At 43.8% G+C, this 144,179-nt stretch overlaps 2 protein-coding genes across 4 annotated transcripts in view; one reads left to right on the forward strand and one right to left on the reverse strand.

The window, feature by feature from the left end:
• Window positions 1–15,379: 15,379 nt before the first annotated feature.
• Window positions 15,380–83,120, forward strand: HCFC1 (host cell factor C1). 3 transcript variants are annotated; one of them, XM_073600250.1, is made up of 26 exons: window positions 15,380–16,389; window positions 41,254–41,402; window positions 41,481–41,641; window positions 41,893–42,101; window positions 44,970–45,054; window positions 45,224–45,330; window positions 46,556–46,735; window positions 48,749–49,096; window positions 49,205–49,365; window positions 49,500–49,697; window positions 49,883–50,104; window positions 50,190–50,294; window positions 51,536–51,755; window positions 52,834–52,976; window positions 53,186–53,324; window positions 60,353–60,570; window positions 62,115–63,720; window positions 64,532–64,749; window positions 65,494–65,938; window positions 71,473–71,844; window positions 71,932–72,041; window positions 72,642–72,776; window positions 74,235–74,420; window positions 77,663–77,960; window positions 79,687–79,750; window positions 80,211–83,120. In XM_073600250.1, the coding sequence occupies exons 1-26, from the start codon at window positions 16,200–16,202 to the stop codon at window positions 80,248–80,250; spliced, it is 6,309 nt and encodes a 2,102-aa protein (XP_073456351.1). In that variant the 5' UTR covers window positions 15,380–16,199; the 3' UTR covers window positions 80,251–83,120. The 3 variants fall into 3 exon arrangements, with proteins under 3 accessions (XP_073456351.1, XP_073456353.1, XP_073456352.1); XM_073600252.1 differs by having other exon boundaries at window positions 71,473–71,772; XM_073600251.1 differs by having other exon boundaries at window positions 71,476–71,844.
• Window positions 83,121–102,726: 19,606 nt separating this feature from the next.
• LOC141108549 (ras-related protein Rab-7a-like) overlaps window positions 102,727–144,179 on the reverse strand; it is a 45,158-nt gene continuing 3,705 nt past the window's right edge. The window contains exons 2-6 of the mRNA XM_073600253.1: window positions 131,307–131,403; window positions 123,831–123,957; window positions 113,517–113,735; window positions 106,602–106,727; window positions 102,727–103,235 (exon numbers count right to left, since the gene is read on the reverse strand). Of these exons, the coding sequence (XP_073456354.1) occupies window positions 103,146–103,235; window positions 106,602–106,727; window positions 113,517–113,735; window positions 123,831–123,957; window positions 131,307–131,353 (609 nt within the window). The 5' untranslated portion in view covers window positions 131,354–131,403 and the 3' untranslated portion in view covers window positions 102,727–103,145. The remainder of the gene's footprint in view (window positions 103,236–106,601; window positions 106,728–113,516; window positions 113,736–123,830; window positions 123,958–131,306; window positions 131,404–144,179) is intronic.

Here is a 144,179-nt window from a genome sequence, read left to right on the forward strand (position 1 = left end):
TGAGTTTGACACCCCTGCACTAGCTGCTTTACTGTTCTCCTGGCTGGAGAGTAAGCTGTACCGAAGGATCAGCAGTGCAAAGATCTCCTTGCTAATTTTGTGGATCCTCTACCACGATTGCCTCTAGCCAAATGCACAGGGTGGAACAAATGTGGAAAAGTTGCAGGGAGACCACAGGCAAGACTAGGAACTAGTCCTTTGTCACCCGCTTGCCTTTTCTGAGCACAGATTTTTTGATGATGATATCTTGAGGCACATGTGTTCCTGTTATGATTTGATTTCTTTTCTACCTTATTGCCTTCATTTTCCCTCCTCATTCCTTTGTTACTTGACTCTCCTTCTCCCTTTCGAAGTCGTCACTAGGAAGCTACACATCTGTTTTTCATTTTTGTCCCGTTTCACGTTCAGCCATACGAATAGGAAAACCCCATCACCATTTTATTTACTGAGGGATGTCCTCTAGGGACCCCTAATTGATTCAGACTCAGGACTTTGAGGTCACTCGTCACATGTTAACTTCTTGCGGCTCAGCAGAAAGCCAACGTACATAACCTGCCATAAAAGTGCTTTCTGATGCAAAGACTATGCAGTATATGGTTATACAGGGTCCACCATCTATTACCCAGGTACAGAATAAGGGACCTTTCACACTGCTCTGTAGCAAAATTGTGGTAAAAAGGCATCTTTTTTTTACAGCGATTTTGCTGTGTTGCAGATGCGTTCCCTGTGCATTTCTGGTGCGTTTTTGGGTTGCCTGCACCCGTGAAAAATGGACTTGTGACTCAAATACGCACCAAAAACACAAATTGCGGTATGTTTTTACTGCGATTTCTAATCATTTCAATGGGAAGCTGCGTTTTTGGTTTGGTTTTTGAAACCGCACCAAAAGTGCACCATGCAGGACTTTTCAAAGCACACCAACTGTAAGGCGGGGATGAAAAGAGTCCCATAGGATTTAAAGGGAAACATTTTTCAACATAAACATAGTGTGAAAAGGCCCTTAGGATACTTTCACACTGATCCACTGCAAAAACGCACAGGACATGTGACTCAACCGCACCAAAAACGCACTGCGGGTGCGTTTTTACTGCGATTTCCATTGCTTTCAATGGGAAGGTGCGGTTTTGGTGCGGTTTTCTAACTCCCCAAACATGCTCCAAAAATGCTGCAAGCAGGAGCTTTCTTTTGGTGGTATTTGATCACCTCTGCGGTTTTTATTTTTTGCGCTATAAACAAAAAAAGAGCGACTATTTTGAAAAAAAAAAAAAAAAAAACAATATTTTTTGCTATAATAAAATATCCAAAAAAAAAAAATGTAAAAAAACAAATTTCTTCATCAGTTTAGGCCAATATGTATTCTGCATATTTTAATTTTTTTTAAAAAATCGCAATAAGCATATATTGATTGGTTATAGTGTCTATAAAATAGATTTATGGCATTTTTATTATTATTTTTTTTTTTTTACTAGTAATGGTGGCGATCTGCGATTTTTAGCGGGACTGCGATATTGCGGCAGACACATCGGACACTTTTGGGTCCACTGACATTTATACAGCGTTCAGGGCTATAAAAATGCGCTGATTACTGTGTAAATGTTACTGGCAAGGAAGTAGTTAACACTAGGGGGCGATCAAGGGGTTAAATGTGTTCCCTGGGAGGTGTTTCCAACTGTGGTGGGGAGGGGCCTGACTGGAGGAGAGAGATCATTGTTCCTGATCACAGGGAACAGCAGATCTCTCTCTCCTCCCCTGTCAGAAGGGGGATCTGCCTGTTTACATTGACAGATCCCCGTTCTGGCTCTCTTTCCCGTGATTGCGGGTGGTTGGCGGACATTGCAGCCACCGGCCACGTGCATCAGGTCACCTTTAAGAGCTATGGCTCTTAAAGGAGCCGACGTACAGCTACAGCGATTCGCGGGAAAGGGCCAACCTGCCGCAGTATAATGATGGTGGCTGGTCGGCAAGTGGTTAAAGCAGATCTAAACTTTTAGCAGCCTTTGTCAACCAGGGTGCCTTCTGGGTTAATCAGGGGTGCCTTGGCAAAATGCCTAAAAATTGCCCAAAATTGTCCCCAAATTGCATACAAGCCAGCAGGTGAATCAAGCCTGCATTTTTGTTACAGAAAGCCACTGGGCATGGTGTGCGCCAGCCACCTTGCAACCTCTCTGTCAAGACTGGGGTCACATTAGCTGAGTAAGGGAGAGAAACTGGGGGAAAAGAGAAACATTGGTGTACTAGTCAGTACCGGTGCGCAAAGGTGTATTTGCTTTGTAAGAATAAATCACCTCTAATGTTGAATGTCCTATGTGTGTGAATGTTGCTGAGATATGTAAAGCTATGCCTTTAGTTTTTTTTGTTTTTACATTAGGTTACCTTGGGATTGTGCAGAATTTTAAAGGGTGTCTCGACTAATAAAAAGTTGAGAAGAATTGCTCTGGAGCAGCTTCTTGAAGGTGAAAAAGGTGGATGGTGCCTGGGCAATATGTCAGCATGGCAGCTGGTAATCTCCACTATGGGCACATGTGACAAAGCAGGAGCTATAGCAGCTGGCAGTAATCGCATGTAGAAAAATCGAACAGGCTGTTCAATCGACCAACTGACTTTTGTACAATCAGCCTGCTCATGTATTGAAATCCAGCCTGGCCCCTGCTAAATTGGTTGAATTTCGACCCATGTACAGCAGGCTTATAGGGCTACGTGCCTACTTTTGGTACTTATTATGCAACCTCCAGGTCACAGCAGCCAGAAGTCCTTACTTTCCCTGCCTAGAGGATTACTCAAACCTGATAAGCAAGTGACCTGGAACAGTATGAGGAGATGTTTTCCTGCAGTGACGCCTCCTCTCACTCTGTGTCCAGCCCCGTACAAGTGAGGAGGTCACTCTCAGTAACATCCCACTTAGACTATGAAAAATGCCACTTAGGGCTTGTTTACACCAAATGCGGTTCAATGAATTTTTAAAACGCAGTACGATATATGCAAGAAAAATTAATGCATTTCAAGGACCCCAGCTTATATCATTGTTTTTTTTTTTTTTTTAAAGTACAGCATGCCGCATTTCTTTACACCAGAACACGACACAAAAGCATGTACAGTAAACACAACTCATAAAAAAAAAAAAAAAAGAAGACAAAGAACGAACTGCCAATGTGCCACAAATCCATGTAAACATGCATTCAGAACCGCACGTTGAACGCGGAGATTTCAGTGTACATAGGCCTTTAGTACTATGATGCACACCCTGCAATGACTACTGCACTACACCATGGTACCTGCACTGCCAGAACTCCGGTGAATGAAAAATATTTCAGACTAACCAGGACAATCTAAAACTAGAAAGGGTACACACTCCTTGTCCAATACATCAGAGAAAATTAAAGTGCAATTCCAGCTTACACCTAACTAGTCTTAAAACGTCCCCACCCCCTTCCAACATCTATGCTGACTAACCTTTGCAAAAAAAAAAAAAAACAATGTATATACTTAACAGTTTTCAACCCACTCTGGTCTGGTTATGTGATCCGGCTCCACTGTGTCAGCTAGCAGCAGCTGCAGGGGAGAGGAGGCAGCGCTGGCAATGGATGCACATAGGAACCCATGGGTGACGTCACCACTCCAGGCTTTGCCAGCCATTGTCGAACGTTCTCTCTTCTCCCCTGGAGCAGCCGCTAACTGACATGGGGGAATCGCGTGCCCAGACCAGAATGGGTTGAAAATAGGTAAGTATATACACCTTTTTTTTTTTTTTTTTTTTTTTAATACAGGTTAGTCAGCATAGGTGTTAGGAGGGGGAGGGGACAGTTGTAAGGCTAGTTAAGTGGTTTGCACTGCACACCGCATGTGATCTGCACAGGGATCGCACAGCATTCCTGTGCAAATCACATGCGATTCTGTGTGGTGCGATTTGAACCCATTCATTTTGGATGGCTCAAATTGCACTGCATCTGCATGAAGGCAGCTTTTTGTTGTTTGCACTGGAACCGGATTCGGCAAACTTGCAGCATTTTAGCGACCTGCTTTTGGGGTGTTGTTAACTTTTTATTGACCCCTGCAGCAGATTGCATGAACGCAGTGCGATTGCTTTGCGGTTTGGTAAATGCACAGGAATCGCTGCATTTCGCATCGGTGTGAACCAGGTTCTGTGTTACAACTGGCAGCTGTGAGGTGAGGTCTTCTTAACCGCTTCCCGACCGACCTCTTGCAGAAATATTGCGGCAGAAGAGCACAGACAGGCAGATTAATGTACCTGTACGTGGCCCTTTAAGAGGCGGCTTGTGGGCGCGCGCTAGGGTGACCACATTTCCAAACTGCCATTCAGGGACACCCCCCCCACCGCACCCACGCCCCCCAAAAAAATCAACAGGGCAGCGCTGCTATACCGCCGGCAAAATGAACCTGCGGCGGCATTTTGCAGGCGGATTTAGCCACTTTTCGGCCGCTGGTGGGGGGTAAAAAATAGCTGCACTTTACCGCTGACGCCCGGGGCGGCACAGTGTGAAAGGGGTCTAATACCAAGGTGGTCACCCTATTTGGAATAAGATAGCCAGACTTTCCGCCACACAGAAATACATATGTGAAAAACAAAAAAAAGAAAAACAAAAAAGGAAATTTTATTGTTACGAACATACAGTATCAGATTCTAGAAGGAACATTGTTAAAAGCAACATATGATTCATTGCAAGCATGCATGTTCTCATAGAATAGTATTAGTGAGTGAGTAGTGTACAAACCTGGAAGTTTGGCTGGCGGCTTGGGTCGCAGCCCTCGTGGGCGGGAGGAGGCTCAGGAGGAGAGAAGTTGGGATGCTGGCCTGGCAATGAGCTGCAGGCAGCGGGAGTAGTCGGCCCCTGGACTGCCACTGGGCACAGGCTGCCGTGGTGGATTCTGGCTTACCAGCAGTGCCAATGGGATGGACAGGGGGACCATGGGAGGTACAGGGGAACCGTAGGAGGGACAAGGGGACCGTGGGAGGGACAGGGAGACCGTGGGATGGACAGGGGGACCGTGGGATGGACAGGGGGACCGTGGGAGGGACAGTGGGATGGACAGGGGGACAGGCGGACAGTGGGATGGACAGGCGGACAGTGGGATGGACAGGGGGTCAGTGGGATGGACAGAGGGACAGAGGGATGGACAGGGGGACAGTGGGATGGACAGTGGGATGGACAGGGGGACAGTAGGATGGACTGTACATACCTCTCTCCTGCTGTCCCGTTCTGTAAGCTGTGGGTTGCACTTGCTCCCTGTACACTGGCTGCTCCTTCTGCTGGGCTCCTGCAAGAGCGCTGCATTGACAGGGGCGAGGGGGTCAGGGCGGCCGCTGCATTGCTCTGCATGCAGAGAGAGGGACTGAGGGAGCCAGAATTAGGGGGCGGAGCTGAGGTGGACCGAGGAGCGTGGTGGACACGGAGGCGCGCTGCTCAGCGCAGGGCAGCACTGGGTAAGCCTCGCTCAGCCAACGTCACTGGTTGCTAGACGCGATGCGGGGCGGCCCTAGCAACCAGTTCGTTCGGCTGAGCGATGCAATGTTTATCAGGGTGGCGGACTGGCGGTATGTTTTTTTTTTTCATTCCGGGACACTGTATTGTCCCGAAATGAAGGTACCCGGGACACAAATATGCATTAAGGGACAATCCCGGGCAATCCGGGACAGGTGGGCACCCTAGCGCGCGCTGGGAGCTCTGTGACCGTGGGTCCCGCGGATTCGATGTCCGCGGGGATACCAGCGATCATCACGCGGTGAGGAAGAGCAGGCAGATGCTAATGTAAACAAGCATCTCCCTGTTCTGCCTAGTGACAGGACACTGATCACCGCTCCCTGTAATCAGGAGCGGTGATCAGTGTCATGTCACACATAGCCACACCCCCCCCCCCCAGTTAGAATCACTCCCTAGAGCACACTTAACCCCTACAGAGCCACGTAGTGGTTAACCCTTTCACTGCCAGTCACATTTACACAGTAATCAATGCATTTTTAATGATCGCTGTATAAATGTGAATGATCCCAAAAATCGCGTCAAAAGTGTCTGCTCTGTCCACCATAATGTCGCAGTCACGATAAAAATCGCAGATTACTTTACTAGTTAAAAAAATATCAATAAAAATGCCATAAAACTATCCCCTATTTTGTAGACACTATAACTTTTGCGCAATCCAATCTATAAACACTTATTGCGATTTTTTTTTTTTACCAAAAATATGTAGAAGAATACGTATCGGCCTAAACTGAGGAAAATAAAATGTTTGTTTTATATATTTTTGGGGGATATTTATTATAGCAAAAAGTAAAAAATAATGTGATTTTTTTTTTTTTTCAAAATTGTCGCTTTTTTTTGTTTATAGCGCAAAAAATAAAAACCGCAGGGGTGATCAAATACCACCAAAAGAAAGCTCTATTTGGGGGAAAAAAAGGACGTCTATTTTGTCTGGGAGCCACGACGCACGACTGCGCAATTGTCAGTTAAAGCGACGCAGTGCCGAATCGCAACAAGTGCTCTGGCCTTCGGCCAGCCAAATGGTCCGGGGCTTAAGTGGTTAAGCTGGCCATACATTATACAATTTTCTTGTTCAATTTGCTTAAGCTATACCTTTTTTTTGTACCAAAAATATGCAGCAGAATACATATTGACCTAAATAGATGAAGAAATTAGTTTTTTGTTTTTTTTTCATTTTTTTTTTTTATTGGATATGTTTTATAGCAGAAAGTAAATTGTTTTGTTTTGTTTTTTTTTCAAAATTGATGGTCTTTTTTTTGTTTAGAGCACAAAAAAAAACAGCTGATCAAATACCACCAAGAGAAAGCTTTACCTCTGGGGAAAAACATGACAATTTTATTTAGGTACAGTGTCACATGACCGCACACTTGTCAGTTAAATTAATTGCAGCACAAAAAATGGCCTGGTCATTGAGGGGGGTAAACCTTCCGGAGGTGAAAGTGGTTAAAAAACACATTGTACAGAAGTGCGATTCGGTTTGCAATGCGATCTGGTGCAATCAAGCGTAGTTTGCTACCTGTGTTTGGCGTGTCATTAGTATTGCATTGACACCTGCTGCAGATTGCAATATATATATATATATATATATATATATATATATATATATATATATATATATATATATATATATATATATATATATATTATATATAGAATAATAATATTCTTGAATCTTGAGGTCTCCACCTATGACACAAGTGGACACTAATGAGATGTACTTAATGAGGGAGTAGGGTGCTCCTATCCCAAGAGGATTTGGTCAGAACTTTTGGGATAGGAGCACCCTACTCCCTATCATTAGTGTCCACTTGTGTCATAGGTGGAGACCTCAAGATTCTCCCATATAGAAGAGTGTATTGCTCTCGTGGTTCAGAGAAGCAGGATCTCACAAATCTATGGATAATGTAGGACCCACTAATCATGGGGTACTTTGTCGCAGTAAGTGGGCTTAGCACCATATAGCAATGTGGTGTGACCAAATCCCCATATTTTTGAGAATGTTTAGGTGTTTTTAAACTAGCCTTGCTGGAGGTGAATGTTTTTTTTTTTGCATGTGTGACGCTGTAATATTTTTCTTCTATTGTATGGTCTTATGGCTTCACCAGCTTTAATGAGAAGGTGTGCCCCCCAAATATCTTGTTTGTGCATGCAGAAGCGAACGCATATGTAGGTCGCATCAGCATATGTAAACGATGTTCAAACTACACATGTTGGTGCTATATAAATCCTGTATAATAACGTGAGGTATTGTTTCGAACATTAGAACAAGAGCAATAATTATAGCGTTAGGCCCCTTTCACACTGGGGCGGTTTGCAGGTGCTATTGCGCTAATAATAGCGCCTGCAAATCGACCCGAAACAGCCCTGAGGTCTTTCACACTGGAGCGATGCACTAGCAGGACCGGAAAAAAAAGTCCTGCTAGCAGCATCTTCAGAACGGTGAAATCAATGGGACAGCGCGGCTATACCGCCGGCAAAGCGCCTCTGCAGAGGCGCTTTGCGGTGGTTTTTAACCCTTTCTCGGCCGCTAGCGGAGGGTAAACCCGCCCCGCTAGCGGCCGAATACCGATGGTAAAGCGCCGCTGACAATAGCGGCGCTTTACTGCCGACGCCGCTCCCGCCCCAGTGTGGAAGGGGCCTTAGACCTCCTGTTTAAGCCCTCATTCCCACGAGGCGGATCTGCCGCCACGGAGTCCCCCGGGTCAGCAGGAGATCTCTCCGTTGATCTCAGCTGAGCTGGTGGATGACAGGTCCCTCTCTGCTCACTGAGCGGGGAGGGGCTTGTCGAGTGCCGCTGGTCGCCATTGAGAGATCTGGCGAAAACGGACAGAATGTCCGTTTCTGTCAGATCTCACCCGATCCGATGTGAACGTAGGGCCATCCGTCTGATTTTGGCGGATCGGACCGGGTCCGATGTCAGTGGACATGTCACCGCTGACATCCGTTGCTCCATAGCCTTACATGGAGCGCCCGTTCAGGTCCACCGATAAAACTGACAGGTGGATCTTAACGCTCCGTTCGTGTGAAAGGGGCCTAACTCTAAACTGGTAACCTGTAAAACATTTTAAAGTGTCACCTATGGAGATTTTAGGTACCAAAATTTGGCGCAATTTTAAAATTGTGACATGTTAGGTATTTATTTACTCGATGTAACATCATCTATCACATTCTTCAAAAAAAAATAAAAAATTGGGCTGTTTTGTTCTTAACTGCTTGCTGACCGCCGGCTGTCAATTGATGGCCAGGCGGCGCAGCTCTCCTTGCGGGCGGGCGTCATATGACAGCCTCGCTTTCCCGGCCCACCAGGGGGCGCGCGCACCCGCTGTGTCTCTGGGCACCCGGTGCGCGTGCCCGGCGGCCGCGATGTCCCCCGCGATTGCCGGCAACACAGCCAGACCATGGATCTGTGTGTGTAAACACACAGATCCACGGTCCTGTCAGAGGAGAGGAGACCGATGGTATGTTCCCAGTACAGAGGAACACCGATCGGTCTCCTCCCCAGTGAGTCCCCTCCCCCTACAGTTAAAAACACTCCGTAGCAAACACAGTTAACCCCTCGATCACCACCTAGTGTTAACCCCTTCCCTGCCAGTCACATTTATACAGTAATCAGTGCATTTTTATAGCACGGATCGCTGTATAAATGTGAATGGTCCCAAAAATGTGTCAAAAGTGTCCGACATGTCCGCTGCAATATCGCAATCCCCGATAAAAATCACAGATCGCCGCCATTACTAGTAAAAAAAAAAATAATAATAATAAAAATGTTATAAATCTATCTCCTATTTTGTAGACGCTATAACTTTTGTGCAAACCAATCAATATACGCTTATTGCGATTTTTTTTTTTACCAAAAATATGTAGAAGAATACATATCGGCCTAAACTGAGGAAAAAATTTGTTTGAAAGAAAAAAGAATTGGATATTTATTATCGCAAAAAGTAAAAAATATTGTGTTTTTCTTTTCAAACTGGTCACTCTTCTTTTGTTTATAGCGCAAAAAATAAAAACCACAGAGGTGATCAAATACCACCAAAAGAAAGCTTTATTTGGGGGGGGGGGGGGAATGATAACAATTTCATCTGGGTACAGTGTTGCATGACCGCGCAATAGTCATTCAAAGTGCGACAGCCCTGAAAGCTGAAAAATTGCTTGGGCAGGAAGGGGGGTGAAAATGCTCTGTATTGAAGTGGTTAATCAGGAAAATCGTCCCCCCCCCCCAAAAAAAAAACCTGAGTTTGAAAAATTGCTGCGCAAATACCTTATAACATAAAAAGGTGCAATGAGCGCCATTTTATTTCTTAGGGTCTCTGCTAAAAAATATATATATATATTGTTTGGGGGTTCTTAAGTCATCTTCTAGCAAAAAAAATGTTTTTTACGTGCAGGAGAGAAGTGCTGGAATTTGCGTGGTAATAGAAGTGGTTAAACATGGTGCAGGAAACGCACATGGAACGCAGGTTTCCGTTCCCGCACCTTGTTTTGATGTGAATTGGCCTGGGAATCCCGATTATTACCTCAGGTATCAGTGAGTATAGATGAATTGTGACCTAATATTACCTCAGGTATCAGTGAGTATAGGTGAATTGTGACCTAATATTACCTCAGGTATCAGTGAATATAGGTGGTCACCTAATATTACCTCAGGTATCAGTGAGTATAGGTGAATGGTCACCTAATATTACCTCAGGTATCAGTGAGTATAGGTGAATGGTCACCTAATATTACCTCAGGTATCAGTGAATATAGGTGAATGGTCACCTAATATTACCTCAGGTATCAGTGAGTATAGGTGAATGGTCACCTAATATTACCTCAGGTATCAGTGAGTATAGGTGAATGGTCACCTAATATTACCTCAGGTATCAGTGAGTATAGATGAATGGTCACCTAATATTACCTCAGGTATCAGTAATTCCGGTCAGGATAGGACTGAGAAGCAGGGACATGTTTTATTATCAACCAGCAATGTATGGAACATTCTAACATAAAAGTTTCCTCCTCGCATTTAATCAACTTGTGTTTCTAGAAGCCTCGATTTCCATCTCTCCTCTTCTGACGTATTTATGTAAATGAGGCCGCCATGTTTCCCGCCTCTCGCAAAACAAACGTGTGGGGAGGAGTAGACACACCAAAATGGCGACATCCTTTACCTCGTGCCAGCAGCCTTAGCAACAGTTGCTGGGAACGGAATTGTAAGATGGCGGCCGCTCCTGCCGAGAAGGCGCCATGACAGTTACTGGGAGAAAGGTGGCGCGGTGGCAAAATAAAGCCGAACCTTCTGCGTCATGGCCGTGCGGGGCTGAGAAATGCCATGAGAGTGTGAGCTGGCGGGTTTTTACAGCCCAAATATCAAAAATCTGACTAGGCTTTGGTCGCGCCGAGCGCCTCTCCCTTTGTAGTCCAATCAACATCCGGGCACGCAGGAAGAAGCGGCCGCCATTACTGTGTCTTCCTCCTGCGAGGGGGAGGAGTGGTCGACAAGATGGCGGCTGGCGCCCGTTAACATGATATGGTGGCCTGTTATAAACAATAAAATAACAGAGCACTGTATTGATGGCACTGTAAACTGGAGGCCAAGGTGCGCCGCACAACTGACATAGCCGTATGAGCCGCCTGCACCGGTGACTGGCCATGTTATTGGTTTCTAAGTGACTATGGAGCCGTCTTCCTCCTACTTCTTGTGTTTGTGTTCCAGACGTGGAGGGTGCGGCTACGTTCCAACATGGCGGCTCCCACACACGCAGGAAAGCTTCTTCGGCGTCTCCCTGCCAACGTCCCGTCATGAAACAGCCAATGAGAGAACGCAAATAGCGGCTCAGTGCTGAGACCACTGAGCGTGTGCAGACTGAGGTGGGGGAGTACAATGCTCCATACACCACAAGGGTACAAATCACCTCATAGTACAATATTATAGACTGAGGTGGAGAAATACAATCCTCTATACACCACACAGTGCACAAATCACCTCACAATTCTATATTAGCAGAGGTGGAGGAGTACAATGATTCATATACACCAAAGTATCCAAATCACCCCAAAATACCACATTATGGCAGACTGAGGTGGAGGAGTACAATGTTCCATACACCACACCGTGTACAATTCCCCGCAGTATTCTATACTATCACAGACTGAGATGGAGGAGTACAATGCTCCATACACCACAACGTGTACAATTCGCCACACACTTCTATACTATCACAGACTGAGGTGGAGGAGTACAATGCTCCATACACCACGCCGTGTACAATTCTACGCAGTATTCTATACTATCACAGACTGAGGTGGAGGAGTACAATGCTCCATACACCACGCCGTGTACAATTCTACGCAGTATTCTATACTATCACAGACTGAGGTGGAGGAGTACAATGCTCCATACACCACGCCGTGTACAATTCTACGCAGTATTCTATACTATCACAGACTGAGGTGGAGGAGTACAATGCTCCATACACCACGCCGTGTACAATTCTCAGCAGTATTCTATACTATCACATACTGAGGTGGAGGAGTACAATGCTCCATACACCACGCCGTGTACAATTCTACGCAGTATTCTATACTATCACAGACTGAGGTGGAGGAGTACAATGCTCCATACACCACGCCGTGTACAATTCTCAGCAGTATTCTATACTATCACAGACTGAGGTGGACGAGTGCAATGCTCCATACACCACGCCGTGTACAATTCTCAGCAGTATTCTATACTATCACAGACTGAGGTGGAGGAGTACAATGCTCCATACACCACACCGTGTACAATTCCCTGCAGTATTCTATACTATCACAGTCTGAGGTGGAGGCGTACAATGCTCCATACACCACACCGTGTACAATTCCCTGCAGTATTCTATACTATCACAGACTGAGGTGGAGGAGTACAATGCTCCATACACCACACCGTGTACAATTCCCAGCAGTATTCTATACTATCACAGTCTGAGGTGGAGGCGTACAATGCTCCATACACCACACCGTGTACAATTCCCCGCAGTATTCTATACTATCACAGACTGAGGTGGAGGAGTACAATGCTCCATACACCACACCGTGTACAATTCCCCGCAGTATTCTATACTATCACAGACTGAGGTGGAGGAGTACAATGCTCCATACACCACACCGTGTACAATTCCCAGCAGTATTCTATACTATCACAGTCTGAGGTGGAGGCGTACAATGCTCCATACACCACACCGTGTACAATTCCCCGCAGTATTCTATACTATCACAGACTGAGGTGGAGGAGTACAATGCTCCATACACCACACCGTGTACAATTCCCCGCAGTATTCTATACTATCACAGACTGAGGTGGAGGAGTACAATGCTCCATATACCACACCGTGTACAATTCTCTGCAGTATTCTATACTATCACAGACTGAGGTGGAGGAGTACAATGCTCCATACACCACACCGTGTACAATTCCCCGCAGTATGCTATACAATCACAGACTGAGGTGGAGGAGTACAATGCTCCATACACCACACCGTGTACAATTCCCCGCAGTATTCTATACTATCACAGACTGAGGTGGAGGAGTACAATGCTCCATACACCACACCGTGTACAATTCCCTGCAGTATTCTATACTATCACAGTCTAAACCGCTGGCAACAAAAGTGAGTACATCCCTAAGTGAAAATGTCCAAATTGGGCCCAAAGTGTCAATATTTTGTGTTGCCATCATTATTTTCCAGCACCGCCTTAACCCTCTTGGGCATGGAGTTCACCAGAGCGGGCATGGAGTTCACCAGAGCTTTACAGGTTGCCACTGGAGTCCTCTTCCACTCCTCCATGATGACATCACAGAGCTGGGGGGGTTAGAGACCTTGCGCTCCTCCATCTTCCATTTGAGGATGCCCCACAGATGCTCAATAGGGTTTAGGTCTGGAGACATGCTTGCCCAGTCCATCACCTTAACCCTCAGCTTCTTTAGCAAGGCAGTGGTGGTCTTGGAGGTGTGTTTAGGGTCGTTATCATATTTGAATAGTGCCCTGAGGCCCAGTCTCTGAAGGGAGGGGGTCATGCTCTGCTTCAGTATGTCACAGTACATGTTGGAATTGAGTGCCGGTTCACACAGGGGCAGCACGACTTGCAGGTCGCCTCACCGAGGCGACCTGCACACGACTTCAGCGGCGACTTGCAAAACGACTTCTGTATAGAAGTCAATGCAAGTCGCCCCAAAAATACTACAGGAACCATTTTCTAAGTCGGAGCAACTTGCGTCGCTCCTATTAGAACGGTTCCGTAGTACAGAACGGGATGCGACTTGTCAGGCGACTGACAAGTCGCCCCTGTGTGAACCGGCACTCATGGTTCCCTCAATGAACTGTAGCTCCCCAATGCCTACAGCACTTATGCAGCCCCAGACCATGACACTCCCACCACTATGCTTGACTGTAGACAAGACACACTTGTCTTTGTACTCCTCACCTGGTTGTTGCCACACACGCTTGACCCCATCTGAACCAAGTAAGTTTATCTTGGTCTCATCAGACCACAGGACATGGTTCCAGTAATTCAGGTCCTTAGTCTGCTTGTCTTCAAACTGCGGGCTTTCTTGTGCATCATCTTTAGAAAAGGCTTCCTTCTGGCATGACAGCTATGCAGATCAATTTGATGCAGTGTGCGGCGTATGGTCTGAGCACTGACAGGTTGACCCCCCAACCCTTCAACCTCTGCAGCAATGCTGGCAGCACTCATACGTCTATTTCCCAAAGACAACCTCTGGATATGACGCTGAGCATGTGACCTCAACTTCTTTGGTGGACCATGGCAAGGCCTGTTCTGAGTGGAACCTGTCCTGTTAAACCGCTTTATGGTCTTGGCCACCGTGCTGCAGCTCGGTTTCAGAGTCATGGCAATCTTCTTATAGCCTAGGCCATCTTCATGTAGAGCAACAATTCTTTTTTTCAGATCCTCAGAGCGTTCTTTGCCATGAGGTGCCATGTTGAACGCCCAGTGACCGGTATGAGAGAGTGAGAGCGATAACATCAAATTTAACACACCTTCTCCCCATTCACACCTGAGACCTTGTAACACTATTGGGTCACATGACACCGGGGAGGGAAAATGGCTAATTGGGCCCAATTTGGACATTTTCACTTAGGATTGTATTCGCTTTTGTTGCCAGCGGTTTAGACATTAATGGCTGTGTGTTGAGTTATTTTGAGGGGACAGCAAATTGACACTGTTATACAAGCTGTACACTCACTACTTTACATTGTAGCAAAGTGTCATTTCTTCAAGTGTTGTCACATGAAAAGATAGAATAGAACATTTACAGAAATGTGAGGGGTGTACTCACTTTTGTGAGACATTGTATATATATTATATAAATAATTAACATTATGTTTGATATTTTATTCCTTTATTGGGTAATTTTTGTCACAATTTCGTTTTTTTTTTGGGGGGGTTCCTCTCTTAGCAATTCTATCATAGGTAAACTTGCTTACGTATAGTTAGTGTGTGTGTGTGTGTGTGTGTGTGTGTGTGTATATACACACATATGTGTATATAACATTTTATTTTTTTACCAGTGGTAAAAAAAACAAAAACTTTTTTTTAATTATTTAGTATTTTATTCTATTAATGGAACAATGTCTTTTTCTTGGAGGAATATTCCTCTCAGAGTTCTATCAAAGTCGATTTTGCACAGGCTTACATATGACTGTATATCAAAATCTATATTTTATTTTCTCTTTTTATTATATTTAGTCATGTAACAGTTTATTGGGAGATTTTCTGTCAGCTCCGTTGTATAGAAGGTGATTTTTGCACACAGGCCGCAGTCCGTCCTTTTCGCCCCGCCCCCCTCTCTCTCCCCTCAGCACACCGCGCGGCGCAGTCCCCGCCTCCATCTTATTGTCTCCGGAGGAGGAGGAATACGGGAGGCGGTCGCTGACAAGATGGCGGCTCCCAGGGAGGCGTGAAAAGAGGCTCCGGTGCCCTATCCCGTGTTCGCTCACCGATTTCCCCCGGCGGCTCAGTGTTTTTGAATCGCCCTCACCCGGGTGCTCCTCGGCTTCGGGTCGTTTGGCCGGTTTTCCCCTCAGATCCGCCCGATTCAGGGAGATAAGCGGTGGCGGCGGGGGTGGAGCCTTCACTTTCCTCCTCCATCACCGGCGGGCCAGCCGCTTCCTCGGTTCCGGCGCTCCCCGTCACGTAACTACTTCCACCCCCTCCTCCTCCCGGTTTTTTGGCCCGTGTCCCCTCCCCCATCCCGGCGGGTTGGTGTCGGTGTGTTGTCGCCCCGCTCGCCGCCATCTTTGATTCTCCCTTTATTGGTTTGTTTGGACGGCACAAGATGGCGGCTCCCATGGACTCCCTCAGCTCCGCGGCTCCCGGGCGGCTTTGAGAGAAAAGAGCGGAGCGGAGAGGACGGAGAAGGAGGCGGACCGGCTGAGAGGAGCGGAGGGCTGTCGGGGCTCCACAAGCCGGAGTGAGGGGCGGGAAGGACTCCACAGGCGGATTGTTTTCTCTCTCCGGCCGCCGTCATAAAATGGCGGCTCCCATGGAGGGATCAGCGCCTCAGTGAGAGCCGGCTAGGCCGCAGCCCGCCTTTCTCCTTTTATCACCCCCACAGCTTTTATTTTATACCCGGCCCGGAGGCCTCTCACCCCCCCCCCCCCCCACCTCCTCCCACTACACGTTATCCACCCAGAAGACTCAACCCCACACCCCGCCAGCATGGCTTCCACCCCGGCCGTCACTCCCGCCTCGGCCGCCCTGCAGCCCCGCTGGAAGCGAGTGGTGGGCTGGTCGGGCCCGGTCCCTAGGCCCCGGCATGGACACCGGGCTGTCGCCATTAAGGAGCTGATCGTGGTGTTCGGTGGAGGCAACGAAGGCATCGTGGACGAGCTCCATGTCTACAACACCGGTGAGTGTGCGGGAGGGAGGGGAACTACAGGTCCCGGCAGGCTTTGCGGCCTACACACTGCTTTACGGCAGATAGACCTTTATTATACAGATCAGGGGACTACAGGTCTCAGCATACCCTGCTTTGCCTAATAGAGCTTGGAACCAGCATGGGCTGTGCTGGTGAACTACAGATCCCAGCATGCATTGAGAGCCTGGAACCGGCGGCCCTGACAGCTGGGGGGGGTGATCATTGGGTAGTTGGCGGGAACTACAAGTCCCAGCATGCCTTGCTAGTCTAATAGTGAGCTGATTGAGTTGATTGGTGAACTACAGATCCCAGCATGCATTGTTAGCCTGGCACTGAGTTAAAGCCTGGAACCGGCGGCCCTGACAGTTGGGTAGGAGGAGGGAACTACAAGTCCCAGCATGCTTTGCTAGTCTAATAGCTGAGTTGGTTGTTTAAATACAAGTCCCAGCATGTGTTAGCCTGGCATTGTGCTGGTGAACTACAGATCCCAGCCTGTATTGTTAGCCTGGCACAGAGCCTGGAACCGGCGGCCCTGACAGCTGGGCGGTGATCATTTGGTAGGAGGCGGGAACTACAAGTCCCAGCATGCCTTGCTAGTCTAATAGTGAGCCGATCGGGTTGGTGAACTACAAGTCCCAGCATGCCTTGCTAGTTTAGTTTAATAGTGAGCCGATCGGGTTGGTGAACTACAAGTCCCAGCATGTGTTAGCCTGGCATTGAGCTTATGGTGCTGGTGAACTACAGATCCCAGCATGCATTGTTAGCTTGGCACTGAGAGCCTGGAACCGGCGGCCCTGACAGCTTGGGGGGGTGATCATTGGGGAGAAGGCGGGAACTACAAGTCCCAGCAGCATGCCCTGGTAGTCTAACGTGAGCTGGTTGGTGAACTACAAGTCCCAGCATGCATTGCTGGGTTTTCACTGAGCTGGTCATGTGGCCTGTTAGGTGAACATGCATTGCTAGCCTAGTACGTGATTTGATAGCTGGTAAGGTGGGTGTGGTGATTGGAAAGAGGCCGGTGGTGAACCATAAGTTCCAGCATGGTTTCCTAGTATAGAACACTGAGCTGATTGGGTGGGTTGATTGACGAACTGCAGGTCCCAGCATGCATTGTTGGCCAGCTGGAAAGAAGGCATTTTCTGGTGAACTACAAGTCCCAGCGGTGCCTTGCCAGCTGGCAGAGTTTCCAGTTTAACTCCCAGCATGCACTGCTTGGCCGGTTTCTGAGATAACGGAGCCTGGAAGCAGTGGTCCGGACACTTGGCCTTTGCACTGTAGGTCCCGGCTTGCATTGTTGGGTAAGAATCGGACATTTCCGGTGAACTACAAGTCCCAGCAAGTCATGGTTGGCCTAGAACTGAGCTGATTTGACAGCCGAGAAGGCAGAGCCGGTCAAAGGAGTGTTCCATCATGCATTGCCATCCAGCAAACAAGCAGTGGTGAACTACAAGTCCCAGAGCATGCACTGCCAGGCTTAACGCTAAGCGGACTGGCCAGGTTGCAGCCTAAGTCCCAGCATGCATTGCTGGGGATGCGAGCCTATGTGAACCACAAGTCCCAGCATGCATTGCAGGGGATACGAGCCTATGTGAACCACAAGTCCCAGCATGCACCGGTAGTCTACAACTGAGCTGATTGGGCAGGTCTCAGCCTTGGTGAACTACAAGTCTCAGCCTGATTGGGAAGAAGGCAGCAAGCTACAAGTCCCAACATGCACTGCTGGCCCGGCTCTTAGCCGATTTGACAGCTGGACAGATTAGGAATATCTGGACTAGAAGTCCCAGCATGCATTGATAGTTTAAGACAGATGATTGGTGGACTACAAGTCCCAGCAGCGGGTGCCGTGCACCCCAGGGGATGTTTATTTGTGAATGTTGGGTGTGGAGGGAAGAGCTGTGTACGGGTGATTGGCGGGGATGTATTGTAGGGACATTGGCAGGGAAGATGTAGCCGCCGCCCCCTCACCGCCAGCCAGCGATGCACTTCGGCGCTTTTTAAAATCCACAAAGAAAAATGGCGGGTTTACCCAGCAGGAGGATCAGAGAGACAGACAGGAGGGGGCGGGGCGCCGAGACATAGGGGGCGTGAGCGGCGCTCGGATGGGAGGACGTAAACGTTGATCGGACAGGCGAGGAGGGGGGCGGGGTCGGGGCTGTGGGAGCTCATGCTCTCCCCCTAGTGGTGGCATACGCTGCATGTCTCATCGACTGCACACAGCCAGGGCTTGAACTTCTCTGCAACTGTGGTGTTTCAGGCAGACTATCTGTGCACAAATCACGTGTGTTTTTTTTTTTTTTTCCTCTGTATTTTTACAGAATGCTATGAGAGGCGTACTTGTTGAGCTTGGAAGTATAGTCAAAATGATGGACGATGGGGGTTATTCACGTAAAGGCAAATCCACTTTGTACTTGAAAGTGCACTTGGAAGTAAAGTCGCTGTAGATCCGAGGGGGGCATGCAAGGAAAAGAAAAAAACAGCGTTTTAGCTTGCACATGATTGGATGATAAAATCAGCAGAGCTTCCACTCACTTCAGATCTACCCCTCAGATTTACAGCGACTGCACTTATAGTGCAAAGTGGATTTGCCTTTCGTAAATAACTCCCAATGTCTGCTAATCCGAAAGGAAGGAAGTCAAAAAGTATTAGTGAATACTTAGAACAGACAGAGAGCAAATCAACAGGGTGTGAATATAAACACTTTTACAGTAAACCTGCATCTATCCACTAATAAAAGAAATAGACACACATTGAGCACTCTGTCCTTTTCTGCTGTCATATTTCTATGTTTGTGTTTTAATAAGTACAATCTAATCATGTCCAGAGCTTGGCACCCCTTTCTATTCTCTGATATAGGTTAGGATCCATTGTAGGGGAAAGTTCATGTCTAGGGAGGCTGTGCAATTTCCATCCTCTGTCTGATCTTCTTCCCTCCTTCCTTTTTTTTTTTTTTTTTTATTCCCAGCATCTGATTCCTCAGCTTATATGATTTGATCACTAAATTCTCATATAGTCTTCACGTTTTGGTGTCAGTTTTACGAAGCAGTGAAATTTTTTTTCACTGCTCCATTCTCCGGCATTCTTAAAGGAGATTGTTCGTTCTCCTCTGGATGCCAGTTTATGAAGCTTTGTAGATCGCTTCTCTTTTTGAAGGAGTGAAGCGATCTACAAACGCTTCCAATGGTGGAGACCGACCCCTGATCCTGGAATCTTGTGATACAGAACAAGATTACAGTACCAGAAATTGAAATTGATGGAGATATCTAGGTGATGATGATGGAGATATCTAGGTGATGATGATGGAGATATCTAGGTGATGATGATGGAGATATCTAGGTGATGATGATGGAGATATCTAGGTGATGATGATGGAGATATCTAGGTGATGATGATGGAGATATCTAGGTCAGGGCTCGACAAACCCCGGGCGCCAGGTCGCATTTGCGACTAGAATTAGCGACCTGGCGCCTGGGGCGGCACAGCTTTGGTATCCTGTGTCCGTTCGCCTCCCCCCCCCTCCCGCCGCGATCGCGCTGGGCCGCGCCGGTAATTGAGGCCCCGGCTTTGCGGCCTACTGCAGTCCTATGGTTCCTGGTTCCTTCTGCAATCGGGCGCCCTCTGGTGGTGGCCGTTGGTATGACAAGACATCCACCAATGCTAATGGAGCAGCTTTCCCTACCTGTTTTCACTGCCTGCTCATCTCCTTCCCTTTACTTAGAACCCCCAAACATTATATATATTTTTTATTCTAACACCCTAGAGAATAAAATGGCGGTCATTGCAATACTTTCTGTCACACCGTATTTGCGCAGCGGACTTACAAGCGCACTTTTTTGGGAAAAAATACTTTTTTTAATTAAATAAGAAAACAGTAAAGTTAGCCCAATTTTTTTTTATATTTTGAAAGATGATGTTACGCCGAGTAAATTGATTCCCAACATGTCACGCTTCAAAATTTCATCCGCTCGTGGAATGGCGACAAACTTTTACCCTTTAAAATCTCCATAGGTGTCGTTTAAAAAATTCTACATGTTGCATGTTTTGAGTTACAGAGGAGGTCTAGGACTAGAATTATTGCTCTCACTCTAACGATCGTGGCGATACCTCACGTGTGGTTTGAACACCGCTTTCATATGCGGGTGCTACTCACATATGCGTTTGCTTCTGCAAGCGAGCTCGGCGGGACGGGGCGCATTTAAAAAAATTATTATTTTTTCTTATATATTTTATTTTTTATTTTTACACTGTTTTTAAAAAAAATAAAAATTGTGTCACTTTTATTTCTATTACAAGGGATGGGGCACATTTAAATTTTTTTTTTTTCTTATTTATTTTAACTTTTATTTTTTCACTGTTCTTTTAAAAAAAAAAAAAAAAAGTCACTTTTATTCCTATTAGAAGGAATGTAAAAATCCCTTGTAATAGAAAAAAAGCATGACAGGTCCTCTTAAATATGACATCTGGGGTCAAAAAGACCTCAGATCTCATATTTACACTAAAATGCATTAAAAAAAAAATTGTCATTTGAAAAAAAAAAAAAAAATGTCCCTTCAAGAGCTATGGGTGGAAGTGACGATTTGACGTCGCTTTCGCCCTGCAATGACTTGGAGATGGGCGGGGGGCCATCTTCCTCTCACTCGTCTCCATGTCAGGCCAGGGACAGATCCGGATCGCCTCCGCCGTTACCGACGGCCACGATAAGCGGTGAAGGGCACCGGAGAGCGGCGGTAGGGGGGGCCCTCTCCTGCCGCCGATAAAAGTGATCTCGCTGCTAATCTGCTGCAGAGACCACTTTTATCTGAAAGAGAACCGCCGGCTCTTGAAGAAGATACCGGGGTTATGGTAGCTAGCTGCTACCATAACAACGGTATTTCTCTTCAAAGACAGGACGTATATAGTCGTCCTGCGGGAAGGAAGTGGTTAATTAAAATGAATTTATTATTTGTCATCTCCCTGCTTGGCCCCTTTCACAGGGGCTGTCTGATCAGGTTCGCATGTCAGTTTTTCAGGCGGACCTGATTGGATCCTTAGCGAGAATATGGTGGTCTTGTGTACCTGCATGGCAGGAAATAAAAGCAGTCACATTAGTTCTAGTCGTCTCTGTGTAAATTTAAGATTGGTTAATTTTTATATTGAAAATAAAGCTTTGTCGGTCGTTTTAAAAAAAAAAAAAAAAAAACCTGGCTCCTAACTTTTTTAGCTGGCTCCTAGATTCCAAGCAAATTTGTCAAGCCCTGATCTAGGTGATGATGATGATGGAGATATCTAGGTGATGATGATGATGGAGATATCTAGGTGATGATGATGATGGAGATATCTAGGTGATGATGATGATGGAGATATCTAGGTGATGATGATGATGGAGATATCTAGGTGATGATGATGATGGAGATATCTAGGTGATGATGATGATGGAGATATCTAGGTGATGATGATGATGGAGATATCTAGGTGATGATGATGATGATGGAGATATCTAGGAGATGATGATGATGATGATGGAGATATCTAGGAGATGATGATGATGATGATGGAGATATCTAGGAGATGATGATGATGATGATGATGGAGATATCTAGGAGATGATGATGATGATGATGATGATGGAGATATCTAGGAGATGATGGAGATATCTAGGAGATGATGGAGATATCTAGGAGATGATGGAGATATCTAGGAGATGATGGAGATATCTAGGAGATGATGGAGATATCTAGGAGATGATGGAGATATCTAGGAGATGGCTTGGTGGGAGTTCTGAAGGTGGACGTCAAAAAATCTTCCTCCTTCCCCCAGGATTCTCTCTTCACTCTCAAATTCTCCACCCCTGAGCTGGAGAATCCTGGAGTGATTTCTGAGATCACAGCTTCATAAACTGGTTGTTTCTTTGTTAATCAATGACAGCTTCTCTGTGTGCGGAGAACATGTTCTCTCCCGATCTTCCTCTGTTTAACCGTTTATGGACTGTGATCAGCGGCGATCTTTGGGATCACTGCTGTTCGGTTTCATAAATGGGCACCCTTATTTTTCTGTCATTTTACAATTGCTGTATGGAGTCTAGATGTTTGATTTAGTATTTTGTTTTCCTATATTTTTTTTTTAGTTTGTAATCAAAGCGTCTTAAATAGGCAATGAAAGCTTGTCTCTAATATTCATCCAAGTTAGTGGATGTGTATTTTGAAAAGTCACACTTTGAACATGATACAATATCATTAGTGCAGACAGTGTTGCTAAGCAGACATTAGTTGCCTCCTTTTGTTACATTTGTGTTTAATGTTTGTCTTGCTCTGTATTGTTATTACTGTATCAAAATGAGGACTCTACAATTTTTAGTGTTGTGTTTTTGTTTTTTTTGTTTTGTTTTTTTTTCCTGAAGTTTTCCTATCATGGTGCTGATAATCAGCATTGGTCTTGTCATGGATGATTGCTTGTTTACATGGATATATTTGTCTAGATAAAACAGTTTGTGAACAGTCTGTCTTCAGATTTGCTTCTGCTGCATAGGTGAGCTGTCAAAACGTCTTTCTGGAATTTGTATACATTCTCCACCCCCTCCCCGATTGTATATAGCTTAGGCACTGGCTAATGAGTTCTCATGTGACCAATCGGCTTGAAGCTGCTGATGTCGTCGCTCTAGCTAGCTGAGGATCCAGGCGCCAATTTTAACTTTGAAAAAAGGTGCATCCGTGGTTTGTTCTGTGTTCCCTCTCTAACAGAAATCTGCTTTCTTGATGCCGCTTTTATGTGGCCTCTCTGCATTTTCATTACTGCAGTTGCAGAGTATCTGTATTGGTTTAGTATTGCCTAACAATTGAGAGACATTGCTCTATGCATTTACAGATTGGTCACATCGAGGCTCTTTTTATTAGAGCACATTGTAGGGAATGAAATATTTATGCACAGAAAGTAATGCACCAAGTTTTGCATGCAGACTGATGTGTATCACTTTTATTAATTTAGTGCAAAACGCTACAGAACACTTTATTACTGTGTTTGGGGGGTAAATAATTTTGGTGCACTGAAGAAAATCTGCCAAATTCTATAGGCATGCATTAAAAAAAGTATATACTTTTTTGTTTATTGTCTCCCTTTCTAATAATAATAATTATTTATTATTATTATTATTAGAAAGTAGTTAGAATACTGGAGGTAACTATAGGGCCCTGCTAGTTAGCGCGTACAATCCATAATTACCAATGTTATGCGTTTTTGTGGTGTTGCACCAACAGCGTCAAATCACAATTGCTATACGGTTTCTATAAATGCGATTTTTCGTTTGCCAGAACAATTAAGCACTTGCATCAATATTCTCATTAACAAACGACCAAACGCCTTTACTAGAGTGGTGTAGGAATGTAGTGAGGAGCACCAGACAACGACGATCCCTGTGGTAAGGAGATGTATGTCAGGGTTGTGAGGAGCAGGAATGAGGAGAACATTTTAGGATGGTCCCAGGGGAAGTATAACGAAGATTTCCGCCCAAATTGGCGCATGCTGGAATCTGGTATGCCACTATGTTGAGGCAAATTCACTGTAGTATGTCAGTTTTCATTTGTTGGAAGTACTAATTAAGCACGCATATAGCAATTGGCACACTTTTCATCATGCGTGTGTGCTGCTGATTGGCAAAGAGGCCTTTGGTAAACCACAAGTCCCAGCATGCTTTCCTAATAGAACACTAAGCTGAGTCGGTGGGTTGATTGGTGAACCACAGATCCCAGTATGCGTTGTTAGCCAGCTGGGAATTGGACATTTCTGGTGAACTAGAAGTCCCAGCATGTATTGCTAGCCTAGCGCTTAACTGGTTTGATAGGGGGAGGAGGTGTGGTGATTGGAAAGAAGGTGGGTTTTGGTCTGAGAAGTGCCTTGCTAGCCAGCTGGTAACTAGTTTCCGGTGAACTACAAGTCCCAGCATGCATTGTTTAGCCAGATACTGAGTTAATAGAACCTGTGGCCCGAACAGCTGGGGTGAGGGGGGTTGGTCTTTGAACTGTAGGTCCCATCATGCATTGTTGGGTAAAAAAAGCAGACATTTCTGGTAAACTACAAGTCCCAGCATGCCATGTTTGGCCTAGAACTGAGCTGATTTGACAGCCGAGGAGAAGGCAGAGCTGGTCAACTACAGTTAGCACACTTTTCGGTGTGTGTGTGTGTGTGTGTGGTTTTGTATTTGTTTTTTTTGTGTTTTTGTTTTTTTTTAATGTATTAATCTTATAAACAAAGATTTAACATTGGTGACTGGAGGGAAACACTGTTCTAGATTAGTAAAAGTGGCTCACAACATTGATTAATGGGGGTGGGGAACAAGCGGGCCACGGAAATAAAATGTACCCAATTTGTGTAAGCGGGTTTATTTTGCGGTTTATGAGGGAAATCATTATTTAAATTGTTGCATGGTGGTGATTTCCATACACAGTCGTCTCTCTATCTTGCAATGCTCGCTCTCCCTTACTATAGTAATGGTGTACATTTTAAAACCATAACATTGGCCTAAGTTATTGTTTGTTTTGGTGACGGCTGTGATTAGAAAGTGTCACATGGCACTATAAAAGTGATTTAGTGCGGCTCGCACAACAATAAAACTTGTTTAAGGACTTGGTGCACACGAAAATGAGCCAATATTTACAATAAAAATGTATTTCTCTCTAACCCCATCACTAGGGTGTGTTATATATTAGTATAAGATACTAAATAATAAAGCTCATGATTCTCTCATGGCGTAACATCTTTCATATTATACAAACTTTACTGTTTAGTGTTTTTATTTATTAAAGTGTATTTTTTCCTACAAAATTACGTTTGAAAGACTGCTGCGCAAATACAGTGTGATGTAAAATATTGTAACAATCGCCATTTTATTCTCTAGGGTCTCTGCTAAAAAAAAAGTGATATTTTTTTTTTTTTTTTTTTTTTTTGGGCAGAGACCCTAGAGGAGTGATGGCGAACCTTGGCACCCCAGATGTTTTGGAACTACATTTCCCATGATGCTCATGCACTCTGCAGTGTAGTTGAGCATCATGGGAAATGTAGTTACAAAACATCTGGGGTGCCAAGGTTCGCCATCACTGCCCTAGAGAATAAAATGCCGATTGTTACAAAATGTAGGAATCAAATCTTCCAAATAATTATAGGAAAATACAAATAGTACAGTTTTAAGGGCTGGTGCACACACGATGACCTAGGTTAATCTGCTTTGAATCAATCCAGGCACATAGAAAACAATTGTTTACATCACAGCAAAGCAGCCATGTGGCCTGTGGGGGGGGAGGGGGGAATTTCCTTTGGTGTAAATGTCGCATTGAGGTGGTGGGGGGTAAACAGTGAGCAGCTCTAAAACGGCACTTTTGGTTCTTGAGTTCCCGGCATGATCTCATTTAGCTGCACGATTCTGGCTAAAATGAGAATCACGATTTTTATGCTTACAAGATGGATCACGATTCTCGCGGCGTAACATCACGTTTCGCATTAAAACAAACAAACAAAAAAATTGGGCTAACTACGGTTTCTTTTTTTTTTTTTAATGCATTGAAATTTATTTTTTCCCAAAAAATTTGTGTTTGAAAGACCGCTGGACAAATAGTGTGACATAAAATATTGCAGCAATTGACATTTTATTCCCTAGGGTCTCTGCTAAAATATATATAATGTTTGGGGGTTCCAAGTAATTTTTTAGCAAACATTGATTTTAACTTAAACAAGTGTCAGAAAAAGATTTAGACTTTAAGGGGTTAAACTTCCTGCATTTACAGGATGTTAAAAACTTGGCAGACTGCCTGGATTTTTTTCTTTACAGACAGAAGTTTATCCCTTTGATCTAAGAAGGAAGAGTTGGTTACAATGTTTCATGTTAAAAAACTTGGTAGACTGCCTGGATGTTTTCTTTTGACAGCTGAGTGAGCAGATAAGTCTCTCCACTTGTTATATGAAAGAATCGGTAAACGGGGAAGTTGAATTGAGATCACAATTTTTTTAACGATTAATTGTGCTGCTCTAAACTGAGGTGACAGGTCCTGATATAACCAGGACCTGGCAGTCCTTATTTTTTGGCAGCTATGGGCCTTACAGACATAGCCAAAAGATTTAAAACTGAAATTTGTTCCCATAACAGCAAGATCTCCCCAGAGGACCCTCGGGACCTATAACTTACAATGCAGTGGAAGTTTTCCATAAGGTGTAAAATACTGATGGGAAATATAACAGACTCCTGCATCACCAATCTATTCTGAGGAGTTTGTACCCTTCATTTTGGGTGGGATTCTAATAACCTGTTTGGTTGTAATAAACATTGGTGCTTGAAGACTCATTTAAATTAATGGAACAAAGGTAATAGAAGAGATCCATGTACTTGGAAGCACCTGTGGACATCATTTTAGGTTTTAATAATGCATGTAAATTGCCTGTGCTGACGTGAGCCCTAAAGGGCCAATAAATCTAAAGCAATGCTGGCTTTTATGTAGCTTAATAAATCGTGTTAAATCAGTGTGTTAATGGTTCAGAATTAACTTAATTAGGCCCTGACATACAGGTGAGCTTGTAGCAGCCATTAAATCATGCTACAAATCATCATGAATGCAGGTGATTAAACACAAATTGCACCTAGTGATAATTGCTACAGTCTCTTGTAATTTTTTTTTTTAATCTATTTTTCCCTTTCAACAGGTGTACAGTAGTTGTCTCTTGCACCTAAAGTGAAGTTCCAGCTGTTTTTGTGTTCTATTAAAAGTCAGCAGTTACAAAAATTGTAGCTGCTGACTTTAATTAAACATTCGCCTGTCCCACGATCCAGTGATGTGGCTGCCCGAACCCTCGGTTCTCTCCCTGGCCTATTCTTGGCACCGGTATTGGCACAAGCGTGGGCACCCGGCTGTGACAGCTTGCAGCTCCACAGCCGGGTGCACATACGCAAGTTGCACTGCCTCAATGGTCGGGCAATTTTCTGGGACCTGTGACGTGTTCCAGAGGATTGCAGGGAGGGAGGGGGAGTTGAGAACTTCTGCTTGAATCGCCTAGGCGGCCCGAGTGATGGTAGGAGCGGGTCCTGGCCAAAACTAGGAGGATGTGGGCTTAAAGCGGATCTTCCCCTTTTGGGTGGAGCTCTGCTTTAAGTATAACTAAAACCTAAATGTGTGTTTTTTTTTTTTTTTTTTTTTTTTTTTTATATTTTCTGGCCAGTGGAGATGGATTAGAACACCTGCCAGATTTTATTGCTGTCTGTGCCCATGTTGGATTTACCATTATCATTTAAAGTAAAAGAAAAACCAAAGTTGTGGGTTGTTCGCAGAACAAGAATAGAAATCTTCTAATTGGGACACTAGTTCTGATAACCAGGGATTTCCTCACTTGAGTGATTTTTGTCTCGCTTCCTGTTTTGGCTATGGGGCAGGAAGTGAAGGAAAATCTCCACAGTGGGACACAGATGGCAATAATAAATCTTATAGGGGTTTATAACCTATACCCTATCCATTCACTTCTACTTTTTTAAAGTAATGTTCAACCTAACTTTTAACAATCTCCAAGCCGAATTGTTGCCCCCTTCTTCAACACGTTTATGACTGCCCAACACATGGGCAGTGGAAAAAGAGTGGGTGTAATACCCATACGGGGCATGTATGTGTCACTGGTTGGCCATCATTTTTTTGGGGCTAAGCGCTCTCCAAGCACAGATCATGTGACATTCAATCAATGGTCACATGAGCAGCCAATCTTTACTGCCCCCTGGTGTTCAGAACTTTTTAAAGGGGGGGGGGGGGTGGGTGGTGGTGGTAGGAAAATCGGGTTCTAAATGTCTATTATAATGTTTCCTTACTATCTTGTTCCCCCATTTCATCTTTCTGGCCTAGGTGAGAATTGACATTGCATGCACTGCCCTGAGTCTGGGATATCTGAATGCACAGCTCAGGATGCTCCGGTGCAGCATAGGGGGAGGGGGGGGGCACAGTTCCAGAAAGAGGGAGATTGAGCATACCTTGCCCTTACTGTAAGGCTTGCCATAGATTATGCAATTTTCTTTGGTTGAGGGAAAGCAAGTCACTTGACGGGGGGAATTCCTCCAGCAGAGCTCTTGTGTTCTCCCAGCGATGCATGGGGAGTCATCCCTGCTGGGAGAACACAGTAATAATTGCTAGCGACTAGAACTGCTGAGAATCCAACATGCTGGTTGTACCCAAATCAATTGATGGATCAACTTGAGTACAGCCAGCCTGCCCATACATGGATTGAATCTTGGTTGGTCCCTGCTGAACCGGCTGAGATTCAAACCATTTATGCCCCCCACACTGTGTTTGCCTTGGCCCGAAGCAGTGGGTTTGGTGCGTCCCCATTCACCGATCCAAATTGTTGGCTGAATTAGGACCTAAAATGGAGCCAAAGACGCACAGAACTCTTCTGCAGTTCGCTCCGCGGCCATCCCAGAGCTGTGTAAATCGGCTCCATTGAGAGTCGGTCACAGTCTCCTGTCATGTGAATTGGATGCAGAGAATCCTACATCTGATTTTAAGAAGTGTGAACCCAGCCTAAGGGAGAGATACTTCACATACTCGGCTTTGACAAGTAATCCTATTTAATGTTCCTACTTATGTCTTTTGCCAAGTTGATAATATAAATGGCCAATACTCAGCTGAACATACAACCGCTGGTGTGAAATATCTCCTTTGCCACGGCATGGAAAGCTCTGTGTTAGCGATATTCTACAAGCAGAGTTAGCCGAATGACTTGAATTCACGGATGTCCTAGTGGTTATCAGATGGTTGTGGTGTGTGTTACCAGTAGTTTGCATTCGATAAGAGCTAAATGGCACAAAAAACCCCCACATTATGCAGTGAGGTTTATGAAGGCTGTTGTATAAGACATCTTGGAGAAAAACTACTGGTCTGACAGCTAGTTTTTAAGTGCTTAAAATCATGTTAATCATCCCCTTTCACAGCCAAGTCGCATGGCAAGTCGTACCCCATGATTTCCAATGAGTACCATTCATATCTGTACAACTTCAAAGCAGTCCCTGCACTACTTTGGTTCGACTTTGATGGGATTTGAGATCCATAGACCTCGATGACAGGCATTGCTTCAAGTCGCATCAAAGGTGCGTGACTTTCGGGTCGTAAAAGTGTGAAAAGGGGCCTCTGGTGAGTTTTTTTTTTTTCTTTTTCTTAAAGAACTCCATCCTTCCACACACTTTACATAGTTTGTTTGGGCTAAGCTGGCCCAAAAGAACTATGTCCCCTCACTAACCTGTGAGGCTGCTAAATGTGCGACTGTAGGCGCAGATATTTCCTGTCTCATACCCAGAACACAGACGTCTACTACAGCGGCGCTTGGAGCAAGAAATGTAATCCAATGAATACAAAGCGTCCTCTGGTTGTCAGAGGTTGTGACCTCATCAGCCCGCCTCTTTGACTCGGCTATTCAGAGGAAGCTTTGTCTTCATTGCTAGAATACATCACTTGTTCTGAGCGCCGCTGCGGTAGACTCTTCTGTGTTGCGGGTATGAGACTTAAAGTCTCGGCTTGCACCCCGGGACACAGCCCCAGCTACATACAGATTATACCACATATCTAGCGGCCTCACATGCTAGTGAGGGACATGGTTAACTTGCAACAAATGGTATAAAGTGTGTGGAAAGATGGAATTAAACCATAAAACGTTCCCCAGTAAATGTTTGTTCTTAACCCAGTACTTGCTCTGTGCAGCTTCCCTGAACTTTCAGTCTTGAAGTTGTAAAGACTACCGTATTTATCGGCGTATAACACGCACCCCAATTTAGGAGGGAATTTTAAGGGAAAAAAAACTTTTAGGAGGGAAGTTGAAGGGAAAAAAACTTACATTTAAATGCCCATCATTGCAGCCTTCCCCCAGTGTAGCCTTCCAATTCGCCGACCGCGATTTGAAAATGGCGCCGAAATACACAGAGGCGGTTCTCGGCGGCTCTCGTTCACTTTCGGCTCCACTCTTAGTCCCGCCCGGGGTGGGCGTGACTGTGAGCGGAGCTATCCGACCCTAGCCGAGTACACTCGGCTAGGTTCGGGCGGCTCTCGAGTGAAGCCGAAAGTGGCCGAGAAGAGCCGAGGACCGGCTCTGTGTATTTTGGCGCTGGCGGCGCCATTTTCAAATCGCGGTCGGCGATTTTGAACATCTGGCAGCTCCGGATCGCAGGGGATCGGTGTGTAACACGCACCCGCAGTTTTCCCCTGATTTTAATGGGGAAAAAGTGCGTGTTATACGCCGATAAATACGGTATTTGTTTGTTTATTTTAATCCTAATGCATTCTTTGCATTAAGATAAAAAGCCTTCTGCGTACAGCAAAGACTTAACTCTTTCCTTTTAAAAGAAATTGTAAACAGTGGACAGTGTAGTCTTCAGCCAGTCTGTTGGCTTGAAAGAGGGAGGAGCAGAAGAGTGCCTTGCCATCCAAGTCTATGGGGCTGTGTGTTTCTATTGATGCATGCACTGCAGGGAGAGAACTCTGTAGCTTATTTTGGTCTTCATGTTATATAGGTTAAGTTTTTTTTTAGGTATACCACATAGATTTCCCATGTTTTGTAATATTAGGGGATGATATTGTTTAGTATGGCATGGGGCGATTGTTGTTTTAAGATTAGGGTCTAGTTTAGACAGGTGCTGTCACCCATACTGTATGCAGGCTATCTTTTTTTGTTATGGCATCTGTATCTGCCCTGAGCTGTCTGCAGGTAGCCTATGGAGGTGGATGCAGCGGCTGCATGTTAAAATTTGACATCCATACAGGGAGCGGCTACACTGCCCTGAACACACATTCTACGTTTGGGCTACTGCAGCTGTTCCTGCACATGCAGATATGCCCGTGCAGCCGCTGTGTCTCTTGCATACCCCTTCAGCAGCCAACTTTTACTCCAGAAACTTGTCCACAGATATACAGTCAGCATGCCTTTTGAAGATCTGTGGGCCTGAGAAGGGGGTGGAACAGAAGGCACAGTAGGGGCGTTGCTACTAATGGAATCCTGTACTGTGAATTGTACTTAATGGGCTGGAGCACACAGACGTGGGTACTGGAGTGTAATGCCGCGCGCATACGATCAGACTTTCCGCCAACAAAACCGTGGATTTATGTTCGAAGGATGTTGGCTCAAACTTGTCTTGCATACACACGGTCACACAAATGTTGGCCAACAATTACAAACGTGGGAACGCGGTGACGTACGACGAGCCGAGAAAAAGGAAGTTCAATAGCCAGTGCGGCTCCTTCTGCTTGATTCTGAGCTTGCGTGAACTTTTGTGCGATGGACTTGTGTACACGCGATCGGACTTTTCGACAAAAAAATTTTTGTTGGCAGAAAATTTGAGAACCTGCTCTCAAACATTTGTTGGCGGAAAGTCTGACAGCAGATGTTCGATGGAACATACACACAGTCGGACTTTCCGACCGCAAGCTCACAGCCAACATTTCCCATCGGAAAATCCGGCTGTGTACGCGCGCGGCATAACAGTATTTCTGAGCCCAGTAACCTCTTCAGTATATGTGTGCTGTGCTTTTACATACACTTTTTTTTTTTTTCACCCCTTCACCTCACAATCCAGTGCTGTTGGTTGCTAGAATGCAGATGGTTGATCCATACAGCATTGTAGGACTCCACAGCTGCAAGCACCACAACAACCAATGATGCCGTGCAGCCTGACTGTCTGTGTTTCAGCAACCAGTGACGCTAGGTGGCGCCATTCCTGAAAATGTCTTCTGTATCTCTAAATGTCCTGGCACATTCTCCAATATTGGGAACCATTGCTCTAAAGCTCACAAGAAGTGCAAGCTAGCTAGGTGTCATTAACTGTAAATGATTACAGTGAGCTCTTTTGGCTTAAAGTGTGATTTAATGTTCTTTTTATAATGTATTTCATGAGCACTAGTTATCTTAATATCATCAAAGGCAGATTCCCGTGCTTTAGCACTTTCTAAAGTGTTGCGTTGATGGCTCAGTTTGATAGGTTACACAAGGTTGTGTAATTGACCCTCTAGACAGACGCTTGTGGTCATGTGTCATCCATTGGCTCACATGACCTATAACTAGTCATATTTGACAAGTTTACGTGCAAACACACATATTTTCAATAAATTCTATACACAGAGAAATGTCATTGGTTGACCACTCTCTGACAAATGCTGGTTTGCTGGCTGCGGTTTTGACCTGGAATAAGAACACAGCTCAAGGAAGTCTGAGAGAAGTGAGGAGTCCTAGAGCGTATTTTTGTGTGGTGGAAGTCTGCTTAGGAGTAAGGCTCGGTCCGGTGTGTGATGGTTCCCTGTTACAGGTCTGATTTCAGCCCGAGTTTTGGGCTGAATTTGCACCTGAAAGGGACCAAAAGATGCACAGCGTTTTTTTGTTTTTTTTGCAAAACGCAGCGGGCCCACTGCAGAGATATGTAAAGCAGCTCCATGGAGAGCCAGTCAAAATCTCCTGCTATTGCGAATTGGATGTGGAGATCCTGCATCCAATTCGCAGTGGTGTTGACCCAGCCTAAGGCTGCGATTTACAGTGCAGGTGGGACAGAATGTGCGCTGTTCCTGCACTTCCCCTTGTAAGGCAACCCATTCGTTTCATTGTGCTGTCCTACGCATGGAAAATGCGGAAAAGAAAGTCCCTGACCCTTTTGCAAAAAATTCTATTCTAGTATTAACTTCAAAAATACCTTCTGCTGCTCTCTGCCGCCTCCAAATTGGAGGGCGACTCTGTTGCTTTACCATTTTCCCACAATCTGTATGCAGGAAAGTAGCCACCCTTGCTTACTCGCCTCAGAGCTTAAGTGCCGGTTCACATAGGGGCGACTTGTCAGGCGACCTAGTCGCCTGACAAGTCGCCTCCCGTTCTGTGCTACGGAACCGTTCTAATAGGAGCGACGCAAGTCGCTCCGACTTAGAAAAAGGTTCCTGTACTACTTTGGGGGCGACTTGCATAGACTTCTATACAGAAGTCGTTTTGCAAGTCGCCTCGGAAGTCGTTTGCAGGTCGCCTCGCTGAGGCGACCTGCAAGTCGTGCCGCCCCTGTGTGAACCGGCACTTACTATGAGCTATGGGATTTGTTTAAAAAACTTTTTATTTGGTATAAAATGGTGGTACAAATAAATATTGAACATTAAGAAAAATGCATTGTAGATGGGAGAGGAAGATACAAAATTTGAACAAAGGAAATGTTGAGCTGGGTAGTACAAATCAATCATAATATAAGTGTAATGGTGAGAAATAATTACCATATACATGCTGGTATTAAATGAACATCAGAATGGATATAACTAGTTGTCTATAAACTCAAAATAGTATCTTGGAATGATTGAACCAGGGATCCCCTCTCCCCCCTCCCCCCATGAGATTTATAATATTTAAGGTACGTCCCTTTAAATTTGCCACCTATTTGGTGCGTCCGCTGCGGGAGTGTGCCCGCGAGTCCCGGGAACTCTATGTTCGCCGGCGGCCTGCGATTGCGGTATGGAGAGGTAGAACTGGAAGATGCCTATGTAAACTAGGCATTTCCCTGTTCTGCCTAGTGACATGAGAGATCACTGCTCCCTGTGATCGGGAGCAGTGATCGCTGTCATGTCAGTGGTAGCCCATCGACCACCCCTAAGTGTTTAACCCCTTCCCTGCCAGTGTCATTTATACAGTAATCAGTGCATTTTTATAGCACTGATCGCTGTATAAATGACAATGGTCCCAAAATAGTGTCCGATGTGTCCGCCTTAATGTCGCAGTTGCCATAAAAATCACAGATCGCTGCCATTATTTTATATATAGATATATTCTCTCTCTCATTAAACTATCCCCTGTTTTGTAGACGCTATAACTTTTGCACAAACTAATCAGTATGCGCTTATTGCGATATTTAAAAAAAAAATGTAGAAGAATACATATCGGCCTAACCTGAGGAGAAAAATTTGTTTTTTATATATATTTTTGGGGGATATTTATTATAGCAAAAGGTAAAAACCACAGAGGTGATCAAAAAAATCAAAAGAAAGCTCTATTTGTGGGGGGAAAAAAAGACGTCAATTTTGTTTGGTTACAACATCGCACGACTGCGCAATTGTCAGCTAAAGCGACGCATTGCCAAATTGCAAAAAAATGCTCTTGTCAGGAAGGGGGTAAATTTCTGGTGCTTTAATCACGTTTTCAATTGGGTGGTTGGAACTGAAGGGGATTTCCAATGGAAGGCGATAAGCCAGTGTATGGCCACAGTAAGTCATGTGAGGGATAGAAACCCCCTGAGATAGGTGTGAATAATAGGTAATTAAAAAGGGTTAGGTGTATGTTACCCCAGATGGTAGAAGCAAAATTTTCCTATTGCCTTCATATTTGAATGTGGTTTTTTTTTTTTTTTTTTTTTTTTTTTTTTTTTTTTTTTGCATTCCACAAGATGTAAGAAAGAAAACGAGAGCGCAGCGCCCCCTGAGTGCAGCAATAGTAGTACATTATTCCAAATATAAATAAAACTCACAAGTTAAAGAGGGAGTCCCGCGAAAACAATTTTTTTTTAAGTCAGCAGCTACAAATACTATAGCTGCTGACTTTAAAAAAAAAGGACACTCACCTGTCACAGGGTCCAGTGATGTCAGCACCCGAGACCGAATCGTCCCACGGTCCTCGGGTGCTGCCACCGCCATTCTCTGTAAGGGAATCAGGAAGTGAAGCGCTGCGGCTTCACTTCCCGGTTCCCTACTGCGCATGCACGAGTCACGCTGTGCTTCCTAACTGGTCCCCGCTGTCTCTGGGACCCGTGTGTGTCCCAGCAGACAGCGCGGTGGGGACGGGAAGAGGCATAGACTCCCGTGGGAGTCTTTGCCGGAAGTGGGTGCAAATACCTGTCTTAGACAGGTATCTGCACCCCCCCTCTCCCCTGAAAGGTGCCAAATGTGACACCGGAGGGGGGGGGAGGGTTCTGAAAAGCGGAGGTTCAATTTTTGTGTGAACCTCCGCTTTAACAAAGATGTTGGTGCATGTAATTTATATTGTTGGATTCATTGGCTGAGAGCGCTGATCGTTAGCCAGTCAGCTGCTGGTCTTCCAGCATGCTCATCCATCAGAAGCCGATTGTTTGCTTGGCCTGCTTCTGATGGACCAGCTACCAGCCACATGGGCTGAATGTTGGCAGGTTTTTATTGAACTGGCTGATGTCACCCGGCTTTTGGCCCGTATGTACTAGGCTTGAAGTCCATTGCATGCACCCTCTGAATCGCAGGAATGAGCATTCTCCCTCTTTGAAACAAATGCACAGGTGCAGTGTGCACTCCCTCCCCGTTTTTAAAGCGTTTGTCACCATGAGAAGGAGAAGTGGACTGTTTGTGTGAAAGAGGAAAAGGCTTGTTCCGGTGATGCTGTCGGGCATGCTCAGTGGACCTCACTTCCTGGCTTCTATGCAGGACTGGGTGAATGACTCCGCCCCCTGACATCACTGTGATGAGGGAGGGAAGAGCACATTGTGCTTACAGTTGTGTGAAAAAGGGAAAGCGCTGTGTGATGCTGGTAGGCTGCTTCAGTCCCCACATTCCAACCTCCGTGCAGGATGGGGCAAATGTCTGAATAGGAGTTATGATGAGGCTTCTCTGGTCTACAGGTATATCCCTCTAAATAAAGCTTGCACGTTTGTTCACACCAGGTGTAGGAACGCATGCTTTTTCCCACACTGCGCAAAACCCTCTGCCTCTGTGCAAGGCCTGAGCTGTACAATGGTTTTCCAGCTACTGGGGCCCCTTGACTCCACTGTAAACTTATTAGAAAGGTGAACTTGGCCTTTTAATCAATAGCAGAAGTATACATTCCATGATCTACTCATAGGATATGTGCCTGCAGAATAACGCTGGTTTTATGTGTTGGAAATCTATTTAAAGATAAAGTGATTCATTTGCCTACTGTGTCAGATGATTGCAAAGTAATTGCTTGGAGGGAAAATTATTTCCTTCAGTGTAACTTTCAGACATCTGTCACATTTTTAGTCTGATGTCATATACAGTAGTGAATGGTGGGAGGAGCCAGCACTCATATAGATAGGGATATGTATAGGGGAATTACCATCGGGAACTGCCCCGTAGGGGATATTTAGAGAATCTCTGCCTGTGCTATCTATTTCTTGTGGTTTTTCATTGTTTTTATTTTCAAACCTGGACTAGAGAAACAACAGTTGGAAGCAGAGTGGTTGCTATAGGCAACAAGAAATATTAGGGTCTACAAATATTGAATTCTTATACAGGCCCATGTACTATATAGTTGCAGCTATTCTCTTCACAGCCAGCAATTTATTTGCAATGATCACTGCAAGTAATCACTGGCTGTGCAGAGAGCCAAGAATGGCCAAGGCCGCCGGCGATCTGTCATTATAGTGACCGGGGCCGGCGGCTGCACCCTAGTTTGACTGTCTTCTATAGAGCGGCGCATGTCATCAGACATGTCCATTGACACCCGCAGACATCCGATCCTGTCCGCTAAAAAAAGATGGAAAGGGGGATTTTTTTTCCCCATCTGTCTGGCGGATGAGATGGTGGTCAGTTTCCTTCCTACAACCCATAGAAGAAAGCAGGCTGTGTCTGCTCAGTATAAGTGGAGCAGACATGGAATGGTCATCTGCAGTATCAGAAGACAGATTTTTCTGCTGAGCAGGCAGATCCACTGCCTGAGTCTTCCCATCTGAAAGAGCCCTAAGGCAGGCCATACACGGTGTGAATTTCTTTCCTGCAACCATGGGCTGTCCCTGCCCGGAGTAGACAGTCATAATCACAAGAGAATCTGGCAGGCTGGTTGTACCCAAGTTGATCGATCAACTTGGTACATTCAGCCTGCTCATTAATGGTTTGAATCTCGAACAGTGTATGGCTGGCCTTAAAGGAGTTGTAAAGGCAAAAGGTTTTTTTTTTTTTTTTTTTTTTATCTTAATGCATTAAGATAATAAAAATTAAAAAAAACCCTGTGTAGGAGCCCCCCAATACCCTCCAACACATACCCTGAGCCTCTTCTCTATCCAGCGATGTCCAGGACTCTGACGGGCACAGCCACGGCGCCATTGGCTCCTGCGGCAGTCAATTAGGCAAATAGGAGAGGGGGCGGGGCCAAACTGCAGCTGCGTGTCTGAATGGACACACGGATCTGCAGCTCGGTACCCCCATAGCAAGCTGCTGGTCAATGGGGGCACTCATCAGGGAGGAGCCAGGAGCTCCTCCCACCTATTTTTTTTTATTACGAGACTTTACAATCACTTTTAACAAAGGATTTCTGTTGCTACAATTACACCAGCCCTAATTATCGATATGAAGGTAGCTTTATCGAACAGATATAGCAAAATGCTTACAGTTGGATATTTTAACAGACCAAAAGGTGCTTTTATAAATCGTGTATAATAATTGTTGAGGTTTACATATATTTTAGTTTCGGTAGTACAGTTGGCACTTGAAACCGATCTTGAGATAGTGATATACAGCTGGTATACCAACTGGTCCAAAGCACAGGCAATTGTAGCCTGAAATATTACCTGGAATATTTCAATGAATTATTTTATTATTATACACTATTTATATAGCGCCAACTGTTTACGCAGCGCTTTACAATGTAGAGGGGGGGGGGGGTACAGAACAATTACAATACAGTTCAATACAGAAGGGACGGGGTGCTCTGCTCGTAGAGCTTACATTCTAAAGGGAGGGGGTCGTGGTACAAAAGGTAATAGGTGCGGGGAATGATTTGATTAGGGTTGGCTCTGGGACAGTTGTTAGGTGTCCATTGTTGTTCCCTGAATAATTGAGTTTTCAGGGATCTCCTAAAGGTGGACAGGTTAGGGGCTGATTGGACGTACTGGGACAGGGAGTTCCAGAGGATGGGAGAGGCTCTGGAGAAGTCCTGAAGGCGAGCATGGGAGGAGGTAACAAGGGAGCTAGAGAGCAGGAAGTTTTGGGAGGAGCGGAGGGGATGATTTTGGCGATATCTGCAGATGAGGTTGGTGATGTAGATGGGGGCGATGTTGTGGATGGCCTTGTATGTTGTGGTTAGCATTTTGAATTTTAGACGGTGGGGTAGGGGAAGCCAGTGAAGGGATTGGCAGAGAGGGGCTTGGTTAGTGAGGTGTATTAGTCTAGCAGCATTCATAATAGACTGAAGAGGGGATAGTCTGCGGAAGGGTAGGCCATTAAGGAGAGAGTTGAAGTAGTCGAGGCGGGAAATAATCAAGGAGTGAATAAGTTGCTTTGTGGTGTCATTAGTCAGGAAGGGGTGAATTCTGGAAACGTTTAGGCGGCAGGATTTAGCCAATGATTGGATATGGGGGCTGAATGAGAGGTCAGAGTCAAGGATTACACCCAGCACCCTGGCATGTGTGGAGGGACCAATGGTTGTGCTGTTGATCTTAATGGTAAAGTCATGGGGGGGGGGGAGGAATATAACAAGCCATAAACAATGTCATTCAGTAAGTTTGAGATCTGTGAGGAGATCGAAGGGGTGAGTTGAGGAGTGGGAGTGTCATCGGTGTAGAGGTGGTATTGGAAGCCATGGGGAGGTTATCAACTGGCCCAGGGAAGAGGTATAGAGCAAGAATGTGGTACCCCAAGGCTCCGTCCTTGGGCCCCTCCTAACAGAGAGGAAGAATTATGAGCATGATCGATGTTGACTACTGAAGACATTGAGTGATCTTATCAGTGTATATCACAAATTAGGTAGGAGTACTTTCTAATCACTATTACATGTAGAGGTGCACTGAATGGAAATTTTCGTGCTGAGCCCAAAGATGCAGGAAGCATTTGGCCGAAAATGAGTTTTTAAAAATTTTTTATATATAATTCTATTTGTAGTCGACTTTTTAATATCAATTTAAATGCATATGAACTTATCTTCGGCCATTATTGGCACCTTTAGCTCAAGACAAATGTATCCCGTTTTTTATTTTATGTATGTCTTCACACTGGTCTGTTGGGCTTCCATTGTGGTGTTAAATATTTTGCTGCATTTTTGGTCACTTAAAAAAAATAAAAATAAAAATGCACCTCTCAGTTGAAATGCAGCAATAATGCATCATTAATGTACCTGTGTTACATTATTTTTGTTGCAGTTTTTGAGTTCATGACCTATGAAAAACACAACATAAGCACAGTAAAATCAGTGAATTTGCTGCAAAATCGCGTGTTTTCACTGCCATTATCTGCACCTTTTTTCCTCTTATCAGTTGAATGGCGATTACACTATTTTTAAGCCAAAATTTTAGTGCATCTCTAATTACATGTTCATGGTGCCCATACTCCTTGCTTTCTAGAGCAAGGTGTATGGGAGTATGCTTTCTAGATTTTGGTCCATTTAGTTAAATCTCTTAAAAACTTATCCTCAGTATAGTAAAAGGGTGTTTTTTTTTTGTTTTTTTTTTTGTTTTGTTTTTTTTCAAGCTGACTGCAATCCATTCTCTTAGCTAGATGCGGTCTGAATTTGATGCGGATTCGGCATCACATCTACATTGCAACCTGTCCATGAGAACTGATTGCGGAGTGTATGTTAACGACACCCCCCCAATCAGTTTCCAAAACACAGCGCTATTTGCAGAATCGGATCGCTTGGGTGTGTGAACACCCATGCAATCCAATTCTGGTGCAGACATAAAAAAGGTCCAGCACCAGTTTAGTGCGAATGCAGTGCAATTTAAGCCATACAAATCCATGGCTCATATCTCACCCCAGAGACTTTGCATGTAATCCGCACAGGCATGTGCTCCGATTCCAGTGCGAATTCTACAAAGAAAAATTGAATCCGGATGGCTGCACTCCAACGATAATATCTTTTATTTTTATTGCGAATTACATGCAGTGTGAATTTTAAACGCACCCCATCCTGCCGAGCTCGCGGGCAGAAGCTAACTCATACATGAGCAGCGCCCGCATATGAAAACTATGTTCAAACCGCACATGTCAGGTATCGCCGCGATCGGTAGAGCAAGAGCAATAATTCTAGGCCTAGACCTCTTCTGTAACTCAAAACGTGTAACCTGTAGATTTTTGTTTTTTTTTTTTTTTTTTTTTTTTTACGTTTTTTGTGTTTTTTATATGTCGCCTATGGGGATTTTTAAGGGTAAAAGTTTGTTGCCATTCCACAACCAGGTGCAACTTTGAAGCGTGACATGTTGGGTATCAATTTACTCGGCGTAACATTTCACAATTTAAAAAAAAAATGGGCTAACTTTACTGTTGTCTCACTTTTTGAATTAAAAAAAAAAAAAAAAAATTTTTTCGAAAAAAGTGCGCAAATAAAGTGTGACAAAAAGTATTGCAACAACCACCATTTTATTCTCTGGGGCCGTGATGGCAAATCTTGGCACCCCAGATGTTTTGGAACTACATTTCCCATGATGCTCATACACTCTGCAGTGTAGTTTGAGCATCATGGGAAATGTAGTTCCAAAACGTCTGGGGTGCCAAGGTTTTCCATCACTGCTCTAGGGTGTTAGAACAAAAATATATAATGTTTGGGGGTTTGAAGTAATTTTCTAGCAAAAAAACTGTTTTTAACTTGTGGACACCAAATCTCAGAAAGAGGCTCGGTCCTTAAGTGGCTAACCTGTACTTGTTATGGTGATGACTGTAAAATTGGATTTTTCCATCCGTCTGTTTTAGTGACAGTGGCCACCAGGATAAGTTGAGAGGGTGCAATAAAAACTGATCCTGCTTCCTTCTTGCCATCTCTTCTGCTCCTTGCCAAATTTTTAAACAAAAGTTAAAGCTGTAGGCTCTCTTAAAAGAGGAGGTTGTAACTGGATGCTGAAATGTGCATTCCAATTGCACTGAATGCCAACTGCTACAAGAATTGATCCTGAATGTATTAAGATTTTAAAACTACAATAAAGTTTAACTGTGTATAATGGAATGTTTTTCTATCTGCTTCCAGCTACAAACCAGTGGTTCATTCCAGCTGTCAGAGGGGACATTCCTCCAGGTTGTGCCGCTTATGGATTTGTCTGTGATGGGACTCGGCTGCTTGTCTTTGGAGGAATGGTGGAATATGGCAAATACAGCAATGATCTATATGAGCTACAGGTGTGTAAAGCTATAGGTTTTTTTTGTTTTTTTGTTGATTAAAGTTGCAACATTTAAACCACAAATGAATGTCTCCAGGCTAGCAGATGGGAATGGAAGAGGTTGAAAGCCAAAGCACCAAAAAATGGTCCACCTCCATGTCCACGACTAGGACATAGCTTTTCATTGGTTGGAAACAAATGCTACCTGTTTGGCGGATTGGCTAATGACAGTGAGGACCCAAAGAACAATATTCCCAGGTAAACTGTTGCATTTCTTCTGTACTAGTTCAAGAGCCTATGATCTGTGTTTGATGTGCAGAAATATATTGAGAGGAATTTACTAAGTCTGGAAAAGCTGCTCTTGGCAACCAATCTGCTTCTAGTTTTCATTTTCAAAGCTTAACTGAATCAGCTGAAGCTAGAAGCTGATTGGTTACGGTGCACAGCTGCTCCAAATTGTGTCTGCTCCAGTTTTAGTAATTTTGTTCCCCAATATTCTTTCTTTTAAGGTACCTTAATGATCTCTACATCTTGGAGCTGCGTCCTGGTTCTGGGGTTGTAGCTTGGGACATACCCATAACTTATGGTATATTGCCCCCTCCTCGGGAGTCCCACACTGCCGTGGTATACACAGAAAAAGAATCCAAGAAGTCTCGATTGGTGATCTATGGCGGTATGAGTGGATGCCGACTTGGGGATCTCTGGATTTTAGATATAGGTAAGCTGCTTTAACTTTGTTTTAATTAAAGTGCACCTTCACCCAGAATTAGACTTTCTACTGCTGTATTGTACCCCCCCCCCCCCCCCCCCCCTAATCTTAAAATATATATATATATATATATATATATATATATATATATATATATATATATATATATATATATATATATATATATTTATTCCCTTCAATTTAAAAAGGACTTAACTTTTCCCTACTCTCAAGTTACTCTTCTGCAGTCTGTGTTGTGCTTGGGAGATTTCCCTTTACTTCCTGTCCAAGAGACCCAACAGGAACTAAAAGGAATTCTCTTCAAAGTGAGAATTTTCCATTTTAGAAAGTTTCAAAGGAACAGGTAAATTCCCCTCTCCATTTTTGTCTGGGTGGCAAAGGTCATCAGGACAAGTAGAGGGATGAATATTCCCCGTGGGAAGACTGACAGCAATAAGAACTTGGCAAATGGTCTAGAACACTTCCACCCTAGCCAAAAAATGCTTTTTACATGCACTTTAACCGCTTGACATCCGGAGGACGTCATATGACGTCCTCGACTTTTGGGGCTTATATCTGAATGATGTCTGAGGCTACAGACATCATTCAGATACCGGCATTTTCAGCCGGCGATTCCGTACACCATAAGAACGATCATATCGGCTGTTCCGCCGCTTGATCGTTCTTACGGGCGGCGGGAGGGGACGTTCCCGTCCCGTTCCCCCCCCCCCCCCCCGCCGCCCTCCGGTGCTACTACCGACTCACCTCAGCGATCGGTGAGTCGGATAGCGGATCCGCCAGCGCCGGATGTTCACCATAGAGATTTCCGGCGGACCAGATGGTCGCCGGAGTCTCTATGATCGTTCGGAGGCCGGGCGCGATGTTATGACGTCACGCCTGGCCTCTGCATTCAAAAAAACGGCGCCGCTTCGGCTGTGAAGCGGCGATCGTTTTATTTTTTTTTTTGATTTTAGGCTTCCCAGCCTAGAGGTGAGATGTGGGGTCTTATTGACCCCATATCTCACTGTAAAGAGGACTGATCGTGTCATATTCCTTGTAATAGGAATAAAAGTGATCAAAAAAAAAAAAAAATTTTTAAAGTGTAAAAATAAAAATTTTTAAGTAAAATTAACAATAAAAAAAAAAAAAAAAATTTTTTAAAGCGCCCCTGTCCCCGTGAGCTCGCACGCAGAAGCGAACGCATACGTAAGTCCCGCCCACATATGAAAACGGTGTTCAAACCACACATGTGAGGTATCGCCGGGAACGTGAGAGCGAGAGCAATAATTTTGGCCCTAGACCTCCTCTGTAACTCAAAACATGTAACCAGTAAAAAATTTTAAAGCGTCGCCTATGGGGATTTTTAAGTACCAAAGTTTGGCGCCATTCCACGAGCGTGTGCAATTTTGAAGCATGACATGTTAGGTATCTATTTACTCGGCGTAACTTCATCTTTCACACAATGCAAAAAAATTTGGCTAACTTTGCTGTTTTGTTTTTTTTTTTAAAGCATGAAACTGTTTTTTTTAAAAAAAAAAACGCGTTTGAAAAATTGCTGCGCAAATACCGTGCAAGATAAAAAGTTGCAATGACTGCCATTGTATTCTCTAGGGTCTCTGCTAAAAAACATATATAATGTTTGGGGGTTCTATCTAATTTTATAGCAAAGAAATGATGATTTTTGACATGTAGGAGCGAAGTGTCAGAAATGGCCTGGATGCGAAGTGGTTAAAGTGTTTGTAAAGGCTGAAGGTTTTTATCGTCAACTATATTGTGCTCTGGTTGAGTGCCAGTGGCTAAATCGGATTAATGTAATAGATTTTATTTATTTTATTCCTAAAAAATAAATCATTTGTGTGTTTAAAGTTGCGAAGGGTGTTTAATTTCTGTATGGTTCTTTGATTCCCCATTGTGGACCATACTTCTCACTACTTTCTTGGTTACCACTGTCTGGGGAACAAGAAACAAGGGTTGTTTTACCAAGCGGGGATGTAGGTGGCAATTAAAACCAAAAGTTTTAATGCTTCTCTGGTGTTCCATTGAATACCCACTCCAACTTGTGTCTTGCATACCCAGCGTTCATAGTTCTGAGTTTTCCACATTTGATCTAGAATGAAGTGTTGAACTCTGCTTTAAGCCTAGGTCCACACAGCGGTAATGAAATTGTGCGAGTTGAGTTTATTTTGCACAATTTCTTTCCCACATGTCAGCCCCAACTTCGAGGGCGATTTCAGAGATATCTGTGTAGGTTTCTGCACAGATGTCAATGGAAATTGCACCCCAAAATCACCAAAGTAGTACAGAAACTACTTTTCGGAATCGGTGTGGCATCGCACCGATTTGGACGCTGCCATTGACATGTCAAATCGCATCAATGTGAACCAGGGCTAAAGGGAATTTGTCAGGAGCAACTTGGACTTTCATTTGTGAAATGGGGGGGAAAAAGTAAGGTTGTCCCAGTAAAGTTGGGACTCCAGATAGGAACATTTTATCCAAGTCACTGACACTATTTAGGATGAAGGCCCAAACACCAGAAAAATCTGTACAAATATCAGCGTTTAGTCCACCTTTGCTAACCACAATCTAAAAAAAGATTATGGCTGCCTGGCTCTTTTTACCTTTTTATTACTTAGATTTGGAAGAAGCATTCAGCCTGTGACTTTGGACCAAATACTTATCCGCATGGTTCATTCTGGCGATTTTAGAATGTATTGAAACCAATAGACCAGCATGCCACTGCCAGCCAGGCAACCATTTTGTAACCATTTTCCTTTCTGTAAGGAATCATAAACCACTTCTTGCACTCACACTTTCTGAATGATTACCTTTCTGGTATACAGAGATCTTATCTAAGGCATGTACATATTGTTTGTTTAGACTCGCTGACCTGGAGTAAGCCTAGTCTGAATGGTGTTGCACCTCTTCCTAGAAGTCTTCATTCTGCCACAACCATAAGCAACAAGTAAGCCCTCGTTTTATCTTGCATCCCCTATCCCTGAAATTTAAAGTGTGTTTTTGTGTGTGTGTGTGTGTGTGTGTGTGTGTGTGTGTGTGTAATATATTTTTGGATCTTAACTTTTGTGGGGTGATCTTTATTTTTTTTATTTTTTATTTTTTTCCACACTTTTTAGAATGTATGTCTTTGGAGGCTGGGTGCCTTTGGTAATGGATGATGTTAAAGTAGCCACCCACGAAAAGGAATGGAAATGTACAAACACCCTGGCTTGTCTTAACCTTGGTAAGTGATGTGGTATTTTAAAGGTTAGAAAATTACGGGATGCCAAACCGTGTATTCTATAGCTATCTACAGATTAAGCATGCCTTGAGCAAGCAGTTCGGCAGGCAACCCCCCATATGGTGCAGGATTCCACTACTACAAACAATTAAATCAGAGACCTCTAAGGGGTTAATCTCAGAGATATACACCCAATTAACAAAGCGAATAAATATGCAGGTGGGCCTCCCTGGGGGCAGGGACAGATGGGCGGCCGATGTGGGGGAGATAACGGACACAGAGTGGAAAAGGATCCTGGAACTTGGACCAGAGGTGTCGGTCTCACCTTCACAAAAGGCCTCCCATCTGATGCTGCTGCACAGATCTTATTACACACCAAAAAAGCTTTTCATGTTCGGCCGCAGAGTTAACGACGAGTGCCCTAGATGTAGAAGAACAGGCGACCTAATTCACATGGTATGGCGGTGCCCAAAATTAGTCAGGTATTGGTCCGAGATCTTAAAGAAAATAAATATAATGTTTAAAATTAATTTAGAGCTTGATCCCAAGACTTGTGTGCTGGGACACGTTAACAATGGGCTGAGTGACAGGAGCACAGCGGTAGCGGTAGCAAGATGTTTGTTTCAAGCCAGGAAATTAATAGCACAGTCTTGGTAATCAAGAACTCCCCCGACTTCGGAAGATTGGATTGGAACTGTCAACTCCACAGTGTGGAGTGAAAGGACGTTTTACACTAGGGCAGGCAACTATAACAAGTTTGTGAGACTGTGGAAACCGTGGGTCCAAGCAATGCCATGCCCGCAATCAGTGCTACTTTAGCGCTGAGAGTACTTACCTCCCTAGCAACGGGGCGTAGCTGAGCTAGGAGTAACTTAGAGATAAGAGAGAACAACGTACAGTACCGATGCTGTCCACCAGGTGCGCCCGGGAATCGTGGGGGTCCAAATAAGGGAGGGTCACAGGGGGGTGGGGGGGAGGGTTTAATTAAGAGAAAAGTAATAACACATAAATATGTATAATGGTAACGATAGGATATGCGGCCAATTGGCTTTGAGGTATAAGCTGTATGATATGTTTTGTAGCTTGGGACTACTGTTACCATTTACACACTGAAACGCAAATTGTAATACATTACCTTTAAAAAAAAAAAAAAAAAAAAAAAAGTTAGAAAAAATGTGGCTGTATGGTTACTAGATGCTTGTGCTGATAGATCTACTTTAATTCGCAGACTCCATGGCTTGGGAACATATTGTCATGGATACCCTGGAAGATAATATTCCACGGGCTCGTGCTGGCCACTGCGCTGTGGCAATCAATACACGTTTGTACATATGGAGTGGTCGTGATGGCTACCGAAAGGCCTGGAACAACCAAGTGTGCTGCAAGGACCTATGGTACCTGGAAACAGGTGGGTAGCAAGCAATGGTGTACCGGGATACTGTGGCAAGTGAACAATATCATGAATTCTGTGCTTTATTGATTGGTTGATTTGATTTTCTAGCAGCATATTGAATGTTTAACACCATTTATCTAATCAGATATTAAGATGCTAACTATTATGTGCAGGAGGCACCGTGTATAGTAGCAGGACAGATGGGTTTAATTTAATAGAGTTGTCAAATGTCAGGCTATTTATTTTTTTTCTTTTATTTTGTTTTTTTTTTTTCTGTTTGGCCATAACCAAGCAGAGCATATAGAGAATCTACGTTCATGGGGTGTCACAAATGATAAAATAGTTATTAGCTTTAACCCAGGGTCCTTCATTGTGGTTCCATTTCTTTAGACATCACATCTATTCCCTAAATATTGTGCACTAAGTTGACAATGTCTTAAAGCAGGCATGTCCAAAGTCCGGCCCGCGGGCCATTTGCGGCCCGCGTTCCGGTTTGATGTGGCCCCCACTTGGAATTTACATATGCATCCATCTGTGGCCCCCCAAGCTCGAGCGTGTTATGTTTTTTTTGCTGTGAATATATCTTCTTTAGCTGAACAAATCCCTGAGCGCCGGGCTAATTGTTGATGAGCCGGGGGGGTGTGGCTGGGCGTGTTCAGAAGTCAATGTGCCCGAGCCGCTATGAAGCTGACAGCGCGCAGAGCCAATCACAAGCACTGTGACTATTCCCGATCTCTGCATCTGCAGTCCGCAGATCGGGGAAATGTCACAGTGCCTGTGATTGGCGGTGGCGCTGTGCGCTGTCAGCTTTCTTCCTTGCAGGCTCGGGCACATCGACTTTTAACAATGAGCACGGCGCTCGGCGATTTGTTCAGCTAAAGAAGATAGGTATATTCACAGTAAAAAAAAATAACATGCTTGAGCTTGGGGGCCACAGATGGATATACTTGGGGGGGGGGGGCACAGATGGATATACTTGGAGGCCACAGATGGATATACTTGGGGGGGCCACAGATGGATATACCTGGGGGGGCACAGATGGATATACTTAGGGGGGCACAGATGGATATACTTGGGGGGGCACAGATATATATACTTGGGGGGGCACAGATGGATATATATGTAAATTCCAAGTGGGGGCCACATCCTTTCAGTCAGTGAGAGGCACTGGTGGATTAGGCTGGCTAAAGAAAAGATTATTATTTAAAAAAATAATAAACGCTCAAGCTCATCCTTTACACCGAGAGGTGCTTGGGGATTGGTCAGAGACTAAAGAAGAGATATATATATAATTTTTTTTTTAAACATGACACGCCTGAGCTCATTGTTACCCTGAGAAGAGAAGATATATATATTATATATCATCATATATTGTCATCAATGTTACGACATGAATAGTATTCCATTTGCAATAAACTTTGCATAAAATATTTCATTTGCATTTAATTTTAAAAGTCAGGCAAAATGGTCGGCCCTCACGCATGTTCACTTCATGAAATCTGGCCCTCTTTGAAAAAAGTTTGGACACCCCTGTCTTAAAGTATGCCTGAGTAGTCAGCCAATGCTTACAGCCATGGGGCCTTTTGGTGCGTGTCATGCAGCCCTTGAATGCCAGCAGTGGAAATGTTCTCAGTCTGTTTCCTACAGCATTTGTAGCATGTCTACAGTTTGACCATTTGCTTCCATTAAATTCTGCAGTCTTTCAGGCTTCTGTAGTATTACGGCTACTGAATATAACATTTTGGCGCTCTTTATGTATGTGGGTGCCGCTAAGGCCCTTTAAGTCTCATAACATGGCGACTCCCTTGCTTTTAAGTAAACCCATTTTCTTTACTAAGTAGTTGTCCATAAACTAAACTTATGCTGTGAAAATATCTGGCAGGGTGGTAAATTGCATTACATAGTTATATGTACTTAAGGGGATATTAAGGGCCATGCCTGTCTTTGCAGTCCCTGACATAAGTGTTTAGTCTTCTATTAAGTCTTGTGGGCCCTAATGCATTATTGTGTTTTATTTTTTTTTTTCAGAAAAACCACCAGCACCAGCACGTGTTCAGCTAGTCAGAGCAAATACCAATTCTTTGGAGGTGAGCTGGGGATCAGTGTCCACCGCAGACAGTTATTTGTTGCAACTTCAGAAGTATGATATACCCGCTGCTGCTGCAGCCATGTCTCCAGCCAATCCTGTTCCGTCTGTGCCAGTGAATCCGCCCAAGAGCCCAGCTCCTGCAGCAGCTGCTCCTTCAGTCCACCCTGTTGCCCACACAGGCATCACCCTGGTTCCACAGGCAGCTTCTATGCCTCCAACAACTATACAGGTCTTGCCTTCGATCCCTGGGAGTCCAATTGCAGTTTCTGCTGCTCAACGTCCACAAAGTATGTTTCCTACTGAAATTTATTTATTTTCGCTTGTGTGGTTGTTTTGTCTCTCCGTCCCCTCCCTGCATCCGATTTGGATTTTGACCGAATGCCAATTTCTTTCAGCTGTCCCAGCTCTCCTGAAAGTTCAAGCACCTCAGTCCGCAGTAAGCTCGCCACTGGTTACCGTTCGGCCAGCTACACAAATTGGAAAATCTCCAGTTACTGTTACCTCGCTTCCTCCTGGTGTGCGCATGGTAATGCCTGCCCAAAGCACTCAAGGCACTGTAAGTATTTTTAATTTTACCGTCCTTTTTAATTTCCATCAAGCAGCTCCCCTTTAAACTGAGAGCTCTGTACATCGTCGGTTAAATCTTTTCCTACATAGGTGTATTTTGATTGAGTGGTATCTGCCTTGCAGGCTATTGGCAGCAGTCAGCCAATGAGTGGCATGGCTGCTCTTGCTGCAGCTGCTGCTGCTACACAGAAGATCCCTCCTTCCTCTGCACCCACAGTACTGAGTGTGCCTGCTGGAGCCAGCTTGGTGAAATCTGTTGCTATGTCATCTGCTGCTACCACTCTTCCCACATCTGTGAAAGTGGCAACCTCTCCAATAATGGTAGGGATCTAGACTTTGTTTTGCTTGTGGGTTTACAGAGCAAGAGTGTAAAATTTCCTGGATTATTTGAAATCCTGCACTTGATAGTATGGTTTGATTTTATGATCTTCCAAAGAGATGTTAGGCTAACAGAATATATAAGATGCAAGATATTCTGACACTATGCTTTCTTTTCTGTTTTGCAGGTCAGTAACCCAGCCACACGCATGCTGAAAACTGCTGCAGCGCAAGTGGGCACTTCAGTGTCTTCTGCCAACACACCTAATCGTCCTATTATCACTGTGCATAAATCTGGAACTGTCACCGTTGCCCAACAAGCCCAGGTTGTAACCACAGTAGTTGGAGGCGTCACAAAGACCATCACACTGGTGAAAAGTCCCATTTCTGTCCCTGGTGGAGGCCATTTGGTAAGTCGGGCCTTTTGGCTTTTAGTGGGTTTACTGGCTATTTATTGTTGGCTGCGGCTTGTTCTTACAATTTTTGTGCTTTCAGATTTCAAATCTTGGTAAAATGGTGTCTGTCGTACAGACTAAGCCAGTGCAGACATCTGCAATAACAGGACAAGCTTCTTCGGGGCCCCTAACACAGATCCTACAGGTGAATGGCGAGATTCATTTATTTGAGCAATAGAATATTTAACAATCAGTGTAGCGCTGGACATAAAAAATGTGACTAGTGACTAAAAAATAGTGCACAATCTCTAATATTAAGATACAATGCCAAAACAAATAATATAAACACACATAGACTATTCATCTAGGACTTATATCTAAATATGATAAATAGTGAAATTCTTATAAGTGAAATAAAAAATTCGAAAAGTGTCCCAAATAACAATGTGTTAATTTCAAAGAAATCCAGAAAAAGATGTTTTGCAGGGTTCGGGAATACTTGATCCACCTCTCGTGCGGCCCACCACCAAATAGCAAAATTGAAGGCTTACCGAAAAGCCTGCGACCGCCCTTACTCAGGGGGGTCAAAACAGGCTTGGTAGTGGAAATATCTACTAATATCCACTACTAAGCCTGTTTTGACCCCCCTGAGTAAGGGCGGTCGTAGGCTTTTCGGTAAGCCTTCAATTTTACCATTTGGTGGTGGGCAGCACGAGAGGTGGATCAAGTATTCCTGAACCCTGCAAAACATCTTTTTCTGGATTTCTTTGGAATTAACACATTGTTATTTGGGACACTTTTCGAATTTTTTATTTCACTCATAAGAATTTCACTATTTATCATATTTAGATATAAGCCCTAGATGAATAATCTATGTGTGTTTTATATTATTTGTTTTGGCATTGTATCTTAATATTAGAGAGTGTGCACTATTTTTTTAGTCACTAGTCACATTTTTTATGTCCAGCGCTACACTGATATGTACTTGGTTTTTGCCTTATATCGAGGTTTAAGTGTTTAGCAGCAGGATTTTCTTCAAATTTGGTCACTCACGATTCACTTATTTTATGTCTTCACATTTATGCACGTAGCGCAGTTCTTTATTTTTAGCAATAGAATATTGCCAACTTAAAAAATGTTCGCTTCTATTGCTGACTTGCTGAAAATGCTAATTGCCTGGTTGTCAGGCTTGTGGCGTCAATGCTAGTCTGACCTGGAGAAAAAAAATGTAGACCAGCAGATTTTATGCTGTTCAGTGTGTCTTACCTGTTCAGGATTGCCAGGCAAATAACATTTTCAGAAAGACATTGCAATATATTTCTCTTGGTACAAGTTCCTTTCTAATTGTTGTCTTTCACGTCTTTTTTTAAGAATTTTTTTGGTAGAACTGTAAGCCATATAGGTTTTTGTACCTGATCATAATCTGTTTCCTTAATTCATGTGCAGACCAAGGGACCTCTTCCTGCTGGAACTATACTGAAGTTGGTGACTTCAGCCGATGGTAAACCCACAACTATAATCACCACAACGCAGGCTGGAGGCACGGGAACCAAGCCTACCATTCTAGGCATCAGCAGCGTGTCTCCAAATACCACCAAGCCAGGGACCACTACCATTATCAAAACTATCCCTATGTCTGCCATCATCACTCAGGCAGGGGCTACAGGTACTACCCTTACCTTGTAATACGGAGCAGAGCATACATTTTTATACATTTCATAGCTTACGGGGGGGGGGGGGGGGGGGGGTAGAAATAGCAAATAGGTGCAACTTCCTAGCAGCTTTAACACTTCATCTCCTGAAGATTCACACCCCCCCCCCCACAAATAGAGATTTCTTTTAGTGGTATTTGATCACCGCTGCCATAAACCACAAAAAAAAAAAAAATCATTTAAAAAAAAACTATTTTTTACTTTCTGTTATAAAACCTATCCAATAAAAAAAAAATTCCAACCTAATTTCTTAAATTTGAGGCCAATATGTATTTTGCTACGTCTTTTTGGTATTAAAAAATCCCAATAAGCGGATAGTTTTATTTTTTGGTTGTTTGTTTTTTTAAATTTTTTTTACTAGTAAGGGCAGCGATTAGTGACTTATAGCAGACCGTGACATTTTTAGGGGACTAGTGACACTAATACAGTGATCAGTGCTAAAAAAATGCAATGTCACTTTACTAATGACACTGGCTGGGGAGGGGTCAAACATCAGGGGCGATCAAAGGGTTAACTGTGTGCCTAGCCAGTATGTTAGTGTACTGTGTGGGAGGTGCTTTTACTATGGGAAGACAAGGATCCGTGTCCCTGCTTTGCAGAAACACAGGATCCATGTCTCCCCTACTGACAGCACAGAGGCAGATCGCCGTTCTGAATGATCGTTGGGTGCCAGCGGACATCAAGTCCATGGTACCCACAGATCAGCTCCCACTGTGTATAATCCTAGGCAGCGGGTCACCGGAGAGGTAAGTGATCCGCCTCAGTAGTGCCACTTTGCCGCCCTAGAAGTAAGTTATATGGGTGGCAAGTGGATTTAAGGTCCTTTGGCCTAATTTTCATTAGTCTGTGTCTTTTTTTTTTTTTTTTTTGTATTTATTTTTTTTTTTGGGGGGGATGCCAATATGAATCGGTTTGATCTTTTGGTGTTTTTAGCTCTTAAAGGAAGGCATTTCTTTGCAGTTGTAGAGCTTGTATTAGGAATGTATATTTTTGTTTTAATTATATGTTGACATGCTTCTGTGCTTCTTATAGCAGGTGTTACAAGTACCGCAGGGATGAAGTCACCAATTACTATCTTCACAACTAAAATGGTAACTTCAGGCACAGGAACACCAGCCAAAATAATAACTGCGGTTCCCAAGCTCGCAAGTCATGGTCAGCAGGGTTTAACCCAGGTAGGTAGGCACATTGGCAAACAAGTGGCCCAATTGTGTTCATTTTCTCTCTCGTTCAGTGAAGGACACAGCTTAATTTCTCAGGGATGAAGGTGGCGGCATCAAATCCATCTGTGAGATATTTAAGTTGTGTCCTTCAATTATGATTTTATGGTGAGTGAAGAAATCTAAATTTTGTTTAAATAATTTTTAATCTCACCTTCCACTAGGTGGTGCTAAAAGGTGCTCCTGGCCAGCCTGGCACAATACTCCGAACTGTTCCAATGGGTGGGATGAGGCTAGTCACTCCTGTGACCGTTTCTGCTGTTAAACCAACAGTCACAACTCTTGTGGTGAAAGGGACCACAGGTAAGTGGTTTATGCACAATATGACGGCGGTGTAGATTCCTTGTAACAGTTTACGAAAGGCTTTTAGACTGTATCTTATGCTAAAGTGGTTAACCACTTAAGGACCGAGCCTCTTTCTGCGATTTGGTGTTTACAAGTTAAAATCCATTTTTTTTGCTAGAAAATTACTTAGAACCCCAAATTTTTATTTCTTATCGTACATCATGGGACACAGAGCCATAATAGTTATAGGGCGTACACACGGTCGGACTTTGTTCGGACATTCCAACAACAAAATCCTAGGATTTTTTCCGACGGATGTTGGCTCAAACTTGTTTTGTCTACACACGGTCGCACAAAGTTGTCGGAAAATCCGATCGTTCTAAACGCGGTGACGTAAAACACGTACGTCGGGACTATAAACGGAGCAGTGGCCAATAGCTTTCATCTCTTTATTTATTCTGAGCATGCGTGGCACTTTGTCCATCGGATTTGTGTACACACGATCAGAATCTCCGACAACGGATTTTGTTGTCGGAAAATTTTATCTCCTGCTCTCCAACTTTGTGTGTCGGAAAATCCGATGGAAAATGTCCGATGGAGCCCACACACGGTCGGAATTTCCGACAACACGCTCCGGACATTTTCCATCGGAAAATCCGACCGTGTGTACGGGGCATTACTATGTGGGTTATAGGCCACCTTCAGGTGATGGACACTGGCACGCTCCTAAGACAAAAAGTGCACACCCTATATAACCCATCCCACTACTGGGAGTACCTCAGTTTTTCGCCAGTGTCTAAGGTATTGGTCATGAGTAAAGATGTGCTGTGCTGAGCTCCACTGGAGCAATCCTCGCTGGGGCTAGCCATGCAGCCGGATCCATTCAAAGTGTCTTTTAGGCTGAATTGAATGGTACCCGGGCCTCTTTTAGAGAGCTGGACCCCGTGATCCAGTACTTTTTGGTATTAAGGCCATAAAGTTTTACTGGCGGTGGTGCTATTACAGGTCCAGGATTGTGGGTTTCCCTGAGGATCCCCAGTTCCGTGAATGGTGATGATTGGGTCTGTTGGTTTTACCACAGAAAATCCCTGCGGCGGGAAAGGTAGTTTTTGAAATTTTCTTATGAATGTCTCCCTTTTAATTTAGTAAATGGTGTCATGCCTATGTGTCGCCACTGGGGGCTGTATAGAGCACCGACCTTCTCACGCTTCCTCAGAGAGCTAACGTTGTGTCCGGAACAAGCAGTTTTCCTTTCCTCCAGCTAGCAGCAGACCTCTGGTAAGTCTGGGGGTGTTTTTCCTGCTGTCCCCCCCCCTTCACGGGGAAGAAGCGCAAAAAAAAAGGCCAAACTGCATACCGCCATACTCAGCAGTTTCCAGGCCCCCCTTCGCTATTTTCTTCCCCTCGCTGATGATCCCATAGGATCGGAAGCCTGCGCTCGCACGGAAAGGCTCTTTTTCAAAGGAGAGGGGGCGGGGCTTAGCGTGGCGTTGGTGTCCTCCAGTGCAGGAAAAAGTGTTTTAAAAGGCACCTTTAGTTGCTGCAGAGGGACACAAGAGCAAAGGTGGCATGAAAGGTTTGGTGACACAGTAATTCCTTTGGACACATTTACTACTGCATCAGGCTGAGCATTAATAGTGGCGTCAGGGCTGAACTATTGCTCAAGCAGTAGATGTGTTCCTTCTGGTAGTACCTCTGCTTTGTGCATCCAGCTATGGTCGGAAGGGGGGGGGGTAAAAACACCTCAAAAAGGGGCTCTAGAAAGACTTATACAGTCACACGGAAGCCTAGAACCATCTAAAAAAAAAAGGTGGCATCCTCCCCTGAGAGTAATATGGCTGGTCAGAGTAAGCCATCTGGAGGGACCAGTGTTGCAGCTGTGCTTAACACTACAGCCTCTGTATATATTACTAAGGAGGTTTTTTTCTTCAACCATTTTAGGCTTGGAGCAAAAAATTGTCGCTTTAATCGCATCCCAGAGTGGGACTAAGTGTAACAGGCCCCTGTCCATTGCTCAGAACCCTCGTGCTAAGGAACAAGGGGTTGGGAGATGATTAATTTCTCTCAGGGGACCAAGAAGAGGCTGATGACTCCTCTTCCGAAGAACCTAATGCGTAAGGGTCAGGTTCACAAGAAAGGTTGTTGGTACAATCTCTCACTTAATTGCTCCACATTTTTGCTGCCAGTAGCCGAGTCAGTCGATGAGCCCACTTCTGGTTTGGGTTCACTAAAGCCTCCCCAAACTGTTCATGCTTTTCCTATACATTCATGGCTAAAAAAACTTATGTATTCTGAGTGGGAGCACCCAGATAAACAGTTTTTTCCTCCAAAAAAGTTTTCAACGCTTTATCCTATGGATGAAGAGTTTAATAAGAAATGGTGAATTCCAGCAATTGACGCTGCTATATCTTCTGTGAACCAAAACCTGACTTGTCTGCTGAAGGATCCAACAGATGAGTTGGAATTCCTTTTTAAAAACTATATTTTGCTCACAGGTTCAGTGGTTCAGCCTGCACTGGCAGCGATCGGGGTATCTCGGTCTCTAAAAGACGAGTTTATAGAGGTCCTCAAAATTATTCCTGATAAGCAGGCCCAAGATTTGGCTGGGATATCAGAGGCGTTGTGTTTTACAGTAGACGCTATGAAAGATTCTATTCTCCAGGCCTCACGGCTTATGCTAGGGCTGGTACATGTGCGTAGAATCTTATGGTTGAATAATTGGTCAGCCGAAGCGCCATGCAAAAAGCTCTTGGCCAGTTTTCCATTTCACGGTTATTTGGAGACGATCTGGATAAATACATCCAAAGAATTTCTAATGGGAAAAGTTCCCTTTTACCGGTTAAGAAGAAGTTTAAGCATTTTTTTTTTCTTTGAAAAACGTGCTTCTCCAGTGCCAGGGGCATCAGCCTCCAGGCAGTCACGACGGCCTCCACCGTTGAATTCAAGTGGTAAACCTCAAGGTCAGTCCCAGGGTCAAAAGAGGCCCTGGGGGAGGAAACCCATAAAACAAAATACTAAAACCTCCTTATGAAGGGGCTCCCCCACTCGCTCGAGTGGGGGGAAGACTTCTGCTGTTTTTCAAGGGTCTGGCAGGAACAATGTCAAGACCGATGGGTGGCTTCCTCAATGTCTCTAGGTTACAAACTAGAGTTCCGAGAATTCCCGTCTCCCCGTTTTCTCAGATCAAACGTTCCCAGAGATCCAGTAAAGTCTCTTTCTGGCTTTGGATCATCTCTTGTCTTAGAGTGATATCGGTGGTCCCCTTAGAGCAAGGATTAGGGTTTTATTCAAACCTTTTCACGGAACCAAACGGGGATGTCAGACCTTGTTTTTAGATCTCAAAGATCTAAGCCAGGTTTTGAATATCCATTCCTTTCGCATGGAGTCAATCCGATCAGTAGTCTCCATCCTACAAGGGGGAGAACTGGCGTCAGTCGACATCAAAGATGCTTATCTCCATGTGCCGATATTCCCTGCTCACCAGAAATATTTATGCTTCAAGGTAGAAAATCTTCATTTTCAGTTCGTAGCTCTGCCTTTTCGGTCTAGCTACTGCACCTTAAGTGTTTACAAAGGTCCTGGCTCCTCCTTTAGCCAGATTAAGGGCTCAAGGTATAACAATACTAGCCTACTTGGACGATCTACTCTTGATAGATCAGTCAGTAGCCCGCTTAAACCAAAGTTTGGTCTACCTGGAATACCTAGGTTGCATTCTCAACCTAGAGAAATCCCCCTTAAAACCATCAAGGAGATTGCAGTACTTGGGGCTGATCATAGATTCAGTTCCATAAAGGAACTGATTCAGTTGGTCAAGACAAAGAAGAATCCTTCTATTCGACTTTGCATGAAATTGTTGGGAAAGATGGTAGCTTCTTTTGAGGCCGTTCCTTATGAGCAGTTTCAATCAAGACTGCTGTAAAATAGTATCCTGTCAACTTGGAACAAGAAGGTCCAAGCTCTGGACTTCCCAATGCGTTTATCCCCCAAAGTGCATCAGAGTCTCAATTGGTGGTTGATATCCAAGAATCTTCCAAATGGAAAATCCTTTCTAACAGTTACCTGGAAGGTGGTAACGGATGCCAGCCTTCTGGGCTGGGGCGCAGTCCTGGAAGAAGTGTCCAAGGGAAATGGTCCAAATCAGAAATGACCTTGCCCATCAATATCCTAGAGATTCGGGCAGTACGCCTGGCCCTAAATGCCTGGACGCTCAGACTACGGAATTGTTCTGTCAGAATCCAATCCGACAATGCCACAGCAGTGGCCTATATCGATCACCAAGGGGGAACGAGAAGTCGTGTGGCCCAAAGAGAGGTGAATCCTATCCTATCCTTTGTCAGCAATTTTCATTCCAGGGATGGAGAATTGGCAGGTGGACTACTTGAGTTGCCAACAGTTGTTCCCGAGGGAATGGTCTCTTCACCCCGATATCTTTCAATATGTCAAAGATGGGGAATCCTGGACGTGGATCTGTTTGCGTCCAGGTTCAACAACAAGATCGACAACTTTGTGTCAAGGACAAGGGATCCGATGGCATGCGGAACAGATGCCTTGGTTTTTCCGTGGGATCAGTTTTCACTGATCTATGCGTTCCCTCCTGTTCTGCTTCCGAGGGAAGGGAAGGAGGTCATTCTTGTGGCCCAGAAGATCTTGGTTTGCAGAGATCATAAAGATGGCGGTAGGGGACCCATGGACTCTACCATTATAAACCAGACCTTCTCTCGCAAGGTCCGGTATTCCATCCTATCTTACAAATGCTAAATTTAACGTTATGGCTATTGAGACCCACATTCTGAAAGACTGTGGGCTGTCAGGTTCAGTAGTTTCTACTTTGGTTAATGCAAGGAAGCCGGCCTCCAGAGTCATATACTATAGAGTCTGGAAGGCATATGTCTCCTGGTGTGAATCCAGGGGTTGGCACCCCAGGAAATATGTCATAGGTAGGATCCTTGAATTTCTGCAGATGGGATTGGAAATGAAGCTGGCCTTGAGTACTATCAAAGGCCAGGTGTCAGCCTTATCAGTGTTTTTTCAATGACCACTTGCTTCACTCTCTGGTTAACTTTTATTCAGGGGTAACGCGGATTATTCCTCCAGTTAGGTCACCCCTGAACCCTTGGGACTTGAATTTAGTCCTGTCGGCATTACAGAAACAGCCTTTTGAGCCAATACGAAATATTCCCTTGGTCCTCTTGACAAGGAAAATAATTTTAAGGTTGTATTGCGGCCTCATCCTAATTTCCTACCGAAGGTAGTGTCAGGTTTTCATTTAAACCAGGATATTGTTCTGCCTTCATTTTTTCCAGAACCTCATTCTGTGGAAGAGAGGTCACTACATTCTCTTGATGTGGTGAGGGCGGTGAAGGTCTATTTGAAGGTGACCGCTCAAATTAGTAAAATGGATGTTTTGTTTTGTGTTGTCAGACAGTCCTAAAGGAGGTCAGGCAGTGTCGAAATCTACTATTGCTAAATGGATTAATCAAGTAATTGTTCAAGCTTATGGTTTTAAAAGGAAAATGATGATTATCATACAGGATTTATATAGCGCTGACAGTTTACGCAGCGCTTTACAACATTAGGGCAGACAGTACAAGCACAATACAATTCAATACAGGAGGAATCAGAGGGCCCTGCTCGTTAGAGCTTACAATCTAGGAAAATTCCACCTTTTCATATTAAAGCGCACTCCGCCAGGTGCTTCTTGTGCAATGCATCACCAAGCCTCCATGGCTCATATCTGCAAGGCCGCAACTTGGTCTTCAGTCCATACATTTACCAGATTCTATCAAGTAGATGTAAAAGGTCATTTGGATATCCCCTTTGGGCGCAGTGTACTGCAGGCTGCAGCATAAGTCCTCTAGCCTCTTAGTGCCCTACTTTTGTTGTGTCTCCCTCCATTCAGTTGGCATTGCTATGGGACATCCCACATAGTAATTACTATGGCTCTGTGTCCCGTGATGTACAATAAGAAAATAGTGTTTTTAAACTGCTTGCCTGTAAAATCCTTTTCTTTGAAGTACATGATGGGACACAGAGGTCCCCACCTTCTTTGGTATACACGTGTATTGCGTGCCAGTGTCCATCACTTGAAGGTAGCCTATAACCCACATAGTAACGACTATGGCCCTGTGTCCCGTGATGTACTTCAAAGAAAAGGATTTTACAGGTAAGGATTTCGCTGTGAAAGTGGAAATACACTTTTTTTTTTTTTTTTTTTTTTTTAAAGTATCCCCATAGCATTGTGTTTTGCATTAGATTTATAAACTATCAACTAGAGAAGCCCTTGATATTATGGTGCAACTGCCATCTCTTATTTATTGATATTGTCTTCATAAGTAGTGCATTTGAGAGTGCAAACCCATAGGCTAGCCATACACTTATGTTTCTGTCATTCAGCCTGTGGGCGATGAACGGCGTGGATGAAGGGAAACTTCCCTGCTGGTTATTGTATTATGAAAGGTGACATGCAGTTATGCTGCCAATTTTTTTTATCCTGACTCCTTTGACAAATAGTTGATTTAAAATTAACTTTTGGCAAGCCGAGTAGTACCTACAGCGCCAAACTGGCCAAATTAGCTGAAATACGAGCCACGTTATGACGGGCTATAGATTTCCCTTGTGAGAGGGAACAGTGAAGCACAACCACTGGTTAATGCTTGAAGCATCCCAAGCCTACAGGCACCGCTCCAGACCTGTTCTCTAACCTGTACAAAGATGAACTAGGTGCTGGCTCACCATTATATAGAATAGATGAATAAGAACCTGACTCCAATATCCAGTCTTGCAACTGCTCTACTTTTAAAATCAAGTATCAACAGTAAAGCTGCATTCATGGTGTCTGCACCCAAAAGAAAGCACAATTGCATATATACTGTTGGAAGATTGGCTCTCAGGATTATGGCTCCTATTCATCTATTCTCCTATAAGTTGGTAGTGCTGGAAAGGTTGAAGTATAACCTGCATATGTAATGAGCAAGCGGAGGGAGGGTGTATGTATTTAAATATCTTTTGATAATGCAACCTTTTTTTTTTTCTTCCTTTGCACTTAGGAGTGACCACTCTTGGCACAGTCACTGGTACAGTTTCCACAAGTCTTGCAGGAGCTGGTGTACACAACACAGCTTCACTTGCTACTCCAATTAATACCTTGGGTACCATAGCCACCCTCTCTAGTCAAGTGATCAATCCTGGTGCCATTACCATGTCTGCCGCACAAACCTCTCTTACTGCTGCTTCAGGACTGAGCACTCCCACAATTACTATGCAGGTAAGTGTAGCATTTGATTTGTCAAACTACAATTTGTAAAAGAAACTGCACCAGACAAGCTGTTAGGCTAGGTTCACACCTATGCAGGTTGCAGTCGTGTTTTCCTAGTGCATTTTTTTTTTTTTTTTTTTTTTTTTTTTTTTTTTTTTTTTGGAGAAACTGCATGTACTGTTTTTGATGTTTTTTCCATTAGTCTATGGAACCAAAAATGCAACCTACTACGGGCAAAAAGTCCCTGACCATTTTGGTTGTAATCATGTTAAATGGACTGTAGTGCGTTTCTGCAAACTGAAAACGCACTGCAAAACTCATAGGTGTGAACCTAGCCTTAAACACACAATTCAGTTGCATTTTCACTAATGTCAAAGTATTGGGACACCTGTGCTCAACCTGTGGCCCTCCAGCTGTTGCAGAACTATAAGGGCCAGTTCACACTATTAGAAACGCAGTCCAAAACGTGTTCTAGATGCTCTTCTGCATGCACATTTTTGATGCAGTCCAGAGTATTTTTCCCTCCTCTGTTCCAGTGCATTTTTTTTTAATGCCTTTTTACAGCGTCCTAGTGCAGGAAAAATGCAGCATGTCCCATTTTTTTTTTTTTTTTCTTTAACTGCAAGCACTGGTGTGAACTATGCCATTAAAAACCATATAACCTACTTTCCATGCATTTTGATGCAGAAAAAAATGCAGTGAACTGGCCCTAAGTCCCATATGGCATTGCAAGCTGCTGACCATTACAAGCTTGACTCCCAAAGGCATGATGGAACTTGTGGTTCCGCAACAGCTGGACGGTCACAGGTTGAGCATTCATGCTTTACACACGCACACACACATGAATTTTAATGGCATCCAAGTCTTAGTCCATATAACAGCTTCAACTCTTCTGGGAAGACTGTCCACAAGTTTTAGGAGTGTGTCTATGGGAATGTTTGACCATTCTTCCAGAAGCGCATTAGTGAGGCCAGGCACTGAAGTTTAATAAGAAGGCCTGGCTCACAGTCTCCGCTCTAATTCATCCCAAAGGTGTTCTATTAGGTTGAGGTCAGGACTCTGTGCAAGCCAGTGAAGTTCCTCCACCCAAACTCAGTTATTGTCTTTATGGACCATGCTTTGTGCAGGGGCGATTATGGTGTGGGGATGTTTTTCAGGGGTTGGGCTTGGCCCCTTGGTTCAAGTGAAGAGAATTCTTAAGGCGTCAGCATACTAAGATATTTTGGACAATTTCATGCGTAGACAATCCTGTGCCCCCTCTGCAGTTAATCGGCACAGCTTGGTTGAGGACACACCTCACAAATTGATAAAGATGGTGAAATTAGCACAGATTCCTGGTCATACTTGCTGCCGATTGCCTTACTATTGACCATCAAATGTGACACATGGTCACCTTTCTCTTTAATTGTTTAAGTAGCTGGAATGCAATTACTGGGGGAAAATTCTGTAATATGTTTCCGCAGCCTGCAGGGGGTCAGTCATGCTTTCTATGTAGTGAATTGTGCTATTAGTGCCAGAACTACAGTTCACATTTTGTTTTGTTTTTTCCTTAGCCAATATCACAGCCCACACAAGTGACATTGATCACAACTCCCAGTGGTGTGGAGGCTCAGCCAGTCCATGACCTTCCTGTCTCTATTTTGGCTTCACCAACTTCAGATCAACCCACAGCAACAGTTACTATAGCTGATTCTGGCCAAGGAGATCAGCCTCCGGGCACAGTAACCCTTGTATGTTCCAATCCTCCTTGTGAGACTCATGAGACAGGAACCACAAATACTCCCACCACCACCCTTGTGAATCTTGTTCGGCAGCCTGGAGGAACGCTTCAGTTTGTGTGTGAAGGACAGGAGCCTGGAACCTTTGTAGCCACATCCTTGGGTCAGGCGAATGGTAATGTGGTCAGAGTTTGCTCTAACCCTCCATGTGAGACTCACGAGACTGGAACCACACAGACTGCAACGACTGCAATGTCAAATATTGGTCAGAATGGTTCCATAACAAGGGTTTGCTCAAACCCTCCCTGTGAGACCCACGAAACTGGAACTACGCAGACATCAACCACCGCAAAGGCAAATATTAGCAGTGAGCAGTGTTCTAATCCACCATGTGAAACGCACGATACCGGCACAACTCCAACTTGCACCACAGCCAGAGGTAACCTTGCCAATGAGCAACACGAGAACTCGCAAAGGCCAGGAAATCCACCCTGTCAAACATTACAAACTATATCCACACGTACAGTTATGTCTGTGCCTGGCATTACCAGCGGGCAATCTGAAAAGGTACCACAGGTTTGTAGCAATCCACCCTGTGAAATGCACGAAACTTCCACAACCAATACGCCAACTGTGGCGACATCTAATCTTGCAACAGAACAGCCAGGCAGTGCTGCGCAGGTATGCCCTAATCCCCAGTCTGAAACTCGTGAAACTAGCACTACCCACACGCCAACCACTGCAAGACAAAACAATGCACCATGTGAGACCCATCAAACTGTTTCTACAAAAACTACCATGTCCCTAAATACAGAGTTCAGCTCTGATTCAAAACGCCTTTTAGAGGTAGAAAATGGTTCTGGATCTAGCAAGAAAATCAAACCATCCACCCCTGAAGAAACACAGTCGGCGTGCAATAAAAGTCCCTTTGAAATCACTGGCACTACTCAAACGGCAACTACGGCCAGGTCCAATATCCACTGTGGTCCATCTGAGAATGGACAGAGATCTGAAGGTGACTCTTGTGAGACCCATCAAGCAAGTTCCACTCATACTACCATGTCTGTGTCCGAAGACAATCAGGTTGTAAATCCATCATGTTCTAACCCACCATGTGAGACTCATGAAACTGGTACAACCAACACTGCAACCACAAGTAGTTCAAATATCGGAGCGCAGCAGGGTGAAAGTTCCCAGCAGTCCAGTGAAGCTAGCCAGACATCTACAACGCCCAACACTTTAGAGCAGCGGGTGTGTTCCAACCCACCTTGTGAAACTCATGAGACCAATACTACCAATACATCAACCACGTCTACATCTAACATGGGAGGTAATCAACCTCCCGCACAACAAGTCTGTTCAAACCCACCATGTGAAACACACGAAACAGGAACTACCCACACAGCAACCACCGTCACAGCCAACATGGGGGATAATCAAGGTGAGAATCCGTCTTGTTTTGTGTATTTTGTTTTATGTACTTGGATTTGTCTAAGGCCCCATTCACACAGGCCGGATCCAGTTTTGCTCAACGGGGGATCTGTTTGCTATTTCACTGCTGAGCGAAGCTGCTGGATGACATGACCCAGACAACAGCCCTATCTGCTCTATGGGCAGTCGGTTGTGAACATACTAGCTGTCTGTTTTACACCCGACTGCCCTCCAATCTGGCCAGACAGTGGAACAGATCCCCTTCCGTATGTTTTGATCGGGCCGGAGGTAGCCGGTTGTAAATGGACACAAGTCCAGTTTTTATATCAGACTGCCATTGAGGATAATGGAGGGTCTGTTGCAGGCAGTTTCGATCGGACGGCCCATGAGAAGGGGCCTAATGCTTAAAAAAAAAAAAAAAAAAAAAAAAAAAAACGTAGATATCACGTGACGACATGCTTTTGGGTTAAAAAAAAAAATGGGTATTTTTTTCTGGGACAGGAAAGGGCTAGTAAGTACTGGTATGCTTTTTGCCTTATCTTTTTATTTTGTATTCCCCCCTCTTCTTCTTTTTTTTTTTTTTTTTTTTTTGACCATAGAGGGAAAACCTGTGATGGTCATCTATTAGTTTCGTAGTAAAATTCAGTCATTTTATTGTTCATTCTACTTATTGTCCGGTGTATAGACTGACTCCTGGGCGGGTGCATTGGGTAAATTGCTCAATGGTTATAAAATGTATTTGCTCTCCAAGTATATGTATTGTTTTCGTTTTTTCATAGCTTTGTGTGCCTGATGTTAAAAACTGCTTATCTGTTTTGTAGAACCGCCAGCCGCGAATGGCCAAGGAGAGCAGGAGACCGTCCCCACAGAGGAAGCCGCCTCAGGCAACAATGCTGATCCTGCAGCTGCTGCAGCTCCAGTGACTATTGTAGCGGTAGCAGCTTCATCCTCATCTCCGGCACATACCGCGCAGCCTATAGTTTCTAGGGCCGTAACTACTGTGACTCAGTCCACTCATCTGCCTGGACCTTCTGTTCCGGTAAGCAAATTGTATTCTATATTATCTTTTTTTTTTTTTCTAGGCACTAAACTGTTTTATACTTCATAAACCTGTTTTTGTTTTGTAATGGTTAAACTGAACTAGATCGCATATTTTTATAAACAATCATGCAGATCTCGATTTAACCCCCCTTTTAGGATCTTAATCCAGCATTTCTACGATTTATTTAACAAGTGCAGAGCTGTCAAACTTTGCCAGCTTTTTTTTTTTTTATCACAACATTGTATAATTTTGGTTCTTTTAGAGCTAAGGGATGAACTTCGGTCTGCAAATGAGGGCAGTTTAACCACTTAAAGACTAAACCTTTTTCTGACACTTGCTGCTTACAAGTTAAAAATCAGTATTTTTTGCTAGAAAATTACTTAAAACATTATATAATTTTTTTTTTTTTTAAGCAGAGACCCCTAGAGAATAAAATGGCAGTCATGGCAAAATTTTATGTCACACTGTATTTGCGCAGCAGTCTTTCAAATGCATTTTTTTTTTTTTATTTGCTTCTTTGTTTTTTTGGGGCAAAAATATACTTCAATGAATTTTAATAAAGAAACTAGTAAAGTTAGCCCAATTTTTTTTTCTATAACGGATATTACGCCGAGAATTGTGATCTTTATTCCAAGCAAAAAAAAAAAATTGTGATTCTCATTTTATCCAGAATCGTGCAGCTCTAAATTGAACTAAGAGTTTTTTGTGTTTTTTTTTTTTCTCCTCCCCCTCTTTTTGCAGAATATTTCATCTATGACTGAACCAGCCCCAGAGGATGCAGCACAGAGTTCAGAGGCTGTCCCTTGCAATGAACAAGCTGGAGCTCACTTGTCCTCGGATATGCTCCAGCCTCCTGAAGATGCTCAGGCTGAGCCTGAAACACAAGCGATGGACACTGCAGTGCCGGCGCATACTGAGGCACAGCTACAAGCGGCAATTGAAGCAAACCAGGTTCAAGAGGCTGCGGCTGCTGCTGCCGCCGAGCAGCAAGGAGTGGAACAGCTTTCCCTTCCCCAAGAACTTATGGCAGAGGGTCAGACAACCACCCTAATGGTCACAGGGTTAACGCCTGAAGAATTGGCAGTAACTGCTGCAGCCGAGGCAGCTGCACAAGCTGCTGCCACAGAAGAAGCCCAGGCATTGGCTATACAAGCAGTTTTACAAGCTGCACAACAGGCAGTGATGGGTAAGTTTTTATAGTGTGGAGAGGAGGGATGTTGTAAATGAAAGATGTGTAATGAGGAAATGTTTTGCCCAGCAGGCACTGATGTCTTGGTTTTAGATAGATGCTCCTGGATTATAGAGTGCAGCAGATAGACCTTTACTTCTTAATGGCAACTAAATGTTAAAACCTTTTTTAGGACTTTTTTGAACTTGGCACAAACCTCAATCATAAAATGCAAAAATACAGGAGTACTTCAGGAAAAAAGTACCGTATGCAAATTTAACATTTACAAAAGTAGATTAAGTATTTCCTTGACATATATACAATGTACATCAATTTACTCTTCCGGTCATTGAAGACCATACTTCATGATGGATAGGTTTGATGTTTTGCTTCTGTAGGTGGCAACCTACCTGTCCTTCAATGATCTCCGAGAAAAGGATTTTACTGTGCGTACAAAAATCCCAGTTTTTCAAATATAGCCACCAAATCGCATATTCTCAATAGGCCGAACACTGTTTTTACCAGTAGATGTTGACACATTTCATGTACCAATGCTTCTTCAGAACTTAAGTGTACACTATTTTCACGATAGAAGATTTGACCCCATGAGGATAGAATTGTCTAATAAAGGGACACTAAAGGTTCCCATGTTTGTTATTTTAAAAGAAAAAAAAAATGTCATACTTGTCTCCTCTGTGCGGTTGGGTTTGCACAGAGTGGCCCCAATCCTCTTCCTTCTGGGGTCCCTCTGCAGCGCTCCAGGCTCTTCCCTGCATCAAGTGACCTGTCAGATGTGCTCTTCTTCGGGGCACGCTTCCGTCTCCTGCTACTGCACCCATAGACACAGACAGCAGGACTCGCGCCCACATCATTGAATTTGATTGACAGCAGTGGGGAGCCAATGGCTGCGTTGCTATTAACCAAAGAGGACCGAGCCTCTTTCTGAGATTTGTTTACAAGTTAAAAACAGTTTTTTTTTTTTTTTTTTTTTTTTTGCTAGAAAATTACTTGGAACCCCCAAACATCATACTTTTTTTTTTTTTTTTTTTTTTTTTCACCCTAGAGAATAAAATGGCGGTCGTTGCAATGCTTTGTCACATCGTATTTACACAACGGTCTTACAAGTGCCCTTTTTTTGGAAAAAATACATTTTTTAATTAAAAAATAAGACAACAGTAAAGTTAGCCCAATTTTTTTCTTTTTTTTTTTTTTTTTTTTTTTTTTTTTTAATATGGTGAAAGATGGTAAATTGATACCCAACATGTCACGCTTCAGTGGGAGCTAGCAGAAGGTTTCCAGCATCACACAGGCCCTGTCATACAGTGGATCAGAGTGTTTGCTAACATGTCTCTACCCTGCCACCTCTCGGAAATAAAGATCTCATAGTATTCATAGATTGAAGAATGATGGGTGTACCTCTATATTGGCTACATGCTTTATACTAGGCTTCATAATGGTACTGTTGTCCCCATGAAATGTTGTACATAAACTTCTTCCAATTAAAAGCATTTATGGCTGAATTTGGAAGGACCAGGACTGGTTGTTGGGTGTAAAATGATGTTTTTTGTGATATAGAAATCCTAACTTCCCTTCTGCATACTTGGTTATTTATTTTTTTTCCTTCCATTGCTGCCCGTGTTTCTGTGGAATATTCCCCTTAAAGTGGAAGTTCAGGCAAAGCGAACGCTAAACCCGCTCTGCCACATTCTAAACATTTAACCTGTAAAGCAAAAATCGCTATGCTTGCTTTTATCGGTGAAGAATAAACCATGTCAATGTTGTAACCAAAAGTGACAATTATTTATAAAACGGTGAGTTCATAGCGAAAATTAACCAAAGGTAACAATGAACAGTTCATATTGCTTGTAGTTCCATTGAAAGAATGTCAGAACTACAATCTTCCACCTCCGTATGAGATACTGCAAACAGTGGGGTATCTAGTGCTCTCTGTATAAACGTTTATTGCCAGGTATAAAAAGATCTATTTCACAGCTGTTGACGGTCCTGTCCTGCACACCGCTTCCGACGCTGGAAACCAGCCTGGCTGCAGAATAAGGACAGCTATCTTTGCTTTACAGGGATAGATTAGGTTTAGAATGTGGCAGAGAGCAGGTTTAGAGTTAGTTTTTGCCTGGACTTGCACTTCAATTATGTTCTGACATTTGACAGACCGAAACAAAAATGTTGACCAATTCTAGCCAGCCAGCATATGTCCACCCAAATTTAAAATGTTAGCTTGCTGTACTGAACAATCCCATTTTGATTTTCTACATTTTGCCTTTCAGAGGGCTGTAAAATCTTGGCTTGCTCTGTATTGGCAAGCCCATCAGTTGTTAAAGTAGAACTATAGGCAAAACCTTTTTTGTTTGTGTTTGGGTTTTTTTTTTTTTTTTTCCCCATTTTGGATAGCGTAAGGGAGCGTTCTAACCCCTGTAAGGTTTATTTTTGCCATCTTTGTCCCATTGGGGAAATTTTAACTTCCTGTCCCAATCAGGAAGTGAGAGGAAATTCCTGCAAATTTAAGGGAAGCTCTGTGGAACCCCCAGGTCATCAGAACTAATGTCCCTTTTGGAAGATTTCCCCTCTCATCTTGGGGACAACCCAAAATTTGTTATTTTTCTTTTACTTTTGCTTTCAGTTAGGGCTGCAACTAACGATTATTTCCATAATCGATTAGTTGGCCGATTATTGTTTCGATTAATCGATTAATCGGTTAATAATATTAAAAAAAAGTGTGGTGTATAATTTAGTTAATATGTAAAGTTTAAAAAAAAGGCAATTTATTCTTGTATATCTCTATACAGTGGTAACAATAAATAACCAACTATATGGTTAGGGAGCAAAATATCTAATCCACTCTGAGAATAACAGACAGAAGAGATATATACTGTATATACTATTAGAGGAGATATATACTGTATATACTATTAGAGGAGATATATACTGTATATACTATTAAAATATGAATCTGGTAAATATCATCAGACTCCGAGATCAAATTTTTTTATTTAACAAACAATGTCTTCCTTCAAAAAAAAATGTTATTTTAAGAACATTCATTCGATTTTCTAATCGTTAGTGGGGTCAAATTGTCGTTCATTTTCAACTACAGTGACGGGAAAATTTTTAAATAATAGCAAACTTCTTGGTCAAAGGAATTTTCAGACAGTGTATGTGGTTTTCGTTCAGAAATTACATTCATTTTAAAAACAGAATGTTAAAAACCAAGTGAAAATTTCAAACAACATTCTTTTATTCAGCGAATGTATAAAGATTTTTCGTCCGAATATTCTTGTCTGAAAATTTTGTCTAAAAATTGATCGGTGTGGCCAGCATAAGGCTCGGTACTCACCTATGCAGTTTGCTTTTGATCTGTTTCTGCAGTGCTCTTTGCTGTGCGTTTTTACTTTTGCGCACGTGATTGCGCTGCAATTTGCGTTTTTGCATTTATTTTTGGCCAATTTGTTGTTGGGAAGATTAAAAAAAACAAAAACTGCTGCAATAATTACATGCTTTTCTGCAGCTTTTCTATTGAAGTATATTGAACCAAAAAAAGCACCGTTTTGCATTAAAAAAAAAGTCCCTGACCCTTTCCAAATACGCATAGATGTGAATGTGTCCCCATAGGAAACCATGTAAATGGACTGTAGTGCGTTTCTGCAAAAAGCACTAAACACATAGATGTGAACCAGGTCTAAGACGTTTAGTAACATAATGGGGTTAAAAAAACTAAAATTAGCCCTTTATAGTACAAAGAAAAACAGATAATCACTACTGTAAGGGGTTCTTTTTTTTTTTTTTTTTTACTGCAGAACTGTGAAAGTAATATTTACAGTAGCGATTATTTGCTTTTTTTGTACTATAAAGGGCTTATTTTATTTTTTTTTAACCCCATTATGTTACTGGCCGATTAATCGATTATGAAAATGGTAATCGATTAATTTCATAATCGATTAGTTGTCGATTAATCGATTAGTTGTTTCAGCCCTACTTTCAGTGATAATGGTAAACAGGACAAATAGGGTGAATCTCCCTAATGGGAACACAGACAGCAATAAAAACTGACAAGTGTTCGAATCCCTCTCAGCAAAAAAAAAAAGTTTTGCCTTTAGTAGAGGTCGACCGATATGGGTTTTTCTCTGGCCGATGACGATATTTAGAAATCTTGGTGGCCGATGGCCGATATATGATGCCGATTTTTTTGGGCCGATATATTAGGCCGATTTTTTTTTTTTTCTTTTTTTTTTTTCCCCCCTTCATCTCATAAAATCTAACAGTTAGACCCCTTTCACACTGGGGCATTTTTTTAGGTGCTTTTGGGCTAAAAAATAGCGCCTGTAAAGTGCCTGTAAAACGGCTCCCCTGCAGTCTCAGTGTGATATCCCTGAGTGCTGTCAAACTGAGGCGATGCGCTGGCAGGATGTAAAAAAGATTCCTGTAAGCGGCATCTTTGGAGCGGTGTATACCGCTCCTCCACCACTCCTGCCCATTGAAATGAATGCGCACCGCTGCCGAAGCGCCTGCATAGCGTTTTGGCAGCAGCACTTCAGGGGCGCATTTAACCCCTTCCTCGGCCGCTAGCTGGGTTATAAGCGCCCCGCTAGCAGCCGAATAGCGCCGCTAAAATGACGGGAAAGCGCCGCTAAAACTAACAGCGTTTTACCATCAACGCATGCCTGCTCCAGTGTGAAAGCAATCTTAAGTAATAAGTGATACAGAAAATTTTTTACATTTAAACATTTTATTGAACAAAACAAACCTCCAATCAGTTCACTTGTATGTAGAATTTAGATTAAAAAAAATAACTATATCTTAAATATTAAATACACAAAAACAGGTAATCAAAACTTTTGGACGAAAAAAAAAATGGGCTAACTTTACTGTTTATTTATTTTTTTAAATTAGTGTATTTTTTTTTTTTTTTTTTAAATTGACCGCTGCGCAAATACCGTGTGACATAAAATATTGCAACAACCGCTATTTTATTCCCTAGGGTCTCTGCTAAAAAAAATATATATAATGTTTGGGGGTTCCAATTGATTTTCTAGCAGAAAATACAGAATTTTTACTTGTAAGCAACAAATGTCAAAAAAGATTTAGTCTTTAAATGGTTAAACTGAGAAATTCTACACATGGAGTTCAGTCTATTGATAAAAAGAACCGAAGAGATACAAATGTATCTTCTTATCAGATTTGGCAGGCTGCCCAGAGGAGGAGAGAAGACAAACTTCAGACAACTTGCAATTGACTTCTATTACAGAAGTCATTTGCAAGTCCCGCTGAAGTTATAATTGGCTTTTTTTATCAGCACAATCGGCTGATGCCGATTAAGTAAAAAAAGCCAAATAATATCGGCCAGCATTTAACTGCCCAACCCAGGCTACAGTGGGGTCATTCCATATGATGGAACACACCATTAAAAGGATAGATGGGTTACAGCCTTGCATAGTGTGTGTGTGTGTGTGTGCAGGACATGCGTTTAAAGCTCTGTAACTAATTCTTGTTTTTTTTTTTTTTGTTTTTTTTTTTTTCCATCACTGGTTTCCAATTAGCAGCTGGAGAGCCAATGGATACCTCTGATATGGCTCATGCTGAGCTTCGTCACCTGACCTCTGAAGGCCCTACCACTACAATCCCAATAGTACTCACCCAGCAGGAACTGGCAGCTCTGGTTCAACAACAGCAGCAACTGCAAGAAGCGCAGCATCAGCAACATTTACAGCAGCAGCTTCAGCACCAGCATCAACTTCATCAACAGCAGTTACAGCAACTTCAACAACTGCAGCAGCTCCACCACGTGCCTACAGAAGCCCTTGCACCCGCTGACAGCCTCAATGATCCTGCCAGTGAAAGTAATGGACTCAATGAGTTAACAAATGCAGTGACTAGTTCAGTGGCTCTGTTACCTTCTACAGCCACAGATAGTGAGTGCTAGAACTAAACTGTTGCTTTGTGTAGGTGCATTTGGCTCTTTAATCGTTATTAATAAAACACTGCTTTTTCTTTACCAGGTTTGGCTCCAATAAATACCTTCACAACACCTCAGCCAGTGGTAATCGCCAGTCCAGCTAAATTACAGGCTGCAGCAGCCCTTGCTGAAGTAGCAAACGGCATTGAATCGGTATGTCTTTTTAAAGTGGGCATGTTAATCAGTGATATATTTGGATTTTTTTTTTTTGCAGTTTGTGTTAACCAGGACAGGACAGAGTGTGGAGAAATGCTCCCAAAAGGCAAATGGCAGGAACACTTTGAGCCCTTTCACACACGGCGGGCTCTGCTAGGAGTCCACTTTCTTAGCAGGGAATCTATCCACTGATCCCCGCTGAGCAGGCTGGTCCATGTCTGCTTATGCAAACCAGACACAAGCCCACTCTCTACCGGCGGTCAGTAAACCTGACCACCTGTCTATTTACACCTGTATGCCATCCGATCCCTTATTAGACGGAAGGGGAACTTCTGTTTTTAGCAGGTTGGATGTCAGAGGGTGAACATGGACACCATGTCATTTACACCTGCTGCTCCACAGATTGGGGTCTGATCTGATTGGGCTTGAAAAACTGACAGTTGGACCGGTCCGCTCATGCGAAAGGTCTAAGATGGGTGTTTTAAAATTTATAAGCTTTTCTTTCTGAAACACCAAAGTGAAATGGTCATAATTTGTAAAATGTATTGATGCTCTGTAAAATAAATTGAAGATTTACATGCTTTTGCTCATGTACAGAAACCTGACTTGCCCCCTCAGCAGCCTAAGACTCCGCTGAAGAAAGAGAATCAATGGTTTGATGTTGGTGTAATAAAGGCTACAAACATGATGGTGACGCATTACTACTTGCCTGCAGATGACGCTACCAACGATGTAAGTATTGTAGTAAGACACTCGCGCCTTGGTGATTAAATAACAAATGTGTTTAAGCCGCTGCTGCCCAGTATTAACTCCACTAGTGGGGCAAGGTAAATATAAATCAAAGTATAGACAGCGCCTGCTCCTCAACACTAATTTCTCTTATAAATGTACCCAGTTGGTATACTTCTAGGTAATATTTAACCTAGGATAATTGGATACAACATATGACTATGTATCAACATAATTGATCCATTACTAACATGAATGCATGATTTGTGTGAACCAATTAACCATTATTAAAAAGTGACAAATGATAAAAAGTGACTATTTTTGATTAAAAATTACACTAATACAATTAAAGTGCATTAATTGATGAAAGTGCAAAATAGTCCTTTTCTTTGTGCAAGAAAGTGCTATAGTGCACCGTGTCCCAGTGGATTTGGTGATCCTCCTCCTGGGGATGGTGTAAAATTCCAAACTCACCAGATGGGTTGGACTCCTTTGCCTTACAGCAAAAAAGAGTCGGATGTCCCTGTAGCTCATTTGTTGGGGACCAAACCCAATGCTGTAACCTCTGGTTGCTTCCGGTATCTCCTCTGTGGTGGATGTCCTCCAATTGTGGCTCCGGAACTTCAGGGGTAAATCATTTGCAGCCCATAATAAAGGAAAGGGAGAGTTCCTCAGAGCAAAATCCTTGGGTTTATTTGTTTAAAAAACTGTCCTATTGATAAAACCGGCATCACTATTAGAACCCTCTGCCCATGCAATTATGGAGACGTATCTATTCAGCACTGTGCGTGTGTTCTCCTCTCCTGGCCAGAAGTGACCTTAAAGAGTCATCTTAATGCCTTTCGTCATTGAGATGAGATGCAAAAAGCAATGTAAGTTTGCTGACTGACAAATTTTACAGTTGAGGCCTGTATACCCTTTAATAAAATATTAGAATATAGGTGTCCTTATTATAACAGGCAGCTTTAAGCATCAAAGGGGATGCATAGCCCATCTATTGCTTTTCTGTCGGAATCTGTGGAAATACATGGGTCTAGTCTTGTCTAGATCAGGGTTTCTCAACTCCAGTCCTCAAGGCGCCTCAACAGGTCATGTTTTCAGGATTTTCCTCAGATGAAACGACTGTAGTAATTACTAAGGCAGTGAAACTGATCAAATCACCTGTGCAAAATGATTTGAAAGCCTTAAAATGACCTGTTGGGGGTGCCTTGAGGACTGGAGTTGAGAGACACTGATCTAGATGATCTCTTCATAGAAGAGCTGCTATCTGGCCTCTACTGTTAAGTCTGAGACGCTTACCCCTGCCAAATAGTTGTGTATCAGTCCTGTTTTTGCAGGCTGTGGAAAATATTTATTTGATGCTTTACTTATCTGGGGAGAGGGGTTTTGCTGAATTTGGAGCTTTTATTGAATACATCTTGTGTATATATATATATATATGTGTGTGTGTTGTGCTTGCAGGATGACTCTGGTGTTCTACCAGATTACAGCCAATTAAAGAAGCATGAACTACAGCCAGGCACTGCCTATAAATTCCGTGTAGCAGGAATAAATGCTTGTGGTCGTGGACCCTTCAGTGAAATCTCTGCCTTCAAGACCTGTCTACCTGGTTTCCCAGGTGCACCGTGTGCCATAAAGATCAGCAAGGTACTAATGGTTTAATAGTAAAAAATTGCCTCTTGTTTCCAGCCTAGGAATTCATGTACCATCTGGAGCATATTAGAACAGATTCTCAGCCTTCAGAGCACACATGTGGAATGTTTCATGGGAGCAAATGCAGCTGTAGTTTGTGTACTCAGTTCATAGCTGGATATGGTTACAAATGTCTCCCAATGTTCAGAGGGTTGGTGATTAGGATTTGCAGCTTGCATTTCCTAATAACTCTATCAATGTAGGCTTTTTTTTTAAGCTCTGTAACATGCTGATGTATTAAAGCCCTAGAACAAAAACGTAGTAATGATAAATCTCAGTATCCCCCGTGGTGTGTATCAATGCCTTTGAAAATTCAGATATGTAACTTACAAGGCCTCATGCACACTGGACGTTTTTTTTTTTTACATCAGCTGTTTTTGGCTGTAGACTTTTTTTTTTCTACAGTCCTTAACCCCTTCCCGCCGACCGAACGCACATATGCGTACTCGGCTTTCCGGGGTTATACCGGGATGATGCCCGCAGCTGCAGGCATCATCCCGGTACCGTTGTTTTCAGCGGGCGATCGGCTACCCGCGTATAACAACCGATGCGGCTAAAAGCCGCTCGGCTGTTATACCGGAGGAGCGGGAGGGGACATCCACCCGCCTCCCGCCGCTGTTACCGGGCCTCCCGTGCGATCGGGAGGCCCGGTGTCCGTTCGGCGGCTAGGGGCGGGCTGGAACGAAGCTGCGAGCGGCTTCGTTCCAGCCTTCTTCTTGTAAATGCGGAAGCGACGTCATGACGTCACTTCCCGTTTACTCGGCTGCCAATGGCGCCAAATTTTAAAAAGTACACAGTATTCAGAATCGCCGTTTTCGGCGATCTGAATACTTTGAAGTGTAAAGGAGGGATCGGGGGTCTTTTAGACCCCCGATCCCTCCATAAAGAGTACCTGTCACCACATATTACTGTCACAAGGGATGTTTACATTGCTTGTGACAGCAATAAAAGTAAAAAAAAAAAAAAAATTTAAACACAATTTATAAAGTACAAAAATAAATAAATTAAATTAAAAAAAAAAAAAATTTTTTTAAAGTGCTCCTGTCCCTGCGAGTTCGCGCAGCGAAGAAAACGCATACGGAAGTCGCGCCCGCATATGTAAACGGTGTTCAAACCACACATGTGAGGTATCGCCGCGATCGTCAGAGCGAGAGCAATAATTCTAGCCCTAGACCTCCTCTGTAGCTCAAACCTGGTAACCGTAAAAAAAATTTTAAATCGTCGCCTATGGAAATTCAAAGGTACCGTAGTTCGTCGCCATTCCACGAGTGCGTGCAATTATAAAGGGTGACATGTTTGGTATCTATTTACTCGGCGTAACATCATCTTTCACATTATACAGAAAAATTGGGGTAACTTTACTGTTTGGATTTTTTAAAATTCATGAAAGTGTCACTTTTCCAAAAATTTGCGTTTAAAACACCGCTGCACAAATACCGTGTGATAAAAAATATTGCAACAATCGCCATTTTATTCTCTAGATTCTCTGCTAAAAAAATATATATAATGTTTGGGGGTTCTAAGTCATTTTCTAGCAAAAAATACGGATTTTAACTTGTAAACACCAAATTTCAAAAATAGGCTTAGTCATGAAAGGGTTAAACCAGGGGTCTCAAACTTTTGGCCCTCCAGCTGTTGTGAAACTACAAGTCCCATGACGCATTGCAAGGCTGACAGCATGACTCCCTCAGGCTGAGGCATGATGGGACTTGTAGTTCCACAACAGTTGGAGGGCCACCAGTTTGAGACCCTTGACTTAAACGCTCCATGTTCTGTGTCCATGCAGACATAGGCTGTTATCAGCAGTTTTGGGCAGTATCAGCTTTAAAAACGCTCTAATGCTGATGAACGTCCATAAGTGCTCAAAAACGTCGCTCACCAGTGTTGATCCATTGTAAAAATAAAATTTCTTCAAAAAAAAGCTAACGCAAAAAAAATTTTTATAACGCTATTTTAACGTCCAGTGTGCATGAGGCCTAAATGTAGCGGCACGTAGCCAGAGCAGAGCTGTTAATGGGACCCAGCAGCTCTACCAACTACAGGCTGTCTGCAGTAAACTAGAGGGGGGTGGATATCGGACTAGTCTCCCTGCACAAAGCAAGCAAAGAAGGGTCTGGTCTTTATCCCCCTTGTACATAAGCAAAAGGTCAGGCTTTGTTTCATGGCCAATATACAAAGCTTTAGAAGAAAGGAAGTAAGAATACACATGCCTCTTTGTATTTATGCAATATTTGTTTACCGAAGAAGTATTTCAATAAACAGAAGTGTCAGGCACTTTAACACAGTGTAGGTGAATCTCTGTTGCAGCCAGCACAAAAAAATTGGGAGCATGTGAGTTTCTTCCATAATGGTGGTGCTCTGGCCTTAGCAGCCAGCCCCTATGCCCGAGCTCTGTTACATGACTGAGTTGATGTTGTCACCCTATCAACAGAACAAAAATGCTCCATGTTAGTTATACAGGACACTACAGGAAGTCTTAGACCGTGGGTTATATGCCACTACTTTAAGCACCCTCGTATAACCCTGCCCACTTCATGGGATGAAGCTTTTATGCTATTGTGCCTGGGGGGTGGACCTTCTTCCTAGTCGTCCCCCCCCCCCCCTTTTTTTTTTTTTGTAAGATAAATTAATGTGCTAGTATGTATCACTAGCACATTATGTGAAACTTACCTTTAAAAGGAAGTCGTTCCAGCGCACGCAATGTCAGCGCTGCAGCCATTTCCATCATCGCCCTTCTTCTGTGGTTTGCAGGCTCCGGTGCTGTGATTGGCCAGAGCCGCAATGTCACTCCCACACATGCGCGTGGGAGCCGCCATTTACAGCATGGCTCAGAAGGAACAGCATGGGTAGCCGTTCCTTCAGAGCGCATGCGCCAGTGATGTCACTCGCTGCATGTAATGCAAATATCTCATAAACTGTGCACGTTTAGGAGATATACTACCTATAAGTAAGCCTTATTCTAGGCTTACCTATGGGTACATGTCAGCAGCGGACGTTTACTTCCTCTTTAATGTTTGCTTTGGGCACTTTAAGATTTTTGAGAGATGAACCGAGTTTAAGAACAGATTGACAAGGTTAGATACAAAGTCTTGTCAATTTTCTTTTTAAGTACACCTCAATTTGCTACTCTAGCGCTGACATACATTTTAAAGAGGCTTTTTTGCATATGTGAACTGACTGACTTTCTGTTCCTACAGAGTCCCGATGGTGCTCACCTCACATGGGAACCTCCCTCTGTCACATCTGGGAAGATCATAGAATATTCTGTCTACTTGGCTATCCAAAGCAGTACGAGTGGTGAACAGAAAGCCACAACGCCTGCTCAGCTGGCTTTCATGCGGGTATACTGTGGCCCTAATCCTTCCTGTCTGGTACAGACCTCTAGCCTGTCCAATGCTCACATAGACTACACCACAAAACCTGCAATCATCTTCCGGATTGCTGCACGTAATGAGAAGGGCTATGGACCCGCAACACAAGTCAGGTGGTTGCAAGGTGAGGATACAATATGACATGTTTATGGATTTGCTTAAGCTCTGTTTGAAGGCCTCAAAGTACCTGCTTTTTTTTTTTAGTCCTTACATGCGATGCTTAAGTGGCGTAACAGAACTTACTCTTGCATGTCAATGTGCTGTTTGTAAACTCTAGAAATACATGTCTGAAAGAAATGCTTGTGTGCAAAAATTTACCTGAGCCTGGTTAAAATGCTGTACATTTACACCCAAATTTATCTGGCACATTTAGCTGTGTTTACGTTTTTTTATGTGTCTGAAAGTAATGGGTCGCTTTTATGTTGAGATTAACGACCAGCTGAGATCTGTGGGGTTCATTTCCTAAGGCTGCTTTCCACTTCACTAGCAATAGCAGCCACAAAAGGCAAAAACGCTAAGCATTCCCTTGGGTAACTTTATAAGTGTATTTGTGTTTACAGTAGTCAGATTAGTACCAACACACAAGGCCTGGATGTGAAGTGAGCAACAATGATGATCACTTAGTTTACCATGTAGGCGTGATCCAATTTAGTCACACTTGCCATTGGCAAGATGATAGGGAGGCTGAGCAGAACCTGTGGACAGGAGTTGGGTACAATTTTAATATTGTGCTTTTACATACATCTTCGGGTTAACACTGCCTGCTGTGCAGGAATTGACACAAAATGTCTGTTAACAGCAGCGCTATCCAGTGCACTGCAGCAAAAATGCAGCATGCTCACATTTTTATGCACTTAATATCACATCGGTGCTATGGTGTGAATGGGGCAAATGGAATACAATTAATGTCTGTGCCTTTTGTGATAACGGTATTTATCCAGTGTGGAGAACCTCCAGTCCTCACACGTAGGGGTTATTTACTAAAACTGGAGAGTGCAAAATCTGGTGCAGCTCTGCATAAAAAAATAAATCAGCTTCTGAGTTTTATTGCCAAAGTTTAATTGAAAAAGCTGAAGTTAGAAGCTGATTGGTTACTATGCATAGCTGCACCAGATTGATTGCACCAGTTTTAGTAAATCTCCCTAAGGCTCGGTTCACACTAGTGTGGGCTTTGGGTTCTGGTTGCGGCAATCGCATAGGTACTCGCAACCACCCGCAGCCCAATCACACTGCTCATGCAAGACGCACAGGGCTGCCATTCGTTCTGAGTGGCACCCCCACACATCTCAGCCCGCAGCACCAACATGGGTACAGGGAAACTGCATAGTTAAAAAGACCATGCCTGGGCAAGCGCGGGACTCGCGGCCCACACTAGTGTGAACAAAGCCTCAAAGTTCAGGCAGAGGGGGCAAAGGACTTGTCCACCAGTATTGCCTGTGTTCTACCTGAAGCTGATCTTTCCCCTGTTAGAGAATCCTCTTAGAAGATTCATGACCTTACTAAATCCCACACCAAATTTCCCAAGACTGACACAGAGGCAGCAGTGCCTTGGATCTCGCACTGCATGTTGTGCAGTTACAAGACTGTAGGCAGTCTTTCATATCAAGAAGTGCACTGCTATTTTCAGAAGGGATTGAAGACCGATGCATCACTCAGGGTGCTGCCAAGACACAATTAACATTACTAGATGTTCCCTGTAACATAGCAAATCTCTATTTTCGAGTTCAGGTGTACTTTATTGTCAGGTATGTTTCTACGTTCTTGTGAGAATGTTATTACATTGGTTTCTGATGAGAGCACAACTTTAAATGTATATCATGGGTTGCTAACTAGTGTTGCTTATCTTTTAGAATCCAGCAAAGATGGTACAGTTGGCAAGCCTGGAAGTAAGCGCCCAGTATCCTCACCAGACATGTAAGTATTTGTGTTTCTGACCATTTCTTTAACCACTTAAGCCCCGGACCATTTGGCTGGCCAAAGACTAAAGCACTTTTTGCAATTCGGCACTGCTTCGCTTTAACTGACAATTGCGCGGTTGTGCGAAATGGCTCCCAAACAAAATTGTCCTTTTTTTCCCCACAAATAGAGCTTTCTTTTGGTGATATTTGATCACCTCTGCGGTTTTTATTTTTTGCGCTATAAACAAAAAAAGCGTCAATATAGAAAAAACTTTTTTTACGTTTTGCTATAATATTCCCAAAAAATATATTAAAAAAACATTTTTTTTGCTAAAATACCGCCAATTAATTGTAATGTGCCTATGTACACAAGAGTCACAAATAGAAAAATCTGTATTTTTGATCAGGTGTGTGTGTTTGTGCTCTTGCCCATGCAGTAACAATATATTTAAGAGCTCTTTTTTTTTTTCTTCTAGGAAAACTGCTCCAAAGAAAGCAAAGCCTGACCACCCCTGATTACAGAAGCTCCTGCACAGCCTTGAAGTACAGCTATCTCCTTGAACTTCCTCAAAATCCTCTGTATCCCCAATCAACTTTTTTTATCGCTTTGCCCACCACCATTTGCTTGGGGTTGGATGAACTGATCTTTATTTCTTTCTCCTCCTCCTTTTATTTTGAAGAACATTGTGAAAAGCACATTTTACACCTTCCACCCCCCTCCCCACCCCAATCCTGATTTATTTCTTTGCTTCTGTCTTTCTGTGTGGGGGAGTATTACAGGAGCCTGGGGTATGCTGAACAATATGGACTCTCAGTTGACAAGCAGACAGGCCTGCAAACTCAAGCTTTGTAAATGAACTGCATAGAAGATTCGTCCAGGTCTTTTTTGCTTGTTTGGCATTTGTTTTTCTTTTTAAAAGATGAGGGAGAGTTTTTCTTGGGGTAAAGAACTAATTTTTGTTTTGACAACAGAAGCACTTGGACATTATCATCGGTGTAAAGGTTTTAAGACTTAAAGCAATGGGGTGTTGTAAAAAAAATATATATATATATTTACACTCTTCGCAGCTCCATCCCGATGCTCGTTTTGAAGCAAATCTCTTCTGGACAGCATAGCTGCACTGAAGATGGGCATTGCCACATCCAGATGTGATTCTAGGACTGACTTGGCCAACCACCTGCTCTTTATGTTCAGTGGTGCAGATATTTTCACGCTGTTTGGGGGGGGGGGGGGGTGTATAAACAGGGCTAGTGGCTCAGTAATACATCAGATGGCTTAGTATGTGTGTTTATTTCCAGCATGGCTTTGCCAGGTCTTGGCTGGATGTGTGGTGATTCGTTTCCCATTGTGGAACTTTTTCACAATGTAAAATGGATCTCGGAAAGCAAACTCAGTTCAAGAGCACCGTCAAAAAAATTTCACATTTTATATATTATATATATATATTGCAACAGATTTTTTCTTGTGTTTTTTGAATGGATTTTTCAAATTTTTTTTTTTTTTCATTTGTACATTTAATTTTATTTCGTTTGTCCTGCTTCTTTTGAGATAACTTCTGAAGGCGAATGAACTACCTACCAACCTTGTTCTAAGCTAAATAGCCTCCCAGCTAGCCCTTTTCACTTTTAGGTGGGTGATGCAAAGTTCAGTAGCCTTGCCTATTTGCTTAGGTGACCATCGTATAGCATTGCCAGCCTTCCTGGCAGTGAAATACTTTTATATTTGAAACTCCGCTTACGTTATTTCTTTTTAAGGATGTTTCCTTATTTAACCCCTGCTCTTGTTCGTTTTTTTTTTTTTCTCTTTATTGCTTAAGCAAGATTTTTTATTTTCTGGCTGACTTCCAAAGCAATATATAGATATAAAGCAGCACCCGTTGCTTTACTGCGTGCTGTCATAAATTGTCACTGCTGAAAGCAGTGTACATTAAACCAATTAAAACGCCTGCTTCATTCGAATCAACTTGGCGTGTTGAAAACCGACCGGCCAATGATTTCTTTAACGGAGGTCACCAAACTACATTTTCATTCTCCTGCCAAACGTAACCAGCGCCCAGTCTTGCTGGTCCACAGGGCAGGAACGCCATGCGTCTGCATTGGCTATTTCTATTCAGCTCATATACTGAAGTATAAATATACATATATAAATATATACAAGCAGTTGAAGCTGTTTCATAACAGATTTCACAAACTGTTCATTTTTTTTTTTTTTTTTTTTTGTAAAAACTGAAAAAAAAAAAAAAAAAATTTATAAGAAAAAAAAAAAAGCAAAGGCAAAAAAAATCTGCAGTAGCTTAAAGCATGAGGATTTTTTGTACAAAAGCAAAACCAGTAAAAAAAACTTGTTTAAATCACATAGGATTTACATTATCTCAAGTAATGTTTAATTTTAATGCAGCCCATCCTTGTGTTGATTGTACATATATATAAATATACACATATATACTTTTTGCTCTGTATTTTTATTATCTCTAGCTGGTTCCAAATGTATTTTTTTTTTTTTTCTGGTTCCTCACTCATGGAGCAACATTGGTTTCTTGTACAGAAGTTGCAAACGAGAAGACTGCCCGCTGGTCTCCCCCCCCCCCCGCTCTCTCTCTTGTACTAGGGGTCTTCCATGTCTGATGGCTTTGAGTGCAAAGTACAGCAAGGGTTCCGAATATCCTTCTGTCATGAGAACATGGAGCACCTGAATAGCATTGAAGGCAGCATGTTTGAGGCAATCAAGGAGGGAAGAATGCACAGTTATGAAAGGTTTCTGACAATTCTATGAATTGTCAGCTTACTTTGTTCCGAGACTGAGTGTTTTCAAAATAAATGTAACTAGCATCCTATTATATGGACAGCAAAGGCAGCAGTGTAATCTGACGTCTAACATCTGAATAGTAGTTTTATGGTGGGAGTCAAGTCTTCAGGATAATGTAGTGTTTTTTTTTTTTTTTCCTCTTATTATCTCCCCCTCCCTTTTTCAATTTTTTTTTTTTTTTTTTTAACAGATTATCTTAACCTAGTTTTTTGGCCTCATGAAGCAATTGCAGCATTTTGTTTAAACTGCTTTATTATTTTTTTTTTTTCTCCCTAATTGCCAGTTTGATGAAAGAGGGTGGCAAGAGTAGAGGGCACCCGCCGCTCCCGCATAAAATGACTGCTGCCGCTTCTCATTTTGTATTATAGTGTTACTGTGTTACCGCCTAGAATCTCCTGCTAAAGAAGAAAAACAAAAAAAAAAAAAAAAAAAAAAAAAAACAAACCTCACCTGCCTTTTTTTCTTTGTGAAGAAAAGCTATTACTTCCATTGTAGAGGAGTTCTCGAACTGAACCAATATTACTATAGTGCTATCTGTCGTTTTTGTGCTATTTTGAACAATTAAAGACCTTTTTTGAAATTATGGTTTCTTGTGTGTTTTTTTGTTTTTTTTTTTTGTTTTTGTGTTTTTCCCCTCTTTTTAAAGCCTTCTCTAATGGTGGGCCATGTCTGACAAAAAAAAAAACACCTGATTGGCTCTCTTTGGCCTGGAGCACTGCAGTGTGGGGGGCAGTGAATGAACACTCTTCTGTGGTAATGATGGCAGGGAGTCCACTTTCGATAGATAGTTGGGTTTTACCATCTTAATCGTTTGGGACACATGTATTCATAGACTCTGGGTTAAAGGCTCATGCCATGAGGTGATGGGATACTGGCAAAGGTTTAGAGAACATGCCCCCTAGGGTGCCTTTCCTATAATCCTGTCCTATATTCCAACTGCACACATTCCTGGAAACAGGGCTCATCAGTAGTGGGTGCTGTAGCCACTACCAGCTGGTTACTGGAAATATCACATATGCATGCACATGTTCGCCAGCACATGGCAAGGATCTTTAAATGCAGCCCAAAGGCTGTTATTGCAGAGAGATCACATCACAAAAATAAGTGTAATGTTTCGGAGCCGTGCAGGACCCCCTCGTAAGGCTTGTCATCACATGCCTGACAAAGGGATCCTGCGCAGCTCCAAAATGTTGCACTTGTTCTTGTGATGTCGTCTTTCTGCAATAAAAGCATTTTTGGACTGCATTTGAAGATTCTTGGTGTACTGGCAAATATGTGCATTTCCCTATAATCAGAAAGTCCTCTGTTTTCTCAAATCGCCTTTCAGGAAAGCCTTGAAGAAAGCATAGCTCCGCCCATTTTCCAGGAAAAACACATGCAGCCTTTTTAAACCCTCCTCCTCTTCCACCATGGCTTCAGTTATTGTGTTTCCTCTGCCATGGTGGAAGCGCTGCAGGAACCAGGGGGAGCTGCGCTCTCTCCAAGGGGAGGGTATTGGCTAGGGGGTGCTCTGGAGTTCCCAGCCTCTCCAGCTAAGTGGAGCAATGGGATCCAAGGTACGGCTCAGGTGGGCATCTAAAAGTGTGTAGCTTTACTTGCATGTCGGTCCCGGGCGGTGGGTGACATAACGTTCGGTGACGCGGCTTCCTGTAGGAGCGGGGCTCGTTGGTTCCAGTCGCCTGGAACGCACAGGTCAGGGGGTGGGTCCATCAGCTGGTGTTTCCAGTTCCGGCCCTCGTGGATGACACCGGGAGATTCAAAACCAGATGGCTTCTGTCAGTTCCCTGCTGCACTCTCTGCAGAAATGGATGGGAGACCGACAGCCCAGGCGCCTCAAGCACCGGCCAGGCCCAGTTAAGAGGGGCACAGCTATGCCCTCCTTTTTTTTCCTTATGGGTTGTGTGAGATTAATGTGCCTCCCTGTGGGAAGCCTGCGGCTGCAAGGCCAGAGATGACTCCGCTCGGACCCTGCAGCCTGTTTTCTTGCTGGGCTAGATCTTTTGGGGACACAAAGTTCACTTTTTTTATTTGGAGGTCTGTCTCACTAAGCGGTGAGGACACTTGGCTGAACCCTGTTTCTATCCCTAATAGCTTTTGCTGACGCTTTAACCTAAGTATCCTCCACCAGCTCAAAGGAAATGGACATCTTGCAAGAATCCTCTCAGAGATTTGTGGCAAAAGCCCCCGTGCAGCACCTGAGACATCCCAACAATGCAAAGATTTGTTTTCCTTTGTTCGGGAGCTGACAAATTTTTTGAGTTCAGTCAGATCTCTGCTGGTCAATAACCCGGTAAGCCAAGCAGAACCCCAGCAGCCTCTGTCCAGCCCTCAAGCTGTCCACCTCTAGGACAGCAGAGGCTATTGACTCGGGTTGAGGGGACAGGTACTCTTCCTTCCCTCAAGGATGAGGAGGAAGATGGGCGTCCAGGTACAAGCTATCACTGGAGGAGGTAGATGTATTAAAAGCAATCTACACAACTCTAGAAGTCCAGGAGGAAAGGGTACAATGGTGGGTACACAACAAGATGTACCAAGGCTTGGCTGAAACCAAACGCAGAGTGTTTCTGGTCCACAGGGTGCTCCTCGAATGCAATTAAGGAAGAGTGGAAGGACCCAGAGAGAGGTCTGTTCTTTTCCAAAACCCTCAGGAGAAGGTTCCCCTTTGAGGATAAGGAGACTGAGGTCTGGAACAAGAAACCCACGGTGGGTGCCGCGTTCTCACAAGTATCCCGTCTCACAAACATCTGCAAAAAGTAACAGATCATCCAGATACAGGATGATTGATATCGCTCTTAGATTCAGACTCCAAAAGCCAGGTCCTGACAAACCTGCAGAAGACTCGCCTCAAGGGCCTAGGTTGGCTCCTAAATTTGGAGAAATCAAATTTAGTCTCAGCACAGGAGATGAAATTCCTGGGTTACACAAACTCAGTGCTTCAGGTCTTCCTCCCCCAGGAGAAGATAGAGAAGGTCCAAGCTGCAGTAAGGCCGATTCAAACCAATCTCTCGGTGTCTGTTCGGACAGCTATGGCAGTCTTGGGACTCCTCACGGCATCCATTCCAACCAGACTACATTTCCGGCCGCTCCAGATGAACATCCTTCCAAGATGGACTCACCAGGAGCATCTAGAATAGCAAATTCCGATCACCTCAAATGTAAAAAAAAGCGTTCTGGTTGTGGCGGGATTCGACCAACCTGACAGAAGGTCTTCCCTGGATCTCTGCCCTGGACAAACATCTAACGATGGATGTGAGTGCTTGGGGAGCACACTTGGATGGCCAGACTGCATAGGGTTCCTAGGCCAAAGCAGAAGCCCGGATGTCTTCAAATTGGCAAAAACTAAAGGCTATCTTTCTTGGACTCCTATCCTTTCATCAGATGGGGACAGCCTGTGCAAGTACTCTTGGAGAATACAACAGCGGTAGCCTATGTATTGAAACGGGGAGTAACCAGGAGAAAAGGGGTCTTGGAGTTAGCCAGGCAGTTGCTTACCTGGGCAGAGCGAAATGTGGCTTCACTGACTGATCCATCTAAAGAGGTCCCAGAACCTTCTAGCTGATCTGCTAAGCAGAAGCAAAATAAAAACAGAATGGAGCCTGAATCAGGTGGTCTTTCTGATGGTCACCAAGGCATGTGGTCAACCTCAGATTTGTTTGCAAGCCAGCAGAACTCAAAAGTGCAGATGTTTTTCTCACTCCACAAGGAAGATCAGGCCATAGGCATAGATGCGTTTACCCATCCCTGGCATTACCAGCTGTGCTATGCTATCCATCCTTTCAGTTGATACCGCTCGTCCTCAGGAAGTTCAGGGAGAACACGAATCCTGATTCTAGTCACTCCCTTCTGGCTGAAGAGACCCTGGTTTGCAGCTCTGCTAAATTTAGCCGTAATACCTTCCTAGAAGCTACCATCCAGAAAAGATCTGCTAACTCAGGGGACCCTGAACCATCCGGAAACAGATCGATTACAACTGCTGCTTGGTTTCTGAAGAAGACCTACGAAGAGCCAAGGGCCTGTCAGAAAAGCTAGTAAATATCCTGCTTTCCAGTAGGAATGAAGTGGCACAGACTATATACATTTTAAAGTATAACTCAGGTGGCGGCTCTTTCATTTTTTTTTTTTTTTTTTTTTTAAACTTTATCCATAGAAGTGTTAATTTCCAGATATTATTTTTTTTTTTTTTTAGGGCATGGAACAGCTGGGATTTATCTATTGTTTTGCAGGGTCTCATTTGAACCCCTGCAGGAAGCATCCTTAAAAGATTTAGTTCTCCAGATGATTTTTTTTTTTTTTTTTTTTAGTGGCCATCACGTCAGCCAGAAGGATCGGTGAGCTTCAGCCCTTGGCGGTCACAGAACCCTCTGCCGGTTTTTTTCCAATCTGGTAATTCTCCCAACAGATCCGGCATTTCTATCCAAGATTGCCACACCTTTTCACTGCTCACAAGAGATCTTATTACCCGCTTTCTCCTCGGCTACAGCCAAACCAGGAGAAGAAGCTTTTCATACACTGGATGTAAGGTGATGCCTGCTACATTACTGAACAGTCATTTAGGAAATCAAATGCTGTCTTCATAATTTTCTCAGGATCTTGCAAAGGGGAAAAGCTTCCAAGAGCACTCTAGGTCGATGGCTTAAATGGGCAATCATGGAAGCCTACAAAGCTGAGGGAGAAGTACCCCCTTCAGATATAGCTGCCCACTCTACAAGATCAACGGCAGTTTCCTGGGTTGAAACTACCTGGTCCAACTTCTCTACGTTCCTCTGGAAATATAGGTCCTGAAAGTCGATTTGAGAAAGGCTGAGTTAGACTAATGCCGCTGACACACGGTCGGACTTTCTGGAAAGCTAGGGCCAACGTACTTGCCGCCAGACTACCGCCGGACTACCGCCGGACTTTCTGAACAGCCGGCCTTGCCTACACACGACCGGACTTTCCGGAATCCGGTCTTCCCGACGGACTTCCTCTGGACTTTCAGAATGAACGGACTTTCCCACACACGGACAAGTCCGTTCATTTTGAACGTGACTCGGGTACGAGAGGACTAGAAAAGGAAGTCAATCTCGCCGCTTTTATCGGCGAGATTGAAACCTTGCGAGCCCCGTCACAGGCATCCCAGGCCCTCAGGTCTGGTATGGAACTTTAAGGGGAACCCCCTACGCCGAAAAACCGGCGTGGGGGTCCCCCCAAAATCCATACCAGACCCCGATCCGAGCACGCAGCCCGGCCGGTCAGGAAAGGGGGTGGGGACGAGCGAGCGCCGAGTTGACCACGCCCCCTAAAACGTCACAGTCCCAGCATGCTCAGGGACTGTGACATCATAAGGGGGCGGGGTCTCCGCCTATATAAGTCACAACGGAGCCCTCAGAGACCAGTCCAGCCGGAGAGAGCGTCGTGTCAGCATCTGGGGAAGAGAAGAGAAGACAAGAAGTCCGGACCTCCGCTGGCAAGAGAGCTACCTGAAGACAGCGGAGGAGCCAGGCGAAGAACTGGAACACTGGGAGAAGAGGCCGGAGAGAGCGGAGAAGAACCCCCCCCCGGAGCTGTTTAATAAATTATTTTAAAAACCTGTGTAGTGTGTTTTATTATTGACACTTTTTCCCTAGGTGAATGGGTAGGGGTACCATGTACCCGATACTCATTCACATAGGGTGGGGGGCCGGGATCTGGGGGCCCTCTTATTATAGGGGGCTCCCGGATTCCGATAAGCCCCCCGCCCGCAGACCCCGACAACCAACGGCCAGGGTTGTTGGGAAGAGGCCCTTGTCCTCATCAACATGGGGACAAGGTGCTTTGTGGTGGGGGGGGCACCGCAGGGCGCCCCCTCCCCCAAAGCACCCCCCCATGTTGAGGGCATGCGGCCTGGTACGGTTCAGGAGGGGGGGGGGCGCTCGCTCGTCCCCCCCCCCCTTTCCTGACCGGCTGCGTGCTCGGATCGGGGTCTGGTATGGATTTTGGGGGGACCCCCACGCCGGTTTTTCGGTGTAGGGGGTTCCCCTTAAAGTTCCATACCAGACCTAAGGGCTTGGGATGCCCCCCGCGCTCACTGCAATAGGAAAATTTGTTTTTCCTATTGCAGCGAGCGCGAGATGCAGTACCCTGCTCCTCCGTCGTATCTGGTCCGTCGGACCAGCATACAGACGAACGGGCTTTCCGTCAGGAACTGAGTCTGGCGGAGTTACGACGTAAAGATTTGAAGCAAGTTTCACATCTAAAGTACGTCGGATTTCCGGCCGAAACGGTCCGTCGGAAGTCCGATGGAGACCACACATGGTCGGATTGTCCGCCGGACTTTTGTAGGTGAAAAGTCAGACCGTGTGTACGCGGCATTAGATGCTATTTCTAGGAAACTTTCAGGACAGCCGTTACTACCCTCCTTGTTATCTTTAGGAGTGTTTAAGTATCTAGCATGGTTGAGTTGGTGGTTTTCTGTGCTTTTGTTTTCCAGCATGTCGGAGACCACACAATAACTGAGGCCATGGTGAAAGAGGAGAGATTTTAAAGCTGCATGTGTTTCCTGGAAAATGGGTGGAGTTATGTTATCTCTAAGGCTGTCCTGAAAGGCTCTTAGAAATACCGTCACCAGTAAGTCTAAGCTTTTTCTGTAGTATCCTAAGGTGATAATCAAGAGTGATTTCTCCACAAAATCAAGATGACCATTTCCTTATTAGAGCTTTTGTTTTCTTTAATCAACTCTTCATTGTCTAAGCAGTGCAACCTCAGTAAAACCTTCAGAGCTGTACCTGGACCCCATGCTGTGGGGACAGTCGCTACGGGCACTGGGTCCTGCACGGATGCTCACCTTGGCACTTTGTACAAATGACAATGCTTCCCCTGTACCAGAGCAGTATCCTATTTTAACACGGGTCTCTGCATCTGTTTCTAGCTACATTGCTAGCATGCAACATGTGGATTATGTGATTTTTAAAGGCAGAATTTTCTGAAGTTGTCACAATTCCTCGAACACCTTTAATACAGCCATCACTGTCAAGCTAAGAAACACCGGGCTCTTTTTTTTTTTTTTTTCTCCCCCATCCCCCCCCCCCCCCCATCATGACCTTTGCCTCAAGAGTCAGATTCTGTTATGTCTGCCTTTAAAAAGTAGAAAAGAACTGGAGGTTGTGGACAATCTCTCTTCCAAGGGTATCTATGCACCAAATAAATGATAATGGGCTTAATCCAGGAAGAATTTTCAGTATTCCAAAAACCATTGCCAAATCTTTTCACTGGATAAGAGTTTGTAATGATGTGGGCTGTTTCAATAGGTAGAGCTGTTGTTTAAGTTGTAAGCATTTCACTGTTTCAATATATATTTTAAAAAAAACTACTTTCATAGATTCTGCAGCTGGGAAGTTTGCAACACTCTCTTTACACTTGAAGAACCAGCTCTTGCTGTGATTTCTGTCTGTCAGAACAAAGCTAACTGGGCTGGGGCTATGTACAACCATTACAATCCTGGTTTTCCAGGACTCTACCTTAAAGGAGCAACTGCGGAAATGACTCCCTTGTGAAGATGCAGTAGAACTAGTCCTAACTCAAATTTCTAGAATGGCTTTGACTTTCACTCACGGGTGCAGAATCTTGTGCCTGGTCAGCAAAAGTGGTCTGTAAATCTGTTGCAATTCTTGGCCACAGATGTGCCAGAACTGTGGATTCAATCAAGGGCTCAGAAGTACAACCCCTTGAACCATTGTTCAAGGGATTAGTGGTTTTAAGTACTTCTAGAGGTCAGATGTTAAAAAGTTTTTACTTTATTCATACAGGACATAATGTGACCAGGTGCATTTGTCGAAGACTGGGCGAAAGGGAGCCAATGCAAAATTGCAGGCAAACATTTTGTTCTGGCGAAGACTTACACAAAGCTCAACCTTGATTCCTTGTTCTAACATGATCTCTGCTTGTTGCCTGCCTGAAATAAAGGTAGAATTGAATGCAGTCCATTTGATTAAAGCAGAATACTCGCAATCACATTTCCTCTGACAGATAATGGCCTTAATATAGCCCTCTTCATTCAGGGCACAAAAACACACCACTTTAGTTTTTCAACCAGAGTCAAATCTTAATAATGTCGGTTCTATAGTGCACAGAAGGGTATGAAGAGGATATTGAGGCGGTCATTGGAGGAAGCTGCGAAAGACCTCTTCCCCTGCCTGGCACCATATTGAAGAGGGAACTTCTTGTAACATGCAGTCTAATGTTTAAAGCTTATTGTCTCTGTCCGCAAAAGGTTTAGCATTGTGCAGCTTGACTTCTCTTCATGCCATACTCCTTTGGGTATAAAGAGACCTGCAAACCATTTCCTGTTCATGAACAGCTACAACCCAAAATGCTGCCATTACCTTTTTTTTTTTTCTTAAAATGGTAAATTTTCTCAGTTTAACCCCTTCCCGACCAGCCTCCGCAGTTATAGTGCGGCAGGTTGGCTCCCCTTGACAAAACGACATTACCTTACGTCGCTTTACCTTTTGGCCACTAGGGGGCACACGAGCGTGGCTCGCCGCTGGAGCCAATGCGGGTCCCCGCATTCACTCGTGACAGAGCGAGAACCGAGATCTGTGTGCGTAAACAACACACCGATCCCAGTTCTCTCATGGGAGAGGAGACAGATCGTGTTCATACTATGTATGAACACCAATCTCTCCTCCTAGTCAGTCCCATTCCTCCTACAGTTAGAACACACACTAGGGAACACACCCCCTTGATCGCCCCTAGTGTAACCCCTTCCCTGCCAGTGACATTTATACAGTAATCAGTGCATTTTTATAGCACTGATTGATGTATAATTGTCACTGGTCCCAAAGAATGTGTCCGCCGCAATATCACAGTCCCGATAAAAATCGCCAAAAACCGCATTTACTAGTAACAAAAAGTAATAAAAATGCCATAAATCTACCCCCTATTTTGTAGACGCTATAACTTTTGTGCAAACCAATCAATATATGCTTATTGCAATATATATTTTTTTTTTTTTTTTTTTACCAAAAATATGTTGAAGAATACATATCGGCCTAAACTGAGGGAAAAATTTGTGGTGTGTGTGTTTTTTTTTTTTTTTTTAATTTGGAATATTTAATATAGCAAAAAGTAAAAGATATTGTTTTTTGCAAAATTGTCAGTCTCTTGTTTATAGCGCAAAAAGTAAAAACCACAGAGGTGATCAAATACCACCAAAAAAACTCTCTATTTGTGGGAAAAAAGGACGTCAATTTTGTTTGGGTACAGCATCGCACAACCGCGCAATTGTCAGTTAAATCGACGCAGTGCCGTATCGCAAAAAATGGGCTGGTCATTGAGCAGCCAAATCTTCTGGGGCTGAAGTGGTTAAACATCTGACATGTTTGCTATTGTGAATTAAATAGGAGGTGATTAGATTTGCAAATTATTGCATTCTGTTTTAATGTAGATTTTACATAGCACCACTTCCAAAAAAGTTGGGATGCTATAGAATGTGTAGTTTATGACTACTGGATCAAAAACAGTCCTTTAGTTGTCCCCATGTGTTAACCTCAAAACCAAGGATTAATACTTCCCTTTGTCACAAGCCCTAGCCCAGGGGTCTTAAACTAGCGGCCCTCCAGCTGTTGCAAAACTACAAGTCCCATCATGCCTCTGCCTGTGGGAGTCAGGCTTGTAACTGTCAGCTTGGATAGTAGAAAGCAAGAAATGACAGTTTCAGACCCAAAGCAAGGCAGATTTAATGATGATCTTCCACCAACTTCAGGCAAACCGTGTTTGTACAAGTTCCTTTTTTAGAGGAACAATTTAAAGGTTCCTATTCAAACTTATTTACAGTGACAAAACCAAATGCGTTTACCCATTATTGGACTTAAAATCCATGAACCAATTTATTTGTGTACCAAACTTCCAGACGGAAACTATGAGATCTGCTATTGCTTCTCTCAAAGAAGGGGAATCCTCTTGCATCAGTAGACATTTGAGATGCCTGCAATTTTTTCATCACACCAATGCGTTTTGCTGTTTGAGACCTGCACTTCATTTGTTTTACTACCATTCAGGCACTTCTCTGTACCCCGAGTGTTCACAAAAATGCTTGTCCTGCTTCTGGCTCTTCCATGAACTCAGGGCATTCATGTCACAAGTCACTTGGATGACCACCTCCTGAAGGGCATTTCAGTCAGGATCTTGTAGGTCTTGCACACCATTGTCTTAAGGCCTATCCAGTTCCTTCAAACCTTTGACTGGATAATGAACTTCTCAAAGTCTGACCTCCAGTCCTCACATCATATGGAGGACCTGGCAATAAAGATTGCAGCCACAACTGCTAGAAGAATTGTTTAGGATACAAAGAAAAACCCACAGGTAACCTCAGGAGAAATACAGGCTAAGGTATGGTTGTTTCAAGGAGCACAATATGATGATACTTGAACTAGAAGGAGCTGCATGGTCAAGTTGCCAGAAGCCTTTACTGTGCTAATGTCACAAAAAAAGCCTGGTTACAATATGTTTGACAACATCTTGACACACCTCACAGCTTCGGGCATGCTGTAATCGGGAGTCACAAGACCAAAATAATGCTTTATGGTAACATTCTGCAGGAAAGCTGGGCATGGGAAGCTCTAGGACTCAGCCTGACAATGACCCTAAGCACATGGCCAAATTCACCCTTCAGTGTTTACTGCAGAAAAAGGTGAAGGTTCTGGAGTGGCCATCACACTCACCTGACCTTAAAGTGATTGTAAGGGTTTGTTTTTTTATTGTTTTAATAACAAACATATCATACTTACCTCCATTGTGCAGCTCGTTTTGCACAGAGTGGCCCCAAACCTCTTCTTCTGGGGTCCCCCAATGGCTTTCGTGGCACCTCCCCACATCAGATAACATCCTGGGGAGAAGCGCTCTCCCGGGGGGTTACCTTGCAGGCGCGCTCCCAAGTCCAGCATTCGGCGCCCATAGCTGCCAAATGTATGACTTGGCCCGCCCCCGGCACCATTGGATTTGATTGACAGCAGCAGGAGCCAATGGCTGCGCTGCTATCAATCTATTCATTCAAGAGCCAAGAACCCCGGGCAGAGAGACAGCACGTCCCCACTGCGTTAAGTTCCAGGGCTCAAGTAAGTAAAATGGGGCGGGGGGGGGGGGGTTGGTCACTGCCGGGTGTTAAGGTGAAAAAACACAAAGGTTTACAACCCCTTTAATATCATCAAACCACTCAGGGGAGATCTCAAATGTGTGTTTCATGCAAGATGACCAAAGACTTTGCAAGACCTGGAGGCTGTACCACCTGCAAGATTTTAGGGCCTCATAAACAATTATTACAAAAGACTGCACGCTGTCATTGATGCTAAAGGGGGCAATACACAGTATTTCGAACTAAGGGTATGAAGATTATTGAACAGAGTTAATTTAATTTGTTTACTTCTTGCCATGTTTTGTTTTATGATTGTGCCATTCTCTTATGACCTACAGTTACAGAATATGATACCAATAAGAAATGTGTTTTGCCTGCTCACTCATGTTTACAAATGATACATACTGTCTATTACCAATTCTCCAAAGGTATGCAAACTTTTAAGCAGAACTGTATTTCACAATCTCTGTCTAAGGTGGTGGGGAGAACCATATGAAAACATTCTGGCCTCCAGATTCAACAACAAACTGAACAGGCTTGTGGCCTAGATCTTTTAGCCTTTACAGTAGATGCTCTGACGATTCCTTGTTCTCTATTCCAGCTGGGTTCCCTTCCCTTTGATGAAGATCCTCCTTGGACTGATGTGCAAGATAGGAAAGAGGTGCGGTGAGTCTCATCAAATTGACCCAGAAGAATCTGACCCACAGACATACTTAGGTTTCTGGCAGCTGAGACTTGTTATCTTCCAAACAGGCAATACTTACTGGTCCAAGGCCCCCTGTTCCATCCTGCTTCTCGCTCACTGGCTTTAATGGCATGGCCTTTAAAATTTCCCACCACTGCTGGTCTTACAGTGATAAGGGTTAAGGTACAAGTACTGACATCTTCTGCTAGATAAAAAAACTACTTTTGCTCTTCACTCTTTCCTGTCATTCAGCCTAGACGAAGCACCATTATGCTGATGCTCCTAAAGCACTATGTGGATCTCCAGACTCCTACTACCTGCCTACTGTGATTCCAGCTGCCTAACCCAAATGGGTCAGAGATGTTAAAATGTCCTCCTTAGATTTCAATTGGAACTAACTATAGTGTCTGTTGATTCTGTATTGACGGTGACTTTAATCTGCCAAACTGTCAAAAAGGGTAGATTCTCTGAAGAATTCCCTGCAGGGGCAGGTCCCGGTTCCATAGAGCAGCTAGAATTAATAGCTGGAGCCTTGTGCTTTAGTCGTGATGTTAAAAAGCATCAAAACAAGTGGTTTACGTGGAAGGGATGTACATACAAATGCGCTAGAGAACTTTGGATGTTTGCTTGGGACGCTGATACAGCCAAGGAACATTTGTCGTCTAAACCCTCTGTTTAATAGAGACAAGGTTATAGCGATAGGAGTGAGACATCTTGAACATTAAGTACTTTAAAACAATTATTTTCCTCTTGTCCACTACCTCTCACTAGATAATGAGACCTCAGTTAGTAAAAGAGGTCAAATGAGCATGAAAGTGACAATGATATTGATTCAAAAAACAAAGGACCAACACCTCCACCCGATTCTAAAGATGTAAACTCCCCGGGCATCCAGATCTTAGTTTATATAGAGGTCAATAGATGCTTTAGGGAAATTCAGCCACAGTTTAGGAAGTATCAGAAAACATCTCCCATCAATGCAAAAAGATAAATACACCAAAATTGTGATGTTTTTCATTTTAAAAAAATAATTGTAACTCTTTAAAACATAATAAAAGCCGGCAAGAAAGCTATCACAAACTAGCAGATGACTAGTTCAGACAACTGGGCAATGATCTCACTACATCATGAGGATGGCCTTTGGTTCTTACTCTGGTAGGATCTTAGTTATGGGAGTGGTACCCTACCCAGACAGTTCCATATGCTCAAGTACTGTTGAATCCTTTGCAGTACTGAATGCCCCTCAGCTATAACCCTCCTCTAAGGGACCTCCTGACAATCAACAAGGACCAGTCCCTACTGTTCCTTACCTAGTAAGGACCTGACCCCTTAGTGTCCTTTAGAAACACTGGTTACTGATCAAAGCACTGAACTTTATATTTATCCAAGTGCTTTTTCATGGTGTCCCCATTGTGGAATCCCCAGGAGACCCTCACTGAAGGTGGATAGTTTTCTGAACTCTAGTAGACTGATCCCTTCAGATGGGCCCAACACCTGCAGGCCTTGTCTGGATATGGTTAACCAGTTTGGTAAAAGATGGACTGATCCCTTCCTTATCTGTCAAAGTACCTCTTCTGGGCTTGTAGGGTGTTTAGGGAACACCCAAAAAAAGATGAATAAGCTATTGTGCTGATTAGACCCCAACTGTCATTTAACGGGACATATATGAGGGCCAGGAGAGTGGTAGGGAACACCAGGGGAAGTGCATGCAGCTCCTCTCAGATTAGGTCTTGCGATCCTAATACACATATACAAAACAAACACAAGAGGGCACCTCCATCAAGGTGTAGCGATTTATTAAAAAGAATAAAAGACAATAAAAATGCACTCACTAGTTAAAAGCGGGACAAGGCTTGTCATAAGCCCATATAGATCTCCATAGGATCACTGCGAGGCTGCAGCAGGGTTCTTGGTGGAAGTACACCTGTCAGGCTTCAGGCTGGAACACAGTAAACAGCGGCTTCCGGGTGTAACAAGATGGCTGAGGCTCCAAACAGCACCTATCTTGGCTGGATAATAGTGACGGCAGTGGATGAGGCGTGGCTACATGTTTTAGGGCAACAGGACCGACCCTTTATCAAACCATAGGTATATCCCCCCCCTGCACTTGCTGTCACCATCACGCAGCTGAGAGAGGTGCTGTTTTTCCAGCCGGAACCATCTTGTTACACCCCGGAAGCTGCTGTTGCCTATGTTCCAGCATAAAGCCTGACAGCTGTACTTCCACCAAGACCGCTGCTTGCCTGTGGAGCTCTGCAGCCTCATGATGATCCTACGGAGGTCTGCATGGGCTTATGACCAGCTTTGATCCACTTTTAATTAGTGAGTGCATTTTTATTGTCTCTCATTCTTTTTAATAAATCTCTACACCTAGATGGAGGCACCCTTTTGTGGTTATTTTATATTTGTTTAGGGAATTTCATCCCATCATGGTCTCCCCTTCTTGCAGGGGACGGGGTGATTTCTTCCGCCCACCTTGGGAGAACTTCTCTGGCTGGTGTGGCTTGTCTGGTTTCCCAGAGCCACAGTTCTCGCTTCATCAGGGAATACTCTTGTGAATTTATATTCTGACCTGATCTCCTTTGGACATTACCTAAAACTTAAATCCATAAATACCTTCTTTTCAACATCTGTGAGGTCCCTCACCAGCATCTTCTCTCTGGTCTCTCCTGAGAACCACCTTTGGCCACCTTGTTTTTTTTTTTTTCCCCATTTTTCAAAATATTCCTATTAACATTGTTGATAATCTGCACTACAAAAAAAAAAAAAATACACAAAAACAGAACAATTTTTACCACTTTGGCCGCTATTGGATAATATAGCGCCTGCACCTGGGTAGGAGTTCATTCATCTTGGCACTGAGATACTGGACCAAGAAAATAAACTAAGCTGCTCATCCACAGCTCAATGTACATTCCACAGAATACTGCAAACAGGCAGGTAAGTTTGCTTTATTAAAGATGAGATATAGCATGTAATTTCTGCAATGAATAGCCTGTTTGCTATTATTTTTTTAATATGTTCACTGTTTATTACCACTATGTCTTTCAGGACCTTCACCCCTGGGAAGGTGTGGGAATTCTCCATGCGACAGGTCGAATGACCCATTCCCTATGCTGGGCAGTGCTGACTATTTCACTTCTCTACAGACATCGCCTTCTGGATCTCCTCCTCTGATGGTTGTCTCATTGAAGGGTGAGAGGGTTCAGCACCTAAATGCTCCTGCCAGCAGGCAGAACATGCTGCGACTGATGTAGATGTGGGACTTGATCAATGAAGGATGGGTCCTCCTTCTATGGCTGATTTGCAATCTGCTTGAGGAAGTTTCCTTTTAGATTCCTTCCAAGTTCCTGTCTCTAGTAAGGCCAATGACCTTTATAGTGTGAATAAGTCCATTGAGGGACACAGGTTTCACCTCTGTTTTTGCAGGCCCCTGTGTACTTCTTGATCACAAAATGAAGACATACCGGGTAGAGAACTTCTTATATGGAGGTTGGTTTACAACTTTTCCGTTTACCAGTGTCCAAACCTCCTGTAGGTAACAGTATACCCCTACTACCTTGTGAACAAGGTCATTGCGGCTGAAACGCGTCTATCTCTGCTGTACTTTTATCTTTATGGAGATATAAATTTGGACTGATTTAAAGAGCATGTATGGTGTTGCGGATTGTTCTTTATCTATTCATCACTTTGGCAGCTGAGCAACTGCACATCCTGCACCCGACAGCTCAGGAGGAGTTTCATTAATTTGGGGTAGTAGCACCTTTCTTTGTTGTACGGTCTTATAATTCTTTATTTAGGGTAACTACAAAAATCCTATTATTTGAGAAGATCTGTTGCCTTTAGAACCAGATTGAAACATGCTAAAAAAAGGACTGTTGAAGAATGAATGTTGGAATTTGGTCGGTTTGGATCTTAAAGACACTTTTGTAAATAAACATAGGGCTTATTCAGATCCACATGCAATTTTAGCATCTGTTTCTGATTGCATTTTTACTTGCGCCATGGTGTATTTACAAATGTTAGTTTGTGAATGTATAGTGTATAATGCATGCTGTTGTAAGAAAAATAATGTGTGTGATAGCAGAGGAAAGCATGCCTACGAATTGACCTTTAAAGTAATGGTTACTGCCAAATTTCATCAAAGAGGGTTCTACAGCTTGTTGATGTTGCTTGCCCCTTTTATCCATTTTTAGTCAGGCTTTGTGCTTGCTGCTCTTGGTACTGTGATTCGCTTACATTAGTACATGCAAGCCCATAGGAAACCTATCCGGCATTTTCATCAGTTACTGTATGTTGACTGCAGTGTGCTGTAAGCTAAGCGATCTTACAGATCCAGACATAAGCAGTTTTCCGTGTATCAAAAGCAATGTGATTCCAAAGTTGGAATTTGATACTACTGCAAAAAATAAAAAGACTAGGCTGTTCCCAACACTAGTTTCCTTGGATTCTTTATTTATTTTTTTTTTTTTTGAGGAAGCCATAAAACAGATTGGCTGGAGTATGGGCAACACAGGGACTGGAAGTCAGGACTGCTCACCCCCTACTTAATAGCTGGAAAACTTCTCTTAAAAAATGACCAGTACTAGATTTTAATTTCTGAAAATTTATTAATATTGAACTTAAATAATAAATACATCTTTGTTATACATAAGTGGTGTTAAACGGTGGGTTTCCTTTTAGAAGTGAGAAACTCCAGAGTCAGGTATTGAACATCTTATGTACTAAGGTGCATGGACGCAGGCAGAAGTAAGAAAGCTGGTGAACCCTGAGGCTGCAATCACAAAATTTGTTGTGCTTGCAATACCATTAATTGTTAATGGCACCCCAAAAACAGCAAGCAAGACATGCAGTTCTGCAGGAGGCAAAATATAGATTGTATATCTATATTCTTAGATTGTAAGCGCTAACGAGCAGGGCCCTCTGATTCCTCTTGTACCAAATTGTAATGTCTGTCTGCATTTTGTTAAGCGCTGAACAAACTGCTGGCACTATATAAATCCTGTATAATAACAATAATAATAATAATAATAATATACAAAGCTCAAAAAGATACTTAAAGCGGAACTTCAGTCGTTTTTTTCCATCTTTTCTCTCTGCAATCTTCTGCCCTTGTTGTTTTAACTTTGACCAGTAAAAACCTTATACAGCCCACTTCCAGTTTCTTGTCTGGTCATTAGCCTAGGATTATGACATCATGCACAGCTCTCTCTCTCATGAGAGTTTGCCAGGTAGGAGGGGGGGGGGGGGGGGGGGAGTCATAAGAGGGCTAATGAGAGCTGCAGAGCTGGAGGTGGGCCTCTGTGTAAATCCAGGAAGTGAACAGGCAGCAGCTTCAGCTGCCCACAGTTAAAATGGTTGCAACCAGACTCAGTGGAGGGAGATTTCTGCAGCATATTTGGCAAGTACAGAATCACAGTATATATAAAATAATATGCAAAGTGGTTGGAGGGAAGCTTCAGAATGGCAAAGATGTTTTTATTAAAAATTATGTGAGCAGACTGCAGTTCCTCTTTAATGTTTTTTTGCAGCATTTGCAACATGTAGGGGAAGCCCATTAAAATGAATGGGCTGCCCTATCTGTGACAACACACTACACCAATGTGTATGGGGGCTTAGACTAAATCCTTGTCTAAAAGTATATTTAAACCAAGAACAAAAATGTTATATATATTGGCTTACCATTCCTGATATGCTAATTGCTATTTTTCTCTTTCATTTATTCAAGGACACAGCCATACTTCATGACGGATGGGTTTGTTGTTGCCGCCTACATGAGCAGGACGCTAGGTGCAACTAAACTAAAAAGCACACCCAGAGGACGGCCCTTTATAGGTGGCCAACCCCCCCCCCCCCCCCCCATCTGCAGCAAGGAGTTCAGTTATTTCCTAGCATCTCAGGAGTTAGAACACAGAGCTTTCTATCCAGCGTTGCACCAGCCAAGAGGATGACCAGGCTTTGCTGCTGCCCAAATCGTGAGTACCAGCTGCCTCCTCCCTGCCTAGCTCCGATCAGTACAAAGGACTCTGATCCAGGGTCCCACCGACCATTCTAGGCTCTCCAGGGTTCCTTCCGACACTATCCTCTGCCCTCTACTCCTCCCCTGACCCTGTGTGGTAGCCCTCTCCTCTTCCTGCACCCCTCACCCCAAACTGATCTATGATCATTTTTTATTAGTCTAGAAAAAAAAACTGTCACATGACACTAGAAATAGGTATCGGTTATTGGTAGTACTTGAGGAAAAGTATCGGTACTCGGTCTTAAACTGGTATCGGTGCATCCCTATTTCTAGCTCCTAGTTTTTGCAGATTTTTCCAGTTTTCTAGAGTTTTTAGTTCCAGTCGATTCATTTTTGTTTTGTCTTCAATCAACTGTCATTGTTGGGTGACAAGCCAAGTATCCTAGATCCAGGTAGTCCCCCACCATCGCCTACATTTTTCACAGTACAGAAAATACCCATTGATCCTGCCAGAAATCCAGTGTCCCCATAACACCCTGTGAATTCATCTAAAATAAAGTTATGGACCTTCCTAGTTCTGTAATGGATAGGCAGAGTTGTGTGTCGTCCAATATGGAAGAGCAGCCCTCTTTTACTGTCCAGTCACATGATGGCGACAGTACAAGACCAGTACCTGCTACTTCTTTGCAGTAATCGGGTCTTCTGTCCTTGCCAGGCAGGGCTGTGTAAGTACCAAGTACTAGATTGAAACAAATACATTTTGTTGACAGATAAAACTAGCTTCCTGTGTGTAGCGGTTTGCTCCACATTCAGCTTTAACTGCTTGCTGCCTACAAAATGCAGATTTTTGTTTGCTAGCATGAGGCCCCATGCTGAGGAAACAGGAATCTACATTTAATTTTTAAAATAGGAACCCGCTTTCACAAACAGTACTGATCTCACACTATTGGGAACTATACTCACTGACAGCCAATCATGGTGGTCACATGAGTTAGCTAATAAAACAAGTCGCCGACTGAACTTATAGGGTCTTGCACAGTGACCGCTGAAACTGGCAGGCTGCAGCTGTTAGGCCTCATGCACAGGCTTATAAAAATAAGAAGCAATTTTTTTTTTCTGCCAGAATTTGGCAGCAAAATATACTAATGTGCCAATATGTATGAGTGTACACTATATTACAAAAAAGTATTGGGACGTCTGCCTTTACATGCACATGAACTTTAATGGCATCCCAGTCTTCGTCCGTAGGGTTGAATATTGAGTTGGCCCACCCTTTGCATCTATAACAGCTTCAACTCTTCTGGGAAGGCTGTCCACAAGGTTTAGGAGTGTGTCAATGGGAATGTTTGACTATTCTTCTAGAAGCGCATTTGTGAGGTCAGGCACTGATGTTGCAAAAGGAGGCTTGGCTGGCAGTCTCCACTCTAAATCCTCCGAAAGGTGTTCTATCAGGTTAAGCTCATGACTCTGAGTTTGGGGTGGAGGAACTTGAATGTCCTCCACACTCCTCCATGTCTTTATGGATCTTTCTTTGTGCACTGGTCCAAATCATTTGGTGGAGGGGGGATTATGGTGTGGGGTTGTTTTTCAGGGGTTGGGCTTGGACTCTTAGTTCCAGTGAAGGGAACTCTTAAGGTGTCAGCATATCAAGACATTTTGGACAATTTCATGCTCCCAACTTTGTGGGAACAGTTTGGTGATGGCCCCTTCCTGTTCCAACATGACTGCGCACCAGGGCACAAAGCAAGGTCCATAAAGACATAGATGAGCGAGTTTGGGGTGGGGGATCTTGACTGGCCTGTACAGAGTCTTGACCTGAACCCGATAGAACACCTTTGGGATGAATTGGAACAGAGACTGCGAGCCAGGCCTTCTTGTCCAACATCACTGCCTGACCTCACAAATGCACTTCTGGAAGAATGGTCAAACATTCCCCTAGACACACTCCTAAACCTTGTGGACAGCCTTCCCAGAAGAGGTGAAGCTGTTATAGCTGTAAAGGGTGGGCCAACTCAAAATTGAACCCTACGGACTTAGTCTGGAATGCCATTAAAGTTTATGTGTGTGTAAAGGGAAGCGTCCCAATACTTTTGGTAATATAGGGTATGTACGAGCGTTTATGTGTGTATTGGGTTTGAGCGTAAATGCATTCTACTGGCCAGAATATTAATTTATTCTAGCCATTGGAATACATTTATATGCATATGGGTGCGTTTAGACACGCAAGCGCATTTTTCTGCTCAAAAGCACCTCTCAGAACGCTCCTTTGGCGTTTTCTTCTTTTTTTGTCTGTAAATGCTCCTCTTCAAATACTCCTGTAAATGCCTGTGTGCATGGCCATGTAGGCTAACATAGAGAGGCTTTTACAGGCCTAAAAAAAGAAAAAAAAAAAAAAAAAGAGGAAGAAGAGCTGAACGCCTGTATAATTGGCGTTTTTAGGCTCGGGTTGCATGAGACCTTAATGTGAAATGGCATATTTTAAAAATTTTTGGGAGCTTATACTAAAAAAAAAAATGCAGCTATGTAAAATGTATGCTAAATAAAACAAGGCTGTCTTTATTGCTAAGACTTTGGTGCAGTCCAGATAACATTGTAGGAGTTATTTAAGCAGAAATTCCAAAACCTTTTCACAGCTGTATATTAATGGGCGTATAGGAATCTCATTTTCTCTGATTAAAGGATAGGATCTGTATTGTCCATGCAAAACAAAAAAAAATATATATATATTTTACACATATTTAATCAAGGTTCTGGTTTTCTTTGAATTCCATGTAAGTTAGGTTCTCCCAGATCTCAGGCAGGCTTTGTCGTAGTTTTTGATAAATGGAAAAAGCACCTTCATGTTTGAGGTAAGGGGGGGGCACTTCTAGAATTAACAGTTACATTTTTTTGTGTGCTGATTTTCTGCCTTTTCTAACAAATTCACAGATTCTTCATGAGCCTTATTGCCAGGTACTTCGTGCTGTTAAGAAAAAGAACAACTGGTAAAAGGAAGTTTTGTAATTACCCCGTCCTACCCCAAGTGGAACTCGTTTGTCAAAAGTCGAAGGTGCTCGGCGCAACTGATCTGCTTCTGAACTTTCAAAAAGGCCTTTCATTTAGGGTGCATTCATACCTGCGAAGGCACCTTGCTTCCAATTAGCTGTGAGAACGTCAGTGGGGGTTCCCATGATTAGCTGCGGGAGGTAGCCCCATTATTATTATAATATAGGATTTATATAGCGCCAGCAGTTTACGCAGCGTTTTACAACATAAGGGCAGACAATAGAATTACAATACAGTAGGAATCAGAGGGCCCCGATTCTTAGAGCTTACAATCTAAGAGGGAGGGTCAAGTTATAAAAAAAAAAAAGGTAATAACTGTGAGGGCTGGGCTGATGGAGAAAATAAATGTAAAGGTAGGAGCAGGATAGGCCTCTCTAAAGAGATGAGTTTTCAGGGATCGTCTAAAAGTGGACAAAGTAGGAGATATTTGGACAGATTGGGGTAAGGAGTTCCAGAAGATGGGAGAGGCTCTGGAGAAGTCCTGGAGGTGAGCTTGTGAGGAGGCGACGAGGGAGCTAGAGAGCAGGAGGTCTTGGGAGTAACAAAGGGAACAACATTTGAGACTGGGTCAGTGATGTAGCTGGGAGCCAAGTTTTGGATGGCTTTGTAAGTTGTTAGTATCTGGAATTTTAATTTGTTGGGTGAGCGGAAGCCAGTGGAGGGATTGGTAGAGACTGAGTGGTTGGTAAGGTGGATAATTCTGGCAGCAGCTGTCATGATGGACTGAAGGGTGGGGGATGTCCCATGTAGAGGTAAGTCAATAAGGAGGGAGTTGTAGTAGTTGAGGTAAGAGATAAATTATGAATTAGAAGCTTTATGGTGTCATTGGTTAGGAAGAGGGAATGAGGAATTGAAAGCAATGGGAGACTGCTGGCTCCCATTGCTGAGTGATTACAAGTGAGTTTCCACGATTAGCTGCGGGAGAGCGAAGCCTACCATTGCTTTTAAAGGGGTTGCCTTCCACAGATAATCATAGGAACCCCGGCTGGGGTTCTCCCATCTAAATTGGAGGCAGGGTACATTTGCAGTTGTAAATGCACACTAAATGAAAGGCCTTTTTGCAAGTTCAAAAGCAGATCTCAGTTGGGCCGAGCACCTTAGACTTTTGACAAATAAGTCCTACTGCACAGACAATTGATACAGATATGGCTGTAGAGTTGTGCATATAGCATTGTCTTTGGCTCTGTTTAGGTCAGTGGTTCTCAACTCCTGTCCTCAGGACCCACTAACAGGCCAGGTTTGCAATATAACTGAAATACATGACAGGTGATATCATTTGCTGCTCAGTGATTGCAGTATTCTAGTCTGCATCTCCCCAAGGTAATACTTAAAATCTGGCCTGTTAGTGGGTCCTGAGTGCTGGAGTTGAGAACCAGTGGTTTAGGTGCTGGTTAAAAGGAAGGAGAAAATCTGAGTGCTATGGGAATAACTATTCTTTTATGAAAGTTTTAAATTGCCATCATTGATTACCTGCCAAGCCTTATTCATACCATTAGATGAGGTGTTTGGCACAGGTTTCTACAGATCATTCCTTGGGCCAGCACAACGCATGCCCCAGTTCTAATTGTCCTCTAGCTGGTAGAGTAAAATCAGCTTCCCCCTTGCCGTAAATACTCATTCTAGGCTCCCAAGCCTTGGAGATTTACTGCAGACTCTTCATCAACCTGACTATACACAAAGATTTCTCTCATTCAACCCAGCGGGCTGAAGGCGAAAAAATCCATAGATTCCCCCATCCATGCTAAACAGTATGATTCTCTCACTGTCGGCTATTGTTTGACAGATGGCGCCGTGGCTGTCCTAATTCCCCAATCCTAAATGCAGCTGATTGGCTGTAGTCATTAAATTTAAATTTTTCTGCCTGTCTCCTTCAATGTCTCAATCAAAGTTCATTAAGTTGGGTGGTGTCTACAGGGCCACCCACAGCTTGAATTTCGGCTGATCCACAATTGGTCAACATTCGAACAGTGTATGGCCAACTTAAAAATGAGTAAGCATTTTCAAGGTGGGGTTTCAACTGTGTCCCTGTGGGAAGGTTAAGGATTATTTGTACTTGCATAGGTTGCCTAAGGGCTAACTTACACCAGTGCATTGCGGCAAAGCGTTTATACAGCAGTCAATGAACTTTATAAATGCCCAAGACCACCTGCATGCGTTCCCAGACTTCTGAGTTTAACAAAAGCCTAGTACACATGGTTTCTTTTGAACTGGCCGACATTTGGCCCGTAAGTACTGCAGCTGGTATGACAGCAGCCAGCCATTCAGCCAGCTTGTGTTAAAGGGCAATGATCAAAGAAAAAACTGCCGATCTGACCGGAGTGTTCTGATGGGGGGCCGTCCCACTGTCAGGACACAATAGAACAGCAAGGGATATCACTGTACTAACAATTGTTATTACAGTGGCTCCGACCTGATCTGTCATGTTTTTTTCGTTCAGCCCACTGGGTTGAATGAAAAAAAAATAGATATATTAGTGTGTACCAGGCTTTATTATTAAATGGCAGGAATCATCTGGGGGGGAAAAAAAACATAGTTAGACCTTGTTCACACAGACAGAATTTTAGCATACGCCCATGTGAGGGCCTCGTTTACCTGCACAGGGATGCACAGGTGTTTGTCACAGGTCAGGTCAACTGGGATGCAACAGTTGCATGGACAGATGTCAAGATTGTGAGCAGCAGCTGTGTCCACACAACCGCTGCTTCCCAATTGTCCTGATTGGGGCTGCCTGCATGGGGTTGCACAAATACCTGGCTATCCCCGTATGGGCAAACTAGGCCCTTGCACAGGTGTACCCTTGAGTATGCACATGTGAACGAGGATACTCAAAAACTGGATTCACATTTGCTGCAGCCGTGGCTCACCGCAGGGGGGTCCGGAGCGTCCCTGTTCACCGGTTTAGGTGCAAATTTCTGCCTGAATTCGCAGCCAAAGACGCACAGGACCCTTCATCAATGCGGACCGCGCCCGCCCCAGAGGTGTGTGAACAATCTCCATTGAGAGTCAGGCACACTCTCCTGTCATGCAAATTGGATGCGGGGAAAGCCACATCCAATTCGCTTACGTTTGAACCCAGCCTAAAAAGTGATGTTGAAGATGCCTTCTTTCTTCTCACCACCTATTCCCCTCACTGCGGTTTGTACTTTGTGACCTTTCCTGTGTTGTATGGAAATAATCAATGATTGTAGGATGAACAAGATATTACATTGTTAGCGGTATCACAAAGGTACACGTACCCCATCCATTGTAATAAAGCTCAATAGACTTTCACAAATATACATACATGCTTAAGGGCTAGTCTGACGGCTTGCACAAATGCTTCCTCTACATTCACTGCTTCCTTTGCACTTGTTTCAAAGTATTCTGCATTACATGACTTGCACCATTCCTGTGCCTGCCGAGGAGAAACCTGTAATAAAATACAGGTAAGTGAGGTGGTTGTTATAAAAAGATATTATTTATATTATATGCTTACCAAAAGTTTACACCTTATTAAAGTTGATTTAGGGTGGGCTTTACCTAGACTACTATATATATATATATATATATATATATATATATATATATATATATATATATATATATATATATATATATATATATATATATATTTTTTTTTTTTTTTTTTTTAATTCAAATGCATTTTTATTAAAAAGGTCCCCCCCCCCCCCGGCTCTGCCCCTGACTCCACCCCCTTTGCCCTGCCCATGTATACGGTGGAGGTGGCTGGGGTGGAGAATTTTGCGCCATCTCTCCACCTATTTCTTCAGCCGTGGTCCGCAGGCCCGCACCTGCGCCCCTGGACCCAGCCTGAAGACAAGCAGTGGCGGCAACGGCTTGCTTCCTCATACCACGCGTGGTCCGCAGGTATATGGACAGGCTAGGTTAGTAAATAGACAGGGATCAGTCCCAGGCAGCAGGGTGCAGTACAGGCGCAGGCCTACTACCCTTGTGTGTCAGTCATTGGGGCAGTGAGGAGTTCCGGCTCCCCGGGGAGGCCGGTACCTGTACACGTGTCACTGGGGATCCTCTGTGGGAGATCTTCAGCTGTCGTTGACACCGCTCACTCAGCTGCCATTACCTGGGATACCGGGATCCACCATCTGCCCGCCTGGAGATGAGACACAGAGCTTCTTGCGGCCAGAAGCCCCCTTTCCTTCTCAGGCTGTCCCTAACCCACACAGCTGGCCAATGAGGCGGCGGCACCTCTGGCACCCCTGACTTATGTGCGCTCTAGGCCGGGCATTCTGGGTTAAAGTAGGGCTACTTCAGGCCAGGGCTAATTGTTAAAGGGGAAACCCACTTTCATTAAAATAATATAGCATATATAATGGCCACACAATTGTATTTTAATGTTATTTAAAAAAATTACCTTTCTATTTTAATATAATGCTGCTGTCGATAAATTCAATGCAGTGTTGCAACCTGGAGGCATGATGTACAGAACGCCCCTAGAAATGTCGTTTCCTGCTAGTGTCTACAGCTCACTGATTTACTCAAGGGTCTGCACCCTGCCCCGCTGCTCGTTTGCTAAAGCGCAGCTAACCCGCAGTTTTTGCGTGAGTTAGCTGCACTTTCCCCATGGACTTCCATGAGGTCCTGCGGTCTTGGTGCAGTTTCAGAAAGCGCACCAAAACTCCTGTATGCTGCATCTTTGGTGCGGTTTCTGAAAGCGTGCCAAAACAGCGAGACCTCGTAGAAGTCCATGGGAAAGCGCAGCTGACCCACACGAAAACCATAGGTTAGCTGCGCTTTGCCCAAGACACAAGTACAACTTTAGGCACGCACTTCAATAGGAATTTCATTTTTTATTAGATACTCCCTAAGGGTTAATTACTTCTAAAGGGATGCAGGTTTCTTCATTAGTACACTAAATGTGCAGCAGTTGATTATAACGAGTGCAGACCCTCACATCCAGGAATTCTTCTGGAAAGAACACATTAGGACAAACAGCTTGCTGCAAAAAGGTAGGAATCTTCTACGTTTGTTAGAGTCTTTGCACAGTACATCTACCTAGAGGGGATTGCTGTTTTTTTTTTCCTCTTTCTCAAAAGTATACAAAAAACTAGCCCAACTATAAAAATTAAGGCTAGTTTAATGATTAGGGATACATTTGAATGTTTGTTTTTGCAGCCAGCATACCTGCTTCCATAGCTCCCAATTGTCTCTGATTTCAAGGTACTGTCCCTGATTTGGAATAAAGTCCCTCTTTCCTTATCATTTGTCCCTCATTTTGGTCTGATCTATAATTTATCACCGTGCTATCATTCTCTACAGCTATTACCTTTTGTACCACCTCCCTTTAGAATGTAAGCTCTACGAGCAGGGCCCTCCTGTACCTTTTGTATTGAACTGTACTGTAATTGTGTTGTCCCCCATATACATTGTAAAGCGCTGCATAAAACTGTTGGCGCTATATAAATCGTGTATAATAATAATTCATCCAGGTTCTACATTTCTGGATTGGTAAATTTCAAAAAGCCAATATAAAAGGAAAAGGAGTGCTTACAAAAAGCACTTGTGGGTTTAATTAGTTTTGTTTTGTTTTTTTGATGTATAATTCTCCTTTAAGGGGTCGTGGCAGGGGGTGTGTCCAATGCCTACATACTTTTGCTTATAGGTGTCCCTCGTTCCATTTGCAAAAAGTTGGAAGGTATGCCTGCTCCTAAATGTATTGAGCTGGATTTTAGATGCAGAGTGGTGGTAGGCCCATCTTTCTGATATGTACAGTATAACATAAAACATAGTCCGTATTTGCAGCCCCACCCCCCAAACTGCCCACCCCTTTTAGAGAATCTGTGAATGAAACAACTACAAGTCCCATCTTCCACCTCTGAAGAGGAACTCATAGTTCACAATGGAGCAAAGCTATGTGCCCCATAACTGAAGGTTTATACCTTGGTACAGACCTGCAGCTGGAGGAATAGTCTGCAGGGCCCTGGGCACTACACCACGGATCATGGTTTCAAAGCAAAAAAAAAGTAATCCATGCATTTTAGTTAATTGCAACCCAATGTTTATCTAGAGAAAATATCAGCATGTTCCTTCTAAGTGTTTAGGGCATTGTGAATTGGATGTCTTCAAACACAGTTATAGCAAAAACATATCCTTGGCATCCCCACTATATGTCATGGTCATTGGCCAAAACTTTTTGTAGGAACGAGCAATGAAGGAGGAATGCTAGAAAACTGTGAATATCTCCCATCACACAACACCAGAATTGTAGTCTGAATACCTTCCAGCTTTGTAAGTTTCATTTAAATTTGTATCAAGCTGGTTCACTTCTTTTCACACCACATGCAGTCCAGTGCCTTTTTTTTTTTTCTCTGTATGGAAAGTAGGTTATATGGTTTTCAATATAGTTCACACCAGTGCAGTCAGTAGAATGATGCTGCATTTTTCCCGCACTGGAGCGCAGTAAAACTCATCAGAAACGCAATACAAAAAAAACGCACTGAACCCCAGTACAGTGAAAGAAAAAAAAAAAACAGGAAAAGAAAGCACCTGCAATGCATCAAAAACGCGATTTAAAAAAAAGCACATGCACGCGCAACAGATCTGGAGCGCGTTTTTGTGGCGTGAACCGGCCCTTAGTCTCAAGCAAGTAATTGATTTTAAATTTTAATGCACAACCATATAATGAATGTTGGACCGAAGGGAAGGTTTTGACACTAAAGTCCGTTTCACACTGGGGCAGTTCGCAGGTGCTATTGCGCTAATAATAGCGCCTGCAAACCGACCCGAAACAGCCGCTGCTGTCTCTCCAGTGTGAAAGCCCCAGGGGCTTTCACACTGGAGCGGTGCGCTGGCAGGACGAGAAAAAAAGTCCTGCTAGCAGCATCTTCGGAGCGGTGAAGGAGCGGTGTATACACCGCTCCTGCCCATTGAAATCAATGGGGCAGCGTGGCTATACCGCCGGCAAAGCGCCTCTGCAGAGGTGGTGGTTTTTAACCCTTTCTCGGCCGCTAGCGGGGCGGTTTTACGGACGGTAAAGCGCCGCTAACAATATCGGCGCTTTACCGCCGACGTTGCCCCAGTGTGAAAGGGGCCTAAACACCAGTAGCAGATATTGCAATTATAGGAGGATGTGCAGACATGCATCTTTAGTATTTAGTTTATATAAAAACGCACACTTCATTATTATATGTGCAATCTGCCTTTACAGTTTTTTCTTGGTCCCCCTGCAAAGTCCTACAAATACCTGTTGACCCTGCCAGTGAAGTCCACTTAATGCAGCTTCCTGTGATGGGGTTACCATGCTCTACTGCTGCTGAATTAGAGCTGTAGGTTGTGCTTGCTTGCACTACAGTGGGATTAAAAAAAAAAAAAAAAAAAAAAAAAAACCTTGCAGGGGGCCTGACCATCAGCATTGTCACTGCCGAGTCTCAACCTCATAGCTCTCTTGTGCCCAACCTGCAGCTCTGAGGGCCTATGCAGACACTAATCTGTGTTTCCCCATTTCATTGTTATAGTAGTTATTTCTAGTAGGCTGCTTTCACACTGAGGCGCTATAGCGCTAAAAATAGCACCTGCAAAGCACCTGTAAAGAGCCTCTCCTCTCACTCCAGTGTGAAAACCCGAGTGCTTTCACACTGGAGCGGTGCGCTGGCAGAACGCTAAAAAACTCCTGCAAGCAGCATCTTTGAGGCGCTTTAGGAGCAGTCTGCACACCGCTCCTAAACGCCCCTGCCCATTGAAACCAATAGGCAGCGTCGCTGCAGCAGCGCTTTGCGGATGCTTCTAACCCTTTTTCAGCCGTTAACGGGGGTTAAAAACGCCCTGCTAGTGGCCAAAAAGCGCTGCAAAAAAGACAGTAAAGCGCCACTAAAAATAGCGGCGCTTTACCGCTGATGCCCCTTGCCCCTTACCATGTGATCAGCTGTCAGCCAATGACAGCTGATCACGTAATGTAAACCAGATCGGTAATCATTTTTGTTTTTTCCCTCTCGCTTCCTCACGCTAACAGCGGATCACCGGCTTCTGTGAAAGGGAAATCCACATCATCTGTGACCACTAGTGCCACCTATCAGTGCCCACCAGTGGTGCCAGTCAGTGCCACCTAGCAGTGTCACCTACCAATGCCCTTCAGTGCCACCCCTCAGTACCCATCAGTGCAGCCTATCAGTGATGCCTCATCAGCGTATATCAATGAAGGAGAAAAAGTACCTGTTTGCAAAATTTTATACCAAAATAGAAGACCGTTTTGTTTTTCTAAATTTTCGATCTTTTCGTTTTTTAACAAAAAATAAAAAACCCAGCAATGATTAAATACCATCAAAAGAAAGCTCTATTTATGGGGAAAAATGATACTAAATTTGATTTGTGTACAGTGTTGTATAACTATGCAATTGTCATTCAAAATGTGAGAGCGCTGAAAATTGATCTGGGCAGGAAGGGGGTTTAAGTGCCCAGTAAGCAAGCGCTTAAATAACCCATATGTATCAATAAAGAGGTGATCATGGTGCTGATCTAAATGACATTTGCAGGATTGCTACAATAGAAGGTCATGTACATAGTGTATAGGTGCCACGTTGTAAAGATCTCTCTACAGAACACTCGTCTTATCCACGCAACGCCTCTCATGCAAACAACTGCTGAATGTACAGCCACCAGCCAAGCGTGAGCCAGGATACAGGTGCAGCCGCCAGACCAGAGAACTCTGAAGTGACAGACTAAATGTGGTTTCTATGGAGGGTATAGTCTTTCAGTCACTAGGAGGCCAAGCTTTACTAATAAAACTCAAAGACTAATCTACAGGCAAATACCGTATATGCTCGAGTATAAGCCGAGTTTTTCAGCACATTTTTGTTTGTGCTGAAAATGCCCCCCTCGGCTTATACTAAAGTCAAGCACTTTTCTGCAGCAGAGAATGACATTTTCCAAACCGAATTTGGGGCCACTTGGTGCTAGGAACCCCAAATTTGGTGTGCAAACCCAGTGCACTACAACATATCCAAAGCTGCTGTTCCTGGCCCCAAAGTCGATTCGGAAAATGTCATACTCTGCTGCAGAAAAGTGCTTGACATTTTCTGAACCAAATTTGGGGCCACTTGGTACTAGGAACCCCAGCTTTGGATTTGTTGTAGTGCTAGATCCCCACTGGGTTTGCACACCAAATTTGAGGTTCCTAGCACCAAGTGGCCCCAAGATACGGGCCCCAAATTTGGTCAACTGTGTCAATCTGCAGCATTGTCATTTCGGGACCCTTTGTGTTCAGAGACCCCAAATTTTGGCTGCAGCTAGGGGGCATCTAGGAACCCTTAACTACAGAGTTTGAAGTTCGGGGGACCTATGGCTGCAAATGGGCACAGTGAGGCTGAAAATGGGCATTGTTGACCCTCTTTTCCACTTACAGTAGCTGTGCATTTCTCACCCTAGGCTTATACTCGAGTCAATAAGTTTTCCCAGTTTTCTGTGGTAAAATTAGGTGCCTCGGCTTATATTTGAGTTTATACGGTATATGTATCAAAAACAAAAAAAAAAAAAAAAAAAAAAAAGGACTAGTCCTACTGTAAATAAAAAATGCACATTGTATTCTGTCTTTTTGTTTAAAATAGTGCTATGATACAAAGCATGGCAAACTTACCAATTGAATAAATTGGTTCCATTAATAAAAAAATTTCCTGTGCAAACGTCTCAGGATTTGCAGAGCCGTTACGAATAATCCCTGTACTACATCTATATTCCTTTGTCAGCGCCACCTAGTGGTCATAATGCAGTATTTTCCTGATTACAGTATTTCATTAAACTGCACTGTGGCAGTGGCTGAAGGGATGAGTAATCTAATGTAGGGGGTCCCATGGCTCCAATACAGTAGCTCCTGGAGGAGCTCTATCAAGAGCCGGCTGTAAGGCTCCATTCACATCTATGCGTAGTGGGAACTCACGTCCCCACTCGCGATTATCTGCACGTTTTTCACGTGTTAACGCGTGTTGTGTGTGTGTAGGGCAGCCTCTTTACTTGAACAAGCTGCCCTACACAAGACAAACGAGAAAAAAGAAACTCCCGTACTTTCTTGAAGCGGAGCATTTGCATGTCGGGGTAATAGTTCTTCTCACGCAGATTCCCCTTCAATTCATAGTAAGATATAGTTCACCTCTCTAAGTTCAAAATAAATACAATAAAACAGCACAGAGAAGCAATAAGAGGCCTGTTTACTCAGTGACGCATCAGCTGCAGTAAGAAACAATGCACTAACCTGACGTTCCTCCAGATCTGTCTTGTTGGCAACTACCACAAAGGGAAATTTGTCTGGAGATGAGGGATCAGCTTGTACCAGGAATTCTCTATGCCAGGTTTCAAGAGCGTGGAAGGAATTAGGGGACGTCACGTCAAAGACCAGCAAACAACAGTCTGTGCCCCTGTAGAGTGCTGCACCCAGTGACTGAAAGCGCTCTGTTCCTGCTGTATCCCAAATCTGAATAAAAAGAAAGACATCTATATCAACGTCAAAAATGGAATTGTCTGTAGTAATCCATACCCATTAATCAGATTTGAATTTTTTGGTAGAAATTGATAGAGAATGTTAGTTAGAATCTTATTGTTTTGGGCCAGTACAAACACTTATTATATTCATATATGGGACCTTATTGTTGAAACTATGGCGTAGGAAATGCAGGCCATGGGACAAAGGACTAATCACCAGTATTACCTGTGGTCTCTTTTTTTCCCCAGGACTTGAATGGCAGGTGCAGGTTTTCCTCCGTCCAGTAGGTGGCACTGTGCCATTGTACAGATGGAGTGGAGTCTATAGAGAGATTTGTACCTTCCTGGACTCCCGTTTGTGTCTCATAGATTCTAGTTGTCTGACTGGACGCTGAAACTTCTATTGACCCCTGGCAGCCATCTTGGCATGGAACCTTATAAATTAGGGTACCCACAGTTTTCTGGCACACCTGGAGTGAGTGGTAGGTCAGGGACAGATATCCCACTTGTTAGGTTTAGTGATTACTTCAGGTTCCTGGCCAGCACGGTCAGCTCAAAGACAATGCCTGTACATAGGAAACATTCCACGTATCGTATTATGACAGACTTGCCTGTAAAAGGGATTCCATCTTTACCCAGGTCTTCCTTTCCAGGTTCCTGCGCTCCAGCCGCTTGAATGGATGCGCCACGGTATCGTGATGATTCTGGCATAGCGCTCTGCATGGACCATTCAGAGCGCAGTTCACCGGGGACATCACTGGCTTCTACAAATGCGATATCTCTTACTCGGTGCACGTTTAGGAGATATTCACTGTACCTACAGGTAAGCCTTATTATAGGCTTACCTGTAGGTACAGGTGAAAAAGCAGACTTTACTACCGCTTTAAAGTGTATGTTACCCATAACATTTCTTTTTTCTATGTGTGTGTTCACATAGGTGTTTAGGTATAGTTTATAAATCATAGTCTCTATCATTTTCATCCATCTGAAGTACCTGGTTGATCCTGCCAGTCGCTTTTCTTCCTTGTTCTAAACTGACCACACAAAGCACAGAAGCTGATCTGTGTTAGTATGGTCAGTTTTCATCCTCTTTGTGGCCAGAGGTACAGGACACTGTACAGGCACACAGTATGCACAATATTGGGTAGTTTGTTCAACCACCACACCTCATGACCAATCACAGCCTTCCTCTGGCATACACCCCCTTCCAATCACAGCCTGGCTTTTGAGCACACCCCTGCTCAGGCACAGTCTGCATTTTGCTTTAGACCAGCCTTTACTAAATGGCGGACCGTGGTCTGGATCAAGACCAACTGGCAGCCCAGTCAGCCCGCCATTCTGCTGCACTGAATTCCCCCTAAGCCGCAGTCATTGGTTGCTAGGACTGTTGGTGTCCTAGCAACCAATGACATTATGTGTGTGCTCTGCCCCCTGCAGCACACTTCTCCTCCCTTCCCGCCTGCCCAGCTGTAATGGGCTCTACTGATCTATAGTGAGATTCTAATGGGGGAATCTGATGTATGGGAATACTCTGAAGGGGACACCTTTATTTAAGAGGGTACTCTGATGGGAACACATGATGTATGGGAGAATTTTTATTGGACAGCTGATATATAGGGACACAATGATGAGGGAACCTCATGTAAATGGGCACCCTGATGGGGATACCAGATGAACATGGGGCACTCTGATGGAAGCAACTGATCTATGGGAGTACTCTGATGGGGACACCTGATGTAATGGGAGAATACTCTTATGGGGATACCTGATGTAATGGTGGAATACTTTGATGGGGACACCTGATGTAATGGTGGAATACTCTTATGGGGACACCTGATGCAATGGGGGAATACTCTGATGGGGACACCTGATCTAAAAAAAGGTACTGTTGGTAAGGTGAATTTAAATAAAATGGGGTATGGCGCTTCCTGTGGGATCATATGGGATGGTGCAATGGGGGGGGGGGGGGGGAGGGAGGTGTTGGCTAATGTAGTCCCTAGCTTTCCCTGTATAGACTACACCAAGGGCAGTTAATGCTAGACTAAAGATAATTTTCCCAAAAGTGATTTATCCCCCAAACCGTACCCCTAGTTTGTGGTGCCTGTTACCACCAAAAATTACTATAATACAAAAGAGAACGATCTACAGTGATAAATTTGTGCAAAATCAAAAAGCCATATATGTGAACACACTAAATAAGGGGGTGTATGCTAAACACCTACATCTGTGATAGGTCTAACCCGGAGACCACCACAGATGATAATGACTTCAATCAAAACCATAAGCACAAACATAAAAGTGTACCTCTGCCTAATTAGTGCAAAGTATATATAAATCAATTGATATTATATAAATAGTAATCAAAGTCCAATGAACAATAAAAGTGCACCTCTGCCTAATTGGTGCAAAAGCAAATCAATTAATAATTAGTGATCATAGTCCATAGAGTGATAGACCTCTTCAAAACCAGTGTTCAGAAATTTGTTCTTTGCAGGAAAAACCGTGACTGGAGTGCTCTCAGGTGGTCTTTGTGACTTTTGTGCTCCCCCTCAAGGGTCCCCACTCACCGAATCCAGCAACCCCAGAAGGGGCAAACAGCATAGAATACCTCGACCACGATCTCCTCTCCACCACAATCATATAAGGCATCCAGGGTGATCTCCGTATTGTTGGTTAAAGGGTATTCATAGTGGCTCCCTTTATCTTCAGTTGCAAGCTGGACAAGCTTGGCTCCAGCAATGTGACGTCCTGGAGGATGTCAGTGTCTGGTGGGGAGCTCCTCCAGGATGTCCCATTGCTGGAGCCAAGCTTGTCCAGCTTGCAACTGAAGATAAAGGGAGCCACTATGAATACCCTTTAACCAACAATACGGAGATCACCCTGGATGCCTTATATGATCGTGGTGGAGAGGAGAGCGTAGTTGAGATATTCTATGCTGTTTGCCCCTTCTGGGGTTGCTGGATTCGGTGAGTGGGGACCCTTGAGGGGGAGCACAAAAGTCACAAAGACCACCTGAGAGCACTCCAGTCACGGTTTTTCCTGCAAAGAACAAATTTCTGAACACTGGTTTTGAAGAGGTCTATCACTCTATGGACTATGATCACTAATTATTAATTGATTTGCACTAGCACCAATTAGGCAGAGGTGCACTTTTATTGTTCATTGGACTTTGATTACTATTTATATAATATCAATTAATTTATATATATTTTGCACTAACTAGGCAGAGGTACACTTTTATGTTTGTGCTTATGGTTTTGATTGAAGTAATTATCATCTGTGGTGGTCTCCGGGTTTAGACCTATCACAGATGTAGGTGTTTAGCATACACCCCCTTATTTAGTGTGTTCACATATATGGCTTTTTGATTTTGCACAAATTTATCACTGTAGATCGTTCTCTTTTGTATTATAGTCATTTTTGGTGGTAACAGGCACCACAAACTAGGGGTACGGTTGGAGGGATAAATCACTTTTGGGAAAATTATCTTTAGTCTAGCATTAACTGCCCTTGGTGTAGTCTATACAGGGAAAGCTAGGGACTACATTAGCCAACACCCCCCCCCCCCCCCCAATTGCACCATCCCATATGTTCCCACAGGAAGCGCCATACCCCATTTTATTTAAATTCAAGTATTCTGTGGAGGATCCTTAGGGAAGCTCCTTTTAGGGGGGCTGCATACCTAAACCTTTGTCCTAAGCGCAGCTTTCACACTCATTCATTCACTGTTGGTAAGGTGGTTTTAGTTTCTTTGACTTGAAGTGTGGATGCGATTGGCCTACTTTCATGTTTTTAGTAAAGAGAGATTTGAATCTCGGCTGGTATAAAGGTTTAGCGACCAGACCTTCAGCAGGATGACGTAGATTCAGAATCGCTGTCCAATGCATTTCTGACTGTAAAAAGAGTATCACTTTATATGTATAGGTATTTTATTTGTTTACACAGGGTTCATGAGCACCCAGGACATTTGATGGTTATTTCTACAATTTGAATACATGTATATATTAGCACATTGATTTGCATACACTCGAGTTGGTTAGGTATATGGTGTGTAATTTTTTTTTTTTTTTGGGGGGGGGGGGGGGGGGGATTGTGGGTCTGGTGGATGGAGAGCGCAGCATATTTTGAAAAGTTATTTTTATTTTATTATGGTAAAGTATTTATTAAAATTATTATTATAATAAAGTATTAGTTCTTTTATTACTACGGTAAAATATTTGTTATATTATTAGGATTGTAAAGTATTATGGTAAAATATTAGTGGGACATTCACTTGGTGCTTTTTTAGAAATAATTGTAATAAATAACTGAAAATTTCCTATCAAATACTTACCATAATTTTCCTTTCCTGATAGGCTCCATAGCAGCATACGTGTGGGTTAGCCCCGCCTCCATAACTAGCCTATAGGACACCTCTCCCATAAATCTTTGCTCTGGACTACCAGACATGTTCCGTAACTAGCCTACTGCAAGCATTGGGAGGGACTCCTGCTGCCATGGAGCCTATCAGGAAAGGAAAACTACGTTAAGTATTTGATAGGAAATTTTCTGTTTTCCTGACAGGCTCCATGGCAGCATACGTGTGGGAAATAACACACCCGGGAGGGCAAATGCTGACAAAGAAAACAAATTTAACACCGTCAACCGTCAGTACTTGCAAACCAAAATTAACGGATGACAAAGCAGCTGGTTCAACACAGTAGTGAGACAAATATGTTGATAGACGACCAGGAAGCCGCTCTACAGATTAGTTCAGGCGCAACAGTGAGTGTGAAGTCACTGCCTCTGGAGGAGCCAAGCCCTTCGCTTTATAAGCTCTTTGAATGTACAATCCAAGCAGCAATAAATCTAACCAAAGCCTGCATTCCTTTGTTTTTTCTATGCAGAAGGATGAAAAGAAAATCAGTTTGTCTAAAGGATGCTGTAATTTCCAGGTATTGTCTCAGAGTCTGCCCCATATCAAGGGGATGGACATCTTGACTTTCTGTTGAGCTAAAGGTGGGAAGCACAATTTATTGATTTTTGTAAAAACTGAAGTTACTTTAGAGTTTGACCCCAGCATGGGAATTAATACTGCTCTGTCTGGAAAAAAAAATTAGAAAAGGCTCCTTTGAACCTAGGTTTCTGATTTCAGACACTCTCTTAGCTGAAGTAACTGCTACCAGGAAGGCGGTTTTGAGTGTAAGAGCCTTCACTGATAAAGGCTTGTCAGGATCTGATCCGAGCGTAGAAAGGAAATCCAGGACAAGAGGAAGATCCCATTTGGGAAACCTCTGCTTCCTTAGATGTCTAAGCCTGATTGCACCTCTGAAGAACTGGCGAACAAGGAATGATTAGCCCATGAAACTCCTGTGAATGCCGAGATGGCTGAAACTTGTACCCAAAGTGAGCTTATTGCAAAGGACAGGTCTAGACCTGACTGTAGAAAGCTAAGGACATCCTGAACTGCCGGAAAGCTACAAGGATTAGGCCTAGACGACATGTGACCTGTGAACCTGGTCCAGATACGTTCATAGACCCTATTGGTGCTTTTCCTTCTGGCATTAAGGATGGTCGAAATGGCTTCTTCTGGACAACCTAGGGCCTCGAGCCTTCCCCTCTCAAGAACCAAACCCTGAGGTGCAGGTGAGAAGGATAGGGGTGCAGAGTTGTGCCTTGGGACAGTAGATCCAGTCTGAGAGGCAGGGGAACTGAGTCTCGATAACCAAGGAGTGTTAAGAAAGGAAACCATGGCCTGTTGGGCCAGAACGGAATTACTGCTGACTTTCACTTTCTCTGCTCTGAGCCTGTGGAGAAACTGGAGTATCACAGGTACCGGAGGAAAGGCGTAAGCCATGCTGAACCTCCACTGGTCCGTGAGAGCATCTATCCCATATGCCTGAGTATCCCGGAACCTCGAGTAATATTTGGTCAACTTGCAATTGCATGGGGATGTAAAGAGATCTACTTTCAGGGTCAGGAGCCACTCAAACACCCCTTTGTGGAGAGACCACTCGTTGTTGTTCAGTTAAACACGAGAGAGGAAGTCCGCCTGTACATTCTGGATCCCAGGAATGTAGACTGCTGAGATGTTGGACAAATTCCTCTGTGCCAAGTTCATGACTGGCTCCACCTCCTGCAGCAGGGACCAGTTGCAGGTTCCACCTTGCTTCCTTATGTAAGCCACCGCGGTTGTATTTTCCAACCTGAGCATCACTGATGAGTTTTTTGTTAGATGATGGAACGCTAGAAGTGCCTGAAAGGCAGCCTGCAGTTCCAAGATGTTGGACACAATCCCTAGAGAAGGAGGATTCCATCTACCTTGTGCTACTTCCGATAGGCAATGAGCGCCCCAGCCCCGGTTGCTGGCATCTGAGGTTATCGTGACCCACGTGATAGGAACAATTGAGTGGCAATTGCGAAGGTTTTTCCCTTGGAGCCACCAAGAGAGAGACTCCTTCATAACTGGAGTAAGGTGGATGCGCTGACTCTTGCTGTTGGAACTCCATTGTTGAAGGTATCCTTTCTGGAAGGGCCGTGTGTGCCACTGAGCCCATTTCACTATGGGAATAGTTGCTGCCACTTACCTTCAGACACCGAAAAGCGGAGAGATGAGACGAAGTGAGAGCTGAGCGAATTCTGTCTTGGATTATTACAATCTTCTCCCCAGGCAGAGAGATAGTGCTCCACCCTGTTGAAGTGGGCACCGAGGAACACAAGGGACTGTGTGGGTTCCAGGTGACTCTTCTCCAGATTCAGGAGCCACCTGAACTCTTGAAGAGTGTAGATGACCAGGCTCCTGTGCTCTAAATGTTGACCCTTGTCATGAGCTAGGAGAAGGAGATCTAGGTAATGACAACAAACCCCTTTGACTCGGAGCAGAGCTACAACGGCCAGCAAAACCTTGGAGAAAACACGAGGAGATGTTGTTAGACCGAAGGGGAGACAGGTAAATTGTAAGTGCTGATTGTCTACTGCAAAGCAAAGAAACTGTTGGAAATCCGCTGCCAAAGGAACATGGAAGTGGGAGTCTTTCAGATCGATTGACACCAACCAGTCTCCTGGATGAACCGACTGCTGGATCGTTAGTAAAGACTCCATCTTGAATTTTTCTTTTCAAATGAAGCGGTTGAGATGTGTCAGATCTATGACTGGTCTCCATGTGCCATTCTTTTTCTGTATCAATAACAGAGGAGAATGCATGCCTTTGCCTTGTTCGCCATCTGGAACAGGGATGGCTGCGCCTTGTTCCAATAATGAGCTTACGTAAGCTAACAGGATCTTCTTTTTTTCTTCTGAACGTGGAAGAGTTGTAGGCATAAATCTGATCCTGGGGGTGCTGTTGAAGACTCAGGTGTGACCTGCGGAGACCATTTTGACAGTCCAAAAGTCCTGGATTGAGGCCGCTCAGACATGCCGAAAGCGGAGCAGATGAGCCCCCACCTGGCATGCCTGAGCGGGCCCAATCTCAAAAAGACTTTGAGGAACCCAGTAGCCAGAGGACCCACCCTTTTGTGAGTTTTTTAAAAGAGGATTGCCTGTTTTTTCAAGATCTTGTAAACTCCCGGCCAGGCCTGTAACTGCGCGCCTCCTTTGTGCGATCTGTATTTTGTGTTCTTGGAAAAGAATGCCTCTGGTTCTGAAAGCGCCTATCCTGAGGGAGGAACCCTGACTTACCACCCGTGACCCGGGTTATGGCGCTGTCAAGCTTGTTGCCGAAAAGAGATGTGCCCTCAAAAGGGAATTCGGCACCAAGCTTGCTTAGAAGCTGGATCCGCCAACCAGGGTCTGAGCCATAAGGCACGACGGGCTGTGACCGCTGCCAGCATAACCCGGGATACCAGGCAGATGAGATCAATAGAAGCCTCCCCCAGAAAGGCGGATGCCAGCCTGATTTCTTGAATAGGCGAGTTTTTGGCCACCTCACTGGAGAAACCTCTGAGAGGCTCATCCACACTGTCCGACCACGATTACAAGGCTTTAGAGACTGCGGCTAAGGCCAGGACTGGTTTACAGGCCATGCCCACTGTTAAGTAAATCCGCAAGAGGACTGGCCACCAGGAGACAGTGAAGCGTCCATTGCTATTCAAGGTAGACACTGCAGGTGAGAAGGCAAAAGGATCAGATACCAGTAAGGGAATAAATAATCCCTTAAACAGTACCTACCTGGGGAAGCCATAACAGATGCCCGGGAAGTCGCCGCACAAGGGACCGTAGGGGGTTGTCTTCAGGTAGGAGAATCAACTACATGGTCCTACGGAGGAGGACAAAAAAGGAACATGGCTGGTAGTCCAGAGTAAAAATTTATGGGAGAGGTGTCCTATAGGGTAGTTATGGAGGCGGGGCTAACCCACGCGTATGCTGCTATGGAGCCTGTCAGGAAAAGACGGATGTCTGTGTGTCTATTAAGGCAGCAACATTTTTTTTTTGCTGGGAAAGGTTCACACTTTTGCAGGTCAGGAACGCGCACCAAATCATGCACTTTACCAACCTGCGTTGAAACATGCTGCCCTAATGGGAACACTTATTCAGGACAAAACTACAAGTTTTTTGTACAACTAGTTTGATCTTCCTGTAGTTTATGTGTTAAATGATAGCTGACCTTAACTGTAGATTTAAAGGCTTCATTTGATACTTAAAGGAGTTGTAAAGTGTCACGTTTTTTCACCTTAATGCAGTCTATGCATTAAGGTAAAAACCCTCCTGTGATGCAGCTGCCCCACAGAGCCCACCTTTTTCTTACCTGAACCCGATCGTTCCAGCAATGAGAACAAGCCCAGCAGCTCCAGCTGCTATCTTGGGTCCTTATTGGATAGATTGATAGCAGTAGGAACCATAGGCTCCCGTTGCTGTCAATCAATTCCAGGGACCCGGGGGGGCTATGAATAAGCGCCATGATGGGGCGTGAAACATGTTAGCTATTTTTCCTGTACATGAGGTGACTGCATTTGGATTTTATTTCTTCATATCAATAAAGATGCCTTCTATGGTGTGCGGCCGTCCAGGATCTTTTTCTTTCCTTCAGTGACCCGGGGGGGCGGGGCCGAGTCCTGCTGTCTGTGTCAATAGACGCAGCAGGACTTGGGAGTCGCACGCATGAGTGCCCCCATGGCAAGCGGCTCTCCGCGGGGGCACTGGATAAGGAGGGGCCAGGAGCGCTGCCGGGGGACCCCAGAAACACAGGGCAGGTAAGTATGACATGTTTAAAAAAAAAAAAAAAGAAAAAAAATGAACCTTTACAATCCCTTTTAAATGTATTACTGTATGTACTTCACTATGGCTTGCTATTGGATTCTTGCAAGATTTCCAGTGTTTGTTAATCTTATTTTATTTTTGTATTGGAAAAAAAAAAAAAAAAATATATAATAAAAAAAAAGTTAAATTATATATATAAAAAATAAAAAATAAAAAAAGAAACCTGCTGCTCTTTGGCAGACTTGCGGTGGTGCCATTAATTGGTAATTGCACCCTCACACATCTAGCACGCTCCAAACCACATGGTGCCGCAGCACCATGTGGTTCAGTACGGGCATATCTTTAGAAAAGAGTCAGGAACTTTTTTTTTTTGTGCGTTTCAGGCGTAGAGCCTGAAATGAATGGGCTGCCCTACATGCAACAAGTGAAAAATGCACATGTACTCTGTTGCACCTGTAGGTGTGAACCTAGCCTTAGGGGGATAGGAGGCCGAAAACACTGTTAGGGATTAGAAGGGGCACAGTGATGTCAGTCCAAACAGGAAATTAGAACCACATTGGTTTCTGCTTTCTGGTCAATGGTTATAGATCTGAATTGTTCTACACTTGCAGGGTTTTAAAAGAAACAAACATGGGGAAATGTATTGAATGTTTTTTTTTTTTTTTTATCTTTATTTTTTTTGTGCCCTGACTTCCACTTTAATTCTCCAGCAACCCTGGAGAACTATGGGGAATTGTCAATATTTGTAACAACCCCTGTGACTTTCATCTCACGTCTGTGTTCTTATGTTATCTTTTGCAAATATACGCATAATGCCAATTTACATTACGAGATCCCTTGAATCCGTTCCAATGGACAAGCTCCTGCATTCGTACTTAGCTACAAGTAGATGCCCACCTTGGTTGTGGTTTACCTGTGCTGTCACCAGTTTGTCATCTAGTCGTAGCTCCTTGGTGAAGAAGTCTGCTCCTATGGTGGCTCTGTAGTAGTTGGTGAAGCGACTGTTGACGTACTGGTTCATCAGTGCTGACTTTCCCACTCTGTAAGCCACAGAATCCCAATTAGATGCACATTCAACGTGGGCACAAAGAAGGCATACTCAGTTCTCTACTTGACGATCTAGTAAATTCTTTGCATTCCACCAGTCATGTGAGGTGGAGGGTAAACACACATTATAAGATCAGAATCAATAGACAGTTTGCAAAATCCACTTAAGACTATTATTACTCATCCACAGATACAGTGTACACTGTCCTTTTCTCAACACAGTAGGAGGAATCTGCTCCTACAGCAGCCATATCAGCTGCTTTCAATACCATTCAAGCAGATCTTTCCTAGGAGGGACAGTCATGAGGTATGTCTTGAGATATTCAGGCTGGGTATATGTAATTTAAGTAAGTGGATCTAAACTGAAAATGAAGGTCTGCTAAATTAGGTCACATGACCCAGAGTGCCAAGGGTTCTCTTTGTTACAGTGGACAGATGGGTAAAGTGCATCCAGAACGTATTCACAACACTTCACTTTGTCCACATTTTGTTGTGTTACAGCCTTATTCCAAAATGGATTTGAAATATTTGCAAATTAAAAAAAAAAAAAAATCCCATGTACATACAGTGGGGAAATTATTTGATCCCCTGCAGATTTTGTAAGTTTGCTATAATTTATTATTATAGGTGTATTTTAAAGGATAGAGACAGAATATCATCCAAAAATCCAGAAAAGACGCATGATACAAATGTTGTTATAAACTGAGTTGCAGTTCAGTGAGTAAAATAAGTATTTGATCCCCCTACCAATCAATAATTCTGGCTCCCAGAGACTGGCTACAGTAAGTGCTCATGTGGTACACAGATTAGTCACCTCAATTTAAGAAGGTGCTCCTAATGACAACTCATTAAGTGTATAAAAGACACCTATACGCAGAATCTTTCTTCCATTCAAACGTCACCATCATGGGCAAGACCAAAGACCTGTCAAAGGACGTCAGGGACAAGACTGTAGACCTGCACAAGGCTGGAATGGGCTACAAGATCATCAGCAAGGAGCTTGGTGAGAAGGAGACAACTGTTGGAGCGATTATTTGCAAATGGAAGAAACACAAAATAACCATCAATCGCTCTTGGTCTGGAGCTCCATGCAAGATTTCCCCTCATGGGGTAAGGATGATCATGAGAAAAGTGAGAAATCAGCCTAGAACTACACAGAAGGAGCTTGTGAATGATCTTAAAGAAGTTGGGACCACAGTCACCAAACAAACTATTGGTAACGCAATACGCCACCATGTATTGAAATCCTGCAGCTCCCGCAAGGTCCCCCTCCTCAAAAAGGCACATGTACAGGCCCTTCTGAAGTTTTGATTTAGAGAAGGATTAGGAGAAAGTGCAGTGGTCAGATGAGACCAAAATTAAGCTCTTTAGCATCAACTCGACTCGCCCTGTTTCGAGAAAGAAAACTGCTGATTATGACCCTAAGAACACCATCCCTACAGTCAAGCATGGATGTGGAAACATTTATGCTTTGGGGCTGTTTCTCTGCTAAAGGTACATGCCGACTTTGCCACATTCAGGTGCCAATGGACGGGGCCATGTATTGTAAAATCTTGCATGAAAACCTTCTTCCCTCAGCCAGAACACTGAAGATGGGTCTTCCAGTATGACAATGACCCCAAACATACCGCCAAGGCAACAAAGGAGTGGCTCAAGAAGGACAATAAGGTCATGGAGTGGCCTAGCCAGTCTCCAGACCTTAATCCTATAGAAAATGTATAGAGGGAGCTAAGTTGCCAAGTGACAGCCAAGAAACCTGAAGAATTTAGAGAAGATCTGTAAAGAAGAGTGGACCAAAATCCCTCCTGAGATGTGTGCAAACCTGGTAACCAACTACACTACACTACTCTGTGCTTGCCAACAAAGGTTTCTCCACCAAGTACGAAGTCATGTTTTGCTTGGGAGATCAAATACTTATTTTACTCCCTGAACTGCAACTCAATTTATAACATTTGTATAGTAATTTTTCGAGATTTTTGGTTGCTATTCTAGCTCTATCGGTTAAAATGCACCTATGATAAAAATTTATATAGAGCCTTCATTTCTTTGTAAGTGGGCAAACTTACAAAATCTCCAGGGGATCAAATAATTATTTTTCCCCACTGTAAGTATTCACAGCCTTTGCCATGACATTCAAAATGGAGTTTAGGTGCATTGTTTCCACTGATCATCTTTGAGATGTTTCTACAACTTGATTGGAGTCCATCTGTGGTAAATTGATTGGACATTATTTGGAAAGGCACACACCTGTCTATATATGGTCCCACAGTTAACAGTGCATGACAGAGCACAAACCAAGCCATGAAGTCCAAGAAATTGTCCATAGACCTCCGAGACAGGATTGTATCGAGGCACAGATCTGGGAAAGGGTACATAAAACATTTCTGCAACATTGAAGGTCCCAATGAGCACAATGGCCTCCATCTGTAAATGGAAGAAGTTTAGAACAACCAGGACCCTTCCTCGAGCAGGCCGCCTGGGGGGAGAAGGGACTTAGCCAGGGAGGTGACCTAGAACCCGATGGTCACACTGACAGAGCTCCAGCGTTTCTCTGTGGAGAGAGGAGAACCTTCCAGAAGAAGAACAACCATCTCTGCAGCACTCCACCAATCAGGTCTTTATGGTAGAGTGGCCAGACAGAATCCACTCCCCAGTAAAAGTAACATGACAGCCCACCTGGAGTTTGCCAAAAGGCACCTGAAGGACTCTCAGACCATGAGAAACAAAATTCTCTGGTCTGATGAAACAAAGATTGAACTCTTTGGCCCGAGTGGCAAGCGTTATGTCTGGAGGAAACCAGGCACCGCTCATCACCTGGCCAATACCATCCCAACAGTTAAGCATGGTCGTGGCAGCATCATGCTGTGGGGTTGTGTTTTTTGTTTTTTTGTTTTTTTTTTTGTTTTTTTTTTTTTTTTTTTTAGGAACTGGGAGACTAGTCGGGATCGAAGGAAAGATGAATGCAGCAATGAGACATCATTGATGAAAAACCTGCTCCAGAGCGCTCTGGACCTCAGACTGGGGCGAAGGTTCGTCTTCCAACAGGACAATGACCCTAAGCACACAGCCAAGATAACAAAAGAAGTGGCTACAAAACAACTCTGTGAATGTCCTTGAGTGGCCCAGCCAGAGCCCAGATTTGAACCCGATTGAGCAGCATCACTGGAGAGATCTGAAAATAGCTGTGTACCGACTCTCCCTATCCAACCCGATGGAGCTTGAGAGGTCCTGCAATGAAGACTGGGAGAAACTGCCCAAAGATATGTGTGCCAAGCTTGTAGCATCATACTCAAAAAGACTTGAGGATGTAATTGGTGCTTCAACAAAGTATTGAGCAAAGGCCGTGCATACTTATGTACATGGGATTTATTTATTTTTTTCGATTTTAATTTTTAATAAATTTGCAAAGGATTTCAAATAAAGTTCTTTCACGTTGTCATAACATAACAAAATGGGCAAAAAAAATAAAGTGCTGTGAATACTTTCCGGATGCACTGTACATACTCTAGTATGCTTACCAACCCTCCTTAAAAGGGAATGTATGGTCTCTCTCTAAAATCTTATAGATATACATGTGTAAAAGAAACCCAGCTTGATGTATATAAATTCAATAATGTATGGTAAGGTTAAAAATCCATGTTACTAAGCCTTTCTGTGTGATTTTGCTTCAACGTGTCTCTCTACACTTATGACCAATAGGTTAGGAGAGAACAGTTGGACTAGAGCCAAAACGTTTTTCCATTCTGGATAGAGTAAGGGAGGGTTACAACTCCTGTCAGTTTTCATTGTCCCATTGGGGAGACTGACCTTCACTTCCTGTCCCATAGCCAAAACAGGAAGCCAGAGGAAATCTCTGAAGATGATGGGAATCCCTTGGGGCCCTCCAGGTCACCAGATCTAGTGTCCTCATCGGAAGATTTGCCCTCTATTACTTTTCTGGGGACAACCCAAAATTTTGGGATTTGCTTTTACTTTCAGATAATGGCAAAACAGAATAAATAGAGAGGGTGAATTTCCCTAATGGGGGGACAGACGGCAATAAAAATCTAAGGACCTGTTCACACCTGAGCAATTTTCTGCTTGAAGCTTGTAGATCTAAAAACTCTCAACAAGCCAAATCCTGTTCAATTCAATGGCCACTGTTCACATCTGAGCGTTCTCTCGCCTGAAGCAAAATGCCTGTCGCTCAAAAAAAAAAAAGTACATGAGCTTATTTTTGGCAGATTACGTTTTTTGGCCCCATAGACTTCAATAAAAAGTCTAATGCCCCGTACACACGATCGGATTTTCCGACGGAAAATGTGTGATAGGACCTTGTCGGAAATTCCGACCGTGTGTGGGCTCCATCACACATTTTCCATCGGATTTTCCGACACACAAAGTTTGAGAGCAGGCTATAAAATTTTCCGACAACAAAATCCGTTGTCGGAAATTCCGATCGTGTGTACACAAATCCGACGGACAAAGTGCCACGCATGCTCAGAATAAATAAAGAGATGAAAGCTATTGGGCACTGCCCCGTTTATAGTCCCGACGTATGTGTTTTACGTCACCGCGTTTTAGAACGATCGGATTTTCCGACAACTTTGTGTGACCGTGTGTATGCAAGACAAGTTTGAGCCAACATCCGTCGGAAAAAATCCTAGGATTTTGTTGTCGGAATGTCCGAACAAAGCCGACCGTGTGTACGGGGCATAAGTCACCTGACTTAAGCATTTTACGAGCGTTTTGTCAATTGTTTTCTGTTTAAACAGCTGCTTTCTCCACCCCTAATTTCCTCTCCCTCTCCTAGTGCTTTTTATTGGCTAAACAAAAACACCTAAAGCTATAAAACGCTTCTAAAATGCTGCAAAAACACCCAAAAATGCCAGTAAATCACTACGCTCAGGTGTGAATGGAGCCTGACAGGTGTTCTAATCCCTCTCCACTCCATCCAAAACCAAAAAAAAAAAGTTTGCTTTTAGTTACACTTTAAAAAACTTGTTGCTATGAATAGCTTATAACAATAAATGGAGGTCACCATCCATTCTCATTACAAGCTCAAGCTCTGCTTCCTACTTTTGCAGTGTTACATGTTGTTACAAGCTGATCCCTGCTGAATTGGCTGATATTTGAGCCATGGTTGGACCCGCAAGCACCTCCAGCTTAAAGCGGAGTTCCAGGCAAAAATTGAACTCTCCACAACCCTCCCCCCACCCCATCTCTGTTTTGAATTTTTAATTTTTTTTATGCAGTTGTCTCACGTAGATCACATGTAAGCAGGCACAGTTGGCTAGTCTGTCACTAGGTGGCTCTGTCACAAAATAATGTGGCAAGAGGGAATTTTGTAATTGAGCGTTCGGTCCCCTTTTTAGACAAAGCCTTCCTGTAGTGATGTAATGGGTGGAGTTAGGGTCCATATAAAATGGGGAGGGGCCTAGAAAGGCAGGCATGGGGGTCAAACACCCCACAGCATGTAGATGTAGTAAGCTATTGCCAAGGCACTTCATGGGGCTGAACTCCAGGTGAGGTCATTTGACACCCAGAACTGCCAGTTGTAATTATGGTTTAAAGAGGAAGTAAACCCTGGTGGGTTTTACTTCCGCTTTATTTCCCTGCAAAGGTAAAGCCTAATGGGCTAGTATGCATCGCATACTAGCCCATTATGTGTCACTTACCTGACACCGAAGCCCGCGACGTCCCAGTTGTCCCCACGAGCATGGAGCTTCCATCTTCGCCCCTCTTCCTTCCAGGGCTGCAAACTCCGGCTCTGTGACTGGCCAGAGTCTCGTGACGTCACTCCCCCGCATGCGTGCGGGAGCCACCAGTCACGGCATGACCCCTATTAGAAACGGCACGATGTGCTCTTTCTAAAGGGCACATGCGCTGTAGTCTTTGGCGCTCGTCTTTTTAGTAAATATCTACTAAGCCGTGGAGGTTTAGGAGATATTTCAAGCACCTACGGGTAAGCCTTAATATAGGCTTACCTGTAGGTAAAAGTGGTTGTACAACCACTTTAAGGTCTGGTTCACACCTATGAATTTTTTTTTAGTGCGTTTTCAGTTTTACAGAAACACATTACAGTCTATTTAACATGGTTTCCTATGGGTCATGTTCACATCTGTGCATTTTATGGAAAGGGCCAGGGACTTTTTTCTGGTTTTTGGTTCCATAGACTTCAATGGATGAAAAGCATGTATTGAAAAATGCAAAATGCACCCACAATGTGCAAACTGCAACCTGCATAGGTGTGAATCGGGCCTTTAGTGGACCGTGAGCAGGAAAGGGCATTTTAGGCCAAGCTAAGTGTTTTCTGACACGAGTACTAGTACACCTGGGAGTGAGAGTAACATCTGGGAGCGTACCCAGCTGGGCAGAGCTGGGAGGGTCAGTTCACACCATAGAAATGCAGTCTGGATGCTTTTCTGCAGGTGCATTTTTGATGTGTTCCAGTGTGTTTTTGATGCAGTGCATTTTTCCCCCTCTTTTTTTTTTTTTTTTTCTTAGCCTTGTATAAGGACATGTGTGTCCCATTGCCTTTTCAGTGCGTTTTTGATGCGTTTTACAGTGTTCCAGTACAATCCAGTGCAGGAAAAATGCAGCATGTGGTACTTTTTTTTTTTTTCTGGAACTGCAACGCACTGGTGTGAACTATGCCATTGAAAACCATATAACTTACTTTTCATGCGTTTCTGAGGCAGAAAAAAAAAAAACGCACTGGACTGTATGTGGTGTGAACTGGCCCGGAGAGAGAGATTGGTATACAACGGCAAGCACCTTGTTAATCTCAGCTGACAAATCAGGATTCGTCACCTTGTGGAGCAGAATTCTACAGAACCTAGTATAATGGGAGATGGGTCCCAACACGCTGGTGCTCCCAAAGAGAGGAGAGGGGGTAGTGAAAGATGGCTTTTACGTTCCATTCACAAATGACTGCTACAGTCCATGTCCACTGTTGTGTATGGCATCCTATACCTGTCAATCATGGCCATCTTCTGAAGAGGAACAGTAAAGTGCAGAAAATACATCTTTGGTGTGGACATTACTTTCTTTTAAATATAAAAGGCTCATGGCCCGGGAAGTCCTGGGTAGGCCTATGGGAAGCATTTGGGGACAATGTGGCAAAAGCTAGTGGGTCACTGTCTTACCCAAGAATTGGCGGGGGTGGGGACTTGCACATTTTGGCACCAACTCCTGGCCAATCAGAAGTCCCCTTACAAGCCCAGGTCAGGCTGAGTGTTTGCAATGCACAGCACAGACTTTCCTTCTTTTTCAGTTTTAATAAATCACCCCTCATGATCAGCACGACCGCTTTTCTAGAATACAAAGATTACCATTTGTACTGCACAAGAAATAAACTTACCCCGCATTCCCAACTAAAAGAATTTTGATGTGTTGTCTTGAGAACATCTCCCAATGTCAGGTGGAACAACATAAGTTGAAAGTCCTATGGAAAATATCTGGCAAGAGAGAAAAAGAGTAAGTAATGGGGATCTATTTTGTACGGTTTGTATGTGCAATAACTTTAAATAATTACAGATTAAACTTAAAAAAAAATAATGATTGTATTTTACATAATAATCGTTTAAGTATTTGAACATCTAGTCTCCTGTAACTTCAGGCTGAGAGAGGGTGAAACAGCAATAAGAGGCAATCTGTCTCTCCTCTTATTCACATCCCCCCTGACGAAAAGCGATCCATGGCGCAATACAGCTTTCTGATTTTACTTTCTTTTTTTTTTTTTTATCTTTTTTTCAGCCAAGGAGTATTTTGCAGTGAAATACCATGTAGCAACCATAAGCCAAGTATTTGGCTTGTGCTTGCGATGCAGTCCCATTGACATCATTGGGCGACAGTGCCGCCTGTCAAACTTGGCACAAACTTAGCAAGCCAAGGTAAATTTGCTGCAATACTTAAACAAGGAATGCTCCCTGCCGGCAGAATACAATAGCGCTGCGGGAGGAATTCCCCCATCAACCATGACTCTGTTGATGAGAAAATTGCATAATTAATGGCCTGCCTTACCTGCTTAGGCAGTTTTTTTTTTTTTTTTTTTTTGTAAAGCTGAACTAACCCTTTAAGGTAGGGAGGTTGGGGGATGCTTAAAGTGCAGATCAACCGCATGCTTTAAATGCACCCCAACTGCAAGTCTAAACAAGCCCTTAAAGTGATTGTGAAGTCTCTTTTTTTTTTTTTTTTTCTATTAAAATAACAAACATGTTGTTATACTCCCCTGCTCTGTGCAGTGGATTTGCACAGAGCAGCCCCAATCCTCCTCTTCTCAGGGTGCTTCTTCTATACTCCTAGCCTCTCCCTCCTGTTGCGTGCCCCCACAGCAAGCAGCTTGCTATGGGGGCACCAGAGCCAAGCCGCTGCTCTATGTGTCCATTCAAGCACACAGCTGCGGTTCGGCCCCACCCCCTCTCTCTCCTGATTGGCTAACTGAGTTTGATGGCAGCAGGAGCCAATGCCAATATTGCTTAGTAGGAGGCCTTTGTGGAACACTGGAGCTTGTGTCATAGACTGTTTGTCTGCAAGCCATAGAATGGTGGTGCAGATGTATGTGGAGACAAATTTGCCAAGTCTAGTTTTGTTTTTTGTTGGTGTTAAGGTGTATACAGAGGGACTACAGAGTGCAGATTTTGCTCCTGTTTTTTGCAACTTGGTACTTTGTTTGCCTTACTTGGTATGTACTGCCTTTAATACTGTATATATGTTTTCATGATATGGTTTCCTAACATCCTTATGCTCTTGTAACAATCTCTGCACAAAGCTTGCGATCCAATTCCAGGGAATCTGTTTGCATGGCATCCTCGAGGATATCCTAAGGCTCACGGGCCACGGCATAAACAGTTTAATTTTCTCAGCTGGTGCACTGAAATCTCAATATCTACAGCACCAAAGGATCAACAATAACGTTTGCTCTTGCAAAGTAAACTGGGGTTTGTATTCAAAGTAGACCTTCACTCCAAAGTGACATTTTGCACCATTCCAACGCTCCCTCAACTTTCAAAATAACCTTTCTATAAATTTTTTTTTTTTTTTTTTTTTTTAGAATTAATTTTTTTAAATTTACCTTTTTTTTTTTTTTTTTGCTTTTCTTTTTTCTATACCATCTACATTTTTGCCTAGGCGAGAATGAGGTTTCATTATCTTCCTTCTGCCCCCTGGGATACTAACATCACATATCCAAGGAGCAGTGGTGGCCCATCCAATAGGGGCGCCGCCCTCCAATCCATGCGTCTGGCCCCTAATCTATATGCAGGGTGCTGAACGCATGGATTTCAATGTTTTTTTTTTATTTAAGCACATGATTAGAGCCTGAGGCCGGATTCACACTGGTACGACACGACAGTCGTACCACTTTGGATCTGACTTTGCCCTGCGACTTGAAGTCTTACTTCAATGAACAGGGATACGACTTTGATCCCCGATAAATGCAGGCACTGTGTCTGGTATGAATCTTTAGGGGGAACACCACGTACGATGTAAAAAAAAAAAAAAAAAAAAAAAAAAAAAAAGGAAAAAAAAAAACTGCATGGGTTCCCCCTCCCCACGCTGAAAAAAACGGTGTTGGGGCCCCCCCCAAAATCCATGCCAGACCCTTATCCGAGCACACAGCTCGGCAGGTCAGGAAAGGGGGTGGGGATGAGCGAGGCCCCCCTCCTGAACCGCACTAGGCCACATACCCTCAACAAGGGGGGGGTGCTTTGGGGCAGGGGGGCTCTGTGCCCCCCCCACCCCAATGCACCTTGTCCCCATGTTGATGAGGACAAGGACCTCTTCCCAACAACCCTGGCCGTTGATTGTTGGGGTCTGCGGTTGGGAGGGCTTTTCGGAATCTGGAAGCCCCCTTTAACAAGGGGGGCCCCCAGATCCTGGCCCCCCACCCTATGTGAATCAGTATGGGGTACATTGCACCCCTACCCATTCACCAAAAAAAAAAAAAAAGCTGTTATCTCTTCCTATCTCTTCTCTCCGGCTATTCTGCCTCCTCTGTTGACTTCTTCTGCCTCTGCCGGTTCTTCTCCGCTATCTTCTCACTCTTTTGCTGGGTCTTCTCCCCTTCTCCCTCTGTTCTTCTTCCAATGTTCACTCAACGCTCTCTCTCCCACTCTAATGCTGGGTGCATGGTGTGCCACTACTTATATTGGCATGGGGCGGGGTCTCCTTTTTTGGAGCGACAAGCTTTGCGTGTTGCGATTTAGGTGGCATTAAAATTGAATGGCACCTGAACAAGCCTTGTGCGATTTGTCATTTTTGCGCAGTGTTTTGGGATCGTGGGCAGAATCGCACAATTCTGCCCACAATCGCACACGCCCAGGTGTAAATGGAGCCTCAGGGTGCAGGTAGCTTCCAGTTTTTCTTTGCAGTGTGCTGCATTGAGGGGGAGGGGGGGAGTGTGAGGTGCGCTTTAGATCATCACACTGTTTACAGCACCAAAAAAAAGCAGCAGTGCTTTAGGAATTAAATTTCAACCCTCAACTCTGCAGTGAATTAGGAGGGGCAGCTACAAAAAAAGAGCCCAGAAGGGGGTCTTTAATAATTCACGTCTTCTTTTCTGTCGGCGCCCCTCCTAATCCACACCGGAGGAGAGGTTGACACTGAGTCCTTGCCCCGGGTGAAAGAATGTCTTGCTTCGCCACTGGGTAAGAATGCAGCCCAACCACTTGTTTTTTTTCTCCCCTCAATCACAAGTGTAAATGAGCCCTAAGAGCTTTTCTACTCAGCTGTACTTTGCACACTTTTTGATGCACCTGCAATGTATTTAGCGGATTTAAACTGAAAGTTCAAGTAGGCTTTTAAGCGAAACCATGCAAACGTGAGTGAGGCTGGCCATACATTATACAATACTCTTATACAATTTTTCTTTAGATTTACCAAACCTAAAACACTTTTTAATTTGTATGCAATCAGGCTGGCACTTGCACTACATAGTTGAAGGTAAAGCTTAAAGAAATTGAATAAGAAAATTGTATAATGTATGGCCAGCTTAAAGCGGAGCTCCACCCAAAGGGGAATCCCTGCGTGTTTGCTCACCCCCCCTCCCCTGCCACATTTGGCACCCTTTGGAAGGGGAGCGGATACCTGTCAAAACCAGGTGCCTTCTCACTTCCGAGTAAGATCGTCGCAACAGGCAGACATGGAGGGAGAGACTGAACACACAGCAGGATGACGGAGGCACATAAACTGACCACAGTATCGTGGATCAGCATCCACGATTAGCGTAGTCAGTACACATAGGGGAACACAGGAACAGGCAGGATCAACCAGGTATTGTACAACAAATTACACTGCAAATATAGATCATGCTTTATAGAAACAGGAACATTTTATTTTTATTTATTTATTTATTTTTAGGGTTACAACCGCTTTAATTTTCTGACCAAAGTTCCACATGAAGTATCCATTTGCTAATGTTACGCTCAAAAACCAATTTCAGTAAAAAGAAACAAGGCGTTTGTTTTTGCACAACCGTGTCTAATACAATTCATATGGATTTTTTGCTAGTGACGCAACAAAATGTACATCAATCAAGGATTGCAGTGCATTTTGCACATGCAAGACAGCATGTGAGTGCATGTCAACACACTTGCATTGAACGCACACGGTGTGGTGTGAATCATCAGCTCTTCTATAAATACTGCAGTGCCCAGTATGAGGGCATTTCATTACCCTTGTTGGATTGTTAAATTACAAAAATGTGTGTGTGTGTGTGTGTGTGTGTGTGTGTGTGTGTGTGTATATGCGCACACACACACACACACACACACACACACACACAGCCTTGCAAAAGTATTCACCCCCCTTATCATTTTTCACGTTTTGTTGCCTCACAACCTGGAATTAACATGGATTGTTTGAGGATTTGCATTCTTTCATTTAGAGAACATGCCCACAACTTTGAAGATTTTTTTTTTCTTTATTGTGTAGCAAACAACAAATAGGACAAAATAACACAAAAAGTCAATGTGCATAACTATTCACCCCCCTAAAGTCAATACTTTGTAGAGCCACCTTTTGCGCCCATCACAGCTCCAAGTCACTTTGGATAAGTCTCTATGAGCTTGCCACATCTTACCACTGGGATTTTTGCCCATTCCTCCTTGTAAAACTGCTCCAGCTCCTTCAAGTTGGATGGTTTGCACTTGTGAACAGCAATCTTTAAGTTTGACCTCAGATTTTCTATTGGATTGAGGTCTGGGCTTTCCTAGGCCATTCCAACACATTTAAATGTTTCCCCTTAAACCACTCAAGTGTTGCTTTAGCAGTGTGTTTGGGGTTATTGTCCTGCTGGAAGGTGAACCTCCGTCCTAGCCTCAAATCACACACAGAGTAGTACAGGTTTTGCTCAAGAATATCCCTGTATTTAGCACCATCCATCTTTCCCTCAACTCTGACCAGTTACCAAGTCCCGACTGCTGAAAAACATCCCCACAGCATGATGCTGCCACCACCATGTTTCACGGTGGGGATGGTGTTCTTTGGGCGATGTGATGTGTTGGGTTTGCACCAGACATAGCGTTTTCTTTGATGGCCAAAAAGTTCAATTTTAGACTCATCAGACCTGAGCACCTTCCTCCATATATTTTGGGAGTCTCCCACATACCTTTTCGCAAACTCCAAACGTGCCATTTTGTTTTTTGCTGAGAGTAATGACTTTCTTCTGGGCACTCTGCCATAAAGCCCAACTCTATGGAGCGTACGGCTTATTGTCGTCCTATGTACAGATACTCCAGTCTCTGCTGTGGAACTCTGCAGCTCCTCCAGGGTTACCTTAGGTCTCTGTGCTCCTCTCTGAATAATGCCCTCCTTGTCTGGTCCGTGAGTTTTGGTGTGCGGCCGTCTCTTGGCAGGTTTGCTGTTGTGCCATGTTCTTTCCATTTGGTTATGATAGATTTGATGGTGCTCCAAGGGATCATCAAAGATTTGGATATTTTTTTTTATAACCTAACCCTGACTTGTACTTCTCAACAACATTGTCCCTTACTTGTTTGGAGAGTTCCTTGGTCTTCATGGCAGTGTGGTTTTTTTTTTTTTTTTCTGAAAAATAGTTTTATGTATGTATTTTTCTAATTTTACTTCACCAACTTAGACTATTGTGTTCTAATCCATCACATATAATTCAGATTCAAAAAACATTGAACTAAAGGCTGTAATGTAACAAAATAGGTAAAAAGCCAAGGGGGGTGAATACTCTTGCAAGGCAATGTGTATATGTAATCTATATAGCTGTGATACAAAATCAATAAATAATAATAAATATATAACCTTGCTCAAATATTGCCAGCTAACACCAATTAAAAGGAGAAGCACAGCCAAAGCTCATTTGGCTGTACTTCTCCTGTAGATCACAGGAGTGCAGTTCATTCTGTGCACCCTGTGAACAAGACTGGTCCAGCTTGGGGCAAGATTATGACAATAAAGTGGGGATCCGCCCACAACCCCAGACCCTGAGCCAGCATTCCCACGCCTTCCACAGCCCAGAGCTCCAGTGGGGGGTGGGGGCACAGCACCGAAAGTCACCAGCTCTCTCGCTTACAGATCACTAAGAACCGAGCGATCAGCTGTCTTTGCTCGCGTAGTTCTCAGTCTTAGAGCCGACGGGGGACAGATGCTGCATCCACCTAGGTAGGCATGATTAAAAAAAAAAAATTTTATATATATATATAAATATATGAGCCAGCTGCCAGTCTTCTGGGTGGATCTGGACTTCTGGACCATATGGTTGGGATCTTATCAGAGCCTGGACAGGCTCTGTGATGTCAGCTGACAGCGGGCTTCAGTCCTCTGTCGGCTGAAAACAGATCACAGGAGTGCAGAACTACCACCACTTCTGTGATCCACAGAAGCATGGCCAAAAAAGCTTTGGACATACTACTTTAATGGATCCCCTTGTCCTTAGTATAGAGTCATAGACAGTGGTGGCTGGTGAAGTTTTAGGATGGGGAGGACCAGACCCCGCCCTTCCTTTTTGACTCCTCCCAATTTCCCTAAGCCCCACCCTTTATATAATGCACCCTCTTTGTCCCCCGTATACCACCTGCTTCCACCTATAGTGTCAGGAGTATACAACCCCAGCATCACAGATCAGGGTATACAGCTCACACCACCACCCTCCCCTCCCCCTATGGTGCAGGATTGACAAACGCCAACCCCCACACCCCCCTGCAAGCGACGCGGGACTAACAACTCCCACCCCCTCTCGTGCTGCCTGCATGTCTGAATCTACCAGATCCAGGCCTGGGGCATCCTCTCCTACGCTGTCTGCTCCTCCTGCATCACCTCTCTCTTGCTCCAAAGCGCTAGGCATCCAATAGGATCTCCTGACACTTTGGCCAATCGGGAAACAGGTCTCACAACCTGCCTCCTGATTGGCGGCTGGAATGTTAGTGTGAAAATAGCGAAAATTCATTCGCTATGGTCACACAATTGTATGGGATCGGGGGGGGGCACTGTCTGCGCCCCGAGCCCACCCTATTTTTAAACCTATTAGAGCATCTGGCTCTAATCAGGTGCTTTAAAAAAAAAAAAAAAAAAAAAAAACACCCCCTGCCATAGGAATCCAAGCACCTGGCATCCTCCTCAAAGGGGCCGGGCGCATGGATGGGGGGCGGCAGGGATTGGGGGGGGGCGGCACCCGTGCGCCCATACAGCATGGGCCACCACTGGTCCTAGACATCATGATTACCTACTTACTGTTTATGGCCTCCTAACCTTTATTCTGCTCCTTCATGACATATCTAGTGGTAATCTGTTGCGTTCTTCTGGACTTGTTCTGTGATGTTGATGTTTAGCCAAGTAAAGCTGGCTCTACACAAGTAGTTTTTTGAACTAACATTTCTTGCGAGTATTGATACAAAAATCCTCAGTACATTCAATGACTTGATGAATATAGTTCAAAAACTACTCAGAAAATGTAATTTGCTTTTAACTTTCAATTTTGGAACGAATGGAAAATATAAAAAAAATCCACATACATCATTCGAGAAAAAATTTCTACCCTGATATTTCACATTTTCCCATCAGAGCGGACGAAAGCGAATGTTGATTTTGACCCCACTAATGATTAGAACTTTAATGAATGTTCTTAAAAATGAAAGTGTTACTAAACCCAGGACCCTGCATTCACTATATCTGGTCTCCCACAGTACACAGAACATGGAAATGCAATTATTTTAGTAACCTTTTCTCATCAGCAGTATATTGCAGTCTTATGACTTCTATCAGTGTCTGGTTAAAGCTTGGAGGAGGAGTTTGCATTCTCCTCTGGATTGTCCTATGAGGCTGCAGGACCCCTGACCCTCTGTCTGGACAGTGCTGATTGGCCCTGTGCTGATCACATGCACCCCCAATACAGCAATACACACCAAACTGAGCATGTGCAGAGTGCCCCCAAGGCAATCAGCAGATTGATTGGAGTAAAAGGAGAGGATCAGAGCAGACAGGATCAAACAGCCTTTTTACACAGTGTGGAGGATTAACCCCTTAGGTTCCACAGTGAGTATAACAATCATGCTTTACTGCATATACAGACTGATTTTACTGTTGTGGATTTAGTAACACTTTAACAGCTATGTCCACCAACAGGTATTTCAGCTATGGATAGGCATTGCGTTGTTATGCACGGCTTTATCAGGCACACTTGAGCTCTAAATGTCCCTCCATGGTATCATATGTGCCCATGTGCACATAGGAGTTTACAGGTGTTTAGAGACCAGGGCATTTAGAGGCAGAAAAAAAAAAAAAAAACATAACTTGCATTTAACAAAGGAGTCTGTTGGCAGAAAAAAAACACTAAAACGCGTGTGAATGTGTATAAACGCGCTATAAGTTTCTTTAAAGCGTAATCTTCACTGCATATGAGCACCACAAACCAAAAACGCTATTTGATTCATTTTTAATATTCAAAGTAAACGTCCCCATCCATCCATGTCTCCATGCTTTTTTTTGTTGAAAAATCACTTAAAAAAAAAAAACAAAACAAAAAAAAAAAAACCCTAGCTTTACTGGCTGTGGCCATCTTGAGTAATGGCAAATGATTCATGTAGAATTTACTTCCGGGAATCCATCTGCCCTTAAAGCGGAACTTCAGTCATTTTTTCAACTTTCCATCTATTAAATTTTTAAATTTCCTGCCCTTGTTTTAACTGTGGATAGTAAAAAAAAAAAATTCTGCTAGTAAATACAGTAATACCTCGGATTGCGAGCAATGCGGTTAACAAGCGTTTCGCAATAAGAGCTATTATTTTTTTTAAAAAACTAAACTTGGTTTGCGAGTGTTGTCTCGCAAAACGAGCAGGATTCAAGCCTCTGCGGTGTGCAGTACCACATTTGGCCAGAGGTGCGGTGGCGCCGGTGACGCTTGGAGCCGTTCGGATGCACCCGGATATACTCCGTTCCTGAGTGTTTCCGAGCCTCTCCGGCCCCCACCACCTCTGGCCACATGCGGTACTGCATACAATAGAAGTCAATGTGGAACCAATTATCTTCGCTTCCATTGACTTCTATGGGGAAACTTGCTTTGATATGCGAGCGCTTTGGCTTACAAGCATTCTCCTGGAACGGATTTTACTCGTAATCCAAGGTTCCACTGTACCTTATACAGCCCACTTCCTGTTTCTTGTCTGGTCATTAGCCTAGGCAAAAAAAAAAAAGCTGGCAGGAGTCATAACCCTCCTTTTTTCTATCCAATCTAAAAAAAAACATTTAGACCCTTCCTCCAGCTCCCTGCCTACACCGAGGTAGCACTTTCATTTAGAGCGCTGGAGGAAGCGTCAATGGTCTACGAGTGTGGTAATCACCGCGCTCGTGTTCTATTGAGGACTAGAAGTCATTCTGCTGTGGTGTAAGATGGGACTTGTAGTTTATTCATTCGCAGATCTGGGGGTGGCCCATTTGCGCCATGTTACATCCTAAACACAGGTGTAACATGATCCAAAAGATGGAGTTAAGCCAGCCATACATGGACTGAAATTTGTCTGGTTCAATGGGGACCAGCTGAATCCCGATACATGTATGGACAGGGAGATTGATCAACTTCGGGTACAACCGCCTGGTCGGATTTTCCCCTCTCGATCAGCATTGCAGGCTATTTCACCAATGGACATTGGCTGACAGCTGAAAAATCATTGTGAAGGATGATTGTGGTAGACATTTGTCTGCACTGAGCGTGCTCGCTAAGCATGGCGCAGACCCCCTGGTAAAAGTCTTATCACTGAGAACAAAAGAAGTTGGCTGGAAAATCCACCTTGTTGTTTGATTTTTCCCAATCTCTCCTAATAAGGGTCAGCCAGGGGGCGTCCTTGGGGGTGGTGGAGAGACAATTGACAAGCAATCTTTGTGTATTTTGTATCTGGTGACCAACATTTTATAACAATCGGTTCCTTTATGAACAAGACGTAGATTATTCCGTTTTTTTTTTTCCCTTCAACCATGGACTAACCACTAAAGGACTGCCCCACGTACATGTACTGCGGCAGGGCGGCCCGTAATCGCGTACAGTACGTCATCAGCTCTGGGGCGCGCGTGCCGTTGGAGCCGCGCTCCCACTGTGATTGGACACAGCGGGAGCCAATCGGCGGGTTCGGCCACCGCGATGGCGTTCAGACGAGAGACAGAGCGGCGATCTGCCTATGTAAACGAGGCAGACCACCGTTCTGCAAGGGAGGAAAATGGAGGTCTTGTGTTTTCTGCTAAGCAGAAACAGGGATCTCTGGTTTTCCTCCAGCGTCAGCGTTCCCCCCCACAGTTAGAAAGCACTCCCTAGGAGCACACTTCCTGATGTTAAGCCCTTCCCTGCTAGTGTCATTTATACAGTGACAGTGCATTTTTTTTAAGCATTGATCACTGTATTGGTGTCACTGTCACTTAGTGTCAGATTTGTCCGCTGCAATGTCGCAGCCCCACTAAAAAAAAAGTCCATAAAATGATCCCCTATTTTGTAGACATGATAACTTTTGCGCAAACCAATCAATATACGCCTATTGTGATTTTTTTTTTTTTTTCTTACCAAAAATATGTAGCAGAATAAACATTGGCCTAAATTGATAAACACATTTGATTGTTTACATTTTTTTTAATCGGATGTTTTATAGCAGAAAGTAAAAAATGTTTTGTTTTTTTTTCAAAATTGTTGCTCTTTTTTTGTTTATAGCGCAAAAAATAAAAACCGCAGAGGTGATCAAATACCACCAAAAGAAAACTGTATTTGTGGGAAAAAAAGGATTTAAATTTTGTTTGGGTACAACGTTGCACAACCGCGCAATTGTCAGTTAAAATAATGCAAAAAGAATGGCCTAGTCATGAAGGGGGTAAAACCTTCTGGAGCTGAAGTGGTTAAAGGAAAGAAAACAGCTTGACTCCCCCAGTCAGTTATTGATGGGGGAATTCATTTCACTGTGCTATTGTGTGCCCCACTGTCAGAATACACTGATCACTGCTGGCAGCTACATCCACCGGCAGCGATCGCACAAGAAATACCCAACAGCCTGGTTGTGCTGAAGTCAGTCAATAGATCGACTTCAATACAACCAGGTTGCCAATAATTGGTTCGAAATGAACCTGCCTAATTTTGATCCCTTTATTGCCGGACTTATGCCCCGTACACAGGGTTGGACATTGATCGGACATTCCGACAACAAAATCCATGGATTTTTTCAGACGGATGTTGGCTCAAACTTGTCTTGCATACACACGGTCGTACAAAGTTGTTGGAAAATCCGATCGTTCTGAACGCGGTGCCGTAAAGCACGTACGTCGGGACTATGAACGGGGCAGTAGCCAATAGCTTTCATCTCTTTATTTATTCTGAGCATGCGTGGCACTTTGTGCGTCGGATTTGTGTACACACGATTGGAATTTCCGACAACGGATTTTGTTGTCGGAAAATTTTATAGCCTGCTCTCAAACTTTGTGCGTCGGAAATTCCAATGGAAAATGTGTGATGGAGCCTACACACAGTCGGAATTTCCGACAACAAGGTCCTATCACACATTTTCCATCGGAAAATCCGACCGTGTTTACGGGGCATAACACTTTTTAAGGCCCTGGAGAACCAGGACAATGGAAACGCCCCCAAAAATGACCCCATTTTGGAAAGAAAACAACCCAATGTATAATCTATGAGGCATAATGGGTCTTTTGGACATGTCATTTTTTTTTTTTTCTACAAGTTTTTGGAAAATGTGTAAAGAAAATGAAAACGCATTTTTTTTTTTTTTTTTTTTTTTTATACAACGTTGTCCATTTACACAATGTTTCTAACACATAGCATGTATATAGAAAAAATTACACCCCAAAATAGATTCTCCTACTCCTCCTGAGTACGGCGATACCACATGTAGGAGACTTCCACAGAGTGGCCACATACAGAGGCTCAACATGCAGGGAGCACCGTCAGGTGTTCTAGGGGCATAAGTTTCAAATCTAATTTGACTAGATATTACACTTTTGTGAGGCACTGTAGTAACATGGATGATAACTGATGTGGCATGGATGAGCATGAATAGGGATGGCTGGGTACGGCTGAGTAGGATGGCTATGGCTGAGTATGACTGGGTATAGATGGGATGGCTGGGTATGGCTGAGTATGGATGGGAGTGGATGGGATGGCTGAGCATGGATGGATGGCTGAGCATGCTGAATATTGATGGATGAGTATGCTGAGTATGGATGGATGAGTATGGATGGATGGATGAGTATGCTGAGTATGGCTGGGTATGGATGGGGGTGGATGGGATGGCTGAGCATGGATGGATGGCTGACCATGCTGAATATTGATGGATGAGTATGGATGGATGGATGAGTATGCTGAGTATGGATGGATGGATGGATGAGTATTCTGAGTATGGATGGCTGAGCATCGATGGATGGATGAGTATGCTGAGTATGGATGGGTATGCTGAGCATAGATAGCTGGGTATGGATGGATGGGTGAACATGGATGGATGGACAGACAAGTATGCTGAGTGTGGATGGGTATGCCAAGTATGGATGGCTGAGCATCGCTGGATGGATGGATGAGTATGCTGAGCATGGATAGCTGGAATGGGCACATATCAACGCTGTGGGCACTACACATCCAGCCCACAGCGCTGCTGCCACTGATTTCTCCCCTCGCACTGTACCAATAGGTACGGTGAGAGAGGAACCGGGCGTGACGCTGGTTTGTTTACAAGTGATCGCTCCATCATTTGACGGAGGGATCATGTGGTAAACGGCCGCTACCAGCGGC

This window comes from Aquarana catesbeiana, linkage group LG09 (genome assembly GCF_042186555.1).
Source record: "Aquarana catesbeiana isolate 2022-GZ linkage group LG09, ASM4218655v1, whole genome shotgun sequence".
NCBI lineage: Eukaryota > Metazoa > Chordata > Amphibia > Anura > Ranidae > Aquarana > Aquarana catesbeiana.

Excerpts from the sequence above, each read along its gene's own strand:
- HCFC1 (XM_073600250.1), top strand. The coding sequence starts at position 16,200 with ATGGCTTCCACCCCGGCCGTCACTCCCGCCTCGGCCGCCCTGCAGCCC. Across the intron at positions 60,571-62,114 it reads CTCCCACAATTACTATGCAG|CCAATATCACAGCCCACACA; the intron begins GTAAGTGTAGCA and ends TTTTTTCCTTAG. Across the intron at positions 79,751-80,210 it reads CCAGTATCCTCACCAGACAT|GAAAACTGCTCCAAAGAAAG; the intron begins GTAAGTATTTGT and ends TTTTTCTTCTAG.